The sequence below is a fragment of the Ascaphus truei genome, chromosome 7 (assembly GCF_040206685.1).
Source record: "Ascaphus truei isolate aAscTru1 chromosome 7, aAscTru1.hap1, whole genome shotgun sequence".
Classification (NCBI taxonomy): Eukaryota; Metazoa; Chordata; class Amphibia; order Anura; family Ascaphidae; genus Ascaphus; species Ascaphus truei.
The window spans coordinates 37,703,620-37,842,802 of record NC_134489.1 but is presented as its reverse complement, the minus strand read 5'-3'; the positions used below and the strand labels follow the sequence as shown (position 1 = coordinate 37,842,802).

At 46.5% G+C, this 139,183-nt stretch overlaps 2 protein-coding genes and 1 long non-coding RNA gene across 5 annotated transcripts in view; 2 read left to right on the top strand and 1 right to left on the bottom strand.

The window, feature by feature from the left end:
• NHLH1 (nescient helix-loop-helix 1) overlaps window positions 1-4,125 on the top strand; it is an 11,105-nt gene extending 6,980 nt beyond the window's left edge. The window contains exon 2 of the mRNA XM_075607741.1: window positions 308-4,125. Coding sequence (XP_075463856.1) covers window positions 574-963 — 390 coding nt within the window. The 5' untranslated portion in view covers window positions 308-573 and the 3' untranslated portion in view covers window positions 964-4,125. The remainder of the gene's footprint in view (window positions 1-307) is intronic.
• Window positions 4,126-48,690: 44,565 nt separating this feature from the next.
• On the top strand, window positions 48,691-117,113 carry VANGL2 (VANGL planar cell polarity protein 2). 3 transcript variants are annotated; one of them, XM_075607739.1, is made up of 10 exons: window positions 48,691-49,035; window positions 57,939-58,046; window positions 88,716-88,895; window positions 94,280-94,554; window positions 95,691-95,811; window positions 97,716-98,323; window positions 100,347-100,483; window positions 102,270-102,405; window positions 105,146-105,377; window positions 114,411-117,113. In XM_075607739.1, exons 4-10 carry the CDS (start codon window positions 94,484-94,486, stop codon window positions 114,669-114,671), a joined length of 1,566 nt encoding a protein of 521 aa, XP_075463854.1. In that variant the 5' UTR covers window positions 48,691-49,035; window positions 57,939-58,046; window positions 88,716-88,895; window positions 94,280-94,483; the 3' UTR covers window positions 114,672-117,113. The 3 variants fall into 3 exon arrangements, with proteins under 3 accessions (XP_075463854.1, XP_075463853.1, XP_075463855.1); XM_075607738.1 differs by lacking the exon at window positions 57,939-58,046; XM_075607740.1 differs by lacking the exons at window positions 57,939-58,046; window positions 88,716-88,895.
• LOC142499002 (uncharacterized) lies at window positions 93,669-112,596 on the bottom strand. Its single transcript, XR_012802600.1, has 3 exons — window positions 112,413-112,596; window positions 106,185-106,313; window positions 93,669-94,033 (listed from the first exon to the last, which is right to left on the bottom strand). It is a non-coding gene; the product is annotated as an uncharacterized LOC142499002 (long non-coding RNA).
• Window positions 117,114-139,183: the final 22,070 nt, after the last annotated feature.

Genomic DNA, 139,183 nt, shown 5'->3' with positions numbered 1-139,183 from the left:
TCCCTTTTGTGTGAGGATGGAGTTGACATAAGATAAATAGACATACTGTATGTTGTTCTATTTGCGTTTCTCAGGTTCTCATGCTGAGCCCTCTTTTAGTATTTCTCTCTTCTCCTTCACCCAAATTTCCTCTCTCGCTTCCAATTAATCGTCGTGCTCTTTTGCCTCTAATCACAGTTCCCTTGGTTGGAGTTATTCATTTAAAGATGGTAGCGCCGATTGGACTTCAATGGGAGTTTCCGTACGAATAACCATTAATGTCTTTAAGGAGCAGGTGTATAATTTCTGTGTCTCTCTTTGTTCACAGGATATTTCCAGGAGAAGCTAGAGGAGCAAGAAAAAAAACAAAACAGAAAGGGGAAAAAAACGTAACTTCATCAAAACCGTTTTATGAACCCATTTGTTTAATCGCTTCAAGTTTTCGGGAATAACGCCACGCACCTTGCAAAATCTCAAGATTCGTTAGATGACAATTGAACTTCTCAGCTTTTTACGCATAATACTGAAGCACTTTATCTACTGATTTGGGGAAAATTCGTTGCCCCGTTCGAAAATCCTGTAGATTAAAGAGTAATGATGTTAAACTCCGAGCAGACGGAGATTCCTGTGCACTCTGAGACTGAGTCCGTCTTTAGCGATTGTGGGATCGGAGGGGGCTTGCTTGACGCCAGTGGGATCAGCTTGTGCGGAGAAACACGGATTTGCGATGCCAGCGACGCCGTGAAACGGGAGCTCCAGCACTTGAGCCGAGAGGAGCGGCGCCGGCGGAGGAGGGCAACTGCCAAATACCGGACGGCGCACGCTACCCGGGAACGTATCCGTGTAGAAGCCTTCAACCTGGCCTTCGCAGAGTTGCGTAAACTTCTCCCCACCCTGCCCCCTGACAAGAAACTGTCCAAAATTGAGATCCTCCGGTTGGCTATCTGCTACATCTCCTATCTCAACCATGTTCTGGATGTGTGAAGGCTTAGAGAACCACTCAAGGGATTAAGGCTCCTTGGGCCCTCTGTATTTATCTGCTGCTTCATTCAGCTATGAACTAGGACCTTATGACAGTCGAGAATTCATGGGACTGTATGTTTCTCTCTGTCAGAGACTTTTGTAGTGCCCCTCCTAGAACTTAAAGACCCCATCCATCACTGGTCAGCAAGTGTAGCTGCTCCTCTTCCACCGTCAGAATATTCCTAGAGCTGGGTCTGGTAGACTGCCCCCTTAGGTTGAAGGTATATATACTGTACGTACTCATTTCAATTGAAATAAGCAGGTCTGCCAAGCATCACTCACTCATCGGTCCCACTCATCGGAAGGCAGTCTTACTCATGTTGAGTGAGTTTCACTCATTGCAGTCTAGCCTCACTTATTTTCATCATCAACTGCCTCACCGACCTCTAAGGACCCCGACTTGTTCAAGACAGAATTATTCCATTCAAATGCTGTTGTTCAGCCACAGAAACTCCAAGTAGCACTAATTTAGGTCGTTAGACTCTAAAAACAGAATGACTGAATCAAAGCCGTAGTTTTCCTACAGTAGATGGAAAGATGATCTGACTTACAACGGTTCATTTCCAATACGTTTAAGTTGCACTTGTGTGTTGTTATTCCACAGCAAGGCATCTGCAGAGAGCCTCGACTGATGGAAATCTCTCCTTTCAGATGTTTGTTGTCCAACATGAATGGCCACACTTAGCTTGGGGTGGGTGGGAAGGAAGCACCCATTACACGGGGTTATGTATTAACTCAACTCTAATAAGACACTCTTTTAAAGTCTGGTGTCCACTGCTAGAACCTTCTCCTTCACGTGTGATACTTTGAATGCAATGTTCTTGCTTACACAAGGTTAATATCACCTCCAGTGGGTGGATTCATTATCCAATAAGAAGTGCAAAAAAAAACATACTACAAAACATGTAAAAATGGGTAAATTCCCTAAAAATATGTGCCAATTGACTCCTGCCATTACACATGTTGTTGCTCCATACACCCCACTTCCCACATGGCTTGTTGCAATGCATTTGGCACGCTGTTGTCGCTCTATTCTGAATGTCCCTTTAACTTGAAGCCTATGTTTGTTTTTGTACAAAAAAAAACAAACTGGATCAGCTCTCAGAAATAACAATGGTGAAGGGTTTACGTTTTGCTTTTGGTCTCGCTGAGTTTTTTCTTTAATGTATCAACAAAACAGCGATACAGAAACAATCTCGGCACACACAGGGAGAGGAAATGTTAGCAGACGCACACACTGTTATATGTGCACAATAGAGCAGCGTTTCAAGGTCCCCTTGGTCCCTTCGTCATGCTGACTGTCGGGGTGGGGGTGAGGGGGGGGGCAGGGCTTGAAACGTTGATCTATTTTGTGATACATCACAGAAGAAACTTGGCTAGACCAAAAGCAAAACGTAAGTCCTTTATAATTATTTTTGGTATGCTGATCCAGTTTGGTTTTTGTATAGTTGTATATATGTTGCGGTGTGGATGCGGGATCAAAGCCCCTCTAGCTGAATTGTGTTAGACAGGGTGAGTGCTAACATAGTGAGCATCTGTACATAAAATACATATATGTTCCATATGAGAACAGTCATTCCTGTGCTACATCGGTACTGAGCCCATGTTTTATGACAGAAATGCCAGTCTGATGCCTACATCATCAGGAGTTTCTATAAGAGCCAGAACACCACATGGTCATTGGCCAATGGAAGGGGATAGCTATAGAAACTGCTCACCGCAGACAGTAGCTGAGGTCTCCCTTAAATAGACACACCCTTATTTATTTCAAGTAATAAATACAAGTTGGGCACTTTTCCTTTCAGAAAATAAATAAATATATATTTTATCGGTCTGGGTGGATTTGGGAAGCCAGTTATGATGGCGGTTTCCAATGGAAAGTGGGCTATTGTAGCAGCAACAGGTTAACAGTTGTATCAGATGTAACTTCTGTAGGAAAGGGGGGATTCTCATGCAAACCTGAAGCAAGGTTTTGCTGCTCTGTTTGTTTTTATGTCAACACTTCCAAAAATGTATGTTTTGCAGTATACTAGCTATAGAGGACCAGCGTGAAAGTGAGAAGGAAGATCAGCTATCCCTTGACATTGGGGAGAAGAAAGTGAGTTTCTGAAAGATTCCGTGACAGCTGATGAGATCTAAGCATGGAGACATGGTGCCTTCGCCTGTGCAGAGGCGTGCGCGGGCCGTGACATCACCCGCTTGAAGTGGGTGCGTTTTTCGGCCATGGTATGCACACCGTCCGTGGGCGTGCCAGTGACATCACAGAGCTGGTTCGCCCTCATTGGGCGAACCGCTCACATGACCGGCCTGTCACGCCAAGAAATCGGTTTGAACTGATTTCTTGCGTAACGCGCGCCCCCCTCCTGCTTCCGCACGCCGCATGGACGCGAACACTGCCTTAAGGCAGTCTGTTCGCTCAGCCGCACGGTCTGCGGTACCATGGCCCCAGCCTTAGACTTGTGGGAGTTTTGGTAATGTCCACATCATGATACAACAAGCCTGAATGTGTCTGTCCAAAACAACATATTCTCACACAATGCACTGGATTTTTAGGATTGTAAAGTAATAAGATTAAAATAAGAGTTATTTATATGTTGGTGAGAATTCCCCTTTAACACCTTGGCAGGATTTAGCTGCAGTGACAGTGTAAACCTTTATACTGTACTAGCTTCCAACGTCCACTCGCTGGAGCAGGTTTATTCTCTATCTGTCTCTGCCCGTAACCTTTCCCCTTGCTCCTACTGCCACATTTACATTTTTCCGGGTTACAAAGTCTGTGTGCCAGGAAGGTATTTATTTATTTAATTTATTTATATGTCAATATTTATTTGCTGTGTTGTGCACTTTTTACAAAAGAAAATACACCACAAACTGACTTGTTTAGCGGCCTCCACGCCAAACTCGGCGCAGAGGGAATCCGTGCTGCTTGTACATTCGAAGTCCGTTCTGCAGCTTAGACGTAATCTGCTCTGCAGATGTGTTGGGCGACCTTTAAATAAGCCCGTAAGCTGGAATCTGTACATATTTTAACAATGTTTTCTGTGTTTAGCGTGGATAAGAACTATAATTTATGATTTCATAAAAAAGCAGAAGGAATCAATAAAAAAAAAACCCCCAACTTATCGAGAGTAATCCTATGTGTGTTTTATTTCTGAATCAACGTCGGGCTTTAGGAGTGAGATTTGTCTGAATCTATTCTGCGTAGTTACTGGGGGGTCGGGGGGGTAGACTTTGTCTCTCTAATTGACTTTGCGCATCATTTAAGGAAGCAGTCCCACTTACCTCACAAAACACAGAAAATAAACCTTTTTTTACACAGAGGGTATTCATTAGACTGCAATGCTGCCGATCAGGGCACTTTCACAATCGTAATAATTTGTTGGCGTCTCTTTGGAAATGGAGAATTTCAAAGTCCTAGTATTGACCCCGGGAAAAGTGTAATTGTTCTGTAGATTGTCCTACAGTACTTATTGTACGGGCCCCTTTGAGTGTCACATGTCTTCTTCACAAGGCGGTACACATGGAGACATGTGGGGTGTGGACAGCTCCGTACACCGTCTTTCCATCTAGAAAGAACTCTTCCCGGGTATTAACATTGTTTCCCATCTCAACACGGGCTGTGAATGGGGTCTTGGGACATGTACCTCCAATCTGGAGTGGAGAAAGGGGAGGGCGTTTTGCCCTGTCGAAGGACTGACAGGTCCCGTTCAATGCACAGTGACTCCCCACAATAGGGAGCAGTGAAGAGGAAGCCAGCCTCATGTCTCTCACCAAACCAGGAGCACATTCAACCTGATTTTTAGAAACGTTCATTAACAGGACCACAGATGCTTATTATTTGTAAATAAAAAGATCACCTGTGAGCACATTCACACGTTCACACATTCACACGTCTTAGACAGGTCTGCAACCCTGCTTTTCACCATTATCACCTAGCATACAGTGCTTCCACTGCAGCAAGGGATTCTGGGAAATGACAACAACACAGAAGCAAGCCTGCAACAGACTAAATATAAAGAAACCAAAATCAGTAGAATATAAAGAAATAATAACAATAGGATACTGACGGTGTTGGGGATAAAGCATATATGAAAACAAAGTATCCCACGTAAAGCACTCTGGTGTGAACAATATATATATATATATATATATATATATATATATATATATATAATCAAAAAATAAATAGATGATACCGTTCTGTGGCTAACGAAATGCTTTTATTTGTGCGAGCTTTCGAGATACACTGATCTCTCTCTCTCTCTCTCTCTCTCACTTTTTGTCTGTGTTTTAGATAGTGATCTAAAGAAGCTATAGGAAGTTTACATAAGCACTGTGTTACTTCTCTCCTTTACCCGGATCATATATTTCAATATAAAAGCCATTGTTTTCTTCTCCAATTCATCACTGTGACCCACAGGATAACTGCTCCATCCTGTCCTCTGTTAGGTACCAACTGGCCCATTGGCCACCAAAACCAGCTCTACAGACAGCAGTATATATTCTGGGACATTTCTCATTGTGGTTTCCACAGTTACATTTTTTTAGACTAACACTGTCCAAGCGCATAAACATCCTAAATTCTGACCCTGACCCCAAATATGTGTTATTTTACTTAGTGTTTCCAGCTTCTTCGACCCCAACAACTGTTGTTAAAGAGGCAATACAAGTGCTTTCCTTACATTTATTTAGTTTACATAGGATTGAAGCAGGGGGGCTTCAGAGCTGATCCCCATTCATTTCAGCGCTGGGGACCCCCTGCTCCCGGAGATACTTACCTCCGTAGGAAGGGAGGGGGTGGGGTCTCCTGCTTTTTAAAGCTCCCGCGCCCTATAGACCAATGGGAAGCTGTGACGTCATCCAGTGTGGCTTCCTATTGGCCCACGTGACGTGGAGCTTTAAAAAGCAGGAGACACCGCCCCCCCCTCCCTCCCCCACACGGAGGTAAGTATCTCCGGAAGCGGGGTTTCCGGAGCTTACAGTAATGGGGTTCAGCTCCGGAGACCCCCTGGTTCAATCCTGTGTACAAAAAAAACACGTGCTTGCATTGCCTCTAAGTGGCTTACAGGGGAAAATCCCACTTAACTCACAGAGACACAATGTAAATAACGTAGCAACGTGACTGTCTTCCTTGCACCATTGTACCCACGCTTCCAGCAAACATCTGTCTGTAGTGAGATCTCTGGCAATGAGGTATTCCTTTATAGTGGAGGCCCCCGAGTGAGCGGCGCACGGGAATGAAGCTTTTAGTACCACTATATTATTCAGCGATTAGAATTCACCCATAAAGTGGCTCGCTCATCTTCAAATTGGCACGAACTTCTGCACTTCTCAGTGTCTGCAAACGAGCAGGATTTTGGGGCGATTTTGATAGTATTGGGAAAGCGCGCAAGTCTAGGAAATAGAAAAAGAAGTCGGGCGGGTCAATCTGACACTTCTACCTGTTACTTTGCATGAGACGTCTGTTTGATGGGAAAGGGAAATATACTAGTCTTTGAGTATTAGTCAGGACGTGAAGATAGTCCTACCTTAGATCAGGGGTGCTGAGCTCCAGTCCTCATGCCCCCCCGATCCACCAACAGGTCAGGTTTTCAGGATATCCCTGCTTCAGCACAGGTGGCTCAAGCAGTCCCAGCTTCAGCACCGGCGGCTCAATCAGTCCCTGCATCAGCACAAGCGGCTCAATCAGTCCCTGCTTCAGCACAGGCGGCTCAATCCGTGGTTCAGTCTTTGACTGAGCCACTGGTTGAGCCACCTGTGCTGAAACTGGGCTATCCTGAAAACCTGACCTGTTGGGGAGGCTTGAGGACTGGAGTTGAGCACCCCTGCCTTAGACACTGAGAGAAGGAAATCGCTTGTGCATACACTACATAATTAATAAGAATTGGACCAGATGGACTTGCACAGGTTTTTATCAGCCTGGGAATTCATTATTTATAAATCAGAATTGATTTACTGTGAGTTAAAGTGACTTTGAGAAAAGAAGTGATAAACTGTCCTGATCCGTCATAAAACGTAATTTGGAGAAACAGTTGAGATTTGATGTTGGTATGGAAAGGTTTGTAACATGCTGAATGTCGGGCGCACAATTCAAGATCAGAGAACAGCAAAAAAAAATAGCATGATGATTCCTTTGTAAATACATGTTGGAAATATTATATTGCTCGGATGCCAAAAAAAAAGATTATGTATGATTTTGTCTATTATCTATAAAATTGGGCTTAATATTTGTCAGAATATGGCCTAAAATCTGTATGAAAATTGATTAATTAAGGCTATTAAGGGAAAACAGAGGAATATAAATATATATATATATATATATATATATATATATATATATATATATATATATATATATATATATATATATATATATGGATTATAAAATGATTAGGAATGGGAATAGAATGGTGACTGGGAGATATATGCTTTTCCTGACACATTTCTTTATTTAAAGCTAATATTTATTATTTATTATAGTTTAGATACCAATTCAAATTTCTTTGCTTAGAGGTTTTTTTCTTATACAATAGGCATATATGTATGTGTGTGTAATATATATATATATATATATATATATATATATATATATATATATATATATATATATATATATATATGTGTGTGTGTGTGTGTGTGTAGGTACATTATATGTGTGTAATATATGTGTGTGTGTGTGTGTGTGTGTGTGTGTCTATATGTGTATATATATGTGTGGTTGTATATATACATATATATATATATACACACACACACACACACACACACACACTCTGCATGCATATGATCATATGATTGCCTCTCCCTAGTTCTGCATTCTGTTTGCTAGCCAACTTGCACAGCTGGAGATGCTGTCACTTGGGGGGGGGGGGGGGAGATGAGGAGGAGGGGTGGGGGAGATTAAAGGCCACAGGGGAGAGTGAGGAGATGGAGGGAGAAGGGAAGGGGGAGATGGGTTAGGACGGGGGCCGTCTCTGCTGTGACTTCGCCCTGACGGCGCACGAGCTGGGGTCAGCTGTGCTAGTTCCCCTGAGAGAGTCTGAGGGACAGCTTGGGCTGGAGTGTGCTGACAGCCGGCCCAAGGCAGAGAGGCGTGCCTGTGTGTCGCACAACAAAGGCCAGCAGCAGGCGGGGGGGACACATATCACAAGGAAGTGGGCAATATTCATTCATACCGACCCTCCTCCCCCCAGGTCCCAGGGGCAGCCAGAGATGTGCCGCGATCTGCATGTAATCAATACTTATAATTGAGTCTTTGTAAAAGCTCTGATTGGTATAAGGTGCCGTGTTAATATTAGCCGGCATCAAGCGATTTCATGCTTTGGAGGTCATGCTGTCACTCTTTATTTGTCAACGTCACCGCAGCTGCCAAGTTTTAACCCTTTCGCGGCAAGACGGGCCTGCAACGGATCTGCGCCGCGGTGCACAGATTGCCGAGAGGAAGAGGAGTAGTGACATGTGCAAATGTAACTTTGTAGATGAATATTGAATGCAGGGGGTCTCAACTCCAGTCCTCAAGACTCTCACCTCCCCAACAGGTCAGGTTGAGGATATCTCTGCTTCAGCACAGGTGGCTCAATCAGTGGTTGAGACTGAGCCACTGATTGAGCCACCTGTGCTGAAGCAGGGATATCTCCAAAACCTGACATGTTGGGGGGGGGGGGAGGGCGGGGGGTCTTGAGGACTGGAGTTGAGAACCCCTGATTTCATGTGAAGGCATCTTCCTTTTAGCTCCATACCTACGAACGGTGCTGAAATCTTCCAAAGTAAGGGCCAAGCGTCTTCACGGCACACTACCCAGGGCCCCACGGTTGTGCCGCCATCATAGAACGTTTAAGCAGCAAGGCATCAAGATTCCGAGAGTACACGGGGAAAGGAACCGGCAATGCCCCCCAAATATATCAACTGCCAGGGTGATCAACAGTGAGTTGGTGCCTTTTGGCACTGAAGGGATTAGCTAAAATACATTATACAACATTATCGTATCACCGCTCCCCATCTTTGTGCTTGTGTGTATACCCCTCAGATCTTCCTTGTCTGTCCATGTCTCTGCCCCTTTACATGAAGAACAGCCTCCCTGGGTATCTGTAGTTGGTGTTCACTTGGGATTGATAGATCAACTCTTCCTTTCATTCATGATCAGCTACCCATCTTCACTTAGGGTCTTCCTCATGTGTGGTGTCTCCCTGTTCTCTGATGAGTCCTGCTTCTCCTACCACCGTGTGGCTCTGGGAGGAGGAGCGATAAATGGTTAATATTGCCACGGCTTTGCTTTTGTTTACCCTCAGAACACGGGGGTCCCCTCGGGGAAGGAGGGCGGCAGCTGTTCGTTCACTTGCTCCAAATTTCTTCAGAGAATCGGTTGGACACGGTAGCATCGCCTCCCAGCAGGGATGCATTAGATCAAAAAATGGGCAACATCACAGTGAAAAATGGAGTGAAGGAGTGTGAAATGGCCATCCGCCATCCAAGGAGATGAATTTTAATAACCGCTCTTCTGAGCAGGCAGGAATTGGTCCATTGAAGGTTCCAAGAGGGAGGACATTGCAGTAGTTACAGGAAATCTTCATGTGCTGCTCTGTGTGAGATCTATAAAAAAAAAGGATATTCAACCCAGGTGAGCACACAACACACGAAGCGATGGGCTCACTGATCTCTTTCATTCTGTGTATCCTCGGGCAGAGGTGGGAGTTTGCAGAAGAACAGAGGGGTGCATGTATATGGAACAGTAACTTTGTATAATATTACGCTAAGTACTGTGTATCTGATGTATCCAAGGGCCACTGGAGCAAAAAGTGATTGGAAAGTTAACTTTGATAGAGAATGGCTTCGATCTCCGAGGGAGAAAAATAAGCAGATGCACTTCAAAGAAGACAGAAGACAGAAAGGCCCAGTGCTACATCTAGCTTGACATATTATGTAGTTAAATACTTATCTGTTTATCTTCTCATAAGTAAGGGTCATTTAATTCAATTCTTTGGCCAAAGTATTTTAAACCTACACCCATGTCATGGTGTGGCCCATCTGTAGGTCCTAACACTGCATAACCTCTCTAATGGAGAGAGAGCTGTCTTTAATAGACTGGTCATTAGCAAGAACTGCAGTTAAAAAGGTGGGATGAGTGAGCTTGGAAACAGGGAGCAGGCGTCACTAACCTCAAAGTTGTTATACCAACTGAAATTAACAAACACACAGCCCCTGTAAGCTCAGACCTCAAATCCACCACTATATATATATATATATATAATAAGTAACAAACAGTGATGAAAGTGACAAAAAATAGTACAGTATATATACACAATAGTTGAAGTATAATAAAAAGTGAATGAAAAATACAATACAAATACTACCTTTCCCTGCAGCTCAGGTATGTTTCTCTCACTTAGAGAGAGAACAAATAGTCCAACGGAAAATAATTTTAAATATATATATATATATATATTATATATACAGCTCAACCCCTTTATAACGCTATGCTTAGGGTCCAAAGAATCACATCGCGTTATAAGCGGATCGCGTTAGAAATAATGTACAATTGTATGCATTGTACAATAAAGTATTTAGATTGCAATAACTGTGTTGTAAATTATTCATAAATACGAAAATTGGGAGCCACGCTTGCACCGCGTTATAAGCGATCCGCGTTATAACGGGGTTGAGCTGTGTATATATATATATATATATATATATATATATATATAAATATTTGTGTCAAAAAGAGTGCTACTAGGATTGTAACCCCATGTATGGAGCAAAATACAAAAAAGCCTAATGCTGCATCTAACGTCATACTATATAGTTAGACTAGGCCTTTACTGTTGGGTGAAAGCAGAGTCCAGGGGCATGCACCCGGAAAGATACTATATAACAAGGGTGCTCAAACTGCGGTCCATAGACAGTCACTTTGATGGCGTTCTGACCATCCCTCCAAATCCAGATCAGACAGGGAGCCTATGTGGAGTGACGTACACTCCTCTATCAGTGGTGTCACTGCCTGCTACTCACACATACAGGTAGGTCTTCTGAGCTAAATATCCTGATGAACGGTTTACGTATAGTAATCCTCAGTCCATACAGGTGTGGCATGTTATTTCGGTGTTACCTCTTTTTTGGGGGGGGGGGGTGATTACGTTTGCAAAGACACAAAAAGTTTTATTCACACTTTTGCATTTCAAATGTCACTTAGAGTTTTGGCAACATCACAGATTACACGTTGCGCAAAAAACTCCACAGACGTGGTTTACAAACGCCATTCCGGAGAAAGATATCCGTAGGTGCTCGGCGAATTTTGGTTGTTATTTTTTGCGACACTTCTTGAAAGTCACATTTCCAGATTTCATGACCGAGTGGTCATCCTTCACCCAGATGTCCAGTATTGAACTGTATTTGGACACTGTCAAGTAAAAAATTGTAGGCAATACTGGACATGTATATGTATACCGGTATTACCTCTCTGGGTGTGTGTGTATACCGGTATTACCTCTCTGGGTGTGTGTGTATACCGGTATTACCTCTCTGGGTGTGTGTGTATACCAGTATTACCTCTCTGGACATAGTGACCTGACCGGCTTGGGGGGCCGCAGGATTTCTCTGAGCAGGGAAAGAGTAGCTGCTTGGGGCCTAGGCAGCTTCCTCCACCCTGATTGGCTACTGCTGAGTAATGCAGCCAAATAGGGGTGTCAGGAGTCTAGGGGTGGGGCCAAGGAGGAGGAAACAGCATGGAGCAGAGAGGTGCATGTGTGAGTGCGTGTTGAGCGCGCTGCGCCTTTCACCATTGTATCCAGTATTTTTGGAAAAGCCACCTGGCAACCCTACTCATGACAATTACATAAAGTCTAAACACACCTGCTATACCTTTGAGAAAGGTTGATTAACCTCCATTTGCTTTACAAGATGGGAACCTGGGGAGGGCGGGGAGGGGTGGCTGGAGTTGATCCAAGGACACCCCCCAGTTTCCCAAAGATAATATCTGTGAAGTTACCGCGTTTAAATCTCCCTCTCCGGGAATCAAAATGGCCACCAAATCTCAGGCCAATAAGAAGCCAGAACATCATCAGGTGCAATTTTCCTATTGGACGGCCATTTAAATCCCCTTTAAAAACACCAGTAACTTCATCAGTAAGTATCTCCGGAAGCAGGGGATCTCCAGAGCTGCAAATAGCGCAGTTCCTGTCCTGTTAAAAAAGATGCAATTATATAGGGGGAATGCTGCTTTAATTGTGCAATCCCCCCCACCCCCCAAAAAAAGATGAACCAACGGCAGAGACATCTGGCTGCTTGATGTCTTTTTAACTTTATTTTTTATTAATAAGATTTTTGGGGAGGGGATACAAAAAAGAAGACGGGGCGGTTATGGGTACATTTAAAGACAATAATACATATCACAATGAAGATACAGAAAGACAAAAAAACAAAAAAAAAAACAAGAGGGGTTAGTTACATTTCACAAGCAACTTCATTTAAACGTACTTAATTGGAAGGTTGGTACTTGGCGGTCACATCACACTCATCCTGAACACAAATCATCCACATTTTGAGATGTTTTTCTTAGGCACATGGTTTGATGAGCTATTTTTATTTCAACTCTGGCTTTGCTTGATATCTTTTTAATTATTTTTTTTAAAAAACAATTTAAGTCTATTTGTTATCATATATGGACATTTTAATGTCTCCATGGTAACCAAATGCTTTGGAGGGCTACAACAATACAGTATGTATCACAATCTCCTCGCGATAAAAGCGTTTGCAGATTTGTTTTTTTTTTAGAATTTGCAGGAAAATGTTTCTATACCTTGATATTGTGTGCAAAGCGAGTCTGATATTCTGATTAGCAAAACAGATAACCCGGAGAACAAGAAGTACAAAATAACACTAAACGGAAAATAATTACCCAATAGCAAAAAAAAAAAAGAACTGTATAGAAAAGAAGAAATCCATCTCTAGGATAATTATTTTCCGCTGGACTACAGCTCAACCCAGTTATAACGCGATCCGTTACAACGCGGATCCGCTTATAGCGAGATGCAAGCGTGGCTCCCAATTTTCGTATTTATGAATACTTTACAACACGGTTATTGGAATCTTAAATACTTTATTGCACAATGCATACAATTGTACATTATTTCTAACGCGATCCGCTTATAGCACAATGTGATTCTTTGGACCCCAAGCACAGCGTTATAAGGGGGTTGAGCTGTATTTGTTCTCTCTCTAGGTGAGAGAAACTTACCTGACCTGCAGGGAAAGGTAGTATTTGTATTGTATTTTTCATTCACTTTTTTATTATACTTCAACTATTGTGTATATATACTATTTTTTTGTCACTTTCATCACTGTTTGTCACTTATTTTTTTTTACGTTAGTGTTTTAAGTAGAACAACTCATTATTTTCTCATAAACTAGCATTTCCTAGGGCCCAGTAAAAAGAACTTTTTTTTTTTTTAACCGAAAACAGATCGGTAAAAACGTTTACTTTACGGATGAGGTGATTGTGTACTCATTACATTTATAAGGAGTTTCATTTGCCTAGGTGAAAATGTCACAACCGTTTCAAATGAATAAAAATATACTACCATCATTGATCAGAGGATTAAAATAAATGTATACCTTTCCCTTGGAATAAAAATCCATATAGTATTTGTGTGCGTCCGCAGTCTCGCACGCACACGCCAGATCACTTTGGTCCAAGGTGGAGAAAAAAAAAGCTAGCTTAGTCTACTTTATTAGGTACATGGATAATGGTTCCTTATCCCCTCCCTCTTCTCAAATCCTCTCCCGGAGCAGATTGTGGCAAATATAATTAGGGATCTAGCCTGCGCCCATCAGGGCAACCTCTCCTTGGAGTAGCCCAGCCCCAGTGGTTGAATTAAATGACTACGAAGCAACAGATTAATCTTGTAGTGAAAGTGTGAACATTCTGTCACTGCTTCAAGCCTTCTGCGATGTCCATTGTTACTGCTCCATCCTACCAAGTTGCTGACATATGGACACCATTGTATGACACACAAAGGGAACACTTAATGCTAATTCAATCCCAGGCGCCCGGCCCCGTCATGCCGACAGACTGGCGTCTTTCTGCTGCTCTATATGTTTATTTCGCGTAGAGGAGGGGATTTTTTTCAGTCCTGAAGAGGCTCACTGAGTGGTATGCTAACCTTGTCACAGCTGGACTAGGGGACTGCTTCACTCAAATGAATGAAATCAGATTGTTTGGTGGGTTGGTTCCATTAGATGTTGAAGAGCGCTGCCATTGTGCTATGCTTGACTGGAACATTTTATATTAAAGTTTCAGTCCCACCTAGGACCGTAGTCCTTTTGTGATTTTGATCTTACAAATCTAAATATATATTTTATTGTTTTATGCTACATGCGCATATATACTATACGAAATATATATATATATATATATATATATATATATATATAAATATATATATATTGTGATGCCCCCGCCACATTGCGTTCTCTTTTAGTCCCAGATTGAGGCAGGAAAGGTAGTATTTCTCTACATGGGGTTTATTTACAGGGTTAAATAATATACTAACAGACCCACAGTCCCTTTAGGTCAAAACATATTATAAAATAAATGCCTACTCCTCTTAGGAGACTAACTATACATGCAGCTTCAGCTCTTACTAACTGGATGGACAGGTAAGCTGGTTACCACCCCAAAACAGGTACTATAATAGCTACACGTATAGTCTCTGCACATAGCAATATAGCGATTCTCTTATCTGTTACTCAAAGGTTATGGAGCAGACGTCCCCGCTTCAGCACGGTCTCGCATCCTTCCTTCCTAGGGAAGCTCAGCCCCACGAGAGCTCAGAGAATCTCTCCTCTGTCAGTCCAATGTTAAGGATAGGACATCCCTGCTTCAGCATGGTCTTGCGTCCTTTCTTCCTCTTCCTGAGATTAACAACCCAGGCAGTCCCAGCAGGCTCCGCGACCACCGCCCAGCACGCCTAGGGGACTGTGCCAGCTTCCACAGCTGGGGAGAACACTTCTCTGTCCCCCTTCTCTGGGAACAGCATTCTCCCTCAGTGTGTAGTCACTTCCTGACTTTTAAAACTCCATGTGCAATCAGGAGGTCAGCCTGCTCAATTAGTTGGCAGCTGCTGCTGGCTTCTCTAGGGGAAATTAACTCTCTGTATGCTGGAAAGTCCCATAGCTGCCCTATTCCCGCACCTAGAGACAGTGATTGTATCACTATAAATATATATACACACATATTTTATACATTTTATATATACACAGTAGGGCACTCCTGATTTACAATTTAGATGTAGCATGTGCGTGTAGCATAAAACTTAATAAAATACACATCACCCCACCAGAGATTCTGGATATACTGTGTATATGTGTATATATATATAGTAAAGAGATTCAAATTGCAGTGGGCAGGACATATCGCAAGAAGAAATGACCACCACTGGAATATATATATATACACACACACACATACATACACATACTCCAAGATATGTAAAGTATTGTCTGCTGTGATATTAATCAGTAACCTTCACACAGATGTGGAAAAAGGACCAATGTACTAATCTATAGAGCAATATTGTTGTCAAATGTGGATTTTAGATGTTGAGATGGACCCTTATACAAACTCTGGGCAGGCGGTAACACACTAATACCAGGCCAATGATGGCTCGGCTGAGAGCCACCAATTGTTTTTCATGCAGCCAACCGAAGACCTTTGGTGAGGAAGCATTGTAGCTGCTGAAGGCCATGAAAGGATCTGAATACACATCTTGGAGACAATCCAGTCTTCTTCTCACCTCGTCCAAAATAACCCAACATCTCCGTTCTGTTTTCGGTTCTCCTTATTTTCAAGGTCTGCACTGAGAATGTTAGTTGCCTGCCGAGCCTCATCTGGTTGCCTCTGTTGACATTAGGATTGAATTGCTCTGTATGGCTCAGCGGCAGAGCAGGTGCATCGATGCACAGGGCACCCAGTAATAATCTTGTGTGCACACACGAATCTGTTTGTACACTTTGCTTTCATAACAGGAGTCTTTGTGCTTCTGCCATCTGGGCCCCTGGATGAGCACCCAAGAATGAAGAGTGACTGCTAATCGCCTGCAAACACAGAAACAAGGAAGAGAATTATCTGTGGCTTTTTTAACGGGGAGAGGGGGGGACAGGGGACGCCCCTATAGTGAATTCTTCTGGCCACTTTGTGAGGGTGTATTTTTAATGGAGGCATTTATATGATTCTGTGCTGAATATGTTTGATCCTGATTTCGGTAACATCTGTTCCATGAGGTTGGCAGAAGTCCGATATTTGGTGATGAGGCCAATCTGGCAAGACTCCGAGGTTTTGAGCCATGGTAGATAGGATTACAGGTTGCCTGTGGCTCTCACTGCCAGGCTGCGAACCCCTTCTGTACATATTATAGGCACAAGACTTTATTTGGCCGTGTGGTTATTTTCCGACGAGTTGAATAATCATACAAACGCACTAATTCGGTGTGAACGAAGACTGTGAGTATGTGGAGGTCATTCCTTCAAAGTGCTGGAGGATCACCATATTTATTTATTTTACTACAAACACGATATGGAAGAAGCCAAGAAACATAGAATTTGACAGTAGTTACAAACCACATGGCCACCTAGGCTGCCTTTCCCCTCTCTATCGTAAAACCACAGAAACTATTAAACATATCATATTTAGGATACAATATGAATGTCTACCCCAAGCATTGTTGAATTTATTTACTGCATTGCCACCTCTGTTGGAAGGCTATTCCATGAAGCCACCACTTCTTCACATTTCGCTTGAGCCTCCCACCCTCCATCTCCAGAGAATGTCCTCTTGTTCTGAAATATATTGTAGTCAGTATAATACAGAATGTTGATCGGGAGGAGTGGAAACAGAGGCCCAAGTTGTGCATTGAGTCAACAAAGATTCAACATATTATAAACAGGTGGAATATAAAAGTTGAATAGTAATGAAAAATTGCTAATAGGATTGTGAATCAGTGCACCCCACAAACTACATTTATTGCTTAGTTTGCTTATACCCAGCAGAACCGGTTTTGTTTGATTCTAGACTCCGACAAACCTAATGTGGTGGTTCCCATTAGTTACATTACAAGAGAAGTGTACAACACGATGGATTTTAGGTCCCTCAAGAGTGAAGAGATGAATGTGCTTTGTAGCCTTTATATATCTCTTCATCCTGCAGTTGGGAGACCTTCATCCGGCAGTTGGGAGACCTTCATCCAGCAGTGGGGAGATCTTCATCCAGCAGTGGGGAGACCTTCATCCCGCAGTGGGGAGACCTTCATCCCGCAGTGGGGAGACCTTCATCCCGCAGTGAGGAGACCTTCATCCGGCAGTGGGGAGACCTTCATCCGGCAGTGGGGAGACCTTCATCCGGCTGTGGGGAAACCTTCATCCGGCAATGGGGAGACCTTCATCCGGCAGTGGGGAGACCTTCATCCAGAAATGGGGAGACCTTCATCCGGCAGTGGGGAGACCTTCATCCGGCAGTGGGGAGACCTTTATCCAGCAGTGGGGAGACAAGGGCTGCTGCTGATATAAATATAACATGAGAACAGAGAGGAAGAGGCATTATTCATACACACTTCTTACTCTTTAAAGGGGTGGAAGTTTAGGTTTGCAGATACAATAAGTAGCGTTCCTGTTGACTCCCATGTATCAGACATTAATGAATTTGCTAATATTTTTCCTAGAACAATTAGGTTATTGGGTTAAAAAAGTGACAAAACCCTCCACTGTACAATACACAGTAAATATAGAGACCCCATGAGAATAGAAAGCTAAAAGGGGCATTCTCAGTGTATGTTGCTACCCAGAATCCTTGTCTGTATCTTAATCATGATACAACTGTATGATATGTGGCAGTGAGCGGAGCCGGTTTGGGGACATGCAGAAGACATGAAGGTGCGCGTGTTTTCTGTGATTGCTGCACTGTGTGTGTGAGGTTTTTTGCCCATTTTTTATCCACCACCTTATTGGATATAACTTGCAACTACTCCCAGTAAGGCCACCGGCAAGGAGGGAGTGCAGTGAAATCTGCCCTCAGCTGCCTGCATGGGCCTTCCTCCGCCCCAGGGAAGGGCCAGAATGGACCCTGCACCCCCCCCCCCCCCCACTCCACAGGTAAAGAAAAAGGGGGGAGGGTGAAAGGGAGAGAGAGAGAGAGGATAGTGAGAGAGGGGGGAGAGAGAGAAACAGGGGGGAGTGACAAAGATGAGGGTGAGAGAAAGACGGAGGTGAGGGAAAGAGAAGGGTGTGTGAGAAAGGGCATTTGAACCTATCAATTCATGAGTCCCATTCTGGGCGCCATTACATACAGTGCCCCAAGACTCGCTGCTCCTTGTACAGCGACATGCCTGGTGCCTTAGGCACGTTCTATAGTGCCGGGCGCGTGCTACGCCGTGCACGCATGCGGATTTTTAGTTGGCTGACGTGAGTCAGGCTTTCTATAGATGTGCCGCGCGCACGGCAGGGAGAGGGGAGCGACAGACAGCGGCGAAGATGAAGAAATTCATCTTTTCGCGCCGCTGCCTGCGCTCAAATGTATGTATTGGTGTGTATGTGTGTATGTATGCGTGTATGCGTGTTTGTATGGATGGATGTGTGTGTGTGTGGGGGGGGGGGTTAAATAAATGTACACACAAAAAAAATTTTATTAAACTTTTTTTTTAATTTAAAAAAAAAATCTTACTTACACTCACTCCCCTTACACTTACACTCACACAACATATACACTTACACTCACTCCCCTTACACTTACACTCACTCCCCTTACACTTACACTCACTCCCCTTACACTTACACTCACTCCCCTTACACTTACACTCACACAACATATACACGCACATACACGCATATACACGCATATACATGCATATACACGCATATACATGCACATACACGCATATACATGCACATACACGCATATACACGCATATACACTTACCTGCAGCTCCCGGCTCTATATACACGGAAAGCATGCGGCACGTGCACGCGCGTTCGCATAGGAACGCACGGCCGCCTGCTGTATAGAATGGCCCTTACTTGGAACTACCCCAGGCGGCCCGGGCCTGGGGTGCCAGTAGTAAAACTTGGGCCTGATATCTTAACTACTCAGCCTGGCCAGAGAGCCAAGTACAGTAATAAATATTAAGCCAAAGGCAACAAAGCAAGGGTTTTGTTGCAGGAGCCCAAATTCCCACGTGCTATTTGGGCAGTTCCCAGGGTCACTCTGCGGGCTTCCTGTGTCCGACCTTCAGCAACGTCTTCTCCCAAAGGGTCCAACAATCTTAGCAAGAGTTTTAACACTGCCGTGATTACGCACCAGACCCACTTCGGCCCTGGTGATTGCCCTGCAGACAAGGATTCTGGGAAGGGACATGCACATGAAGATATTGAGCGCGCCACTTTTAGCTTTCGGGACTCATGGGTTCTTGATCTTTGCAGTATTGTGTGCAGTAGGAGGGGGGTTGTCACTTTGTATCCACCATGACATGATTGCATCTGATGGGTAATCGCTAGCAACTTCTTAATGCAGAGTCCGTTTATTTATTTATTTATTTATTTATTATGGGCTTTGTTTTGAAATGGTAATTTTTCTTTAAAGAATATATATATATATTCACGTTTGATGTGAGTATCATCCTTAGAAGATATGCCACTTAAAATGATACATAGTTGATCAAATGTTTTCCATTAAAGCAGATGCAAGTAAATAACACGTATACATCACTGGATCAATCTCTATGCCAGGGGTGCCCAACTCCAGCCCTCAAGCCCCCCCCCCCCCCCCCCCCAACAGGTCAGGTTTTCAGGATATCCCAGCTTCAACACAGGTGGTTCAATCAGTTTTCGACTGAGCCTCTGATTGAGCCACTTGTGCTGAAACAGGGACTGATTGAAGCACCTGAGCTGAAGCAGGGATATCCTGAAAACCCGACCTGTTGGGGTGGGGGGGGGGAGAGGGGGGAGGGGCATTCCTCCGCTGACAGACCTCTCCTGCAAATCTGGAAAGTGAGATGGGGTCAAATAACACTTTTTTCTCTCTCTCTTTTTTTTATACATCGATTCTAAGACGCACCCCGATTTCAGACGTGAAAACCAGAAAAAAAGGTGCGTCTTAGAATCGAGGAAATACGGTACATCACTGTCTCCCCCTTGTACCGCGTGGCGGAATATGTGTGTGCTTTACAAATAAAGGATAATAATTATACTGCGTGTTGGGACATCAGTCCAGATTTCATAAACCAGCTTGGTTAAGCTTATTTACCCAACACCATCACTGGCCTGCTGGCCACACAGACAGCCGAGCGTCAGCAAAGACGAGACATTCCATTATAAGGCTTAGTCCATAGACACTGAAGCCGTGCGGAGGCGCGCTGAGGGAAAGCGGTGCTTTCATTGGCCTTAGAGCGCGCACCGTCTGTGGGCGTGTCGGCGGGCGGGCCAGTGACGTCACGGAGCTGGTTCGCCCTCATTGGGCGAACCGCTCACGTGACCGGCCCTGTGCTCCGGCAAGCACAGAAACTAAAGATTTGGTAAGACACACGCTTCCGCAGGCGTGCGCGAGCCCCTGCTAAAGCCGCTCTCATTGTGGCTGCAGGGGCTCAGTGCCGAGCAGCAGCACGGCTCAGCATGGGTCAGCGCCTAAGCGCTGACCATGCCCGAGGCCTAAAGGACCGACAGACAAAAAGTATTTGGGGGCGCACTACAAGACGCACTTTTCCTGCACCTTACAAGCAATCCCCCAAGGGTCTTCCAGTTACCGGACTTGTTACAGAGTTATAATCTATACCGGGGGTGCTCAGCTCCAGTCCTCAAACCCCCACTCCAACAGGTCAGGTTTTAAGGATATCCCTGCTTCCGTACGGGTGGCTCAATCAGTCCCAGCTTCAGCACAGGTGGCTCAATCAGTCCTTGCTTCCGTACGGGTGGCTCAATCAGTCGCTGCTTCAGCACAGGTAGCTCAGTCTTTGACTAAGCCACGGATTGAGCCACCTGTGCTGAAGCTGGGATATCCTGAAACCCTGACCTGTTGGGGGGGGGGGGTGTGTGTAGAGTTGAGCCCCCCTGATCTTTACTAACCCTAGCAGAGAAAGAGCAGCAGATGTAAATACCACTAAGATCAATAGATCAGCGGTCCCAGGGAACTGTTACCCTTCACACTGACAGCGGGACAAAGGTCCCACATTGCAGTGTTACAACGTGCACAGCTAAAACAGATGTTTGATGCACCTTCCCCAGGCTCAGCCTGTTTGATAACACTTTACCAGTGAGGTTGATCTAACTGCACCAGAGCAGCAGTTACTTTGATGTCTGAGAATGGGGAAGTGTTTTATCCGCCTCTTCAGACTTCATTTTGGCTTTATAGTTTCACAGCGTTGTTTGATCGTCAAGTCCAGAGAACAAGAGGCCCCCAAAGATAAGTAACCCCAAACAGACAGGAACAAAACATCACAGCACCTTATTCTACCCCACACAATGTATTGGGGTCTTTGGGTCGGGCCGGCGGTTTTAGCATTAGATGAATACCATTATATATATATATATATTAATGCCAGGTAGAGGTTTGTATGAATGGAGCCATGCACTTTGTAAACGTGTGTAAGGAACATATATTGGGAGTGATCAGAGAACGTAGTAACGGGTTACATGAATGTGTAGGAGGCTGGGTAGCAGTATGCCTAGGAGAATACCACTGTTTCTTCTTCCCCATTGTGAGTGTGGCTCATTCAGAGGGAAGGCTTTATTTTTGTTAAATCATGACACGATGTAATTTGTCATGTGTTGTTGTTCATCTGAGGTTGTATTTACCTAATTTTAAGACCTGCTAAGGAACAGATGATTGTTATTATGTCCTGATATGTAAAACCATAGAATTCAGAGAGGGTGCACTTTCTTTTTCACACCACTGTAGGTTATGGTGGGTAAGAGTATATCTGCATTTTTTCCGCAGGCTCCCAAACCTGCTACGTTCACCCTGTTACATGTCATACGGTAGCTGAACAGCAGAAGGATTGTGGGTAGGAACATGCAAATGAGGTCAGAGGGCATGTCACTATTACCTTCCTATACTCATGGGCTCCTTATATGTGCTGTATATTGTACGGTAAAGAGTTCATGTGCATTGGTTTACCCTCCGTAACCTGTTTCTGGGGTTGTTACTCCCCTACACATTATAAGCCCGGGCTCATAAAAAGAGAAAATACCTATTTCTATCTGAGCTCATATGATACAAATATGAAGCTATATATTACACTTGTAATATTACACTTGTGCTGAAGCAGGGACTCATTGAGCCCCCTGTGCTGAAGCAGGGACTGATTGAGACACCTGTGCTGAAGCTGGGGTAGCCTGAAAACCTGACATGGTGGACCACCTTATGGCCTATTTGGATTAGATTGTGAGCTCTATGGGGGCAGGGACTCCTTTCACTCAATGCCGTGCTGCACTTATCCCATCTGTATTATTATATTAACTGTACTGTCATTTATGTACACATTTTAAAGTGCCGCGAACCTGCTTTAAAAATAAATAAATAAAAATCCAGAGTATAATCAATAAATATGTATGGAAAGGGGGGAAAAAAGTTCAGCTGCTGTCCTCTGAAGACTTACCTCTCAGGGTGGACTTCCGCTGCTGTCCTCCGGAGACTTACCTCTCAGGGTGGACTTCAGCTCCTGCCTCCGGAGACTTACCTCTCAGGGTGGACTTCAGCTGCTGTCCTCTGGAGTCTTACCTCTCAGGGTGGACTTCAGCTGCTGTCCTCCGGAGACTTACCTCTCAGGGTGGACTTCAGCTGCTGTCCTCTGGAGTCTTACCTCTCAGGGTGGACTTCAGCTGCTGTCCTCCGGAGACTTACCTCTCAGGGTGGACTTCAGCTGCTGTCCTCCGGAGAAATAAGTTCATCTCCAAGGCTTGAGTTGGAGGAACTAGGGGGCAAATGGAAAAAACACCTTACAGGTGTATACCAAATAATAGCAAGTCCCCAGAAAAGATAGACAAGCCTCAGTAACCTATGTGGTAAACTAAAAACATGTATATAACCAATAATAGGACATATATCAGCAAAAGTAATTAGTACCACATATAACATGCATAAAATATATACATATATTCAATAAAAACCCAGAGAATGTAACGTCCAGTCCAGAGGGTGCTGCTATCTTCGAAAAAGATGTGTTATGCTGTGCTCACCACAAACTAGACAAGACCCCTGTGCTGAGATGGGAATAGGCAGACACCAGCCACAGACACTGAGACCCTGTCCGGAGTGTATAGTCTTGCTGGCCGAGTCTAGGATAGTAGAGATCACAATAAACGTATACTAGCCGGGTCCGATGCAGGAGAGGTCCGGAGCTTGGAAGGTACTATTGCCAAGGTCAGGACTGGACAAGAGCAGATCGTCGGAGTTCAAAGCCAGGGTCTGGGTAGGAGAGATGCGGATCGTCAAAGTTCAAGCCAAGGTCAGGGGAGGACAGGTGAGGAAAGCCAGGTGAAGCCGAGATCAGTATTCCAGAGAGCGAAGGGTCCAAGGGCAGGCTGGGTCGGTACACGAGAGATCAGAACTAGGAACAAGGTAACAGGACGGGAACAAAGCAGGTTAAGCAGAGGCAAACACAGGGTAACGTGAGTCTATGCTCAGCCAAAGTGCCAGTGGCACAGCTGAGCATAAGTAGCAGGCACTGACCAATCCCCCAGGGGGTGGAGCGGAGACCTCCGCAGGGTCCAGTGATTGGCTGGATGGGGGGGAAGCAGCTGAAGGGGATGGAGCTAATTAGCTCTTCTTGACCCATCGCTCGGGTGCGTCGCGCGCGCGTGACGCGGCCAGACTCCAATCCCGCGATGTGGGGTTTGCGCCTGCGCACCGCGCCGGTAGAGGACGCCGCTCCTGCGGGGAGTACCTTGCTCGTGCGAGAGGAAGCGCGTGAGGGAGGCTGATGGTGTGGGGGTCCGACAGCGGGTGTCGGAGCGGACCGCGGGTAAGTGAGGGCGCGCGGGACCTGCGCGGAGACACGCGTGGGTCTGCGCGGCCCGTGACTCCTTACAGGATGCAACCCAGACGTGAGACACTAAATAAAAGCAAAACAAGAGAGACACGCACACCTCAGAGCATAGTAAGAATTCCTTTACTTGGTACAAAGAATAAAAATGCACTTACAAACGTCCGTGCATCAAGAGCAAATTCAGCACAGCTGATAGCGTCTCAGTAGTCCAGACACTGTCTGTAGGGATCCTCCAACACTCTCCTTGGCGCATCCGCCACTATAGGCTGTCAGGCAGCACTTCTCCGGTGCTTCCACGCCATGTGCGCCGCTGTGTCACTAAGTCGTGATGTCACCGCGTCCTGACGTCCCTTGTGAGAATGGAGCAGGGGGGGTGGTCCAAGCGCCACAAGCTCTCCTTCTCCTGCACACAAGTCCCAACTACTCCCACAGCTTGCCAGCAACCAACAGAAAGCCGCCCTACATGGGCCAGATAAACTAAACCAACCTGAAATCCACTACTTATTAACCCCAGGATTGCCACCTTCTACTGATGGCCAACCCGGAGTATTTGTTTTTTAATTCCCTTCCTTGCGGCGTGCTGCGGCGGCGCCTCCCGGCATCCTGCTGCAACTCCCCCTCCAACTGCAGTGAACATGGCTGCGCGGCATCAAATGACGCCACGTTGCCATGGCAACGTGACACTGTGTAGCGTTGTGGCGTCTCGTTGTCACGGCAATGCTACTGACGCAGTGTAGCGTCAGGACATCACGTTGTGTCCACTGCTCGTTAATGAGTTCATTTATTTTTTTGTTTCGATCTTTTTTATTGTTTTCACAACACAGTAACATCCCTTTAAACATTGAAATTCGCATCACAAGGTCCATGTTCAACGCAGCATTTGTGGATTTTTTAACATAATATCAGATACAGCATTTCTAACACAGAACGTGTACTAGAACAGTTTTGTAAACAAATCCTGTGTGTCGTGGTTATGTACCTAGGTAGAGCTAGAAATAGGTAGAGCTAGAGAAGGGGTAAAGGAAGAGGAGAGTCTAACAGGAGGGGGTGGGGGAAGGATGGGTTTGGGGGGGGGGGTGGAGACCTATCTACTTGTTACATATAAGTTTTTTAGAAGGGATTTTCTAGGTGTCGTTCCTTAAGTTTGCTTATATTTCAGACAACAGCGTGTTGTCCTATTTTTTTTCTCTAGTTTTATATGTATTTTAATCTAGGGGCCAGGGTTCCCATATCTTATCGAATTTGTTAAGGGAGTGGTTTAATTGGGCTGATAGTTTTTCCATTAGTTTAACATTGTTAACTCTTAGTATGACTGTACGTCTAGATGGGGGGTGTATGTCTTTCCACGCGGCTGCTATAGAGCAACGAGCCGCCGTGAGTATAAATGATATGAGTTTGCTTACTGGAGTTTGAAGTTCCTCTATTGGTTTTGCTAACAGGAATGTCAGCGGGTCTATAGGCACTCTCAAGTCTGTGCTCTCGAATATCAAGCTTTGAATCATGGTCCAGAATATCTGTATTCGTGGGCAGTTCCACCAGATGTGGACCATGTCCCCTCTCATACCACATCCTCTCCAGCAGAGATCTGGAGTTCCTGGAAAAATCTGGCTCAGTCTACTCGGGGTTAGGTACCATTGAAATAAGATTTTGTATATGTTTTCTTTTGTAACTGTACAGATTGATGTTTTAGCTGCCGATTCCCAGATATCCTTCCAGTCGTCTTTGTCTAGTTCTATGTTTAGGTCTTCAGCCCAATTCCGCATATAATTGTGAGGCTGGGATGCTGCATGAGATGCTATCCCCGTGTATATCTCCGAGATCAAACCACCTCTATAAAGCCCTTCCATGCATAATTTCTCAAAGTTCGTTAGGGTAGTAAATTTGGTTTTCTGAGAGAGCGTTTGGAGGAAGTGTCGGATCTGTAAGTAGCTAAAAATTGGGAGGTTCTGTCTGTGGGGCTTTTGCTTTAACTCCAGATATGAGAGGACCTCTCCTTCTTTAATAAGGTTTTTTGCTGCCAGCATGTCCATACTTCTGAGTTGCTCCATATATTTGGGGGAACACCCCTGTTGGAACCTAGGATTATTGACTATTGGGACCAGGCTAGAGGGGTGGGTGGATAGGTTATATCTTTTTTTGCTTTTGGACCAAATGTCCCATGTGCACCTCATCGCCCGAAGGTTAAGTCTTCCCGTGGGGCTCTCCCCCTCCCCGGAGCTCCAAAGTTCCACCGCTAGAGTGTTTAATGAGTTCATTTAACGTCAGGTTAAAGGGAACAGACATTTTGTTTTTACAGGTAGGTATGTTGCTCCGAGATTTCACGCGCTATCCTGATGTCACAGAGAAGCGCTGGCTTAACCAGTTACAAAAGATACATTTTCTAAATGATCAGATCAATATTTTGGTACAACCCTAAATTAATGTATTTTGAGCAGCTTTGAAGTAGGAAAAATGCATTCAAGTTTTTAATATGATCTTTTCCTTAGATTCATTCTTAAAACATCTGTATTTAATGATGTTTTGATATGATATTTTGGGACGGTAGTTAATCTCAACCTTACATATTAAATAAATTAATATTTAGCACATCATTTCAAATGCTTTATTTTCTTGAAAATTGTCCTTGAGATTGTCCTTAGCAACCCCTTCATGCCCCAAAGGTTACATGGATATATTGACAATGAATCAGAGGTAAACTTGAAGGATTTCATTATTTTAGCGATCACTATTGTACTGTGAAACTAAAATCAAATCACTGTGAATTAGAAGTTATTACTCTAGTACAAATGGTTTGGAAAATCACATTCAGCATGTACATTTAAATAATGTAATAAAGTAATCTAGTATAGCGTGACACACCCCAGTGTTAGGTTGGAATGATCACTCTAAGAAGAAAATACTAAATTGGAAGGCTTGGGTTCCGTGCAGCTCTGGCATAACATAGCACGTGTGAGGGAAGCCCCCTTAGCAGGGCCGGAGCTGCATAACATAGCACATGTGAGGGAAGCCCCCTTAGCAGGGCCGGAGCTGCATAACATAGCACATGTGAGGGAAGCCCCCTTAGCAGGGCCGGAGCTGTATAACATAGCACGTGTGAGGGAAGCCCCCTTAGCAGGGCCGGAGCTGCATAACATAGCACGCGTGAGGGAAGCCCCCTTAGCAGGGCCGGAGCTGCATAACATAGCACATGTGAGGGAAGCCCCCTTAGCAGGGCCGGAGCTGCATAACATAGCACATGTGAGGGAAGCCCCCTTAGCAGGGCCGGAGCTGCATAACATAGCACACGTGAGGGAAGCCCCCTTAGCAGGGCCGGAGCTGCATAACATAGCACGTGTGAGGGAAGCCCCCTTAGCAGGGCCGGAGCTGCATAACATAGCACACGTGAGGGAAGCCCCCTTAGCAGGGCCGGAGCTGCATAACATAGCACATGTGAGGGAAGCCCCCTTAGCAGGGCCGGAGCTGCATAACATAGCACATGTGAGGGAAGCCCCCTTAGCAGGGCCGGAGCTGCATAACATAGCACACGTGAGGGAAGCCCCCTTAGCAGGGCCGGAGCTGCATAACATAGCACACGTGAGGGAAGCCCCCTTAGCAGGGCCGGAGCTGCATAACATAGCACGTGAGGGAAGCCCCCTTAGCAGGGCCGGAGCTGCATAACATAGCACACATGAGGGAAGCCCCCTTAGCAGTGCCGGAGCTGCATAACATAGCACACGTGAGGGAAGCCCCCTTAGCAGGGCCGGAGCTGCATAACATAGCACACGTGAGGGAAGCCCCCTTAGCAGGGCCGGAGCTGCATAACATAGCACGTGTGAGGGAAGCCCCCTTAGCAGGGCCGGAGCTGCATAACATAGCACGTGTGAGGGAAGCCCCCTTAGCAGGGCCGGAGCTGCATAACATAGCACACGTGAGGGAAGCCCCCTTAGCAGGGCCGGAGCTGCATAACATAGCACACGTGAGGGAAGCCCCCTTAGCAGGGCCGGAGCTGCATAACATAGCACACGTGAGGGAAGCCCCCTTAGCAGGGCCGGAGCTGCATAACATAGCACACGTGAGGGAAGCCCCCTTAGCAGGGCCGGAGCTGCATAACATAGCACGTGAGGGAAGCCCCCTTAGCAGGGCCGGAGCTGCATAACATAGCACACATGAGGGAAGCCCCCTTAGCAGTGCCGGAGCTGCATAACATAGCACACGTGAGGGAAGCCCCCTTAGCAGGGCCGGAGCTGCATAACATAGCACACGTGAGGGAAGCCCCCTTAGCAGGGCCGGAGCTGCATAACATAGCACACGTGAGGGAAGCCCCCTTAGCAGGGCCAGAGCTGCATAACATAGCACATGTGAGGGAAGCCCCCTTAGCAGGGCCGGAGCTGCATAACATAGCACGTGTGAGGGAAGCCCCCTTAGCAGGGCCGGAGCTGCATAACATAGCACGTGTGAGGGAAGCCCCCTTAGCAGGGCCGGAGCTGCATAACATAGCACGTGTAAGGGAAGCCCCCTTAGCAGGGCCGGAGCTGCATAACATAGCACATGTGAGGGAAGCCCCCTTAGCAGGGCCGGAGCTGCATAACATAGCACATGTGAGGGAAGCCCCCTTAGCAGGGCCGGAGATGCATAACATAGCACATGTGAGGGAAGCCCCCTTAGCAGTACCGGATCTGTATAACATAGCACACGTGAGGGAAGCCCCCTTAGCAGGGCCGGAGCTGCATAACATAGCACGTGCAAGGGAAGCCCCCTTAGCAGGGCCGGAGCTGCATAACATAGCACATGTGAGGGAAGCCCCCTTAGCAGAACCGGATCTGTATAACATAGCACATGTGAGGGAAGCCCCCTTAGCAGTGCCGGAGCTGCATAACATAGCACACGTGAGGGAAGCCCCCTTAGCAGGGCCGGATCTGCATAACATAGCACATGTGAGGGAAGCCCCCTTAGCAGGGCCGGAGCTGCATAACATAGCACATGTGAGGGAAGCCCCCTTAGCAGGGCCGGAGCTGCATAACATAGCACACGTGAGGGAAGCCCCCTTAGCAGGGCCGGATCTGCATAACATAGCACATGTGAGGGAAGCCCCCTTAGCAGGGCCGGAGCTGCATAACATAGCACGTGTGAGGGAAGCCCCCTTAGCAGGGCCGGAGCTGCATAACATAGCACGTGTGAGGGAAGCCCCCTTAGCAGGGCCGGAGCTGCATAACATAGCACATGTGAGGGAAGCCCCCTTAGCAGGGCCGGAGCTGCATAACATAGCACATGTGAGGGAAGCCCCCTTAGCAGGGCCGGAGCTGCATAACATAGCACACGTGAGGGAAGCCCCCTTAGCAGGGCCGGAGCTGCATAACATAGCACACGTGAGGGAAGCCCCCTTAGCAGGGCCGGAGCTGCATAACATAGCACATGTGAGGGAAGCCCCCTTAGCAGGGCCGGAGCTGCATAACATAGCACACGTGAGGGAAGCCCCCTTAGCAGGGCCGGAGCTGCATAACATAGCACATGTGAGGGAAGCCCCCTTAGCAGGGCCGGAGCTGCATAACATAGCACACGTGAGGGAAGCCCCCTTAGCAGGGCCGGAGCTGCATAACATAGCACGTGTGAGGGAAGCCCCCTTAGCAGGGCCGGAGCTGTATAACATAGCACGTGTGAGGGAAGCCCCCTTAGCAGGGCCGGAGCTGTATAACATAGCACATGTGAGGGAAGCCCCCTTAGCAGGGCCGGAGCTGTATAACATAGCACGTGTGAGAGAAGCCTCCTTAGCAGGGCCAGAGTTAATCATTTACATTTGTTAAGCAGTTATTGGGGGACTAGGAGCCCCCCAGGAGAAGCCGCAGTGCCGGCGAAACAATCGTTGGGTACGCCTTTACGTTTCTGACACCCGAGTGCCGGGTTGGAGTGTACTTGAAGCGCTGGGGCGCACTGCGCGCTCCTCCACCAAAGTCGCCCTCTGCTGCCCCGCGCTGCTGGCTCATCCACCACAGCCGCCCCTCTGCCGCCCCGCTTTGCCGGCCGCGCTGCTGCTTCAAGTTTGTTTAGCTCCCGTGCCGACAGCACTAGGCAAATGCGTGCACCGCCACATGCCGCCGAGCCCGCCCACCGGGAGATGGGTATGCAAAACCCGAAGTCTCCGGGTCACACCCGGAGAGGTGGCAACCCCCATTAACCCCTATTTTGTCTTGTTTCATTTCTTAGAATTCCCCAGCAACGGCGCTGTACTTTCAGGTAATAATAGATATTACAGAAGCCTATTGGGGAAATATTATCGCGATACCAACGCGTCAACGGTCGCGTGAATTCCCGCATAGCGATTTTGGCTCAAATATCGCACCCGGTAAATCATTACCACAATATATTAATGAATACCAACTTAAAACTGCCGTAATAACGCCCGCAATTTTAATCGTGGTGCGATATTATCTCCCATTTAGCGGAGTTTGATGTATCCGGGCCTAAAACCCCATCTATGTTAAAATGGGGGAAAAGAGCTAGGTCTTGAATTACCTATGGAGCTGGGATATCCTGAAAACCTGACCAGTTGGGGGGGTCTTGCGGACTGGAGTTGAGTCCCCCTGACTTAGAAGACAACAAAATAACCCCCTCTCAGGAAACATGACCGCTGTTCCTGGACTTCCATTAAACCTGCTGCAGCTCAGCTACCTGTACTGGCGGCGAGACACACCCTTAAGCTTCTTATTCCTTTAACCTGTGCTGCCACCATGTGGACAGAACACAGTAAGCAGCTTGCTCTTTGGCGTGTAGTTATTGTATTATACGTACTGTAGGGATTTTGAGAGATCTTTACATAACATGTGTGCCTATTTTTTATGTGGGGGGGGGGGTTAAAAAAAATCTGTGTTTTTCAGAATTAACAATGAAAATAAATAGACATGCATTTGAATTTGGCGTTTATCGAGGCACTTTTTTTTCCCGTTCTCATGACGGGCGCCTCCTACCTGTGGACAGGCTGCAACAAGAGGTGGAATTTAATAGGAAATTATTTTTGGGGTGTTGAGTGGTTTCAACCGAAAGTGCAAGATAATCACTCAGTGGTGTTTTTCAGTTAAAACCGGAATCCCTAATTATACGGGTGTCGGATTTCAAGGTATTTTAAACCTGCTAAACATTTAGAAAGGTTTGTAGAATTCTGACGGGCTAAAAATGGAAATAAGAAACTTAAAAAAAAAAATTATTAAAATAAACTGAATTTGGTATAAATAAAAAAAGTATGACTTGTGTATGGCAAGTGTATGAAGTGCTGAGGAATATAGTACAATACTCTGCTTTAGTGCTACAACTTCCATGACACTACTTTATAGAACAGTGGAGCGCAATATTTGCCCCTGCACCCCCCTGCCAGCTGTCCCGCTCTCCGCGCGCCCCCCTCCCTCCCACCTCCTTACCGTGGTTCCCGGAGTCTGGGCGTCATGACGTCACGTGGAATGAATGGCTCAGTGAGTAAAGACACTGATTGGCACTGAGTTTGAAGCAGAGGAACCGGGTTCAAATCCTGGTGTCGGCTCCTTGTGACCTTGGGCAAATCACTTTATCTCCCTGTGCCTCAGGCACCAAAACATAGATTGTAATCTCCACGGGGCAGGGACCTGTTACTGCAAAATGTCTCTGTAAAGCGCTGCGTACAACTAGCAGCGCTATACAAGAACATATTATTAGATTAGATCCCGCGGCGTAATTTGACGCCGCGTTGCCATGGCGACGTGTCTCCAGATGCTGCCTGAACCACGGTAAGTAGGTTTACAGAGCCCTTCCCCAGCAATTAATTTAAGTGCCTTTGGGAAGCGCTTGGGGGGCCTCTGTAACCCCCGCGCCCCCCACAGTTAATCTCGCGCCCCCCAGTTTGCGCACCGCTGCTATAGAACACAGGTTGAGAGGCGCTAAGATAGACGCAGTTTGACGGAGTTCCCATTGTCACAACTGTTTTACGCTGGCCAAAAAAATGCTTGTCTTTGAAACCAGCAATCCATGTCATTGGATTAAAGCGGGGGGTCTCGGAGCTGAACCCCATTAATCTCAGCTACGGGGACCCCCTGCTTCAGGAGATACTTACCTCTGTAGAGAGTGCCGGTAGCCACTCCGCTTAGCTACCAGGGTTCATGTTATGGCAGAGTTTCAAAACTCCTGTGGCCCTGCTGGCCAATAGGAAGCCGTGATGTCATCAGGTTCGGCTTCCTATTGGCCGGCGTGACGCGGGAGCCTTAAACTTTAAAACCCAGCTGGTTCAGCCGGAGCGGCTACCGGCACCTACTACTGAAGTAAAGATCTCCGGAGGCAGGGGGTCCCCGAAGCTAAAATGAATGGGGTTCAGCTCCGGAGACCCCCCGCTTCACGCCTGTTAAAAAAATGAAAAATTAAAACAGCAGGAATTGCTCCTTTGAAAGGAGGATTTGAGTTGAAGGGCGGATATGACAGCAGAACATCCCAGAGAGCGATGCAGCGGAGCAGAGAAATTTTTCTGCATGGTGAGAAAGGAAGAAAAAACTGAGCCCTTTCAGGTCCATAAAATCTGGGCTACTAACGTGACTTTACCTAATTAAGCAACGTTCGTAGGTTCCCCGAGTTTAACAGGTATCCACAAAGCTAAATACATGTAAAACCAGCGGCCGTTAGTGATCTCATTCGCATACGCTTACCCCATGTGGAGTTAGCGCAGCCTTGCGTTAGCGTCACATGACGTGGCGTTACGCCTGTCTCACCCAAACGCGGCGTTACTCCGTGCAGACCCCGAGTAGGTTTTTAATTAACGTAACTAAAGAGAATACAGGAGGCATATAACCCTGTAAATAGCAATATGATAGTTATATCAGACCTAACGGAGGTCTCACACATACCCAGCCCTATATCAGGGTGTGGATGTGAGTAACGCCGCCTTTAGTGCTGACCTAACCAACGTAGCGTTAAATCCCTGCGGTCACTATACCGGCGCTCTGGGGATCTGCGCTGTTACAGGGAACACCTCTTCTGCATCTCATTAGCACTAACGTCCGTTATAGTAACGCCAGGGTTCGTTACGGCTGAAAACTACATTTAAGTCCAGGTCCCCAGTGACCACTGCGGCACGCGTTGCGGCGTGCGTGCCACACACCGCAGCACAGCCCTCTATAAAGCAGGCCCCAGTCGCTGTGTGTGTGGGCGCGCAAAGCACGATGAAGCGTCCGCTGGCAGGGAAGACAGGAAGACACGTGGTGTGCGGGCAGCCAATGGCAGGGCAGATCATGTGGACCAATAGGAGTGCAGGTATTGTAGACCATCATGGCCGCGCCCCCCACGCATCCTATCGCTCCACAACAGACCGCAAATCGCGGCTTTCACGTGCACAGGCCGCCGGGCGCACGTGCTGCAGTGACCACGTGGGCCGAAGCCTAACACATTGTTACTGAGCTTAGGAGATCCTCGTTAGCACTTAACGAGACGATAACTGAAGTTAATATCTCGTTGCATCGTTAACGGAGCTCTGAGGATCTACCCCAAAGTGAGCCAGGCATTAATTCTCAGTGTCACCGCAGAGGCTCTCACCATCACTCACTATCACTCACCATCGTGGTCAGACACTGCCACCCAGTGGACAATTTATAGAAGAAGAAACCTATTAGGATTTAAAGCTCTGTACAACAAACTTTTATCCAACTTGTAATGTTGGGCGCTCAAAGGTGGCCCCACCTACCAGGAATCTGCCGTTCCTACCAATACGACTAATAGCAAACTATAAATCAGGGGCCTCAAACTCAGTCCTCAAGGGCCACCAACAGGCCAGGTTTTATGGATATCCCTGCTTCAGCACAGATGGCTCAATCAGCGGCTCGACTGAGCCACTGATTGAGCCACCTGTGCTGAAGCAGGGATATCCATAAAACCTGGCCTGTTGGTGGCCCTTGAGGACTGAGTTTGAGACCCCTGCTATGGTAGAACTTAAATGTGGCTCTCCTGCTTTGCAGGCAGGTCAGTTTAACCACAAGGCCACTCCCTATGTCTGAGTTGCACGGGGCATGGAGCTCAGTTTCCAGAACAGGTTGAGCACTACGTGACCTGCTGCAGCGCTGGTCTTTGTTTGGGTAGGTGTGACTATGCTACTGCAAGAAAGGCCACATTACAAGGGAGCACTGTGTGTGAAACTGCAAACAGTGACAGAGTGACAGTGACAAGCACCGTACCATTATTAGCATCCCTTTGGCACATAGCCTCCTCTGGCCCAGATCCACAAACGGTGCTACATTTTAGCACGCCTTCTCTCCCATTCATTTGTTTCAACTTTTTTTTAATTATTATTATTACTTTTCCCGCAGATTTTCAACACACCCAAATATAATATACGGTTCCAATTGTAATCTTCAGTGCAAATATTCATAAGCACTCCCTTTCATTTGAATGAGAGACAGGGGGGCTCAACTCCAGTCCCCACGCCCCCTCCCCCAACAGGTCAGGTTTTCAGGATATCCCAGCTTCAGCAGGCTATCAGAGGTTCAGTCGAAGACTGAGCCTCTGATTGAGCCACCTGTGCCGAAGCAGGGACTGATTGAGCCACCTGTGCTGCAGCTGGGACATCCTGAAAACCTGACCTGTTGAGGGGGCTTGGGGACTGGAGTTGACCCCCCTTGAGTTAAGACGTGCTCAAGCTTAGCACCCTTTTGTGGGCCAATGTCTTTTGTTTTTGCTTTCTAAGTGCATGGATCACTGGGATCAGTACAGATGGAGTACCACGTACTTACTTACACATTATACTTATTTGTTGTAGAAAGCATGGCTTCTATTAAATGTATTATCCCCCCCCCCCCCTTTGGTTCTTATAGCATATATGCATATCAGACACATTTTCAGAAGAGCAATGACTCCAAATGTATTGGACTGATGCTTCCCTGAAATATAACATTATATATTAGATTGTAAGCTCTTCGGAGCAGGGACCCCTTTTCCTAAACATTACTTTTATGTCTGAAGCACTTCTCCCCTATATGTGTTATGTGTTATTTATATGATTGTCACGTATATTACTGCTGTGAAGCGCTATGTACATTAATGGAGCTATATAAATAAAGACATACAATACATACATTATATATACACGTGTGTAGTTTTATATGTATATATTTATATAGATGTTTATGTTTAAACATATATATTATTACAATCATTTATTTGTAACGCTCCAACATATTCCGTATTGCAGTACAATTAGGGTCAGAGGACAATAACCACAGAACATCAAACATTAACATACAATGTAGGTGAGGAGGGTCTGCCCCGGGAAGTTTACAATCTATAAGGAAGGATAAGTGAAAGTGTGCAGGGGGTGTATGTTTGGTATGTGTACACATCTGTGCTTGTAAAGAACCCTCTGCTTATCTTCACCTACAAAATATAACACATCTCAGGGGGGAAAGAATCCCTGACCGCATCACTTATGTATCTTTCCGCTTCTCCCCCCCCCCCCCCCCCCGACGCTCACGGTCTGCCGTGGATTACAAGGCAGCGTGTTGCAGCCCCATGCAGCACTCAAGGAGTTAACTCTCTCACCTCACCTCCCTCCCACCGCCCAAGATTTTGAAACGCAGCCAATCACAGGGAAAGGGCCGGGGCCCCAACGGGCCGGGGGATTGGCCGCCGCAGACATGTCCCCGCCCCCTCCCGCCCTGCCCTATTGAATAAAAGGGCTCCAATTTACATGGCTAGATGAATAGCTTTGTATGCGGAGCTGTCATCCCCACTGAGAATGGAAAGGGCTTGGGGGCAAAGCTCTTCCAACAAGCGGCCTCCCCCCCCGCCCTCTCACACCCATTAACCCTTCCACTTCCCTTCCTGGAATGCCAGATTCTGTAACGCGACACTGGGAATATTGTGCAAGGTTTGCGGTTAATCTGGGCAAGCGCAGCCACTTTTGTCAGCAAGTCTTATTGTTCCGTGGACAATCATTTATGGAGATGCAGAGCTGTGGCAGGGCGCACGGCGCTGTATACATCAGTACTGGCAGGCACAATGAAGTGTTGTCCCGAAGAGCTTGCAATCGTATTTTGTATTAGCTAAGGCAGGGGCGGCTCAACTCCAATCCTCAAGACCCCCCACAACAGGTCAGGTTTGAGCCACCTGTGCTGAAGCAGGGACGGAGTGAGCCACCTGTGTTGAAGCAGGGACGGAGTGAGCCACCTGTGGTGAAGCAGGGATATCCTTAAAACCTGACCGGTTGGGGGATCTTGAGGACCGGAGCTGAGCACCCTGAGCTAAGGCATTGCTCTGATGAAAGGGACATGGAAGAAAAAAATGACTGACATCTCTTCACTGTCTATTGTAGAGAGAGGAACATGTTTCAGGGAGGGGGGGAAATGATACATTTTATTTCTTCAATAAATAGGGGGAGTTGTGGGGCACAGGGGAGTAAAGGGATGGGCACCAGGTCTTCATCCCTTTGCTACAAGAAGTGCTGCAGGACCCCCGGGCGCGTAGGGGTTAATCCAGGGTTTAACACTTCAAAAGCCGGTGACGCTACTCCTCCCCCAATAAAAACCAGGCTAAGTCTTCACCCAGCACTCAGGAGTCGGATTACCGCCTGGCAGTGCCAACCTGCCCATCCTTATAACGGAGACGCCCGTCCTGGCATTTCCACTGTAATCTCCAACAACTGGAGACCTGTATTTCTAAAGCAGCAAAACGTGAAATCTTATGTTTATTTTTTCATAAATCAGTTCTGTAATATTAGATAATAGTGTTTTTTTTATTTTTGTGTTATTCATCTCTTAGTACCATTTTTAATGAGTTTTCATACACCGAGCATCCTCTGATTCCTATAGCAGGCTTTAGGCCACCTCCCCAGCAGTGCAAGATCGATGTAACACTTACCTGTTTGGGATAATTTGTTGCCAATGTTCCCAGCAGTTTCAGAAAACTGCAACAATATATAATGTTACCATAGTAATATAAGGACACATTCTAGCTGCTGAGTTACACTGACAGACGGATTGATTGAAACTGAAAGGCGGCCATTATGTTAGGCACACAATCAGGATTGTAGCAGATATATAACAGGAGCACCAAACGATTCCCAGTTTAAGAATGTAGAGTTAGACATTGTCACACGCTTTACATATACACATAAGAAAAAAGAAGGGAATGCAGTATTCCTTCTTTACACAATTTCTACAAAAGTACAACATTTTAGTTACATTTTTACCTTCTGTTGTAAATAAAAGTATGTAAAAATACTCATATCTGATTATTTTTTTAAAGGTATTTATCCCTTTAAAACATAACACATATATTTCATTGAATGGTGTCCTTTGTGGGACTTCATCCTTAAAGTAGCGATCCTATTTAAAAAAAAAACGCAAATGTTTCATTCGTGCCACTTTTCAATAACATTTTTTCATGTTTCTGTACAGTGACTCTTAGCTTTCTTTACCATCTCATTGCACACCAGATATATCTGCTTGTAATTGTTAACTTTTGGGGGGGGGGGGAGTTGGGGAATGGGGATAGAGCAAGATGGCTGCCATCTCCTTCCCAGGAAACGACAGTTTTGAGGCCAAGCACAACAAACTTTATTTTTGAGAGGGACGGCACCTTCCAACACTACAGAAAACATGACCCCTCTTATTTGGTAGGGCTGCTGAGTGAACCCATATTAGAGGAACAGGTTGATCCAGTTCCGCTTTTTGTTCTCAAAGGTTCATGGGCTTTGCAGGGGGGGATTTTTTTTTTTAATGACTTTTCTATTGAGAGAAGAGAAGCAAAAGAGAAGCAGAAGAGAAGCAGAAGAGAAGCAGAAGAGAAGCAGAAGAGAAGCAGAAGAGAAGCTTGCACATCGGGCTGGATACACCTTTTGCTGACCTGGGTTTACTTGGCAATTATAACACAGACAGGAATACAACTTTATGAGTAAGATTGACAAGGCCTGGCACTACCTCCAGGGGGAGGGCCATCTCCAGTCCTCGAGAGCCACCAACAGGTCAGGTTTTCGGCCTATCCCAGCTTCAGCACAAGTGGCAAAGGCTGAGCCACTGATTGAGCCACCTGTGCTGAAGCAGGGATTTCCTGGAAACCTGACCTGTTTTGTGGCTCTCGAGGACTGGAATATGCCACCCCTGGCCTACGCTAACCAAACAATTGTGTTTCAAATCTCTGCAGCGGGATGTGTGTGTTCTTATTGCGTTTTTATTGTTTATGGAAAATTGACGCCTTTGGTAAATTAGAATAGTTATTCCTCTCTGCGCCACCCTGTTCTGTCTGAACCCTCTTGCTGCAAAAGGGATAGCAGGTGCAGAAGGGGCGCTGACATCTTTCCCGGGGCCCAGAGCCACATGGTCCTGGGATGAGGGGAGGGGTGTCTGCTCCTCCCTGTAGACATCCCTTTGAGTCCCCCCTTTGTCCCATTTTCCGTCCCCCCTTCGTCTCTCTTTCCCATCTTCCCTCTCATCCCACCCTCCCCTCCTCGCACTCTTCCCCCTTCCCTCTAACACTCTCTCCCTTTCCCTCCTCACCCCCCTCTTCCTCATCCCTCCTTTTCCCTAACCGCTTAACCTTACTCTCCCCCTCTTCTCTTAGATTCCCACTCCCTCTTACTCTGTCCCATTCCACCCCTGCACCCACCAGGGTGGCTGTGGGGTCCGTCTTGGCTTAACCCAGCAGCGGAGAGAGGCCCACCCGGGGGCGGCCAGGAGCGAAAGTCGGGCCTAACCCTCTGCCGCCAGGCCCGGGACAGAATCAGCGGATTGGGCTTCACCATGAACACGAAATGGAAAAAGAAACTAGTGGAGAATAATAGTTTATCAGAAAGTGAAGCCGGGCGCATCATTCAGAGATGCGAGCTTCAAACTGTCCAGCCGTATGCTCCAATATCGAGTCACACAGACAATGAAACGGCAGACTTGTCACTTCAAGATCATGATGAGAGATTTCAATGCAAAAGATTGGTTCCCAGTAGAAAGGAGGAGGCACTGGTCGGGAAGTCTGGTGACGGCATCAGGAATGAACGTGGAAACCGATTGGTAGAACTTGCAGTGTGAAAACTTCTTTATCGTGCATCTTTATCCAAGAACAATTTCAATAGATCACTGACGTGGAATATACCCAATGGTTCAAGAATTAAATTGACTATATGCTAACCCAGGGGTGCACACACTTTTCCCTGTGCGCACCCCTGCCTGCTCTCCTCGGCGCCTCGTCCCCCCACCCCCACGACCCCGGCGTCTAATGAAGTGGGGTCATGTGATGTCACGTCGCCATGGTAACGGCACGCCACGTGACCCGCGGCGTAATTTGACGCCAGGTTACCAGGACGACACGTCACGGGAAGGTAAGTGTATTATAGAGGCCTTGCGCGGTCTGCCGGCATTTAATTTAAATGCCTGGGGGGAGAGCGCGGGACCTCTATAACTGCTGCGCCCCCCCAAAAATCTAGCACCCCCCCCTGTTTACGCACCGCTGTCCTAACTAATACAAATCTTCTGATTAAAGACTGTACCATCCTTAATGGTTCTGACATAAGTGATCAGTGATTGGTTTACTGCAAATTACATCTTGATGTGATAATAGAGAGAAGAAAGTTGATTAAAAAGAAGACAAAACAATCAATAAGAACCTCAAGAATAATAGTGGAGAATTTCAACAGGAGCTAAATCTGCTTCAGCGCGCTCGAGATGCACAGGGATACTTTGACAAACAAATACAACATATGTATGGAGATTATAGCTGAAAGTGCAGATAAAACTGATGGAATTGCTAAGAAAAACCAGGATAAGAAAAAAACGCAGACGAGACAAAAGCAGTTACTGAGGAATTGCAAGAAACAGCGGGACACAAGAACACAAGTTGAATCTGCAGAGCTGTGCGAGACGATCGCAAACATATAACGGGGTATGGCAGAAAACGTAACTGGGATATGGTGAGGAAGATAACAAAGGTTTAAAGGAGAGGCGGCAGCGATTTATTCCTGGGGAGAAGCAAATTGTTGCACTTAAAGGAGCAAACCAAGCAATATTCTAATGTGTTTTTTAAAATAAATCAGTTCTGTAGTTTAAGATACTTACTGACTTTTATGAATTCAACCCTTAATGCCATTTTTAATGAGTTTTAATATACTGAACATCCGTTGATTTCTATAGCGATTTTTAAATAAGAAGTGAAAGATCAGTGTAACACTTTGCTGTTTGTGAAATTTTTGTTGCCAATATTCCAAGCAGTTTGAGCAGCAAACTGTAACAATAGTTAATGTTACATTAGTAATATAAGAATACATTGTAGCTGCTGAGTTACACTGACTGAAGGATTGATTTGAAACTGAAAGGCAGCCATTTAGTGAACCCTGGGAAACAGGATTTAGCTGACGATCACGGGAGAACCAATCGATCTGTATCTTAGGTAATTCATTTTCAATAAAGATAATCAAAGGCTGTATATAAATAATATATATATTTTAAAGCTGCTTGGATTGCCTCTTTAAATATGATGATGGATCAACAATAAAATACTGTGCACATATCATCAAAACAGTTGATGACTTCTACAAGAAATTTTACACGAACACATATGATGGACGTGAAACTTGACTTGGAAATGTGAAAATAATTCAGAAACTACAGACAACTCAAAGAAGTATCATCATGTATGTTGGTATTACACAGAGACTGGGGGAAATGAATGGGTTAAGAAGCAACAGATAACACCGGGCATAATCAGGGAAATGAAGCTCCAGAAGAAACCACCATCAATCAACAGGGAAATTCCCAAGCAACCCAATGGCATCCTCATCCATAAGGAAGGAGACACAGAAGACCTCAAGAACTGCAGACCAACCAGTCTCATTCCAATCCCTTATAGGGTGTTTACAAAGGAGTTTCTCATGAATCAGTTGCAACAGATTCTGGAATTTGCAGAGAACGAGCGGGATATTGCAGTGGACTCAATACAATGGACCACATCCAACCTGTACACGAAACAAGGTGATTTCTCCAAGTAATAAATATGATCTACCAGTCCTATAAGGGACATTTACAAAAATGCCACATCCATATTAGACTACATTAGGATAAATACAAGATAAGGCTCCACAAAAGGTGTGGACAAGAGGCGGACTGCATGTCACCAAAGCTTTTGACAGCAACGCTTGAAGAACTGTTCAAGACAATGACTTGAGAAGAAAAGGTCATCAAAAATCAGGTGTGAATATATGTGAGTCACCTTCAATTTGCAGGTGACTTTGTTCATTATTGCCACAAATTCAGAGGACCTCCGGCGACAAACCTGATTATTTAATGAAGCAAGACAATGAGCCTCCATATGAATTGTTCAACAAATGTGTCAACTCAACAAAAATCACAATAGATGGATTATAACGAAAAGTCTAAAACAATGTCTACCTTGGCCAGCAAATATGGAAAGCATGGGGACCTTGTGAATTAAATAAATAGGAGAATGAAGATGGGATGGAGAACATTTTAAGACACAAGGCAATCTTTTAAAGGAAGTCTCAAGATTCAAGTTGAATGTGTTTGACCAGAGTATTATACCTGTGCTCCTGTACGGAAGTGAGAATATCCTAGTCTAGATTCTAAATGTGAAAATAATTCAGAAACTCCAGGCAACTCAAAGAAGTATGGAGAGATAGATGCATGCTGGGTATTACCCAAAGAGATGGAAGGGGGGAAATGAATGTGTTTAGAAACAAATACAAGTCTGTGACATCATAAAAAGGGTAGAGATATTTAAATGGCAATGGTGCACATATTGGCATTGCAGATGGATGAAACCTTGGCACAACTGCGAATATCCTACATTGATCCCAAATTATGCCAGCAGTTTTATACAAAAAAAAATTGCTGACCAAACCTGATAAAAATGGGTGAGTTTCACCCATTTTCAAGATCCCTAAAAGAATGACAGGAACTTTTTTGCAAAGTGAGGTGGAACTGGTTCACACCCCTCTCGTTGGCAAGAGAGGACTGATCGAGCTGTGAATTTGGAGGTGCTTCGGGGACACCAGTTAAAAACGTTTATCTTCCATATTTTGAGAAGCCCAGGTTTACAGTGAACAAGATTTGATAATTCACAGGGTCCTCCATATAGCCAATTCGTCGTAAAAAAAAAAAAGCTTGTATACAGTACTATACTTGGAGTCAGGAAGGAATGTATTTTTCCCCTTATGAGATATCATTGGATGATATGACACTGGGGTTTTTTGTTTGCCTTCCTCTGGATCAATAAGGAAGTATAGATAGATATAGGATAAAGTATCTGTTGTCTAAATTTAGCATAGGTTGAACTTGATGGATGTATGTCTTTTTTCAACCTCATCTACTATGTAACTATAAACCTCCACTTCAAGGTATTACACTATTTAATACAATTATTTTTTTTTTTTACTTTTTCTGGACCAAATAAGGCGCTTGCATGATTTACTAATCTTTTCTTTGTCAGGGATAAGAAAGCAGGAGAGGCTTCGAGCCCTCGCTTCAATTCGGCCCGGCAGCTCAATGCCTCAGAAGATGTTTAGAAGTGCTCGCAATCCACAGCTTATATTTAATAACTAGGCCGGCTTTTCTCCCACAGCAAGATCAAGGTATAATTTGCCATCACAACCCTCCTTTATAGATGTTGTCATGTAGGAGCTTGTGCCATTGTGAAGTACAGCTGCTCTTAACCCTTTCAATGCCAGACCGGGGGGCCCTGCAACCCGGGGCTCTGAATGTGTTCAGGCAGGGTGTTCTCAACTCCAGTCCTCCCCCCCCCCCCCAACAGGTCAGGTTTTCAGGATATCCCTGCTTCCGCACAGGTGGCTCAATCAGTGGCTTAGTCAGACACTGATTGAGCCACCTGTGCTGAAGCAGGGATATCCCAAAAACCTGACCCGTTGGTGGTCTTTGACGATAGGAGTTGCACACCCCTGCCTTAAAAGGAAGTAGATGATGAATTAAATAAGCATGAAGAGACCCCACTACAGAAGAAAAATAAATACATCAAAATTGATTTTAAAATACTCATTTGTCTATATTTTTTTTTAACGCTAAATATTTCTCTTGGTGGCACTGCAGCTTTAACATAAAATCAGCTGAATGGCAATCTCCAGCCGCACACGTTTATAACCAATGCCAAGTATATTTTATAAGGTGCCGTGGCAAAATCCTCGTCTTTAAAGGCTCTCCCTGCACCTTCCAGATACTGAAAACAGTCTTGTGTCATGTAACACCCACGGCGTGTTTCCATTCCGTGTGACACACCTTGCTGCACACGTGCCAACTGACTCCAAGTCACCTGTTTCATAAGAATCCAGTGCTGGTCTTCCGTTGCGAAGTCTGTTAGATGCTTTGGTGTGAGGTGTGAAGAAAAGCCGGACTGAACCTCTGTCCCAAAGGTGACCTGGAGTCAGCTGGATATTGTCTTTTAAGCATTTCAGTGCCGGGAGAACCGGTGGCACCAGAAATCCACGGGCATTCCAGCTCCATGCTCATGTGGCAGATAGCGTAGAAATCACAATGCCCCCACACGTGGCCAAAAGTTCCATTTGTGGCCCAGGCTTTCAAACAGCTACATTTGCGTTCAGCCCTAAACACAAACCTCTGATATTGTTTAAAAATCAGCACAGGTCTTTGATTGAGCCACCTGTGTTGAAGCAGGGACATCCTGAAAACCTGACCTGTTGGTGGCCCTTGAGGACTGGATCTGCTATAACAAATTGCAATCCGGAACGCAATAAGATAGGCTGCTTGCTATCTACATATAACCTTATAATCAAATGAGTGAATCTCCCCCCCCCCCCACACTCTTTGTAGGTAATAAGTAATAGGGTTTGTTATACACACGGCCTTCCTGTATCCGAATTCTCCCCCCCCCCCCCTTCATACACTATCTGTGGTTGAGAATACAGATGCAATTTGAGGAAAGTGAGCCAGCTAGAGGTCAGTAAAAAATAATAATAATAATAAAAATAAAAAAAATATATATAATATATATATATATATATATATATATATATATGTAAATATATACATATAATATGTGTGTGTATATATATAATATTTTTTTAGGGTGTAGGAGGGGTAAAATGAATGCCATAGTCTTGACTTAGTATTTAAAAAGCATGATTGATTATGCCCCATATACTTAACACTCCCCACATTTCTGGAAATGTTTATGCGAGCAAATGATATTTTGAAGTTAGAACATTTATTTTATTTAAATATAAAAAAAAAATGTTTTACCAGGAATAAATACACCGAGAGTTACCTCTCGTTTTCAAGTATGTCCTGGGCACAGAGTTATAACAATACATGGTTACATTAAAAGAACAGAGCAGGATATACAGTAAACTCACAGACATTTCATGGACAGATAGAGTTGGAAAATTGGGTACAGGGGATAAAGGGCCGGTGAGTTTCAGATTGAAATAGAGCAGCTTTAACATCAGCCACCGGCAGATCAGAGGGCTGCTTTGAAAATAAAATCTGTGATACTTTGTGTTCTCTTTTGCATGTATGTCAGTATATTTTTATAGCACCGATAAGGAAATCAGCTCGTTGTACAACGTTACAATGCAATTCTAGTTAAGGCAATATACTAATAGAGGCGGCATAAATGTAACATTAGCAGAATATCCCTGCCCTGAGGAGCTGACAGTCTAATTGGCGTGTGGCGACACTACCAGAAATAGTTTGCGTACATTTCAGGGCGTATAAGAGTACACTGTAGCTTAGCGAGTAGAGGAGATCTAGGACTATGTTAACCCTTTGAGTGCTAGACGGGCCGTGGCACTGGCGATCACTCCGGTCACTGATGATGATGGTGGAAGGGGAGTCCTCTTCCGTTCCTCTCCTGGTAATATTACATTCTATGCTCCGCAGCCGCGCAGAACGCAACCTCCCCTGGAAAAGCGCGCAGTAAGATTATGACGTAGTTATTATAGCATGGAGCCCCTGGAGTGCCAGACCCCATGGCGCGGTAGTAACGTCAAACGGGACCCAAAGGGTTAAGTTGAACAGATGAGTTTTTTTTTTTTTAAAGTTGGAGAGACGGCACTTGGTGGGCATCGAGACGGCACTTGGTGGGCATTGAGATGGTGTGGGCATTGAGATGGTGCTTGGTGGGCATTGAGACGGCACTTGGTGGGCATTGAGACGGCACTTGGTGGGCATTGAGACGGCACTTGGTGGGCATTGAGATGGTGCTTGGTGGGCATTGAGACGGCACTTGGTGGGCATCGAGACGGCACTTGGTGGGCATCGAGACGGCACTTGGTGGGCATTGAGATGGTGCTTGGTGGGCATTGAGATGGTGCTTGGTGGGCATTGAGACGGCACTTGGTGGGCATTGAGACGGCACTTGGTGGGCATTGAGATGGTGCTTGGTGGGCATTGAGATGGTGCTTGGTGGGCATTGAGACGGCACTTGGTGGGCATTGAGATGGTGCTTGGTGGGCATTGAGACGGCACTTGGTGGGCATTGAGACGGCACTTGGTGGGCATTGAGACGGCACTTGGTGGGCATTGAGACGGCACTTGGTGGGCATTGAGATGGTGCTTGGTGGGCATTGAGACGGCACTTGGTGGGCATTGAGACGGCACTTGGTGGGCATTGAGACGGCACTTGGTGGGCATTGAGATGGCACTTGGTGGGCATTGAGATGGTGCTTGGTGGGCATTGAGATGGTGCTTGGCGGGCATTGAGACGGCACTTGGCGGGCATTGAGATGGTGCTTGGCGGGCATTGAGACGGTGCTTGGTGGGCATCGAGACGGTGCTTGGTGGGCATCGAAACGGGGTTTGGTGGGCAGCGAAACGGCGCTTGGTGAGCAGCGAGACAGAGCTTAGTGGGCATCGAGACGGTGCTTGCTGGGCATTGAGACGGTGCTTGGTGGGCATTGAGACGGTGCTTGGTGGGCAGCGAAACAGGGTTTGGTGGGCAGCGAGACGTCGCTTGGTGAGCATTGAGACAAAGCTTGGTGGTCATCGAGATGGCGCTTAGTGAGCATCGAGACGGCGTTTGGTGAGCAGCAAGTCGGCGCTTGGTGGGCATCGAGACAGCGCTTGGTGGGCATCGAGACAGCGCTTGGTGGGCAGAGAGACAGAGCTTAGTGGGCATCGAGACGGCACTTGGTGGGCATTGACAGGGAAGAGCTCCAATTAAAACATAGTCTTGGTGATGGTAACAGCCATTTATTCTGCTCACTCTTATTCCTGGCATAGGTATGCGACTCTATAGAGCTGTACCAAACCTGATAGTATTGTATACACTTTTTGTTTAATGGTACCAGTGTACATGCCATGATCATTAACCGTACCAATGCTGGTTGAGCTCTTCCTGCATTGAGTGGGCTAAACCCCCAACCCACAGAAAAAATCAATACCCTCCGATAAATAACTCCGTGCCCAGGACATGCTTGGAAACGAGAGGTAACGCTCAATGTATTACTTCCGGGTAACACATTTAATAAATAAAATGTAACCTCCGGGCTGTGTACAAGGTGAATGACATTCTGCGAGTTCCCTCTCTGAGAGCAGTAGGGGTGGGATCAAATTCTTGCATATTTTGTGGAAGCCTGAGTAGGGCGTGGGGAGAAGCAAAGTCAGATCCTGCCCAACGCACCCTGGAGTTTATCTACCTGCTGGAAATCATTTGGCATCTGATAGTACAGGGGTAGCCAACTCCAGTCCTTAAAGGCCACCAACAGGTCAGGTTTTCAGGATATCCCAGCTTCAGCCGAGGTGGCTCAATCAGTGGCTCAGTCTTCGACCGAGCCACTGATTGAGTCACCTGTGCTGAAGCAGAAACCTGACCCTTGAGGACTGGAGTTGTCCACCCCCGTGATAATTCATTCCAGTCTTAACCCCTTCACTGCCAGATGTGCCAGTAACACACTGCAGAGCTGGTTGTGAAGGGGTTAACCCTTTTACCCAATACAGGAAAGGAATCCATTATTGGTTTTATATACAGAACACGTAGCAGGCCTTTTCTGCTGCTAAAGCTAAAATAAATGGAATGGTTTTTAAAAAAAGCAATTGCCTGCCCTTGCCTACAAAATTATAGGCAAGCATTAAATATAACAAATGTGAAGCTATTCGAGCAGAGTTACATTGTACAGTATTGTGGAATGTGAAAAAGGAAAACATTCAATTATCAGCAATGAAACATCGAAATAGCCCGGAGAATTCTAATAACTACACCTCGCTTTCGCCAAATACACGGCGTACTTTCTGTGGCATGCACTAATGCCCTTATTACTTGGACATTTATTCCTACGATCTATATTGACTATAACTTCCTAATGCCAAGGTCCAGTGCTCTTGTACCCTTATTATTATCCATGCTGCACCTGTACGATAGTGTATGTATGCATGTCTTTTTTTTATACAGCAGGGCCCCGCTTCTCGGCGCTCCGCTTTTCGGCGATCCGCCGATACGGCGGTGCCGAGAAAGGGGCTGCCATGTCCGCGCATATGCAGAATGGGTCGGCCAGGGGTCGAGGATACGCAGAACGGGCCGGCCCGGGGTCACGCATGTGCAGAATGGAGGGGTTTCCTTCTGTTGCGCATGCGCAGAACGGCACATTGCCGGTCTGCGCATGCGCACCTAACGAAAATCGCCGGTTCCACTTTCCGGCAGGTCCTCAGAACGGAACCCGCTGTATTAGTGGGGCCCTCCTGTATAGCACCATTCATGTACCTAGCGCTTCGCAGCAGTAATACACATAATAATCATATGAATACCAAATAATACAAATAACACATAATAGGAGGAAGTGCTTCAGACATAAAAGTAACATCTAGGGAAAGGAGTCTCTGCCCCGAAGAGCTTACAATCTAATGGTGTGTATATATATATATATATATATATATATATATACACACAAGGTCAAGATGGCCGCACAAGTGTTAGTAATGCCTTAAAAGGTCCGTGTACGGTGATAGATATTGTGAGAAATAAGTAGATGATCATCTAAGTGCTCATAATACCGCAACCACTCTGTGACTAAATAATTTGTGTTTATTACTCCATATAACCCCTGATAACCCCTGAAGAAGGTCCCTCTGGGCACCGAAACGTCGGCTTATCATGTGTCATACGGAATAATAAACACTGTGTATTCAGTACTTTGAGTTCGGTGCCGGTAGTATGACCACTTAGGGCAGGGGTGCACTACGCCAGTCCTCAAGCCCCCCGTCCCTTCTGAATATCCCAGCTTCAGCACAGGTGGCTCAATCAGAGGCTCAGTCAAAGGCTGCTGTAGCAGGGATATCCTGCAAACCTGACCTGTTTGGGGAGCTGAGGTTTTTTTTTTTTTTTAAAGTAATGATTATGAAATTATTAGGAATTAAGCTTTTTATTTAAAAGTGAATTATGTATTGTAGTTTAAATTATATGGCGCTAGGGTTCTAGCACCTCGTCCCTACAAAAACACATTAAAAAAAATATATATATATATAAGGCAGAACCTTAGCAATAATTGTAACTATTTTATTATTATTATTTATTAATTACTTTTGTTCCGTTTTTTTCTCGGTTGGGTGGAATGAGGGAAAAAAAATAAAAAAATATCCCCAAATACGATCAGGCCAAAAAGCCCCAAGGTCTGCCCGGCCTGGATCCCTTGAAACAGCAACAAATTAAAAAGAAAGGGGATATGGGAATCTGATCTCAGACAATGGTGAAGGGCAGGAGAAGGGGGAGGAGAGCCCTGTGCTGGGAAGAGCCAAAGAGGTGTTGCATGGAGCAGCAGTCAGTGTATTCACACACACACACAGCCAGGGAGACACAGAGGAACACACACAAATACAGGGGATCCCTTCATTACCTGCAACACATCCCACTCCAGCAGGGACCCTGCACACACAGGACTGGGAGCTGCCTCGCCCCCACCCTGAAAATGTGCACTTTCTATTGCAATGTTGGGAAACAAAAGCTGCTCTGATACAAAAGGACTCTCCTTCCCCTCCTCTTTTTTTTTTTTTTTACAACCACCATCCTGCTTCCCTTCCCCCTCCAAGTCCTGGATCCTGGGAGCTCACAGCACATGCCTGGGACTTTGCTGGCTGTCCTGGTAAGCTGCATATAATCTTCTATTTCCTTCTGTTTTTAGCACTTGTGTGTGTGTGTGTGTGTTTTTTTTTGTTGGATCTGACATGCTGAGGGGGAGGGGGTGTTAGACTGGCGGGTACAGATACATTGTAACATTGATCTGATACATGCAATGCTCTGATCTGATACATGCGATGCTCTGATCACTCCTCTCCATGTTCCTTGCCTCTGATTCATACATTGCTCTGATCTTTATGTCGGTGGCTGGGTTTCCATGCTCTGGCATAGGCTCTGCTGCACAATCTAGTCTCTGCTACACAATCTGAGCTCTGCTGCATTCATTCATCTCATCTGTGGAGCTGGAGATTTTCATTGCTATTTGCAGGGATTTTGCTCCTGAATATGAGACTTTGATCTCTGCATTGGGTGTAATAAGATGTGGTGTGTAATATCTCGAATCCTCATTGACTGTACAGAATACACCATAAGGCCTCAAAAGCCTGGGGCTCACCTGGATAAGCAGCCGGGTGGGGTGCAGCTTTCTCGGGCTGGACAGGAAGGGAGCTGCCCGGGAAACCCCTTTTAACACAAAACATTGACGTTTTCAGTTGTTATCCCCTGTTAGACTTTCTGTCCGACTTGTCTGTGCTGGATTATTTCATGCAGCAGTTTCTATCGGTTATTTGGAGAGTCTTTGTTGTATTTTGTACATATTGAGAGATCTGGATCAAGGGCCACTTCTAGGATTTAGCAGCTTGTAAAGCAAAGAGCTACTATGTTAATTATAAAGGAAGGGGGAAAAACCTTTATGGAGAAAGCAAGAGATGTTGGTTCTTTCTACTTCAGCAGATAAAGAAACATGTGTTTTAATTGACTGGTTATTAAAAACCAAACAAAAGGAATTTGACAGAAAGATGTAATAAACACATTCTAGCTTTTGTATGACCAAGTTACTTAAGAGGCCTTAACACAGCCACATCTAGGATGGAATATATATATATCTATATATATATATATATCAATAGCCACCAACAGGTCAGGCTTTCAGGATATCCTTGTGTCAGCACAGGTGGCTCAAGACTGAGCCACTGATTGAGCCACCTGTGCTGAAGCAGGGATAACCTGAAACCCTGACCTGTTGGTGGCCTTTGAGGACTGGAGTTGCCCATCCAATATATCACATGTATCCTTAAAACATATATATACTTCAGTGCCACAACACATCGCTTTACAGCCTCCCACCCCCTGGTGCTGAAGGGGTTAAAATGACCACTGTGGAGATGGGCTCTCACTCATTTTTCTCTGTCAGGCCGGTCCTTCTGTTAATCACTTTGCATTCTGTGCACAGTACTCCCTCTGAAAATGAGCATACTGCATTACACAGCAGTATGGAGTATGACCGCGCAGATCGTTCCAACTTCTGTGTAGAGAAGAGACCCCGGAAACACTCTCTCTCTTTTTGTGCGTGCTAATTTTCAGTTGCCCTGTGATATCCTACTCCAGGGGTGGCCAGACCTCAAGGGCCACCGACAGGTCAGGATATCCCTGCTTCAGCACTGGTTGAGCCACCTTTACTGAAGCAGGGATATCCTTTAAAACCTGACCTTTTGGTGGCCTAACACACAGCTAGTGCAAAGACTATGAGCGGGCACCCTATAAAGTAATGGTATAAAAGAAATAGTCGAATTTGTAAGTTTGGACATTTATTACAATTGTGTATTTTTAAATAGTGGTACCCTGTGTTCAAATAATAAAACAACAACTAGGGGTACCCTTTGCCCCTTAGTGACTTCACACTTTGACCCCTGCTGTGGGGTAAGGGTTCTACTACTGCACATTACTGCAGAGTAGAAGGCTGTATGGGTGCAGGATATCACACAGGGGCAGCAGACCAGGGCAAAGGGTACTTTTTGTTTGTTTTTTTTCCACAAGGAAGGTTCTAGCAATGAGGACAAGCAGGGTAATAAATCAGGCTGGATGTTATTCATGGTGGTGGCCACTTTTATTGAGCCCTGTAAATTTTTATTTGCTTGCCCGGATTCCTAAGGGCTCCCACAAAATACTTCTGTTTTTTAAGACCTTTTGATTTCTCACCCTAATCATGAATTAAATGGAAATCGGTGTTTTATTTGGCCTAACCATTGATATTTTAGGACAGCCTTTTTGAGAGTTCTCCTCTCTTTCGTGGGTCCAGCGATGCACCCTAATCACATAACCACAATGTCAAATCTTCCCGGTGCTTTCAACTTCAGAAGAAAAGGGAGAAAAAAACCTCCTGTTTCGCGGCCTCCAAAACATGGACACACTGTCACTAAATGTGCTATAACCCAGCCCAGATCACAGCGACCGTGGCATCGCTGCTACAGTGTCCTTCCTGCAGCAGAATGTGTCGTATATTATTGTATTGTATGTCTTTATTTATATAGCGCCATTAATGTACATAGCGCTTCACAGCAGTAATACATGTGGTAATCCAATAAATAACAGATCATGGGAATAAGTGCTTTAGACATTAAGGAAGAGGAGTCCCTGCTCCGAGGAGCTTACAATCTAATTGGTAGGTAGGGAGAACGTACAGAGACAGTAGGAGGGAGTTCTGGTAAGTGCATCTATGTGGAATAATACACTACTGGGCCTTTAGTAGCAACGCTATTACATATACCTTGCGTTATGTAACGTTGCACAGTTACACAGTAGATGAGGCTGAAAAACAGATACACAGTATACAGACATTAAGTTCAACCTATGCTAAATTTAGACTATGGATATTTTATCCTACACAGTATTTGTATTTGCAGTATATTGATCCAGAGGAAGGCAAACAAACCCCAGTGACACATCATCCAATGATATCTCGTAGGAGAAAAATAAATTCCTTCCTGACTCCAAATATTGGCAATCAGATTATTCCCTGTGACACCGTCCTTCCCCTGTAAACTTATTAGGTATATCCCTGTATACCTGTCTAAAAAGATGTCCGACCTTTTCTTGAAGATCTCTATTGTATCTGCCATCATGAATTAACACACACGTCTGGCAATTCAAGTTTAAATCTACTGGACAAGAACAGTATGGCTGCTCGGGTTTGCGTCGGTTCGTCAAAACCACAGTGTCCTGGCGGGATGCTGTTGCTGATTTTGTTCGGTGACCCTGCAGCCATATTTGTTAGTGTTTTTTTCTTTTTTGTTTTGTTTTGACTGCCAATTTAAAAACCTAATTACCCGGCAAAACAAACATTGGGGGTGCGATTGCTACGTTCAAAATGGCTGACAAGGTGTTTTGATGGCTGAGTACTTTCACGTTATTGTATGCGGCACTGGCAAAAAGACCATCTCTCCCAAAAGAGTCCCCACCACCGGAGTGTGTGAGCAGTGTTTGCCACATCTCCCTGCAGGCTGCCGGATAATTAATAAAGGCCCTGTGCCCTCGGGGTACCTATTACTTAATTAGAAGAAGTGATCTGCAGACAAAAGCTGGTGTTAATCATTGTCCTTTTCTGATGTGCGTCCCCTCTGCTCTCTGGCAGTGGGTTCGGCAGCCCCCTGCTTCCGCTCATGGCCCTGTTGGTACAGATGTGGATACCTTTTCAAAGGCAGATTCTGACCTGGGTCCTAAACTGTGATTTTTACCCATTCTACCATCTCTCTGCATGTGGCATTGTACACAGCAGTACTAAGTATCTCTATCGTTCCAGTGCAGCTCCCTCCACGGTCCACTTCCAAGTGAACACTCACCTGTTAACCACTAAGTGCCAGCACCGCAGAGCTATACGTATACATACGATTGTAAGCTCTTCGGGGCAGGGACTCCTTTTCCTAATGTTACTTTTATGTCTGAAGCGCTTATTCCCACTATGTGTTATATTATAATGTCCCGTGTGTTACTGCGGTGACGCGCTATGTACATGGATGGCGCTATATAAATAAAGACATAGGCACAATAAAGGGATAGAGTGTTGTGGCTGAGGGTATAGGTGCCCTTGTGGTTAAGGTGCTTGGCTCCGACGTATTTTGTGACCCATTGTATCTGCTGCTGCATACTTGATTCTTGGCTCCTTGGGGCGGTGATGTGTTGTGCCTGGGGTTCTGGGAAGTGCTACATTTACTTCCTGGCATTAAGTAACAGGTTACGGCTTTGAGGTCCAGGCATGTGGATTCCCATCATCATGTCCATGTGTCCTAGATATCCAACTAGATTGTAAGCTCTTGGGAATAGTCCCTTTTGGTTGTTCCATAGCACCATGTGAAACCTTTAACTGCCTTTTGGTGTCCGGGAGGGGATTTAAGATAGACCTTGAGTATACAGTTGTGTATGTTCATTTTATACTTTTATTTGTGGGTGTATGCTTATTCTCCTTTTTTTTTAGGGGGTGTTCAGGGAAGACTTGGGAGGCTCGCAGATAAAAGGCGCTCCTGCGATTTGGAAACGTTTGTTTAATTTTATTAGAACATCCTACACATTGAACAAATAGGACTCAATGGCGGGATTTCTAGTCGTCTTTGCCAGCATAAATTCCAGACTCTAGACAGCTTGGGGGTAATTAGCCTTCGTGTCTGTGTTTATATCTCAAGAGTGCTAATTAAGAAATTAAAACACAGAAACTGATCTCCCCTCCCCCTTTTTAAAAGAAACCCCCTTAAAAAAAAAAGAATGAATTTCCTTTTTACACTAGCATGTTGTAAACCTATCTGCGTATTTGGTACGTCATCCTGTTCACGTAATATACATAACTCTCTACCCCAATCGTACCTCGCTGCGGAACATGTTTGTGCTTTGCAAAGAAACGATAATAGTAATTAAACAAGAAAAAGCGGCAGCACCCCGCTAACGACTATATCTGGCCGGGGTGCGCTACCCAAAGCTGGGTAATTACACTATAGAACAAGATAGGCCTTTCACATGTGTTTTATATATAAACACATGTTTTACCAGGAAGTAATGCATCGTTTTCATGTATTCGTTTTCATGTATGTCCCGGGCACAGAGATATAACGACACATGGTTACATTAAAAGGACGGGGTTATACAGTCAGTTTCTCAAGTTATGGGAGAAGATTTAATGGAAACAAAAATCAACTCTTTGGTTTCTTGAGAAAGATTCTTTATTGGAACAGAAGCATCGCAGGTCTTGTAAGTAGGGGGGGGGTGATATTATTGAATGATCAACATTTTTGTTCAACATTGGACCTTTCTCCATATTGTGAACCGAAACTTTGATCATTCAAATATATATCTTTGATCATTCAAATATGTATAATCCCTTGCTGCAGTGGAAGCACTGTATGCTGGGTGATAATGGTGAAAGGCGGGGTTGCAGACCTGTCTAAGACATGCAGATGAGCATACAGTAATATTTCCATTTGATATATAATTTTATTTTTTTATATAACTTGCAAGACCTGGGAGTGCCTACATTTTCCTATAATCTGTTACTTTATCAGCAGCACCCCGGGAAGTTCTGGATGTGCTGCAGATTTCTGATTTGTTAGAACACACACACACACACTTACTTTTTTTTGGGGGGGGGGGTGTAACTGATGCATGGGATGTGAGTAAGAGGAGAGTCCCATTGAAGTGGGCTGGGAAGCAGATCAGTTATGTGAGTAACAGGGTGAGTTAGAGAAGCATAAGTGTCTTTTAAAGTGCAATCCTCCCAAGAAACCTGTAGGAGTTTGACTCATATAATGTTAGTATCTCGCTCCCTGAGCATGTCCTTACTCCAATAATAAGTGTGTTTTGTTTTTGTGTTAAACCAAGATTTTACATAGTTGCGTAGTAAATGAGGTTGAAAAAAAGTCATCCATAGAGTTCAACTGATATAGTTTCTTAATCTGTAGTGTCCGTGGTTACCATGGTAACCTTTAGACTGCCGGCGCTCCATTTGGACCTCCCGAACACTTGGGGTGATGAGTGGGGTGGCAGTTCTGTTTTTTTCACTGTATATCCATATGATGTGCATGGGGATTTCCCCAAACATCCCCTTTGACTAATATAGAATTACACCCTTAATGTATCAAAACGCTTATCTCCCGAACAGAGCCTTGTATCAAAATGTGTGTGTGTGTACAGTATACATGCGCGCACACGCACACATATACACACACACACACACACACACACCAAGAAAATATCTCTCTAATTTAAGTAACAATATAAGATGCCAAAAAAATAAATATGGCGACCAGCACGGACAGCTGCTTTAAGAGCTATGTTTGCCAGGGGTAGCCAACTCCAGTCCTCAAGCCCCCCCCCCCCCCCCCCCCCATGCCCCAACAGGTCAGGTTTTCAGGATATCCCTGCTTAAGAACAGGTGGCCACTTATTTATATTATCTGTTATTTATTTGATTACCACGTGTATTACTACTGTGAAGCGCTATGTACATTAATGGCGCTATATAAATAAACACATACAGTACAATACACTGATTGGGTCACATGTGTTGAAGCATGGGTATCCTGAAAACCTGACCTGTTGGCTACTCTTGAGGACTGGAGTTGGCTATCCCCGGTTAATGTTCTTGACCCTTTTTGTAGTGAATTAGTTGCAGACCCCATTAGCAGGAAAAGGGGGTTAAGCACAGTCCTTATTGTTAATCCTTTCTCGGCTGCAATGCACTGTGGGTTGTCTGGCAGGGAAGGGGTTATGCTCTGCACGTTCCCTGTCTCATCACCTCCCCTCACACCTACCTGTTTATTTAGCGATTGCCTGGGACTCAGTCGTTTCATGACCTCTGCGTGCCCCCACAGACTCCACTTCTTCATTGGCAAGGGCAGGGGAGTACAGGCCACCTGGCTTTCTTAATCTAGCTGCCCAACCCGACCAAAAAATAATAACCTTTTATTTTACAAGTTGCACATTTTTCTATTTCAGAAGAAATACTGACATAAGTACACTGGCGAGCAAATAATGATGGAAATTCCATTGTTTTTCCATGATAACCTTCTTGAATCAAAATATAGATTTATAGGCTGCACACCAAAATATAAGCATAAATAAACCTACGGTTACCGGTGCTCCTGGTTCAGGGGAATACCTGTCAAGAAAATCCAAAGTCAATACATAGGAAGATGATTCGGGCCACTACGGATTTTTAATTTATTAACTCATTTATTTGATCAGAATTTCGGCGCTTCGGCCCTCACAGCGGCCTTTTTCAAGTGACTGACATCTTCTTGAATTAAAACCAGTCTTTACTTCAATATCCAATATGGTTTATATTAACCAATTCCATGTCTTCTGAAAACAAAATGCTGTATGAATTAGACTAACAATGAGTAATTAAGAGTCAGGGTTTGTGGAAAAAGTAAGTTAAACCCTGGCTGTGTCGGCAAAATTAAAGGGGATAATTAGAAACGGGTGTTTTTAAATAATTTAGGTAGATCTTTAGGGGTGAGTTTGGGAGGCCCGACCAAATAGCTGTGTGAAAACACGTAATGCCTCGATCAAAATAAATCTCTGAAGACCTCAGAAAAGCAGTTATTGATGCTCATCAGTCTACAAAGGGTTACAAAATAATTTCTGAGGATTTGGGGCTCCACCAATCCACTGTAAGACAAATGGAAAAAGTTCAAGACCACAGGTCATTCTACCCAGGAGTGGTCGTCCTATCAAAATGTTTCCAAGAACAAACCGGCAAATCCTCCAGGAAGTCACAAAGAACCTCAGAGTAACATCCAAGGATCTGCAGGCCACTCTCGCCTTGGCTAATGTTGGTGTTCATGACTCAACTATCAGAAAAAGATTGAACAAGAATGGTGTTCATGGAAGGATACCCAGGAGGAAACCACTGCTCTCTAAAAAGAACACCGTTTGAAGTTCACCAAAGAGCAAGACCACAAGGCTTCTGGAACAAGACTGCGTTCAAACAGAAGAACCTCATCCCAACCAGTCAAAGGTAGATCTTTTTGGCCTCGATGAGAAACATTGTTTGACAAAAAACAAAATTGTGTTCGAACAGAAGAACCTCATTCATGGTGGTGGGAATGTGAAGATTTGGGGCCGCTTTGCTGCCTCAGGACATGGACGGCTTGTCATAATTGGCACAAACATAAATTCTGCATTGTATCAGAAGATTGTAGAGGAGAATGTCAGGCCATCCGTCCGTCAGCTGAAGCGAAAGTGGGTTATGCAGGAAGACGATGATCCTAAACATACAAGCAGGTCTACAAAAGAATGGCTGCAGAAGAAGAAATTCCGTGTTTTAGAATGGCCTAGTCAGTCTGGACCTAAATCTTGCCCAAGGCATTTAAATTGAATACCGGGGGACCGCACGAGGCCTCTTCAACCTCTACTTACCGATGTTCAGCCGGCTTGTGACCATGGCATTGACGCCGCGGTTGCCATGGTGACGTCAAATGACGCCGCGGGTCATGTTACATGATGCTGCGTGAGGAGGGGGGGGTTCGCAACATCAGAGGTGACCTGTCGGGGGGGGTGGGAGGCAGCAAAAAAAGTTTGCGTGCCCCTGCCATAGACTACAATCTTTCGGCCTGCTGGCCTTTCTCAAGTAAAGTGAAGCCACTTTACTTGAAAGGCCAGCAGGTTGAAAAATTGTATTATATGGCACAAGAATTTTTATTATTCAAATCTGTGTGCCCTTGTCCATCAAACTTATTGGACGAAAATGCAGGTCTTTCCTGGGACTAAGGAGCACCGGTAAACGCATCACTATTTATCTTATTTTAGGTGTGCAGCAAATATCTATAATTTTGTGGGGTGGGACATGTATGTATTTTTATTAGCCCGTTCCATTTTTGAATCACACACACACATACCAACATGTATACCTCTCTGGCTGTGTGGATCCTCCTATCTATCTATCCTATCTATCTATCTATCTATCTATCTATCTATCTATCTATCTATCTATCTATCTATCTATCTTCTATCCATTGGTCCTTGATGACCCTCTATCCTTTTACAGGGTGAGATAGATCCTTCCAACTACCGCACACATCATCGTCCGTCAGCCAGTGGAGATATGCTGGACGTATGTTTACGCGCAAGTATGCATATGTGTTGGCATATACCGGTATGTATATGTCCATATTCTCTGTGTAGCCAGCAATGATGACATTAACCTGAATGCTTAGTACCGGACTTATACATGCATCCTTTTCTTCGGACCGTATGTAATCATGAATAATAAGGCATAGGATCGTGACGGCTAAACGTATAGGTATGTCATTTGTACAAACGGATTAATACCACTATTCATAAGCAATATCCGTATACTCATAAGCGTCTCCTTGTTTCTTCCCTGCAGTACGGTTATAATGCGGGGCTTTATAATGGCTCTATTATTATTATTATTATTATTATTATTATTATTATTATAATAATTATTATTTTCAGCCTAGAATATGGCTATCTTCATTGAACACTGGTATCATTCATATTGCTGTATTCATTACAATACATTCACACACACGGCTAATTCAGCCTCGTTGTATGTAGACCCATTTATGGGCTCCTTTCCAGCGTTTTTGCTCTAGTGTGTTGTTATCCATATTCATGAATGCACACATACAGTATATACATGAGGGGGATATATTTCCATTGTGTATCCTTTCTTCCCTCTCAAAGCAAAAGGTGTATATCTCTTATGCAATAATGAGTCGAGCAAACAATACCAATCCTGTTTATAACATTAACATTTCATTTATTATGATTTTGACTTTTCGCAACAATGGATCACTTTCCGTAATTACTGATTTCTTCCGTCACTTATGTACTACGCGCCCATCAACTGTAGTACACCATCGCCCGGTAACTCTGGCCAGTCTCTACCCCTTTGGGTTTCTCGCGTTGGATTGGCTGAGATGTACAGCCGCACCAGCGTCTGGGGGTATATCTAGCAATTATCAGACAGAGTTGACGCCTCCCCCCTGAGGAAGCGTGCCTCGTCACATGAAACGCGCATCGGGTGTTGGCGACACCATGTCAGTGACGCCTCTACACCATATACACAGCTGAATACAGTTGTATAGCGATGCCATCACACTTTACGGATGGTTCCTGGTTGTGCTACTGATGTCCTCTGTATACCATTAAGTTTGTGTGTGTGTGTGTGTGTGTCTCCACCTGAGCAGGGTAGGACTCGTGTACAAGAAAGGAGCCTATATGTCACCTATCTAGGTAGCACAGCATTGTAGCTCTGCATGTATGCACCATTATCTGTGAGTGCACTCTGTAATGTCCTGATCACACTATATACATATAGGTATACTATCTGCACAAGTACCTTTTTTATTATCTATGCAGGTAGAGATCTGATATCGGCTCCGTCTATTACTGTGTATCAGTCTTTTGTGCATCCAGTAATGGTACATATGGGTGTATATTTTTATGCAAATAGCACCAAGCATGTACGTCGTGCTACACAAAAATAGTCCTATAGAAGATAAATAACTTTTTACATACCAGAGTCATGCAAGTTCTTTAAACGTTTTGTGCTATTTGGGATTGAAACCCCTCTCTGGCATTTTATGGGTTAGGCCAGTGATTCGGGAACCCCTACGGGTACGCGAGGCGCACGCCAACCAATCTAATGGGGGATCCCCGGCACTATAGCAGGGTCTTGAGCCCGTGTGGGGACTGTGCACTTAGGCCAAGAACTGCACCTTAGCGTGGGGGGTATAGCTGTCACAGCAGGAGCTTCCAAAGTCGCTCCCCAAAATGCTTTGCATCCACGGCAGCAATGCATTGTGGGTCGTGACTTTGGAAGCTCCCGCAGTGAGTGACAGCTATAACCCCATGCTGCCTGTACACACTGAGGGGTAGTTTGGGGCCTTATTAAGCGTGTTCCCCCTCACGCCCTCAGGACACCTTACTGCCTGGGAGCGGTCACACAGGTTTGTTAGCGATAGTCGGCGATGAGAATTTTAATATGGGGTTCGCAGAACAAATATTTTCTGTCGGGGTGCACAGTGTAGGTTGGGAACCCCATGGTTAGGTGATCATACTCTTGTCACCATCATTTAATTTTCAGTAGAGGGTCACTTTAGGTTAACGGAGATACTCAGCGGTCCAAGTATGATGACCGGAGTTAAACAGTAAAACTACTATTTATTTTCTATTTACACAGTGACAGTTCCACTTTCTCTTTAGGACACCAGGATTTATTTTACACTCATTACTTCTTTGTAAAAATGGACATATATCTCTCTGGAGTACACCCCAGAGAGATCTGCCTCGATGTTTAATTCCGAGTAGTTTTTATTTATTTTGTCTCGGGCGCCTCTTGTTTAAGCCACTTTGACCACCGTAGACCACGTTAGGTGACACGTGTCCCTGGTAGCGCTGTCTTAGCTAGGAATGTATAGTTCTTACCCACGTGGCATTCTATTACAGCATGTTACTTGAGGGGATGTCCTCTTATAAGCTTGTGGGATTCTGTTCTTGCCTATAGCTGATTCACATTCAGCTCATGGGCCCGTCCCCACTATTAAATTCCCCCATCGCTGACCAAATTTTGTTTTTCTGCTTACAAACGTGAAGCTGTTTAGTATTCTGCCTGCCCCACCCCCGGTAATGCAAATGTCCCTCCTCCCCCCCCCCCCCACCTCCTTTTCACAATTAAAAGCCTTCCCAGAGAGGTGGAGAGGGATTAAGCCTGATATTGATATATATCCCTTGCTGGGGAAATGGTGCGTGAAACAGAGAAATGCTGGCATCGCCATAGCAATGGTGGCAACCGGTTTATCTGCAATAAATATGGGTTTAATTTTAATAGACATGGGCTGGTAGCTTTCGTCTGTTTGCAGCGATAACTGGGACATTAAAAAAAAAAAATCATAACATTTTCAGTGCGTCTGTGGGTATAGCTTGTTCACCACAACTAGACTGTCAGCTCTTCTGTGCAGGGGTTGTGCGGCAAAAAGCTATGTACAGCGCTATACACGGAAACTATTAAACATGGCCAATGAAAGACTTAAAACTGTTTGAAGTTCTATGAAAAAGTAGTTGTACTGTGCAACGCCATTGTCTTATACTTGGTGACAAGGCTAATTAGGCATTTATTCTTAAAAGGTGTTATGCTGCATTTATGTTGAAACAATGGGAAGCCCCTTCCCAATGTGTTATCAAGCAGTGTTCCCCAGTGCTTGGGAAGATTTAGCCACCATTTAATGGGGAACAGCACAAGGAGTGGCTGGCGAAGGCATTTATCTCCAGTGCTGGAGCGCCATAGTACGCCATGCTTGTTGCCGTTTAATTTTAAGGCGCTCGTACCCTGCGTTTGGAAGAATAACAATGTTGTGGGGACTCTGAAGAGAACATGAAAAGGCAAATTCTCTCTTCCCTGGCAGTGAAGGGGTTAAGAAAGGGAATGTGTGTTGAATGGCAGAGGAGGATTCTGGGTGCTGGCTTTTGTCTGCACCCCTGGGCTCCTTTGCGGGGTCTCCCCCTCCCCTCTCTGTTTTACTCCTTCTGTCTGGATAACCTTTTCTGAAGGAGTTGCTGTGCTCTCTTGTTGATGGAGCTAAGCTGCCGGGCTCCCCGATCACTACGGCTAAGCTGCCGGGCTCCCCGATCACTACGGCTAAGCTGCCGGGCTCCCCGATCACTACGGCTAAGCTGCCGGGCTCCCCGATCACTACGGCTAAGCTGCCGGGCTCCCCGATCACTACGGCTAAGCTGCCGGGCTCCCCGATCACTACGGCTAAGCTGCCGGGCTCACCGATCACTACGGCTAAGCTGCCGGGCTCCCCGATCACTACGGCTAAGCTGCCGGGCTCACCGATCACTACGGCTAAGCTGCCGGGCTCCCAGATCACTACGGCTAAGCTGCCGGGCTCCCAGATCACTACGGCTAAGCTGCCGGGCTCCCCGATCACTACGGCTAAGCTGCCGGGCTCCCCGATCACTACGGCTAAGCTGCCGGGCTCCCCGATCACTACGGCTAAGCTGCCGGGCTCCCCGATCACTACGGCTAAGCTGCCGGGCTCCCCGATCACTACGGCTAAGCTGCCGGGCTCACCGATCACTACGGCTAAGCTGCCGGGCTCCCCGATCACTACGGCTAAGCTGCCGGGCTCCCCGATCACTACGGCTAAGCTGCCGGGCTCCCCGATCACTACGGCTAAGCTGCCGGGTACGGGGCGCAGTATTACTTCAACTGCAACAGGTTGTGAAAAGTCTGCGCAACAAGGAAGTATCTAGTTTCATTCGGCTGTTGGTGGGAATGTGATTAGGTTTAACCCTTTCACTGCCCTGGCATACCGTGTATGTTGTTGGGCTGGCACGCCAGGGACCCTTCTGCCGTATGTCATGCTGTATTTGCATAGTGGATGATGAGGTTGGATAAAGACATATCTGTCCAAGTTCAGCCTATGTTACATTTAGACGACAGCTACTGTAGCGTATATTTGTATTTACAGTATGTTGATTAAGAGGAAGGCAAACAAAACCCCCCAGTGACCCATCATCCAATGCCGTCTCATGAGTAGGATTGCCTGGTGTCCAGTATTGTCCAGTAAAAAATGAGGTAATATGGGACATGTATGTGTATACCGGTATTACCTCTCTGGGCGTGTGTGTATACCGGTATTACCTCTCTAGGTGTGTATGTGTATACCGGTATTACCTCTATGGGCGTGTATGTGTATACCGGTATTACCTCTCTGGGCGTGTATGTGTATACCGGTATTACTTCTCTGGGCGTGTATGTGTATATACCGGTATTACCTTTCTGGGCGTGTATATGTATACCGGTATTACCTCTCTGGGCGTGTATGTGTATACCGGTATTACCTCTCTGGGTGTGTATATGTATACCGGTATTACCTCTCTGGGCGTGTATGTGTATACCGGTATTACCTCTCTGGGCGTGTATGTGTATACCGGTATTACCTCTCTAGGTGTGTATGTGTATACTGGTATTACCTCTCTGGGCGTGTATGTGTATACCGGTATTACCTCTCTGGGCGTGTATGTGTATACCGGTATTACCTCTCTGGGCGTGTATGTGTATACCGGTATTACCTCTCTGGGCGTGTATGTGTATACCGGTATTACCTCTCTGGGCGTGTATGTGTATACCGGTATTACCTCTCTGGGCGTGTATGTGTATACTGGTATTACCTCTCTGGGCGTGTATGTGTATACCGGTATTACCTCTCTGGACATAGTGACCTGACCGGCTTGGGCGGCCGTGGGATTTCCCCGAGCAGGCAGAGAGCAGGGTTGCTGCTAGGGTGCTGGGCAGTTGCCTCCATCCTGATTGGCTGCATTACCCAAAAGCAGCCAATCAGGAGGAGGTATCAGGAGCCTGGGGTGGGGCCATGGAGAAGAGGAAACAGCATGGAGTGGAGAGAGGTGAGAGGGGTGTGTGTCCCGCTTGAGTGCGTCAAACTTTACACCACTGTGTCCAGTATTTTTGGAGAAGCCACCTGGCAACCCTATGAGGGGGAACAAATAAATTCCTTCCTGACTTCAAATAACGGCGATCCGATTTCTCCCTGGATCACACGTGGCACGGGAGGGGGGGGGGGGCATCCTGTTGTGAGGATCCCGGAAATCTGGACTACAATAGACGTCTAAACATTTTTTTTTTGGAGGCACTCGGCCAGGCCCAGTGTCGCCCATTGGGTAATGGGGGAAATCCCTGGCGTTCGCTAGGCCCTTTTTTTTTTAAAGAAGCCCTGACCACCTGGTACCATCCGGTTCCTGGGCCACGAAGGGTTCTGTCCACCAGGAAATAATAATCATTTGCCCAGTGGACACAACTGGGTCAGAGATTGCTATGCCAGCCAATATGTTTCTATTTAGTAGATTTCCACCGGAAAATGCAACACATTTTCAAGGAAGTAAAGGAAATGCAATTTATACAGGAACGATGTATCAGCTTAACTTTTTTTATATTTTTTATTTTATCATTTATTTTTTTTACATTTTTTTTAAAGGTGTTTGGAACAGCTTCTCCGTCCCGTTTCTGGGTTACAAAATATACAATAAATAGCCATATACACAACTTATTTGCTAGTCCCTGATAACTACATGTAAATAAAGATACTATTGAGCTGGAAATCACTTTCTACAAAATACTCATTGGGGAACATATTCAAAGTGCAATCCAATTTTTGAATAGAAATAATTAGCACAGGATTGAAGCAGGGGGTCCCCGGGGCTGACCCCCATTCATTTCGGCTTCCGGAATCCCCTGCTTCCGGAGATGCCTCCATAGTAGGTGCCGGTAGCTGAGCTGGCTGTGGTTTATTAAAGTTTGTAAAGCCGACGTTGCGCCGGCCAATAGAAAGCTGAACCTGATGATGTCACGGCTTTCTATTGGCCCGCAGGGCGCGAGAGCTTTGAACAGCGTTAATTATGTGATCCCTGCTAGCAGAGCAGCTAACCACACCTTCTACAGAGGTAAGTATCTGTTAAATCGGGGGTTCCCTGGAGCTGAAATTATTGGGGTTCAGCTCTGGGGACCCCCTGCTTCAAATGTATGTGTATATATTAAAAATAATCACTAGCTTGGATTGCCTGTTTAAAGTCTTTGGAATGATTATTAAACGTTTCTCCCCTAATTCTAAAGATGGATGTTTTATCTTCTGCATTACGCTGCGTCTGGGATATTTTAAGTAGCGTTGGTTGATGATTGATATACTTTTCGATTTGCCATAATGCTATGTTGACTATGTATATCATTTTCTGCATCCTTGATATGGTTTAGCTGTTTGCTCCTCTGTCATAAATAACCTCCCTGCGCTATGATTGATTTTAACATTTAAATAAGGTGTGTTTAGAAATGCAGATTATGTATTTTATATTGGTATTTTTTTTTTTTGCTTAATAAATTGATTTTCGATTGGATAGATTTCCCTTCGTACAGAACTGGCCAAATCCTAGTCTACAAGGGCCACCACCAACCAGGTCAGGTATCGGGGATATCCCTGCTTCAGCACAGGTGGCTCAATCGTTGACTGAGCCACCTTTGCTGAAGCAGGGATATCCTTAAAACCTGACCTGTTGGTGGCCCTTGACGACTTGAGCTGTCCACCCCTGCCTCGGGCATGTTCAGCGCTTATGCGCTGACCCGTGCTGAGGCGCGCTTGCGCTCGGCACTGAGCCCCTGCAGCTGCAATGAGAGCGGCTTTAGCAGGGGCTCGCTTACGATTCCGCGCGCCTGCGGAAGCGTAAGTCTTGGCAAAATGTAAAATTTTCGCTCTCATGGGAGCGCAGGACCAGTCACGTGAGTGGTTCGCCCAATGAGGGCGAACCAGTTCCGTGACGTCACTGGCCCGCCCCCGGACGGCGCGCGGTCTAAGGCCAGGGAAAGCACCCGCTTTCCCTCAGCCTCAGCGCGCCTCCGCCCGGCATCACTCACCATGGACGCAGCCTAAGTCGCTGTGATTTTTAAATGTAAGTACGTAGCTAATAGCATGGTGTTGAAGAAGAAATGGTGGTACGAATCCCTGCGGGCATGATCATGGGGCGGTCCGTTCTGAAATGCAGGAGCTGAGTGCGGGTTTTGGACAATTAGTCGTGTAACTTTTGCCTGGGACACTTATGCGATTTGTTAGAATAAACCATGAACTTTTTGTGCGCGTTCTCTTTGAAGTATTATTCACCGTGGCTGCGACGTGGGGATATTTCCCCTTCTCGTCAGCTTCATTGTGAGCCGGGTTACAGATTCTGCAAACTGGTCTTGGGTTTCAAGACTGGGAAATAGCTGCAAATGTGGACTGGCCATTGCTGGGAGGAGAAAGCCATTGAACATTAAGTGTCCCCTGCTGGAAATGTGAAAGCCCCTCTCCCCTGCTGTTTGGTGATTTACAATGCAGTAGGTTTCTATTTGTAAACACTCAATCTCAGGCCTATTCAGCACTGCTCAGTGGGAGGAAAGCCTGTTAATTCTTCTGGTTTTAGAGTGGGAGTGTGTATTGCTCTGTTACTTATCCTCTTAACCCTCGGGGCTCTGTGCAGTGCGTAAGGGTGGCCCAGCAATGGAAGTGTTACATGTTCCACAAAGTAAAAGCTTCTCATGGTACGAGAGTCCAAGAAAGCGATTTATTTCCCCATCGGCAAGAATATTTTTGCCTTGTGTAGCGCCAAGTGTACACAGTGCTGTACATAGAACATTTGCAGGCACAGTGAGTCGCTTACAACTTAGTCGATGCCTGAAGCACAGGGAGGTAAAGTGACTTGGCTGTGTTTATAGTACTGGCTACAGTGACGCTACCTGTGACCTCACACGTTGCCGTCGCGAAAGTTGCACACTGGTGTGCGATGTGATTGGCTGCTGCCTGTCACATGGTGCGTCTGTCTGTGGAAAACTCAAATTATTTTGACTAAAGCGATTTTGGTCGCTGTGATGTCGCAGTCGCTACGGACTACATTAAGTTGCTTTGCGGCAGCACGCCGTCGCTGTAGCCAAGACTATAAACACAGCCTAAGGTCACAAGAACCAGGTTCACCCAATTCCAGGAAAGGGACATTACTAGCGAGCTACTAAATTGATGTTAATTAAACAATTATGATGTGACACTGTGGATTTTTCTCTGGTTTGCTGAAGAGCTGGGTTTTTTTTTTTTTTTACACCAACAAGTGCATGATACTTGACCACGTGATACTTGACCACGCAGCACAGTCTCCAAAAATGCCACAAAAATCCACCACGGGCAAAAAAAATAATCAGAAGTGAAAACTAAGCATAATAGCGAACGTGGTCAGGACACGCCCTGTAAGCACCAATTTTAGTTCCATTTTATTGATAAACTTAACCCCTTGGCTGCTAGAGCAGCATGCTATGCAGGACACGGATCAACCCCCCACTTTTCCCAATGCTTTTATAAGCAGCGCCTCCTAATGTTGTGGTGTAACGATCGCTGGGCTGGGACATTGCCCTGGCCTGTCAGTTTAGAAGCTGCAGTTAGGTGTGATTCGGTTGCTTGTTAATTCTTGAATGTGATCCAAAACAATTCGGGTTCGGACTGAGCAAACAAAGCTAATCAAACAGTGGTGAGGTTCCCGGGACTGCGAGTGATTAGTGACAGTCCCGCTGCAAATCTGCAGACTCGATCCTCGTGGTAGCGATGGGGGGGGGAGGGGGCACCCCTGGATCCTGTGATAATTCCGTAGGAGCCCTGGCTGGGATCACAATATGGCGGTTTAATGGTCCCAGGCTAATAGGAAGCCGCAACGTCATCCCTCGTGTCTTCCTATTGGGCCACGTGACGCGGGAGCTTTAAACTGCACAGAGATACCGGCAGCACCTACAGGAGGTTAAGTATCTTGGGAAGTAGGGGGTCCCCGCAGCTGAAATCAATGCGGCCCAGACCCCGGAAACCCCCTGCTTCAGAACGATTTAATAAAAGCCGTGTCACCTGGAGTGCTGCTTTAAACTGAAGATCTATGGGAGTGTCCAGGTTATCAATGGTCTCCCAAGATTGATGTATGTATATCTTTATATCGCACATACATACATACATACATACATACATGTGACCTACTAGGAATACGCGCTTCATACAAATAAAAGTAGACATTTGGGAAAATTAGTCCCTACCCCGAAGAGCTCACAATCTAAGTAGGAGGGTGTTATTGTAAGTGCATCTGCGACTGCAAGGGGACATGGTAAACACATGAGTTGTATAGTATCAGCCAGCGGAGCTACCCAAATGCTTCATTAAAGATGCGTTTTTAAGATGGGCCTTAAAGGTGGATAGAGAGGGTGCTAGATGGATATTGAGGGGAAGGGAATCCAGAGGTGTGGGGCAGTCAGTGAGAGAGGGCTTTAGGTGGGAGAGGGCTTTAGATACAAAGGGGGTAGAGAGAAGACATCCCTGAGCAAAACTCAAGAGTCAGGATGGTGCATAGCGAGAGATTACGGCTGAGATGTAAGGAGGGGCAGAGGAGGGTATAGTGAGTGATTAAGGTGAGATGTAAGGAGGGGCAGAGGAGGGTATAGTGAGTGATTAAGGTGAGATGTAAGGAGGGGCAGAGGAGGGTATAGCCTTAAAAGAGTGTGTAATCCAGGATTTAATAGGAAGCCAGGAGCAGGATTTGTGCAAGAGAGATTCTGAGACAGATCTAGGAGAGATTAAAGCGATTTTTATCAGCAGCGTTGAGGATAGATTGTAGGGGAGACAGGTGACAGGCAGGAAGGTCGGAAAACAGGAGGTTACAATAGTTCAGACTGGAGAGAATGAGGGCCTGCGTCTGGGTTTTAGCAGTAGAGTGAGAGGAAAGGGCGTTTCCTTGCAATATTGCTGAGGAAACAACTACAGGTTTTATCTACATTATTAATGTGAGGCTGCGATTATACAGCCGAACTGCAGGGCGCGCGCATCTGTGACATCACAATAGCGACGTCGCAAGCTATTGCGCGCGGCTGCAGGCTGAAATCTGTTTTTTGATTGGACAGCCGAGTCCCGTGACGTGGCAGTTGCAACCAGAAAACATTTCGAAAGCGCTGCAACTGTCGCCTGCATTGCAGTATCAAGCGGGGAGACCTTTGCATTTGGTATATGCAGTTTTCACGGAGCTAACAAACTTGTTTTTGCGCCGCGCGGTGTCGCTACGGGCATTTTTCTGTGTAATCGTGGCCTGAGGGAGGAGTCCAATGTGACACCTAGGCAGCATTCTTGTAGTACTGGGTGTTTTGATGGTGCTGCTAACAGTAATGGAGAAGAGGAGTAAGGGGGCAGGTAGGGAGGAAGTATGAGGAGCTCTGTCTCGGACATGTTAAGTTTGAGTCGGCGGAGGGCCATCCAGGATGATATAGCGGAGAGACAGTCAGAGACTGTGGTCTGTACAGCAGTGTACGGTCAGGGGTTGATGCAGTCTCCCCAGTGCACTGACGTTTGTGGTTCTCTCGCACTGTATACGCTTGCCTTCTGATTATCGGTTTGAGATCATAAGAATTCTCCGTCGGTAAATACATTACCACGTCAGCAGGCCCATTTACGCACTGGGATCCTGCACATCAGAATGGAAATATGTTTTTCTTTAACTACTACCTTGATGGGCTTTTGCATGGCACACAGCATGTAGGGTTGGCCAAGTGTCCAGTATTGAACCGGACTGTCCTGTGTTTGGACACTGTCCAGTAAAAAAAATAGGTAATACTGAACATGTATGTGTATACCGGTGTTGCCCCTCTGGACATAGTGACCTGACTGGCTTGGGGGGCTGGGCTGCTTCGTCCATCCTGATTTGGGTAATGAAGCCAATCGGGAGGAGGTGGCAGGGCCAAGGAGAGGAGGAAACGGCATGGACGTGTGTGTGTGTGTGTGTGTGTGTGTGTGTCACATCTTTCACCATTGTGTCCAGTATTTTTGGAGCAGCCACCTGCCAACCCTACACACACGTACCTGTGTGTATGCAACTCTGTGCCCATCTGGTTTTACAAGCCCAGGCTATCTCTGCCCTGAAGAGCTTGCAACCTATCTGCTGGTACTTGAGGAACAGGAGATGGCGACTGGCATCTGGCTTTAAAGTGTTCTTGTTGGGGATGATAATGTTTGGTACTTCAGATGTTATTTATAGTTGCCAGAGCTTTTCCAGCCTCACCGATTTATTCTTTAAATGTACTGTCCCTTCAAGTGCCATCACACCAGACAAAGTAACGCCCTTTCTGGACCAATAAAGATCCTAGACCTGTGACCACCACCTTGCAGGGTTGGGATGTTTTTAAATCCCCCCCAAGTCTATCTTTAATTACGTTTATAAACCTCCCGCTTTACCCAACTTAGCAAATGCATTTTCAGAGTTGGTCGCTCTGGCAGTGAAGGGGTCAGCCTTTAATAGCAGTCTGTGGGTAGAATTTAACCTTTACAATGCCACAAGTCTGGCATCCCCCGAGCGGCACAGGACCATGTGATGTAGCTTTGGTACCGATCATCTGGTCACAAACGCGCTCTCCCTCCCCCAATGTGAACGAATGTGTAGTGGGCTCCACATCCACACCGATTTGCATTCAGCACTCCCAACATGATCTGTCCTGCATAGCATGATGTGCAGACCTTCATCTTGTCCCTGTGCAGCAACAATCCCCCCTCCCACCCTAAGCCAAGGGACCTCCATTCCCTTTTCTCACTCTCCATCGGAATCCTCACCCGAGTGTGCCCGGAACACCGCATCAAATGGGAGAATCCTAGCGAAGCTGGCGGGGGAAGCGCAGAGGTTCCTGTTACACGCGCGCGATTAGAGCCGCGCCTGGACATCCGGTCGGGAGCACTAAAGACCTGGGAAGATATTTTTTTCCTGAGGGGTTTCTGACAAATGAAAGCTTGTTTTACCAGACTATCAAATGTCCATCTCTGCAGAGAACGAGAGGAGGTATTTCAGAGGCGCATACTTTAACATGCGCCCGTTTGTCACCTGAGCTTTTTCTTGGGCAATATTTGGACACAAAGGGAAGGGGGGGGGGAGGGGGCCTCTATGTATACAGCAGGGCCCTGCTTCTTGGCGCTTCGCTTCTCGGCGATCCGCTGATACGGCGGCACCGAGAAGGGGGCCGCCATGTTGATTTGTAAATCACACATGCGCAGAACGGGCGGGTGCGCCTGGCACGCATGCGCAGACCGCAGGTTGCGCGCGCATACCATAGGTTGCACATGTGCAGAACGGCAAAAATACTGGTTTGCGCATGCGCAGAAGTGAAAATCGCCGGATCCGCTTTCCGGAGATTTTCACTATACGGCGGGCCTCTGGAACGGAACCCGCCGTATACCCGGGGCCCTGCTGTAAATCATTTCTTTTTTAAAACGAATTGTATGCATGACGTCAAAAAAATCTATTTCTCACCTAAAATCATTAACGCACATGTTGGTGTCATTATTCATATTCTTATGCTTGGCGGACATGTTCTTATTGGTTGGATGGCGTGCGCCATGTTCATACTTATGGGTGCGTCCGCTTGCGTTTGTTACACCAAGAAAATGTTGACGATTTTGGCACATTCCTGGCGCATATTTTTTTTATACGTCTCATTTGCATATGTACAACTTCCAATGTCCGCCTCTTAACTCCACCTATGGTGTCATTCTTGGTGGGGGAAAAAAATGTTGACGCACAATACATCGAAGTTTGTTTTATAGACGTTGCACCAAGAAAGACGCTTGTCGTCACAAAGCGTCACAAAGCGACGCTTTATATAGTCCCGCTGGTTTAAAAGTGCAGTCCCTTTAAAAGAGGGAAAAAAAGGAAATCTAACCCAAATGTGAAACCATGTCTCCGAGCAACTTGAATATTTTCTCACACACACGTTTTTCTGTAAATAGAAGACGTTTCCAAAATGTCCGAAACTGCGTAATTTTTAAAGAAAACAACAAATGAAAAAATCACTTGTGAGCACATTCACATATCTCAGACAGGTCTGCAACCCTGCCTTTCCCCATTATCTCTTGGCATAAAATGCTTTCACTGCAGCAAGGAATTCTGGGAAATAACATGCAAACGAGCGCACACTGTCAACTTTTTGCGTCGAATCCATTTTAACATAGACCCCCTATAAGCTTATTCCTGCCGCATTACACCGCTTTTCAGCACAGCGGGGGTTAACGTGTGGTGAAGAAAACTAGAAATGTAAATTTCTCTGAAAAAATAGCCGGCATTATTTAAATTTTCTCTTCAATTCTGCATTATTTAAAGGCAAAGCTGCCACAAGAAATAGCCAAGTTTTATGCTTCTTATAAAACAAATTAAAAGCATATATGTAATGAGTGCTAAAGTGAGATAAGGACCTCTGTATCGTTCACGAGAGACTTTTTTTAAATTACACCTTTTAATTTGATTAACCCTTTAGCAGACCTGCAATGCAGTGAAAGCATTTCATTGATATATTTATTTGCCGTGATCAGAAGATGGCTAGTCCGCTGTTGCAACCCTGAGAAATTGTCTTTGCTTCTGATACAAAATATTGGATTAGAATTTGCTCCTTGGAGCTAGTATTCATAAGCATCTTTCAAGGGAGCGTCTGTCCAGTCCATTAATTGTCACAAAAAAAAAAAAAAACGGAAAAGGAGCGGATATAAATATATTACTATTACTTATATAAAATACTGAAATGGACAGTTATTGAAAACTCCACATCTTCATTCTATATTACCAGTCTGTCACCTCCGGTGCGGGTGCAATATTCTGCTCTGTTTTATATTGGTACCATATAAATAAAAGCTGGTTCCACCTATTAAGTGAAGCAACCGAGAAATGATTATATTTAAAGAATGTGCTACATATTACAAGGTGGCACTGTGTGCTGCTTTGCATGCCGTTACCCAGAATTCCTGGCGGCAGGGGAAGCAGTGCATGCTGGGAGACGATGGCGCAACGCCGGGTTGCAGACATCTGAATGCGCTCACAAGTTATCTTTTTATTTACGCTACATTACAGGAACTTGTTCTAAGAAATGGCTAGGAAGTTCCAAATCGTGATGATGAAATCATTAGGAATGGGGCTGGAATAACTATTTACGTAGACGCTCCTAAAGAACCCACTTCAGACCCTGATCCTCAGCGTGGGGGTTACACTCGGAGCTCCAAAGGTGTAATTAATTTAAGGACGCCCCACGAATCCTGGTGGCATGAGAGAAGGCAGAAATAAAAGGCTTGCATTCTCTGGGCGGGTGGTGGTGTCTTACAGCCTGCAGCCATATGACAGCTCCTGCCAGGTGATAAAGCCGTTTGGAGGAGTGAAGCTATGGAGGAGGGTTTCCATCTGTTAAGGTCCGATGATGACTGTCTGTGTGCTGAGGTCTCTTCCCTACATGTTAGAGTTGGTTACATACATAAACAGTAGCACATTATTGATCCTCTAGGCTCTTATCTCCTACGATAGCAGGAAGCCTTCTATAATGTACTGACTGCCTTTTACCCGCATACTTTTCATTGCTAATTGCCTTTTACAGTTAACTTCCGAATTCTCGCACATCTCATTGTTCAATCCCTCATGAGACGTCAAATAATACTTACTGGTGCTGTTAAAATGACCTTCATTGAAACGTTTCTTTATTACTGATTTATATCCCTGGTGACTGCATGTGCAGGATGTCGGCATTGCATGAAGCCGCAAAGCACGCTTGCTATATTCCGCGGGGCTTGCCACTTTATTTATTCTTGTACATATGCTTTGGGATCTCTGTTTCCGAAGCGACTACCTGCCCTACTCAAGGGGCCAACGACACAACTGGAATTCTGAACCATTTGATAAAATAGAAGCGTGTTTGCGCTTTCATGCGGAACCGGACCGCACCTGTGATCCTGTTTTCGGTCCGATTATGGTGATTTTTGTATCCGCGAGACGTGATGCCCTTCAGATACCTACTGTACATCTAAATGTGGCTGAGTATGTGACACTACTGCTTTTAAACTCTGGACTTGTTCTGGTTAGGGACTTTTTCTCTAATGTTTTGGGCTAATTCTGAGTATCTGGCCTTTTAGGTATTCTGCTGAATTGTACAATCTTAGGCAGTGGTGCTCAACTCCAGTCCAATACACATCCCCTCCCCCCCAAAGGTCACGTTTCAAGGATATCCCTGCTTCAGCACAGGTGGTGCAGTCTTCGACTGAGCCACCTGTGCTGAAGCGGGATATCCTTAAAAGCTGGCCTGTTGGCGGGGACTTGAGGACTGGAATTTAGCACCCCTGATCTAAGGCATGGTAAGTTGGCCACACTCGTTGGAGATTTCATATGGTTATCGGAGCAGTATGCATTGTTAAATAACTTCTGTAGCCCAGAGTTTCCCAACCAGTGGGAGGCAAAACTTGTCAAGGTGGGACCAGAGGCGGATTGGCCTATTGGGCGTTCGGGCTTGTCCCGATGGGCTGGTGCTGTGGGCCAGTCCCAGCTGCGGTAGTGGGTGGCTCCCCTGCTACTAATGCAGCCGCCGGCGGTCACTGTAATTATCTCCCTCCTGCTGTCGATGCCAGAAGTTGGATCTAACTTCCACCCGACCGGAGGCGGGAGCTGCGGAGTCCCCGGACTGGCACGGCATTGAGGAGACCTCCTCACCCCAAAGGGTGAACGCGTGTACGTAAAAATACACTCCTGGGGAAAAGTGGGGTTTTGTTTTTATCGTGGTGGGACTAGGGTTTTTTGAGTAACTGGTTGATGGGACGTGAAATGCAAAAGGTTGATTATCGCTCCTGTAGCCTGTGTATTGATCCCTTCTTAATACAAGCCTAATCTACACACACTTTACACGGAGCGCTCTCTCTTTGATACTGTAACAAGAATGCATGCTCTGACCTTGTGACCAATCCGCAAGCAGAGGGTCCACTGAGATTTTAATAAAAGGACTCTCTTTTTAATGTGTATTGAATGGAGCAGCGAAGAAGTCGATTACGGATGGTCCTCGTGGAATGTTATCCTGGTAGGGGTGTGATCCTCATTGTTTCTGCATTATAGCATTGTTACGTGGCAGATCTGGGTTCAAGGTCAGATTGGCGTGACCTTGGGTATGTTACTTGATCTTCTCCCATCGGCTCCCCGGGGCAGGATTCATTGTATCTGCATTGTAGTAACTTGTATCCAGCTACATATATTTGCAGTTCTGCATAGACACAGGCCTTCATAAAACAGGCTGGCCCAGCTAGCAACATGCTGCATGGTTTCCAGTCTGCAATATAACCATTCTATTTCATATTCTCTTGTATAGTGGTGAGTGCAGCTACATACATAGAAATTCTCAACTAATCCCTGTCCCATATAGCTTACAATTTAATGTTTTTCAATGTCTGAAAAACAGGGCAAGGAGCCAACACAGGGATTTGAATTGGGTTCACCCACTTCAAAGGCTATGACATTACCCCTGTGCTACGCCTGCTTGAAGAACAAAAGCCTAATTGTGACCCTTCTATACTTACAGCTGCTGCCCCCCCCCCTGTTGCTCACACCCTGAGCCATCTAACCCCTTTGTTTACAGTAGAAGTGGGGAGTGGGTAAGGTTTCTGTCCTGGAAAAACACGGACTTAGCTTTGCAGGCCCCTGCAGCAGAGAATGGGATAAATACACATACTAGTGTAACAATACTATTGTTTCTTTATCCCTATTGAATGTCGACCTACAGAGCATCCGAAATGTTCTACCTTGAATCCAGGGGGGCTCAACTACAGACCTTAAGTCCCCACCCCCACCCACCCCCAACAGGTCAGGTCTTCAGCACAGGTGGCTCAATCGGAGGCTCAGTCGAGGACAGACTGAGCCTCTGAGCCACTTGTGCTGAAGCTGGGACTGATTGAGACAGGGATATCCTATAAAGCTGACCTGTTGGGGGGGCTTGAGGACTGGAGTTGAGCGCCCCTGCTCTAATCTACCCCAGAGGTGGCTGCATGTATGCTTCTACAGTATATGCTGCTTTCAAAGTGTAAGTCACTGTATAAATATGGGATGTTGCTATGAAAGGCACTATATATAAGTATAGGTTGTTGTTGTTGCTGCTGCTATGGAATCCATACAGTTTACTTAATTTAAATGATGGTCACCAGGAATTTCCCTTATCAATTGGAACCTTTCCCCTCACCCCCAGGCCTGTATTTAGGCATAGGCCTATGAGACCCAGGCATTGGGCGGCAAATTTTTTTTAGGGGGGCTGGTGCTACGGTAACAGAGGCCCTGCTCTTTTCCCCATCAACAATAAAACTGATTGCCGGGGGAGAGCGTGGGGCATCTGTAAAGGTCTCTTACCTCCTCCTGCGGCGTCGCCCTCATATGTCACACGGTCACGTGTTGCCATGGCATCTCGTCAGGGCAATGTGTCGGGAGGTGGCATAAAGGTAAGTGCCTATGGGCAGCAAACTTCTTCAACCGGCCCTGCTTCACACATACCCCCTCTCTCCCCCCTCTCCCCCTCTCAACACCCTTTCTCCCCCTTTCTCCCATTCCAGGCCTCTGGAATCTGAGCTCTGCTCTCCAGTCATTGATTGAGTAGTTTTTCTCGGTGTGACCTTCTGCCATTATGGTCTGAGCACGGGGGTCCATTAAAACATTTAAAAAATATTTGTGCCTTGAAATGTCCTCGTTCATTAGTGTTTTTAGCGTGGGATTCTTTGCAGGCCCATCCACCTGTAACTGGTCCAACCTGCAAATTATACATCCATGTGATACATGACTACCATGTCCATTGTTCCAGTATCAGTTATGTGGGTGCAGAAAGCCCTGCCTGATAACCACACAGGAACAGCGAATGTGCTTCTTGTTTTGATGCATCCATGTTTTTCCATTTTATTTTCCAGTACTTGCAAGTACAAGCAAGTCATAATTGCCTGTGTAAAAGTAATTGTCCAGGCTCTCCTTGAACTGGATCCTATGCTTGTAGGGTTGTTGCATTGAACCACTGCTCCAGACTGCCTCTGCTACTACTAAAGTCTGCTGTGCAGAAATGGAATAGCTTTCTAAAATCTACAGATTACACTGAGGTTCCTATCTAGATCAGGGGTGCTCATCTCCAATCCTCAAGCCCCCTCCCCCCTCCAACAGGTCAGGTTTTCAGGATATCCCTGCTTCACCACAGGTAGCTTAATCAGATTGAGCTACCTGTGCTGAAGCGGGGATATCCTGAAAACCTGACCTGTTTGGAGGGGCTTGAGGACTGGTCTTGAGCAGATCTAGAGTATCCTTTTAATTCATTTTGCTATTCGTGAGTGTTTTTTGGGGTTGGACAGATGTCTGCATCAATAAAAACCAGTATCCCAGTTTAAAGCTGGTGGGTGAGGGATGAATGGGCCGAGATGTTCGCTAACCCCGTGAGACTTTTCCCCGAGACCCACTGAGTCGCGATGTCTGGTCGGCGTGAAAAAGTGGCAGCTCTGGATGTGGCTTCACAATGAAGGATCCATATTGCACTGTACTCTCCAGCTCACAAGACAGACCACGTATCCCGGAGATAAGCAATGAGTGCAGCCGCAGTGTTTGTTTATACCGGCTATGTTTAGGATTTGCCCCATGTGTTTTCTGGCTTAACCAAATTTTGTCTGGTGGCTCGGGGCAGGGGCAAGGCATCCCTACGGGTCTCAGGTTTCACCCTGACTGGTTTGCATCAGAGCTGTGTGTGTTGTAGGAAACTAATCCTATGGGAGAGTGCGAGGTGGCGGGGTGGGGGATGGAGTTGGGTTGGGAGCATCATCTGAGAACTGGACAGGAATGATGGATTGCACACAATGGTTTTACTGCTGTGACAGCAGCTGGCCGTGCTCTGTGGGGCTGCAGGTTGAAATGGCGGTGTCCTTGGCTATCTTTTTCTCTTTGTGCTACTGCATACGAATGTTTTAGATGAAAAGTGAAGCCCTGCTTTCTTCCCCCCTCTCTCACCCATCCAAGCCGTAGACACTGTCACAGAGGAAATGGCTAAAGAAGGAGCCTCCGTGACTACAAGACAACCAAGCAAACCGTAGCTGGATGCTTGATCTGTGGAGTTATAAGAAGTCAGTCTCTAATATAGGCTCCAGAGACAGGTAGGAACAAGCTGGAGATTAAGTCAATGAGTTTGTTGAAAGGTTTGATTGGCACAGCGAGATGACTCCCGTTTTAATTCCCCTTGTAGCAAATCGTCTCCTGACAAAAAGGATCTTTGACTATAGCAACACATTATTGTACGTACGTAATTCCTAAATCTTCTTATAATTCTTCTTCTTCTAGCGTAGAATAGCTAGTCCTTTTGATTGCTGTAATTATAGTATCTATAGCCTGGCTGTTTGTTTTTTTTCCTTATGCAAACATTTCTGGCTCTTGGAGCCCTTTAGGGAATGAGGGTGTTTTTTTAAAGCTTCCCTAGACGTACCAGGACCCCCCCATCGAGCTTAATGGATTACCTTGTCAATGAACTGTTGTGAATGATCCCTGGTACAGTCATCAGATCTACACAGATTAGACAATCTTAATACTAATTGGTGAAAAAGAAAGGAAACCGTTCTGTTTTATCAACAGAATGTTCTGCCTCTTCGTGGGGGTTTAGTGAAATGTTGCCATTTGTGTGTCCTGCACTAGCTGTAGCCAGGGTGGCCAACTCCAGTGCTCAAGGGCCACCAACAGTTAGGGCTTCAGAATATCTATGCTTCAGCACAAGTGGCTCAGTCTTCGACTGATTGAGGCACCTGTGTTGAAGCAGGGATATCCTGAACCCCTGACTTGTTGGTGGCCCTTGAGGACTGGAGTTGGCCACCCCTGGCTATAGATCATGTCTGTTTGTATGCTATAAATTCCAAAACTCCTATAAAATTAATGTAAATTCCATCAGCCCTCTTGACGGTGACTAAAGCAAGTGGCATGTACCAACCACAGCATTCGTGCTCTGGATAAGGGGCGTGGGGTGGATTCCTGTGTTGATCAGGTTAGTTGTTGAACTTCTGCTCTCCATTACCCATCATGACACATTGTACAAGTGACATGTCTTCTACCAATGGCTGTTTTGATATAGACCGATATTGGGTAATTGGTTGAAATGTGCCAGCCCTTTTATTAGTACAGTATACTGTGTTTGATCACCCTTTTCCTTTCTTTTCCATGCTTTGGGACACTATGTGGGCAGCGTAAATATATTTCTACTTTCTCAATGGTAAGCCAACTCCTGCCACACAGCCATTATTTCTTCAGTCCTAATACTGGACACGACTTCCTTTCTTGCTTATAAAGATGCCTTGTTTGACCCCAAGAACTAAACCTCGAGGGTTGATTTAAAACAAATAAGAACAGTTGTAGAAAATAAACGATCTGAAAATGCCAGTATAGACGAGTAATCGGAACAGCATAATTCCGCCTGGCAATTAAACACGGTGCTACATTTCCTTTGCACACTTCAACCAAAGACCTCGTGTAACATGCCAGGAGGTTGTAAAAGTTTTGTTATTTCAAATCATGTGCAAATCCTGCCAGAAAAGTTTCTATTGGGGTGAAAGGTTCATGCCCCTCAGTACTGGAGAGAACAGCAGAGCAGAACAATGCTGAATGTATCCCTCCAGCCATGAAGGTGCTAAGCATCGGAGAGCGGAGAGCGGCAGCTAAAACATTTGTGTGTTTGATTTCATGTTTAATGACACTGTTCCACTAGACAGAATTGCTGGCATTGGACCAATGTGAGTTATTATTTTTTGACATTTTATTTTAATCAATGTTGTTACATATTTGCATTCAAGGCACGTAAGTCTCTATAGATGCACCCCCCCCCCCCCCTTTAATACTTTGTCTTTCAGCAGTTTTACAATAAATTGGCTTTTGTTGGGAATGTACCTGAATCCCTTTTATTCCCCTCTCTCCCTGCAGCTGTATTGGTCCTAGAAGGAGTGAGATACTTTGTAGGCAATGATACTTTTTACCCTTTAGGTGCCAGTGGGGTCTCGGCACCAGGGTGCCATAGCTGTTCTGGCAGAACGTGGCCATGTTCTCGCGAGCTCACGGAGGGTGGGAACGTTCCTCTGCCGGCAGCATTGTGTTCAGTGTTCCCCAGCAGCACGCAATGCGATAACCCCTAGAAAACTAGCAGAAAGACCATGACTGAGCCACTACACCAGGGATGCCCAACTCAAGTCCTCCAAGACTACTAACAGGTCAGGTTTTAAGGATATCCCAGCTTCAGCATAGGTGGCTGTCAGTCCCAGCTTCAGCACAGGTGGTTCAATCTCCACTGATTGAGCCACCTGTGCTGAAGCAGGGATATCCTTTAAAGCTGACCTGTTGGTAGCCCTTGGGAACTGGAGTTGGCCACACCTGCACCATCATGGGGCTCCTGGAGTACCAGACCTCATGACCTAATGGCTACGTCATTGGAGCATCAAAGGGGTTAATGGACCAACCTATCAATCGTAAAACGTTTTCTTGTGCATACGCTTTTCAGACTCGCATCTGATGGAGACCTCGGTAGTCTCTAAAGCTTATGCTATATGATAACCCTGCATGATTGTAGGCCGATGCATTTGAATGAACCAATATTTCAGTCTTTTCTCTCCCTCTCCCGCGACACATTAAATGGCTGGATATGAAGTGATCGGTACAGTTTAGAATTCTGAAATACACTGTAACTAAACACAGAATAATGATTTATGTCAGTGTGGGTAGGTTTTTTTGGTGGATGTTTAGACAGGCAAGTGCACAATCCTGTATTCCCACACAATAAACAAGCATTGCAGGCCCTTTTACTGTATAAGATAAAAAACATATATACAAACCCCTCCATGCATCATACGGGATTCCCCAGGACTGTTCCACTCTCTTCATCATGCAGTGTTTATGCTGCACATATAAATATTCTGGCAATGCACAGCCCTCACCGCTGCTAAATCTTTATAGTGTATACTTAGCAGACAGGATGGGGCTGGGGGGGTGTAAATGTTGATCTATGACTCTTAATATCGCTGCTTTTTCTCAACGGTTACTCCAAGATAAATGTCCTAAAAACACAGGAACATCTTTGCTATTCAAGGAGAAATACTATTCTAGACTAGAATTTCAAGTAGTGGTAAGACTGTCCTTAAGGAGCTGCATTTGTTCTACAACCCAAAGAAAAATGTGGAAAGAGAACGGTTGTCTTTTAATGTTCAATACTACCTAAATGTCTTTAAATAAAATGGGGGTTATTCAGAATATGACAAACGCCTTAATTATGTATTAATAATCAGTGGTCGACAAATCACCAAAAAATCTACTCGCCGAACTAAAAAATCTACTCGCCACCTAGTACCACACGTGTGCTGCTTGGGCCAATAGGAGCTCGCCACGATGTTAAATGCACTCGCCCGGGGCGTGCAAATGTATAGGTTTGTCGAACACTGTATAATAAGTATTCACTGGAATGACCTGTGAGTAAGGGTGAGAGAGAGCAACATCTCAAAAATCTCCATGACTGCTATAGAAAGCGATTCTCGCCTCTTCTGCGGAGAGACGCAAGGAAAAGGTCAGTGGGAATGCTTGATAGTGCTCAGATGGCAGGGGACTTCTTTCTTCTATCTTCCCACTGGAATCCTCGTTACGAATTGTGTCCTAGAAACAGGGCACAGCATCTTGGTGCCTGTATTGGAATGAGACTGTTCTATATTGCACCGTATATCCTATCTATCCATCAGATTATTGGGAAATGTATTCATATAAACGGCATGGAAAATAAAGTGGCTTTTATGTAACCTTCACTTGTTTCAAGACACCATGGGATTTGTGTAAAATCGCGGAGTTTATACGTAGAATGCAATTTTTATATTGTCTGTACACCTGCATGATATTGTAAACGCACACACGTCTTTATGGACGAGAGTAATGTGTCATTCTCAGGAACGGCAAAGTGGCAGATGTAGACCCATTTCTGCATAGATGGAGTTTGAGTGCACCAAGCAAGTTCCTAAAACAAAAAGTCTGTGCATTAAAATGTAGTGCATATATACACATTTAACCATCTATCTATAGGCTACACAATTAAAATGCCATGTCAAAATTAATAGAAAATAACAAATTAAAATAATGTATAAAGCGCGTGCATTAATTTTTTTAATGCATCTGTTTTATTAGCCCTTCCCCCTCCCCTCCTCTCCCTTCCTCTCCCCTCCCTTCCACTCCTCTTCCCCTCCTCTTCCCCTTCTCCTCTCCTCCCCCTCCTCCTTTCCCCCTCCTCCTCTCCATACACACACAGTTGAATTAATAAAGGTACACTGTGCTATTTGCAAACACGCACACACCACCCTCGCATACATACTCGACACAGACACACACCTCATGAAACCGTTTCACTCCAGCCAGGTAAGTGCAGTCCAGGGACGGACTCTGTTCACCAGGTCTCTACAGTTCCCAAGTTTGAGCTCCGCTGAACCTAGCCCCACCCCTGCAGAGTTACAGGGGGTGAAGGGTGCTCTGCACTCTTCAGCTCCCCCTAGTGGTATGAAAGGGCTGTGCCATTACCCATTGTGTTTTTCCTACACAATTGCTATTACACGTGTGTGTGTGCGCACAGAACCAGGCCAGGCTTGTAGTTTTTGCTCGGTACAGGGGCTTTCGCGACTCCTTTTACCTGGTCCGGCGGGCCTTTCTGCTCCTCGGCGTCACAAGCGCCATACAGTGCCATGACGGGACGCTGCAGGAGGGGGAGATGCCGCCGGACCTGGTAAGAGGTACTTACAGAGGTCCCACACTCTTCCCCAATGATTAGTTTAACTGCTATGAGGAACAGCGTGGGGCTGGGTGCGATGGCGCCGATGGAACCGTCATCAAGACACACACACACACCTGTGTATTTTGCCCAATTTGGCTCAATGATCTGTCATCATGAATTCTCCATTACAAAACACCTTTTACCCCACACAGCACAGTGACCAGTACCTCCGTTACCCGTTCCACTGTCAGATATAGTGTATTGGAGCAGGGGTGCACAAACTTACCAACATGCGCCCCCCTGTCTCCTCTCCCTGTACGTCTCCAGCGTCAAATGACGCCACGGGGTCGTGGCGTCATCTGATGCCAGTTGCCATGGAGACGCGTTGCTGGAACTCCAGGTAAGTGAAAAGTCTTGCGCGATCCCTGTCATTATTTTAATGCCTCCGGGAAAGCGCGGGGCCTCTAACAACTGCGATCCTCCCCAGAAAATCTCACCCCCTCCACGCCCACTTTGCGCACCCCTGCACTAAGGGGTCTTTTTTAATCAGTCTCCCAACTGCAAAACTGGGGTTAAAAAAAGCACTAGATTTGGGGGGAAACATTTCCGTTGAAGCTAATGCTTTTTTTTGTTTGATACGGTGTTTTGCGCAGTTTTTGTACTATAAGTTTTGTATATGTAACGGGTATTCCACCCCACCCAATCGCGTATATAGTGTGGGTGCAGAGAACATACAATGTTACCAGGTGTGGTGCGTTACCTGTTGGCTCACAGGAGGGCTGAGTTTCCGCCACGGGGAACCTGGGGCAATTATATTAAGAGTAACCCTGTACTCGGTGCAGCGCCTCCACCTGCGATGGTTCCTAGCAGAGCAGGAATTGTTCCTCGCAGGACACATATAATAACCACATACACGGTATGTATAATAACCAACGACTTTTACTTGCGAGCATATGAACTAATAACAATACACATAATACCGGGTGATCCCACCCCGTGTCCAGTAATCCCCCACACAATGTCCAGCAATCTATAGAGAGCGGATATGTGTGACTGCGCAGTCACTAAGGAACTACTAGGCCTGTTGGTGCACGTGTAGGTCAGAGTTACCTGCCGAGCACTCCAGTGCTCGGGCCTGCAACGGACTTCACAAAGGATCTGCCGCTTGGTGATCTCCGTCTGAACCTGTGGTTCGTTGTCCAGGGTCCGCCAGGGGCGATCCCACCCTGGAGATAGTCTCTGTCTCTGGGCACAGACTTGAGCCCAAGTCTTCTCTCGGGAAGCGCAGCGTCCGCTGTGTCCCTATCTAACACTAGCGCTACTGTGACGGGCTCCCTAACCTAGGGCCTGTCCCTGTAGCACCACAAACTGGGGAGTGAGGACCTATCTTGGACCTAAGGGGTTAATAGCCTGCTCCCCTAACTCTTCCCGGTCCTGACTAACTGAGAACTAGCACTCGCAGCCAGTAGCTGCAGCCTACTGGGTGCGTGCAGCAACCGTGCTGCACAAACCCTGTGCCTGCTTGCCAGACCTCACAGCACTGACAGCCGTGACCCTGACAAGACAGCACACACACACGCACTAAGGGCAGCGTCCCTATCTTGGGCCGTCCCTTAGCAATTACCCACTAACCTGGTGGGGAGTTGGGGCCTACCTGGGATGTGGGGGACCTTACGCGGTGCAGGAGCTTCACTCGCTCCCTGCACCCTTCCTTCCCCTTCAGCTCCCCAGCTCCAACTAACTAACTAACGTGGGCTCAGCGCGCGAAATGTATCCTTCTGCCTGCAGGGGGATCCTAAGCCCTATTGGCTCCCTGGCATCACGTGGGGCACGCAGAGGCTCATGGGACTCGTAGTCCCTGCTCAGAGCCTTCCCTGGTAGGCTAGGGTTTCGCGGGCTCCTATCTGCGCATGCACGAGCTATCTGTGGGGCTCCTAGCCCCTGCGCATGCGCAATGCACCTCGCAATGGCGGCGCCCTGCTCCGCGAGCCTCCGGGACCCTAGCGACGCGACTGCGGCCGTAGCAACGGCCCGATCGCGTCCCTGGCAACCGGCCGCATGCAGGAAAAGACACGCTGCTCCCTGCTCCGGCCCCCACCCTTGGAAGCAGCCGTCGGGTCCGTCGCTGGTAATGGCGGCACCCGCGACCGCGCTGCTCCACAGGAGGGGGGGCTCCAGGAGCCGCTAGACACCAGGGCTACATATAGAATTAATGCCATTTACTAATCCATTAAAAGTCCATCTAAATTGTCTGCCTAGTTCAACTTGGCTTAAACCCTAAAAAGACTGTTACTAGTATTAGTGCAGAATGAAGTTGCCCTGTACCAACACAAAAATGTATTTGATGCAGCACCGATGTGTCATTATATAGGTGACAAAATGTATTATTTTCAAAGTATGGCTATTATTAATAATATTACACTAATTGGTATTTACGCAGAAGTGAAAAAAAAAATACACATACTTCTGTTTGTAAACTCACTTGCAGCTGGATAAGCTGTGTAATACGCGGGCAGAAGCTTATAGGGATCCATGTCAAAATGGATAACAAGCAAAAAGTGACACACTGAGTGCTCATTTGCATGCCATTACCCAGAATCCCTGGCTGCCATGGAAGCATTGTATGGTAAGAGACAATGGGGAAAGGCAGGGTTCTGGACCTGTCTGAGATGTGAATGCGCTCAGGAGCGGTATTTTTATTTTATTTGCGGCACACTGTACGCGGGTGGGATTGGGCACTTGTGACGCCCCCCACTTTGCTCACCGCTGTATTAGAGGAATCTCGGCCGCGTGCTCACGTGACTTGGCAGTTATTGGAAGAGACATGCTAACCTGCACAACCCACCCAGTTCCACCGCACAAAGGGTGCCTGTCACAGTCATTCTCCTGGCGTCCCACGCAGACTGCCCTTTAGGGCTGTGTTTTGTAGCAAGTTACAGCCGCATTGTCTCGCAGCCGCTGTCATTTCACGGATAACGTACTTTTTGTCCATTCTGTTTCATACCTGAGTTTATTTTTTCCCTCTGTTTACAATGATTACAGCTTGCGAACAATAGCACATTGTTCTGTCTTGTGGCAAGATTTCTTAACCCCTTTAGCACCTAAGGGGGCCAGCAATACAGCACTTCAGCACATACAGGGTTAATGACCTGATAACCAGGCTATACCTGCTGTATGCGGCGTTGCATTTTACTGCCATGCGTCACATTTTGTCGTGATTAAATCTAATGCCGTAGCATGTTTGTGGTATTATACAAATATCTCTGATCAGAATATAATAATCTTCTCCTAATGGTATGCTTATATTCAATATACAAGTTATCCCCTTCAGTGCCAAGGGGCCATGTGCTTCAGATTCGGTTCAAATCTTTGTGTGTGGTGATTATATATCTATATCTCGGGGGTCGATTTTAAAAATATAAAGAAGTTGGGAGCCAGACCAAATATTAGGAGCCAGAGCTGTCACGGCAACAAACTTTGCTGCATATAAGGCTGCGCTTATACAGCCGGCTACGCGACCGATGACGTCAGTCGCCATTGCGACGAGTTGTATTTGGAAGGTTAGGCGACGTCGCTGGATGACGTCATGAAGGGGGAGGGCAGAGGCACGGAGAAGCTCCTGATTGGCCGCATGGGGAGACCGTCATCGAAAAAAATCAAATATCCGTGAATACCAGATTTCTGGTTGCACTGTCGCTCCGTCGCTTTGTCGCCGTCACGTGCACTATAAGCGTAGACTACGGCAACAATGCCTTTGTTTTGCCGCGATGGCGCCGTCGCCGGCACTGTAAGCGCAGCCTTGCTAATTTCATACTACCTAATCTTAGGTTAAAGCAGCAGTCCAAGCTGCCGTTCTTGAATTAAAAAATTTTTCGCATTAATATGCGCATCAATACAATCCACACAGTGATAAGTAATGGACTAAGTTGCTGATTGATCGGTAAAGACTCGGGTCGGGGATTCACTAAATGGCTGTCCATGCAGTAGAAGAGGACCAAAGAGGCAAAGTTCTGTTGGGAAGATCGTGTCACCAGGCAGTCACTAGATATAATTGGTGCCCCATGGCACTTACATGTGGTGGGCGCCTACTTGCTGCCGCCCTCCTCACTTTGAATCCCAGTGTCAAATGACACCGCAAATGGTGTCACCTGGTTCTGCGTTGCCGTGGTAACGTGACATAATGCCGTCAGTTCACATTACGTTGCCATGGCTACGAGACGCCATGTGACGTTCGTAGCATCATTTGACTGTGATTCGAATGGAGAAGGAGTGTGGTTGCAAAGAGGCGCTCACCCCATGTATGTGTCTTCCTATCAGGGCCGAAAGCGCGTCAAATGTATACGGTGCAAACATTTTTGCATCCCCCAAGTTTTGCAGCCCTAGGCACACGCCTAATGGTAAATCCGCCACTTGGTGCTAGGCTAGAGAGAGAGCAGGGCTCGAAAAGGGGTGTGCCAGAGCCTGTTTCAGAAGAGGAAGGGGATGTGACTTTGTAAATGGTTGCTATAGAAACAAAAAAGGCTTGTTCTATTTTAATACATTAAACATGTCATTTAGAGTTGTTTAAAAAAAATGCTACAAGTATTTTCTCATAGTACAGAACTGATTATTTTTGATTTTTTTAAAGGCACGTAGGATATTGCTTGGTCTGCAGCTTTAATTGTTGGAGATAGTATTTTTTTCTCTGCGACATTCCTGTTAAAGCTGCAGTTCAAGCTGCCGTTTAAAAAAAAAATATATATTTTTTTTTCCCATTCAATATGTGCATCAATACAATCTGCACACTGACAAGTGATTAGCTAAGCTGCAGATCGATCCGTTCTCCTGTAATCGTTCGCTTGCTCCGGGTTATTTAATTCCTTTCTTGCACAGCATTGTGGGCAATGAAGCCCTGGAATATGATTGACTGGGTAGTTACTAGATACAATTGGTACACTGCTAGAGAGAGGACGGAGCTCAACAGCCAGAGCCTATCAGAAGGGAAAGGGGGCTGTCACTTTGGAAATGCTTCCTACAATAGAAACATTAAAAATGTCTTAAATAGAATGTTTTTTTTTTTAATGCAACAAGTATTTTCTCATAGTACAGAACTGATTTATTAAAAAAAAAAAAACATGTAGGATATTGCTTGAACTGCTACTTTAATCCGTGCAATCCTTTATTCGTTGCCACGGAACACAAGTCTTCATATTTCTTGGCTGGTTTACAGCAAGAGGAATGTGCCGGGGAGAATTGGAGAGATACAGTATTTTATGGCTAGCGGTCAGTAATCTCCCTGCACAGGGACTGCGGCAGTTCATGTTGATGGATGGGGGTGAGATGAGGTAATGAACTCTTGGAGTGTGAGCGTGGGACACAGTCTAGGGTTTCCTACCGTCTGCTTGTATTGCCAGAGCCAGGAAGGAATTAATAACTATTAGCCTCAAATTGAGCTTCTCAGAACATGCCCTGCATGTTTGGCTTCATATGGATCCATTGTGAAGCAGTGAGACGACATAACTCAATGCATCTTAAGTGCTTATCTGTGCTCCATTCATCAAACTGTCTCAGTGGTTCAAAGCTGCCCAAATATTGGACATATTCTTGTCTCCAATTTGTGCTCGGATAATTGCTAATCTTCCTCTCAGATAATGCATGGTAAATCATTCCGTTTCCATAATATCCGTATGTATATTATATATTTCTATCTGTTGATATTCGCACGAACAGGGGATGCCACGCGACATTGAATTCCCAGAGACGTTAAACCTAGCTTGCAAGAACTCATTATTTAACGTTCTGAAATGAATTGCCCAAGATCACAAGGAACTTGTATTGAGATTCATACAGCTGCTCGTAATACACGATTTTATCACCACTAGGCCAGCGTTTTATTGTCCTGCCCTAAATTGTGATTGATTGCAAGCGTATCCTAAAAATGAGGCAGAATGGCTTCGCATCTATGAGTTGGATTTGCTGATTTAGTGGGGCTCTCTGTATGGACCTCATTTTGCTTACCCACTGGCCTCTGAAGTGGGAGAATTTGGATTGAGTGCCTTCCGTGTTGAGCAAGTCGCTTTGGGGTTTATTTACTAAGCGGTGCTAAGCCATAAGGCACCTTGCAGTATTTAGTTGAATTAGATGCGTAGGGACAGGCAGGTTAACTCAATCCCATATATCAAGCAAGGGAACCTTCTTACTTGTTGAAGTGTATACTTGGGGCAACAACATACAAATAAACAGGGGGGGAAAGTACTGAGGGAACACTGGGAAATGAGAGTAATGGAGGGGAAGGGGAGCTGTGAGGGAAGTGGGCTACATGCAGAATATAGGGATAGGTGAAAATCGGTAACTTTACCAGGATAGGAGAGATGACTGCTCGCGATGGATGCTGGTACTAAGAGACAGCATGCTGGTCTGGGCTGATGGGAAATTAACTGTGACAAAACCACCTGGCAAGGGGGTTGACAAGAAACCCACAAGGAGTGCTGGCAGCCTGAAGACAGAGAAAAAACACAATCCTGTTCCAGGACACCCCCCACTAGTTGCCTTACAGCTCGACCATTTGGGGAATTTGGCCTTATATCACCATGTGCCTCTGGTTCAAAGTTGAAGCCTGTTGCCATCATGCACTGGGCTCCAGCGATGAGTTCATTATAACTGTGGGCCGCCAAGCAAAGGATTTCATGGCTGCTACTCTTCATTTTTCAGACTTCTGCTGTACGTCCCATGAAAGGAATCGCTTGTGAGGAGCCTCGATGCTGAGCTCCACAGGACCACGTGTCTTTAAGTTTGGCAAACGGGATTCGCCCTCGAGTTTTTCCAAGATGCACAAAGGTCCGTAGGATTGATTAGACCAACCAACATCCGTCTCCCTGTGCCCCTGCCCTGGTGAGTACCGAGAATGCGATGCTGTGTTGTTATAACATAGGGAAACCCCAAGACTCTCCTTCCTACCCAACTGGTGAGAAAGGTATCTTCCAAGAACCAGTCTCAACATCAAAAGGGTTTGAATGCTCTCCAACTACATCTTTTCAGCAGGTGCACTTCATGCTTCTGAGAGACCAGCTGTTACCTGCTGTATCAAACGTGTGTGTGTGTGTGTGTTAGGCTGCATAGGTTGGGGCAGGGGTTCTCAATGCCAGTCCTCAAGACTCAACCCCCCCTCCCTCAACAGGTCAGGTTTTAAGGATATGCTAGCTTCAACACAGGTGTCTCAATCAGTGGCTGAGCCACTAATTGAGCCACCTGTGCTGAAGCTGGCATTGATTGAGCCACCTGCGCTGAAGCAGGCTGAAACAGAGATATCCATAAAACCTGACCTGTTGGTTGGGGGGGGGGGGTCTTGCGGACTGGAGTTGAGAACCCTTGGATTAGGTGACTTCCACGGTAATTGCTTGCTCTACCCAGCACAAGTAGAGGAACTGCAGTGGTACAGTATATTTACGCAAACATTTTAGGAGAGTCTGTTTTGAAGAAGGGAAAAGAAAACCTCTAATTTAGCGGGGATTGCTGCTTTGAAATAGCTCTGACTCGCTTGTGTGTGTGAAAGCGCGGGGGAGGTGGGACAGGGCTGGCTTTTATCTTGATTTTATAAGCCCTCTTGGGTCAGCCCTTTTGAGAACTTATCCCTTTGCGAACGGGCATGATCTCATTGCTCTGAGAAAAGCACAGGCAGGTCGCCTAATGATTATAATACAGGCGGCAGGAAATGGAAAACAATGTTTACACTTCCATTTCTTTTTCCCCCTACACTGGGTTGGCGTTCCTGTAAAGCGCTTGAAATGTCTCATTCTGACTCGGTCATCTTCCAAGAGCGAGAATATTCGGAGGAAGCTCGGGCCCGCTCTCCGTATTTTCAGGGGAGAAGGAAATTCAGGATAAACGGTGTTCCCACGCAAAATGAAGTGCACAAAATATTCACTTCACACACTCTTTTTTTTTTTCAGTTGCAGAGCTGTATTGGTGGGATTTTTGCAGGACCTCTTAACACAATTGAGTTGCCCCAACCAATGCAGTATTTTGCCCCTCATTTATCATGCACAATTTGTTAAAGCCGCAATACTACAGTTCTCCTTTTTATTCGTATATGTAAAGCACGTGAGAATGTATAATTGTACGTTCTTACCTACGCTGGGAATCGTTTGCTGCTCCTGTTATATCCTGTTTATATATCTGTCAAAATCCTGACGGTGTGCCTAACTAAATGGCCGCCTTTCAGTTTCAGTCAATCCTTCCGTCGGTGTAACTCAGCAGCTACAATGTGTCCTTAGTCCTTTATATTACTAAGGTAACATGATCTATTGTTGCAGTTTACAGCTGAAACTGCTGGGTACATTGGCAACAAAGTATCGCAAACAGGAAAGTGCTAAAGCCTGCTTTAGAAATCAAAAGATGCTTTAAAACTCATTAAACATAGCATAAAGTGTGTTAAATAAGAATAATAATAAAAAAAAACCAGAAGATTTAACATGTTTTTGCTGCTTTAAACCAGGACCAACGCAGAATTTATTGCGTTAATGTGTGCTTTAGGCAAATGGTAAATTACAATGTGGTTTAAAAACCCTCTAATGTCTCAGTGAATTGACGAAATAAACAAATTGTATATTTGAGTCAAATAAGGGGTTTATTATGATTTAACTTTTTGCCATAAAGATATATTTTATATCTGATAAAAGTTGAGTTTTTTTTTTTTAAATTTAACAAGCCCTCTAGCAGCAAAGACGTTTCCTATCTGACGAGTTTCGAATGGCTCCGCAGACGTCTTTCTGTGGACTTTGAACTGCATGAAAACAAAAAACAGGCTCTACGGGTTAGCGTTTGAGGCCGGCTAAATGGTAGCGTATTATTTCCCTAATGTAAACGCACGATTATTACTGCACTGTTTTATAAATTGTGTTTTAAACTGTTCCAACTAGGACCTGGAATGTGCTATTTAAAAGTGCTCTCCGTCATAAACACCCACATTTTAGTGTCGCCTGCGTGGTTAGGGGGGAGGGTTGGTAAGGGACCATTCGTAAAAAGTAAGCGGGGGAGGGGGAAAGGGGAAAGAGCAAATAAAGATCGTTCTAAAAAATCGTTCTAATACCACGTAATATGCGGGGAAGCCTGCTTCACCTTTTGCTCAGGAAGATGTTCACTCCTTTCAAATAAAGGCAATTATTTATTTATAAAATATTTTACCAGGAAGTAATACATTGAGAGTTACCTCTCGTTTTCAAGTAAAGTCGTGCGTTCATACTGCGACGGTTACAAGTAGAAGAGGTGAATGTCGCATGGGGATAATGACCCCCAGACATGCAGGGAGCCTACTGGTTTTTTGGGGGGACAATTTTATTACTTGTGATTTTTTTTTTTTTATATATATATCTATGAACCAGTTGGATTCGAAATGTGACCCCTTTTTTATTTCCTCCAAAAAGGCCATTGTTTATCATTTGTTTTTGGGGAGGGGGGTGGAGAGTTCCTTTTTGTTTTGCCCTGGAACAAGACAATTGGTAAATGGTTCTGCAGCACTTTACGTGGGGGTGAATTGAGTCGGCTTCCAGATTCATTACAGGCTTTTAACACTGTTGCAAAAAAAAAAAAAAAAAAAAAAAACGTGGACACAAAAACACATCTAAATCTTCCAGCAAATGCTAATTAAAAGCTATGCTCCACACAAAAGCAGTTTGCCAGCTTCTGGGTGTAGCTGTCCCAGGATGGTTTAAAGTTTTTTTTCCTTTTATTTCCCGAGGCTTTCATATTACAGCTCCCTGGAGAAATCCGATCTCTGCTGCTGAACAAAGGGAGAAGGGTTAGAAAATGAGCTTCCCCCCCCCCCCCTTTCTTTCTGCCTTTCTCTTCTTCAGTCTTCCCTCCCTGCTCAGCCTCCACCCTTCTCTCTCGCTTTCTCCACCCAGCTTCTCTTTCCAGGCAGTTACTTGGGAGAATGCTTTTAGGCCCGACTGACATCCCCTAGGTAACAAGGGGGTGGGGGGGAGGAGGAGGCGCGGAGAGGGCCTTTTGGTTGCCATGGTAACGGAGGCAAAAAAAAACCCGGCATTCGTGGGACAAAAGCCTCCCGTGACCGCAGCATCCTGACCCTCTTCATCGGCCCCCCCAAAGCCAGTATTAGGAGGCAGTACATGATTGGTTCTTTATTTTGAAATGGCCGTTTGGTCGTGTTTCCATGGTAACCTGGCATAGACATGTCACCCCCCCATCTCACTCTGTCCGACCCCCACCTTTCCATAGATGTCATCCCCATAAATGCCCGTTTCCCCAGGGAGGTGCTGGCTAGAATTCCTGTTTTACTTACTTGACCCAATAAATACAGAAAATAAATCCTTTCATGTACCCCTCCTCGTAATGAGTGAACACACAAATCGTCGCCTAGCTTTGTTCCTCAGAAAGACGTAAAATGCAACTAGCTGTTTTTTTTTTTTTTTTGTGGTGGTGGTTGGGAATTCGATGTGCTACTTTGAAGCTCCGCCTTCAGTGCAGAAATCGGACTGGACCCTCCCATGTGGTTTGGAGATCTGATGGGTTCTCTGTATGAAGCAAATCATTGGAGCTAAACATGAGCATCGAGCGGCATCTTCTGTGTTTGTGTCTCAATGTATCAGAAGTACAGTACTTTCCTCCAATTTAACCTTGGGTGCCCCCGTTGGGGATTTGGGGAATGTTAGTTGGCGGCATTACAGAGGAGTTAACCAACACGCACATTATAAACAGGATGTATGCATTCTGGGCAATTTTTTTTTTTACATTTTTATTTCCAACCTTTTTTATTTTGGGTCAAAATGTACCTGGTTTGAGGTAGATGGTATAAAACTTTCTAGTTTACAGCCAAGGCTGGGTAATCCTCATGGGTAGTGGAGACCTGGGAGGGGTTTCATTTACTTAGCTCGAGGGCGGCCAACTCCAGTCCTCAAGGGCCACCAATAGGTCAGCTTTAAAAGATATCCCTGCTTCGGCACAGGTGGCTCAGTCAGTCAAAGACTGAGCCACTGATTGAGCCGCCTGTGCTGAAGTTGGGACTGATTGAACCACCTGTGCTGAAGCGGGGATATCCTGAAACCTGACCTGTTGGTGGCCCTAGAGGACTGGAGTTGGCCACCCCTGCTCTAGCGACTCCCTTTCGTGGGATAGTACAATGTGCTGAGTAGGAGTTTGCACGGCCTCCAGGGACAGCGGGGGTACACGTTGAGTAGACACTTGGTATTCTGAGGCCCTAATGGAAATAATATGCTTATTTCTAACTAAATTTCAACGGCAACACGATGACATGTGTTTAGGGCTGCCAGTCGCATTGTTACATTTTATTTTGTAATGGTTTGTATTTGTGTAAATGTGTTGGGTGTTTGCAGAGGTTGTGATATCCGTGCTGCGCCATTTCAGTAACCCTGTTTGGTCTCGCACATTTGGTTGCGGTCGTCTCGCCACGACCGAATCTCCGCTGGCGTTTCGCTGCCAGTGACCTCGCCGAAGGGATCCTCCACCGCCGGCCACTTTGTCGCTAAGGGAAGTCACTAACCTTAGCCCTTGCCTTAAAACCCCCTAATCTTAACCCCTAATGCTACCCATCACCCTAAAACCCTTAACTCCCTACCCCAACTACTAAAACCCCTAAAGTTAACCCCCTACCCCAACTACTAAAACCCCTAAAGTTAACCCCCTACCCTAACTACTATAACCCCTAAAGTTAACCCCCTACCCTAACTACTATAACCCCTAAAGTTAACCCCCTACTCTGAAACTTACCTTTGCATCAAAGCGCCCGGTGGCGGGGCGGTGACAGCGGAGGGTCCCCTTCTGGCCAAACGCTGGCTTGGACCTGGTGGAGCCAAGATGGCCGCGTCCACATGTCGTATTCCGACCCCATTTACCTACAAAAGAAGTCCCATTTTTCTTGAATCCGGCAAGGAAAGCTGCGAGAGGCAGGTAAGCGAACGGAGAAACTTGTTTGGCACTCGAAACCTTTCAACTGAAAGTTGCCCCCGGGGGGTTGTTTGGGGGACGAGGATAATGAGTTTTCACCTGTCAACCTATGAGGTTACAAGAGAGATGACATGAGGGGCGTCAAAGAACAGCAAAGTGACCAGAGACACCGGCTAAACTCTCACTACGTCTCCCTAATTCAAGCATTTTCACCAGGGAGCAGAACCTCTTTAGATATTGTGTGGCTTACAAAATAATGCTATTATGGTGGTTATCAGTGAGGTTGGTAAATGTGGAATATGTTGAATTCTGGTGACGTTACCCGTTTTTTTTGTTCCTTCTCCCACATCTAGGTGTATTTTATTTTCTTCTGAGAGGGGCCCAGACAGCCAATCAAAATAGAGGCCTTCAAGGTGAAAGTTGACTTTCTGAAGGTGCCTTTCGGCCTGAAGAAACCGGTCCTGAAAGAGGCCGCAGCGGTTTTGGCTGCCGTTCCGGGGTCTGGGAGGCCCACGTCTATTAACGTGGAGCGTCACAAAGCCCGGCGCTCCGACAACATGGACAACGAGTCCCAGTACTCCGGGTACTCCTACAAATCCGGCCACTCCCGGAGTTCCCGCAAACACAGGTGGGAATTTGGCCCGGGAATCCTGCTGTCCGAGGCTTTCTTTCTGTTAGCCGCTGGATTTTAACCATTGGCACAAAAAGAGGATAAAGAGGTCAATGTAATCCCTGGCCACTCAATTTTCACAGAGGTCCCTCCATCTGTCAATTTAAAATGTATAGGGTATAGACCAGGAGTGGCCAACTCCAGTCCTCAAGGGCTACCAACCGGTCAGGTTAAGGATATCACTGCTTCAGCAAAGAGTTCACCTATGCTGAAGCAGGGATTTCCTGAAAACTTTTTTGGGGGGGCCCTTGTGGACCGGAGTTGGGTACTCCTGGTCTCTTCCCCCACCCCCCCAATGTAGTTCTGTTTTCTACAGCAGAGAGGGGTGTTGAGGAGGACAAAACCTCCTTCATAAGACTCCTCTGTGGTCCAGGCCAAGGGGATTTGAAGTCCATATCCCGATTCTTGGTTTTCGCTTTTATAATTCATCCAAAGAAGAAAAATGAAATTGCCAACACACAGCAGAATTTAATGCGGTTGCCACTCGGACAAGAGGAGACCCCCAGGAGGCGGCAGATATTAAAATGCGAAGAGATTAGAAATAGCGCATCCGATTAAATCATTTAAAGCTGCAGTTCAGTCTTTTTTATTTATTTATTTATTTATTTTTACTTCAATAGTTTCATGTGGGCAATCTCTAATTACCTAAAGAACTGCATAGCTGCCGGTCAATTCGTTCTCCGTCTATTGATCGGCAAAGTTTGGCGACATCTTTAAATATGGGGAATGTAAATCGTTGCTATAGGAACAAGCATGCTTGTTAAAATAGAATACAAGAAAATTGGTCTTTCAAAGTTGTTTTTTTTAAAAACAGAAAATGCTAAAAGTATTTTTTCTTACTACAGAACTGATTTATTTAAAAAAAAACACATGCAGGATATTGCCTGAACTGCAACTTTAATAAGTTGTATTTAACTTGCCTTAACATGCCAACGTTATGATCCTATCCTATCTTCCCCAGGTCAATGGGAAGATCCAATAGGACTGAAACATTTGCCATATTGAGGCCATCATAAATATACTATTCCCGAAACTTGTGTTTTTTTTTTTCCTCTTTAAATCTATCTTCTTGTTTTATTGTCCATCTTTTGAAGGGATCGGAGGGACAGACACCGCTCGAAAAGCCGGGAAGGAAGTCGCACCGATAAATCCGTCACTATCCAGGCTCCCGGAGAGCCCTTATTGGATAATGAGTCCACGAGAGGAGAAGAGCGGGTAAGTTCTCAGGGTAAATGTAAGGAGGAGGCTTTGTGTGTTTTGGGGGAACAGTACTGCACTTAATTATTATGTGCCTAGAGCTGCTTTTTATATAAGCAATATGTCTCTTGGGTGAAATACATTTTAGGGAGGGTGCTAAACAGAGATACTCGATCATTTCTATTTATTGCTGCACGTTCACACATAGGAGTGGGGTTTTCTCCAACCCACACAAAATGCTAGCTTAACCCTTTGATTAACAGAAGAGCAAACAAGGCTTTTGAAGTGCCCCAGGCATCAAATGGTTAATTCCACTCAGCAGACGCTCTGACGTTGGGGATTGTGTTCTGGCGTAATTGTTTGCCAATAAATGTCTCCTCCGTCAAAGGATTTTCCACATTAGAAGCCAAACTGTCATTTTCCCTTAACCCCTTGTCTGCCAGATGTTAGGTAATGCATTTTGAAACCGTGTTTATTGCACACCCTTGTAGCAGCATAGGGTTGTCTGCCGTGCACGTTGCTCTGCAACGCACGGGAAGCTCTCCGGCAGCTCACCAGGCAATATGTAAACGCCTGCCAGGTCTTGTAGATAATTATTTTCCATGGGTGTCTGCCGACGTAATTAACAGGAGAGCTTATTGATTCCTGCACCATTTATCTGCCCCTAGTCTCCAGACTAAAAGCTGTCGCTGCTACGGTGCAATAGTAACCAGTGGCGATGCCCAGCCAGGTGTGTAAATGAGACGTGCCCTCTGCCCTCGCTGCCTTGGACAGGAGCCAGTGAGACGATAGACGCTGATCTTAGTTCAGCTTTTAATAGGTTGTGGACAGATAATGGTTTGTGTATTCTGATTGGTTGCTGGTGATGTCACTGTTGCCAAGACATGTCAAGGACATCAGACAGATCTTAGCGTGTGTGTTGGAAAATGTGTTATTAACTCATCTAGTTAACAATATCCATCCGATGATCTCCTACTTCACATGTCCTATCCATGTCAAAGCACACCTTCGTTGTTTTAAAAACAGCAATCTGCTCTGCTCAGTTGAAAAAAATGTCTGTATATGTGTGTACACACACACACTCGTACCTATATACACACACGTACACATATATATGTGTGCGTGCGTGTATATATATATATATATATACACACACACACACACACACACACACGTACCTATATATATACACACGTACCTATATATACACACGTACCTATATATACACACAGCCCACTGCTGTATATCTACATTGCGATGAATAAATTAACTTTAGATAAAGAGCTGTGGGTAGGAAAGGCATTTATCTGCTCCTAGTTCGTATTCCAGCCCTGCTCCTAATTATTTCATAATCCATTATATGCAGTTTTATTCTGAGCTTCTAAAAAAATTACTCAAAGGTGCCCAGTTCGACACACACACACAGCCCTGCTTATAATGGCCCCATAAACCTAATCAATACATAGTTCTGCTAATGCATATGCAAACAGAGTGGCTTTATTATTATTAAAAAAAAAAATGTAAACTCTGTATTTTCATAAATTATAGAAGTACAAAAAAAAAGAGGGACTGGGGCGTTATTAAGCGAATATATTTGTCTGACAAGAAAAATGGAAAGAAGAAAGACAAAATCCAGTGCTCATCCACATTGCTTATCAGTGGTTAGTTACAAAAATTCTAATGGGCATCAATGAGATAATGTCATGAAAGGTGGAGTAAGGATAAGCTGGAACAAGAACCAAACACTGAGTCATCACCAGTATATCTTCTCCAAGGATCCCAGTCGTATTGGTATAATGGAGCAAGTGTCTCCTAGAAAACTGGTTCATTTTTTCCATTGACTAGACATGACGTGTTCTTGATCTGAGAAAGAAGGGGGGTGGACTGTTGGAGTGACTCTCTATCAATTGTTTGATCCACAGGACGATAACTGGGGAGAAACTACGACAGTGGTTACGGGCACATCTGAGCACAGCATCTCCCACGATGACATCACACGCATCACCAAGGACATGGAGGACAGCGCCAACCTGGACTGCTCCCGGCACCTTGGGGTTGTCCTTGGAGGGGCTCTGGCGCTCCTCTCCTTCTTGACCCCCATCGCCTTTATGCTGCTGCCCCAGATCCTGTGGCGGGATGATCTGGAGCCTTGTGGCACGGCCTGCGAGGGCCTCTTCATCTCCGTGGCCTTTAAGCTGCTCATCCTTCTCTTGGGTAGTTGGGCGCTCTTCTTCCGTCGCCCAAAAGCATTCTTCCCCCGGGTGTTCGTCTTCCGAGCGCTGCTCATGGTGCTTGTCTTCCTGCTGGTGGTGTCTTACTGGCTCTTCTATGGAGTGCGGATCCTGGACTCCCGGGATAGGAATTACCAGGGAATAGTGCAGTATGCGGTCTCCCTGGTGGATGCTCTGCTGTTTGTGCACTACCTGGCTGTAGTGCTGCTGGAGCTCAGGCAGCTCCAGCCTCAGTTCACCATCAAGGTGGTGAGGTCAACGGATGGGGCCAGCCGGTTCTACAACATTGGCCACCTAAGGTAAGGGAGGTTAGATGCTTCTCATAGGGTTAGCTGGAAGGCTGGTTCCCAAGGGGTTCTTTAAAAAGGAAGAAGACTGCATTGTGTGTTTTGTACTCTGCTGAAAATGGTGATGTTGCAATATAAAATAATATAGTGTTTGACAACACTGTAGACCACGAGTAGCCAACTCCCAGTCCTCGAGCTACCAACAGGTCGGGTTTTCAGGATATCGAAGACTGAGCCACTGATTGAGCCACCTGTGCTGAAGCAGGGACATCCTGAAAACCTGACCTGTTGGTAGCTCTTGAGGACCGGAGACTGTGTCTTCAACATTTTTTTTTATACAGAGAAGTAACCCAAACCCAAGTAACCTCTGAAACTACAGCTGTATCCCTCACTTAAACCTCACATAGGCTAAGCTCATACACTTCGCTTGCTTGTGAGAGTGCGAGCTCTTACTTTGCCGCGCGGTTGGAGCAGATCCCTGCTCATAGTGCTGGCGGCGATGCGGGGGCGTCACGAAGCTGGTTCGCCCTCATTGGCTGAACCAGCTCACGTGACGCTGACATCACGCGGCAGTCGCCTGAGAAGACAATGTTTTGTCTCCTCAAAATGCTGCCGCGTTAATGCGCCTCTTCGCCTGCACGTGGCTAGCTGATATAGCCATTGACGGAAGTGTGCTTGATGCGCGCACGCTGCAACTTCCCCACTATAAGCTCGGCCTAACACTCACAGCAGCAACCAGCAGGTTTGCCTTTTCTTTCCGTTTTCGGGAGCAGAGTTCCTTGAGAACACAGTGAATGTTGGTAATGGTGTGCTGGGGTCCTGGCCGTGTATAAAGATGCCCAGTATAATTACACAGTTCACTATGCTCTTTAAGCTGAAGTTCTGCTTAGTGAAATTGGAGATGTTGACCAGCGATGAGCAACATTATCCAAATGCAGTCGCAACATTTGTTTTCGCGTTTTTTATTTTACAATGTTGCTGTTTTGCAAAATGTTTAGCCAGGCCTCCAAGGGCGATAATGTCAGGCGAGTCTTAGATTTTGGCATTTTGCAAGCATTCACCAGCCTGTGAGCGAAACATGGTGTACGGGCCCTGTTTATCGTTTCAGCATCAAGCTAATGTAACGATGTTGGAGAATGTCTCAAATGAGCATCTCGGGTGAAATTGTAATGTACGTTAACGGAACGATTGGCCAATCGCTTGGGAGCGCTGACTAGGCCACGATGGGTTTCACTGGTAAAAAAAAACCAACCCATAATAATCATTTTGTAGGGTTTGCGAACGGTAATGCTTCTCACGTTTTTAATGTTGAGCCCCTGGAGAAACTCAAACCTTACATTTTTGTAATATTATCCCTTTTGTCATTCTCATTACTGAGGGGTAACTGAAACATAAAGCAATGTCCAGGCAAATCTGAGACTGGAATTCTCTCCACCCGTCCGTGTATCTGGGGTGGGGGTAAAACCGGCGCATTCTACCTAATAAAACTTTATATTGCAACATGTATAAATTGTCAGTGTTCTACTAAACACTAAATGCAGTTTGATAACATAAATGACATGTAACCTGTTTTGCAATTCCAACCATCCATAACAATTATTGATACTTTTTGTATTGATATGTTTCAAAGCCTTCACTATTATTCCTGAATTGCAGTAGCGGCCAATTCCAGTCCTCAAGGGCCACCCACCGGTCAGGTTTTCCAGGTATCCCTGCTTCAGCACAGGTGGTGCAGTCTTTGACTGAGCCACTGATTGAGCCACCTTTGCTGAAGCAGGGATATCCTGAAAACCTGACCGGCCCTTTAGGACTGGAGTTGGCCAAGCCTGCTGTATAGACACGATCATTGGACAGAGCGGTGGTTCCTCTTGCTTTATCCCGTGTTCACACCTTCCTCCTGTATTCTCCTTGTGTCTCCCTCTTTCTGCGGCGCCCCACCCTATGTTCCCACCCCCCCCTTTTTTTTTATTTTTATATGTTTATTTTATTTTTTCTTTATGCCCCCTGCCCTACCCTGTCTGTCTTCCTCTCACAGTATTCAGCGAGTTGCCGTTTGGATTCTGGAAAATTATTATCACGACTTCCCCGTCTACAACCCTGCTCTCCTGAACCTGCCCAAATCCATCCTGTCCAAGAAAATGTCTGGCTTCAAGGTCTACTCCCTCGGAGAGGGTGAGATGCTGCTCTTCTTGAGAGCCGCCTTGTGTGCTCCTGGCTATTGTAACCCACGTGTGTTCCACCCCTTACCCCATGACCCTGTATATAACGGCTGTCTCCCAATGGGCTCTTTTCTGGCTGTCCATGGCAAAGAGAAGGAATGATCGGTGTTTGACCCGGTGCAGTTGGCCATATTCATAAACCACGTACAACTGCTGTTTCGTTTACTATGTTACCTCTTCCTTTTTAACTCTCCACACTGGTTAGTCCGTGTATTGAGGCTTTGTAAAGTCACAGGGCGCTAGGAGCGGGTAATCCGATTCAGTAGCTGCTGCCCCTTCAGCTTCAAATTAAACTTTAAAACCACTTCGATGTAGCAAAAATAGCAATTTCATTGAAAATATGCTGACTTTTTTTCCATTGAAGTCTGGCTCCGAGTCAGCGAGAATCAAAGAAAATCCGAGAGACGAAGTCTGACAAAAAAAATCCTTGTTCTCCATGTAGAAGATAATTTGGAAGGCTGGAAGTGAACATCATACTAATTAAAAATGTATTTTGCAGTATACAAGCGAGGCGTAGTGTTGCTTACTCCTCTGGCATCAATGTTGGCACCAACATTTCACTAGTATAGGAAGCAGTTATGGCATCTTGTATCACTGGGGGGGAAAAGAAAATCTATTTTTGCTCCTACTAAATGGTTGAATTATTAAAAGGTGTGCGTGGGACTCAGAGCAAGCTGATCTTTCTAACTGTATGGTAAAGACGAAGCATCCCTCTCTCTACATAACCTGTATAGCCACGAGCACAGCATCGGCACAGAAATAAATCTTCTTTTTCACAGTATTGAAGAGAGGGCTATGGGGGATGGATGTCCCTTTTTCATGGCTTTTAACAGAGAGCCATCTCCTAAAATCCTCCTGCCCCTTTAGGGTGGCGAGAGTTGAATATCACACTGACACTTCAAAGCACATCTACGGGTGCTGCATTAGGATCCTTCACTGACTTGAAAGGTAGTTCAAAAGCTGCAGGCTTCATTCTAAATTAATTCCCTTTAACCCTTTTTGCTGTCGGGGGGTGGGGGGGGGGGGTGCTTATCCCTCCCCCCCACTTCCCTGATCATCACCTAGGCAACAAGTCATACGGATTTCAATCAACGATGCTGAATATTGTTGGGCTTTTGCAAACCCGTATTAATCCAAGAAAGTTAAAAAAAAAAAAAAAAGCCGCTGCTATTTCAAGTTAAATATAGAAAAAGGAATAAAATGGGTAATTTAATTGCAATGCATGGCAGCCCTCTCTGGCAGCCCTCTCTGGCAGCAAAGGGAAGGGATGAGTGTTGTAAAACCGCTGGTAGCCAAAAGGTTAGCAGACAAGAGGGGGGAAAAGACTTTGGGCTGCAGGTTATAATTCGCGGCCAGCTCCAGTCCTCAAGTCTTGGACTGAGCCGCTGATTGAGCCACCTGTGCTGAAGCAGGGATATCCTGAATACCTGAACTGGTGGTGGCTCTTGAGGACTGGAGTTGGCCACTCCCGGAGTAGTTCATACACGTGACTGTCGATTTAGAGAGGGGTAGCAGAGGATGGGAAATACCCAGGGTAGTTATTGCGCCCAGGCACAGCAGGAATGTTTTCCCACCGTCGGCACAGTGCTTGTGGAGAAATGGCAAGGCTTTGTCCCATCCTGGCCGTGTGCACAGGAAGGGGACCCGCTGGGTTGGAACACTCCTGCGTGCCCGGACTTTCCTCCCATTAAATTAACGAGGAACATGTCTTGCTTTATTTTTGTTTGTTTTTTTTTTAGAAAACACCACGAACAACTCTACGGGGCAGTCCCGGGCGGTAATCGCCGCCGCGGCCAGGAGGAGGGACAACAGCCACAACGAGTATTACTATGAGGAGGCGGAGCACGAGCGCAGAGTACGCAAGCGGAAGGCCAGGTACCCCATGCACGCTGGGGAGGAGGACGGGCATAGGTTGGGTTCTAGATTGGGATGAATAAGCAGCCCTGTTCTAGTGAAAAACGGTCTATTTAAGCAGTCCTGTTCTAGAGCAAAGGGGACCATTTAAGCAGGCCTGTTCTAGAGCAACATGGGATATTTCAACAGACCTGTTCTAGAGCAAAGTTGGATATTTAAGGATGGCATTTGTGAGGGCAGTATACTCCAGCTAAGTCTAGCTCCAAATCACCGGGGCGTACGTTTGCATGGTATCTGTGTCTTTGAGCAAAGTTTCTGTGTCCACCTGGACAAGCGTAAATTTGTCGCGGGTTGTGATACCTTTTATAGCAACGGTCCGCACTGCTTCCCTTCCCCCTGTTTTTCCTAGCCTGTACTGGGGAGAACGCTAGAGCAGAGCCGCGTCTCCAGACCTTGGGGGGGCTCCGTGTTCCCCTGGAGTCTGACACCAGGGTCGGGCTCACTCCGGAGGTTATTGGACAGCTGCATTATCATTGGGAGACGGCGTAGCAACTTTCTTTTGTGACCTTGTGGTCATATTTGTAGTTTTTGTGTCCGGCACCAGCACAACACACCACAAATATCTTGGGGCCCTGTGGGCAATTGAAAGTATAAATTGCTATTTTGGGGGACTGCGGCTTTAATGGACATTTTATCAAATGTTTTTGAGCAGGCGGAACACGAGCGCAGAGTACGCAAGCGGAAGGCCAGGTACTCCATGCACGCTGGGGAGGAGGAAGGGCATAGGTTGGGTTCTAGATTGGGATGAGTAAGCAGCCCTGTTCTAGAGCAAAATGTTCTATTTAAGAAGTCGTGTTCTAGAGCAACATGGGATATTTCAACAGACCTTTTTTATTTCAAAAAAGTTGGATATTTAAGGATGGCATTTGTGAGGGCAGTCTACTCCAGCTAAGTCTAGCTCCAAATCACCGGGGCGTATGTTTGCATGGTATCTGTGTCTTTGAGCAAAGTTTCTGTGTCCATCTCGATACTGGACAAGCGTAAATTTTTTGTGGGTTGTGATACCTTTGTATAGCAGCGGTCCGCACTGCTTTCCTCCCCCTTTTGTTTTTCCTAGCCTGTACTGGGAAGAACGCTAGAGCAGAGCCGCGTCTCCGGACACTGAAGTCTGACACCAGGGTCAGGCTCACTCCGGAGGTTATTGGACAGCTGCATTACCATTGGGAAATGGCGTCGCAACTTTTTGTGACCTCGTGGTCATATTTGTAGTTTTTGTGTCAGTCACCGGCACAAAACACCACGAATATCTTAGGGCCCTGTGGGCAAGTAAAAGAATAAATTGTTATTTTGGGGGACTGCAGCTTCAATGGACATTTTACCAAATATTTTTGAGCAGCACCAAGCTTTCCAAACCTCACAGGGCTCCTCTTTACTGCTGAAAAATAAGGTTTTTTTTTATGTCTTAGGCAGGTCTGTAACCCTGCCTTTCACCATTATCCCCAGCATACAGTGCTTCCACTGCACCAAGGGATTCTGGGAAATGACATGCAAATGAGCACACAATGTGTCACCTTTTCACACACCATAAGTTCTCTAATTGTGGTGAAACCTAACCAGCCTTTAAGTTGCAAAGCCAGTACTGATGAGACCCAAAAGGTCGATGCAGCTGTCTGTGAGTAGGTTTACCGACTATGCATCTTTACCCAGGCTGTGCTGAATGCTGTGTAATGCAGCGAGCATAAGTTTATAAGGGTTCCATGTAAAAATGGATTTGAGGCAAGCGGTGACAGTGTATGCTCATTTGCATGTAATTTCCCAGAATCCCTTACTGCAGTGGAAGCACTGTATGCTAGGTGATAATGTGGAAAGGCGGGGTTGCAGACCTGTCTAAGAAATGTGAATGTGCTCACAAGGGATGTTTTTATTTGCTATATGCTCTACGGTGGAGGGTTTTTGGTCACCTTTTTCACCCACCATAACTATCTGTCGGATTAAAAAAACTGTATGCCTGCACATATTGAATCTGGGCTTGTACAAATGAAGAAGAGACCTGCGAGGTTTGGAAAACTCTGCACACCTGATTATACCTTGTTAGCCTATTAAAATGTATCGCAACCTGCAGCAAAACCTGCATGTGTGGTAAAAACATAAGACTGACTATTACCTACCACTTGCCTTCCCTCAGATCTCGCCTTCCCATCCACATTTTAATCCTATAGCCTCTGGACCAGGTAGCCAAGCCACTGACCGCTCCTTTATCTCGGTGTAATAAGGACACTCCCATACACCTGACATTCTTTGCTATTACCGTATCTGCGCTTGCCTGCAAGGGGTAACCGTCAACAGACGCCGATCGTGGGTAATCGGAGCACGGAGCAGTGTCATTCTCAATCAAAGTACAGAACATTTCTGCCGCTGTAGTTTAAATCCAGTTCTCAGATTATCAGGGCTATTTAAAAAAAAATTGTTAGAGATCGACGCAGAATTTTATTTAGTGAATATCAAATTGTTCGGAATGGGGTTAGGATACTGGGGAGGGATCGATGCTTTTTCTGCCACGTTTTCTTACTTAAATTTACATTATATAATTCGTCACCTTTTTTGTATCCCTACAAAAATACCACTGTTGTTGATGTTGTTTTTATGAAGTCCCACTATTGGAATCTGCGGGTTTGCAGATTAAAGACGCGTTTGATGCAGACGAGCTCGGCGCCGACCCACCTTCTCCCACTGCCTGTAACACGCCCTTCCTTTGTCGCAGGCTGGTGGTTGCCGTGGAAGAGGCGTTCACCCATATCAAACGGCTGCAGGAGGAGGACCAGAAAAACCCCCGTGAGGTCATGGACCCCAGAGAGGCAGCTCAGGCCATCTTCGCCTCCATGGCGAGAGCCATGCAGAAGTACCTCCGTACAACAAAGCAGCAGCCGTACCACACTATGGAGAGCATCCTGCAGCATCTGGAGTTCTGCATCACCCACGACATGACTCCCAAGGTCAGCAGTCCGCTTCAAGGTCATCCGCTTATAGAATTCAGGCAGCACTACTTTTATACTGGGGCTGAGGGGGGGAACCTACACGTCTGTTTTATTTTTAAGGAAAATGCGAATGTGCTCACAAGTGATATTTTTATTTGATAAACAAAAGTATACACATTTAAGATAAGATTTGCCTTTAAGTTAGGTTGACGTCCTGGTTTTTGGTCGTTTGTACCGGGTCCCGACTTTTCTGACACCTGTGCCGGTTTTTCTCTGCACTTGCCGTCCGTGCACGATCGGGCTTGCCGGCTGCTGGTGCGCATGCATGCACGATTGGCAAGCTCAGACCACGCACGAGCAGTTGCCACTCACCGGTTGCGCATACGCAGTTGGCGTTCACGACTACACGACATTTGTCACAGTTTTTGCCAGGACAAATCTTGCCACCCTACTTTAAGTACTATTATTTATTTTAAATTCTATGAATTATTAATGTTGTTCATACATTTGTCATAAATCTGAGGCAATCCAAGCGGCACGTCTTAATAAATAAACTACATACACACATACACACACACACACACACACCTATACATACATACATACACACATACACACATACACACATACACACATACACACATACACACATACACACATACACACATACACACATACACACATACACACATACATATACACACACACATACACACACACATACACACACACATACACACACACATACACACACACATACACACACACACCTATACATACATACACACATATACACACATATGCACACATACATACATGAATTACAAAGGCTGCTGATCAATACGTTCTCCCGTGATCGATCAGCAAAGATCCTGCTTCCGGGGTTCATAAAATGGCGAACGTTTTACGTCGAGCCCTCCTTTTGATCCGTGATATTAGTCGGACCCTCCCTGCCTGATGAAATCCAAATCAAAGCGTGGGGAAAAGAAAAAAAACTTCATTAATCGGTATACAATACAAATACATTAAAATAGTCGCATATTTCAACATTTTTAAAACCCGCAAAACATGAAAAATTATTATTTTTTTTTTTTGTATGAATCCGTGTAGTTGTATAATATAAAAAGAAAATAGTGTCTGCAATTTTTTTTCCTAATGCTATTTTTATGATTTTTTAAAAATGTACTGATTTATCCTTTGATTGCTACAGCAACCATTAAGAAAGGCGCATCCACTTCCTGCGTAGGTTCTCTTCCTCCCCCCAACCTCCTCTTCCACTTCTCTCTTCCCCCCCCCCCCCATCGCCTCTCCTTAACAATGCCTTCCTGGCCTCAGTGGAGGGCGGCGGTGGGAGAAGAGGACCCCCAGAGCGGAACAGGGCGGCAGAGGAGGGGGAGGACGGCTGGGGAGGAGCGTGCTGTAGCAGCGGCAGCCACCAGAAGACTTCCGGGTCGGACCGCTGAGACCAGCCGCCCTGCTTCGCTCCCGACTTGCAGCTCCTCTGCCTTCTTCTCCCACCGCCGCCCCCCTGTTCCAGCGCTCTGCTCCCGCGCTGCTCTCCTAGCGCCCTGCTCCCACGGTGCTCTCCCAGCGCCCTGCTCCCGCGCTGCTCTCCCAGCACCCTGCTCCCGCGCTGCTCTCCCAGCACCCTGCTCCCGCGCTGCTCTCCCAGCGCCCTGCTCCCACGGTGCTCTCATAGCGCCCTGCTCCCGCGCTGCTCTCCCAGCACCCTGCTCCTGCGCTGCTCTCCCAGCACTCTGCTCCCACGGTGCTCTCATAGCGCCCTGCTCCCGCGCTGCTCTCCCAGCGCCCTGCTCCCGCGCTGCTCTCCCAGCGCCCTGCTCCCGCGCTGCTCTCCCAGCGCCCTGCTCCCGCGCTGCTCTCCCAGCGCCCTGCTCCCACGGTGCTCTCATAGCGCCCTGCTCCCGCGCTGCTCTCCCAGCGCCCTGCTCCCGCACTGCTCTCCCAGCGCCCTGCTCCCGCGCTGCTCTCCCGGCACTCTGCTTCGCTCCCGCGCTGCTCTCCCAGCGCCCTGCTCCCGCGCTGCTCTCCCAGCGCCCTGCTCCCGCGCTGCTCTCCCAGCGCCCTGCTCCCGCGCTGCTCTCCCAGCGCCCTGCTCCCGCGCTGCTCTCCCAGCGCCCTGCACCCACGGTGCTCTCCCAGCGCCCTGCTCCCGCGCTGCTCTCCCAGCGCCCTGCTCCCGCGCTGCTCTCCCAGCACCCTGCTCCCACGGTGCTCTCATAACGTCCTGCTCCCACGGTGCTCTCCCAGCGCCCTGCTCCCACGGTGCTCTCATAGCGCCCTGCTCCCACGGTGCTCTCCCAGCGCCCTGCTCCCACGGTGCTCTCCCAGCGCCCTGCTCCCACGGTGCTCTCATAGCGCCCTGCTCCCACGGTGCTCTCCCAGCGCCCTGCTCCCACGGTGCTCTCCCAGCGCCCTGCTCCCACGGTGCTCTCCCAGTGCCCTGCTCCCACGGTGCTCTCCCAGTGCCCTGCTCCCGCGCTGCTCTCCCAGCGCCCTGCTCCCGCGCTGCTCTCCCAGCGCCCTGCTCCCGCGCTGCTCTCCCAGCGCCCTGCTCCCGCGCTGCTCTTCCAGCACCCTGCTCCCGCGCTGCTCTCCCAGCGCCCTGCTCCCGCGCTGCTCTCCCAGCGCCCTGCTCCCGCGCTGCTCTCCCAGCGCCCTGCTCCCGCGCTGCTCTCCCAGCGCCCTGCTCCTGCGCTTCTCTCCCAGCGCCCTGCTCCCGCGCTGCTCTCCCAGCGCCCTGCTCCCGCGCTGCTCTCCCAGCGCCCTGCTCCCACGGTGCTCTCCCAGCGCCCTGCTCCCGCGCTTCTCTCCCAGCGCCCTGCTCCCGCGCTTCTCTCCCAGCGCCCTGCTCCCCCAGCGCCCTGCTCCCGCGCTGCTCTCCCAGCGCCCTGCTCCCACGGTGCTCTCCCAGCGCCCTGCTCCCGCGCTGCTCTCCCAGCACCCTGCTCCCGCGCTGCTCTCCCAGCGCCCTGCTCCCACGGTGCTCTCCCAGCGCCCTGCTCCCGTGCTGCTCTCCCAGCACCCTGCTCCCGCGCTGCTCTCCCAGCGCCCTGCTCCCACGGTGCTCTCATAGCGCCCTGCTCCCGCGCTGCTCTCCCAGCACTCTGCTCAGCTCCCGCGCTGCTCTCCCAGTGCCCTGCTCCCACACTGCTCTCCCAGTGCCCTGCTCCCGCGCTGCTCTCCCAGCGCCCTGCTCCCGCGCTGCTCTCCCAGCGCCCTGCTCCCACGGTGCTCTCATAGCGCCCTGCTCCCGCGCTGCTCTCCCAGCGCCCTGCTCCCGCGCTGCTCTCCCAGCGCCCTGCTCCCGCGCTGCTCTCCCGGCACTCTGCTCCGCTCCCGCGCTGCTCTCCCAGCGCCCTGCTCCCGCGCTGCTCTCATAGCGCCCTGCTCCCACGGTGCTCTCATAGCGCCCTGCTCCCGCGCTGCTCTCCCAGCGCCCTGCTCCCGCGCTGCTCTCCCAGCGCCCTGCTCCCGCGCTGCTCTCCCGGCACTCTGCTCCGCTCCCGCGCTGTTCTCCCGGCGCTCTGCTCCACTCCCGCGCTGCTCTCCCGGCGCTCTGATTTGCTCCTGTAGTCCTCTTCCGGCGCTCCGCTCCCGCGCTGCTCTTCCGGCGCTCTGCTCCCGCGCTGCTCTCCCAGCGCCCTGCTCCCACGGTGCTCTCATAGCGCCCTGCTCCCGCGCTGCTCTCCAGGCTTTCTGCTCCGCTCCCGCGCTGCTCTCCCGGTGCTCTGCTCCCACGGTGCTCTCATAGCGCCCTGCTCCCGCGCTGCTCTTCCGGCGCCCTGCTCCGCTCCCGCGCTGCTCTCCCGGCTTTCTGCTCCGCTCCCGCGCTTCTCTCCCAGCGCCCTGCTCCCGCGCTGCTCTCATAGCGCCCTGCTCTTGCGCTGCTCTCCCGGCTTTCTGCTCCGCTCCCGCGCTTCTCTCCCAGCGCCCTGCTCCCACGGTGCTCTCATAGCGCCCTGCTCCCGCGCTGCTCTCACAGCGCCCTGCTCCCGCGCTGCTCTCATAGCGCCCTGCTCCCACGCTGCTCTCCCGGCTTTCTGCTCCGCTCCCGCGCTTCTCTCCCAGCGCCCTGCTCCCGCGCTGCTCTCATAGCGCCCTGCTCCCGCGCTGCTCTCATAGCGCCCTGCTCCCGCGCTGCTCTCATAGCACCCTGCTCCCGCGCTGCTCTCATAGCGCCCTGCTCCCGCGCTGCTCTCATAGCGCCCTGCTCCCGCGCTGCTCTCCCGGCTTTCTGCTTCGCTCCCGCGCTGCTCTTCCGGAGCCATGCTCTGCTCCCGCGCTGGTCTTCCGGCGCTCCGCTCCCGCGCTGCTCTCCCGGCGCTCCGCTCCCGCGAGCTGCTCTCCCGGCGCCTGCCTCTGCTGCTGCAGTAGGATAAATCCCCACACAATCTTCAAAATTGTTACGCCCCCAGTTTGTGCACCCCTGAGTTAGAGAACCAATGGTGGTGTAGATCCAAAAATGCAATAATTTCAGTGCATCAAACTGAAGCCTTCTTCAATTCCATTCAGTGTTAAGATATGCACGTCGGGGGTGGACCGGCCGGGGGGGGCAAAAGGGTAATTGCCCCCATGGACCGGTCAGAATGTAACATTTCGGGGCAGTGTCAGAGTAGGAGAGAGAAGGAACTCACCGACTCTGGCCACTAGATGGCACTGCAGAGCTCACTTTGCAGCTCCTGCTCTCGTGCTCGCTCCTCCTTGCAGCGCTGGCCATGGGAAGGGAAGCGTATATCTCTATGGGGTGTGCGTATACATACAGGGCAGCCCCGTCTCTCCCTGTGTGTCGGCAGTCTTGCGAGCCCCCAATTTTACACCTCGCGGGCCCCCTCTATTTCCCCCTCTCTCCCCATATATTTGTCTCCCCCTCTCTTCCTCACTCCCTTCCTTACACCCCCTCTCTCCCTCACTCCCTTCCTTACACCCCCTCTCTCCTCTCATTACCCTCCCCCCCTCACTCACTCAATGCTTCTCCCTCATAGGCACAAGGGTGAAAGGTCAGGCATGACACTCAAGACACACACCCACCCACCCACCCACACACCCACACACCCACACAGCCCTCTCACTCAATGCTTCTCTCATAGATGGGTCACAATGGTGAAAGCTGTGACGTGCAAGACACACACACACCTCTCGCCGCTCCATGCTGTTTCCTCTTCTTGGCCCCGCCTCCATGCTCCTGACCCCTCCTCCTGATTGGCTGCTGCTGGGTAATGCATCTAATCAGGGTGGAGCAAGCTGCCCAGCCTCCTAGCAACAGCCCTGCTCTGGGATATCCTGTGCCCCCCCCCCCCCTGCCCAAGCCGCTCTGATCACTATGTCCAGAGAGGTAATACCGGACACACAAATATCCAGAGACGTAATACCGGAGACATATATGTCCTGTATTACCTCTAATTTTTTTTATTGGACAGTGTCCAAATACAGGACAGCTCGGTTTAATACTGGACACCTGGAAACCCTACTCCCTGAATCCACCCTCACTTTCACTTGTTCCCTCCCCTGGCCCCACATACTCAGAATTACCCTCCACACAACTCTTCTCCCCCCTCCCCCCCCACCCACAAAACACATCTTGGGGTTGGTCAGACCTCTGCTGCCCAAGATGTCCCCAGCTGCTGCTGGCCTCAGGCTGGGCCAGAGCATCTCTCTCACGCTGTGCGGGTCTCCCTCACTCTCCCGTGCCAGGCCTCTCTCACGCTGTGCGGGTCTCCCTCACTCTCCCGCGCCAGGCCTCTCTCTCACGCTGTGCGGGTCTCCCTCACTCTCCCGCACCAGGCCTCTCTCTCACGCTGTGTGGGTCTCTCACGCTGTGTGGGTCTCCCACACACTCCCGCGCCAGGCTTCTCTCTCACGCTGTGCGGGTCTCCCTCACTCTCCTGCGCCAGGCCTCTCTCACGCTGTGCGGGTCTCCCTCACTCTCCCGCGCCAGGCTTCTCTCTCACGCTGTGCGGGTCTCCCTCACTCTCCCGCGCCAGGCTTCTCTCTCACGCTGTGCGGGTCTCCCTCACTCTCCCGCGCCAGGCCTCTCAGGCTGTGCGGGTCTCCCTCACTCTCCCACGCCAGGCTTCTCTCTCACGCTGTGCGGGTCTCCCTCACTCTCCCGCGCCGGGCCTCTCTCTCACGCTGTGCGGGTCTCCCTCACTCTCCCGCACCAGGCCTCTCTCTCACGCTGTGTGGGTCTCTCACGCTGTGTGGGTCTCCCACACACTCCCGCGCCAGGCTTCTCTCTCACGCTGTGCGGGTCTCCCTCACTCTCCTGCGCCAGGCCTCTCTCACGCTGTGCGGGTCTCCCTCACTCTCCCGCGCCAGGCTTCTCTCTCACGCTGTGCGGGTCTCCCTCACTCTCCCGCGCCAGGCTTCTCTCTCACGCTGTGCGGGTCTCCCTCACTCTCCCGCGCCAGGCCTCTCAGGCTGTGCGGGTCTCCCTCACTCTCCCACGCCAGGCTTCTCTCTCACGCTGTGCGGGTCTCCCTCACTCTCCCGCGCCGGGCCTCTCTCTCACGCTGTGCGGGTCTCCCTCACTCTCCTGCGCCAGGCCTCTCTCTCACGCTGTGCAGGTCTCCCTCACTCTCCCGCGCCAGGCCTCTCTCTCACGCTGTGCGGGTCTCCCTCACTCTCCTGCGCCAGGCCTCTCTCTCACGCTGTGCAGGTCTTCGTCATTCTCTCACATATACATCTGTACACACACACCTATACACGTACACGTGTGTGTGTGTGTGTGTGTGTGTGTGTGTGTGTGTGTGTGTGTGTGTGTGTGTGTGTGTGTGTACGTATGCACACACTCGTATATACACACACGATTGCAGAGGCATGCAGTAGTAGTATTCCTGCTGCTCTCCGTGCGGTTTCTGCTTCCATCTCACAAGGTATATGGCGCGTGTATCTGTGTATATGGCGTGTCGGCCGCCTGATTCCTGGGCCAGTTTGTTTGGCTTGCCCCCCTTCTACCGTCAGTCTTCCCCCTTTCTCCCACCCACCCCCCCAAGCTAAAATTTGGCAGTGTCAATTTGTTACGTGACTCACCTCAGTTACAATCTTCTCCTAAGTTACATCTACCAGAGCACGTCTGCTGTCCCATGTCTGTGTGTCAGGAGATAATGTGTCACAAGATTGTGTTTTTCTGACTCGCCCTGTCACATTTTCCCAAAGAGGTGTTTGGCTGTAGGTCAGATGTCTAAAACGTGGGTTTTCACACTGTCACCGGGTAGCAAGAACCCTTCCTCTTGTAATACAAGATAACAGAAAGTTTAAAGAAGCAGAACGTTAAAAAAAAATAGATTTGAACCAAGTTGTCTCCGGAGCTGAGCCCCATTAATTTAATCTCCGGGGACGCCCTGCTCCCCATACTTACCTCTGTGGCGGTGCCTTGAAGCAGCTCTGCAGGTTTAAAGATCCTGCTCACACCGAGCCAATAGGAAGCCGCAAGGGATGACATCACTGCTTCCTGTTAGCCCACGTGACGTGGGACATTTAAGCTGCCATTTCGATAGCCCCCGATAGCCTAGCCGTAGCGGCAACCGGCACCCACTATGGAGATAAGTCCCTCGGGAGGCAGGGGATCCCCGCCGCTGAAATTAACACGGTTCAGCTCCGGAGACCCCCTGCTTCCTACGTACAACTAAAGAAAAGGAGGGAATGCGGGGTTCCTGCTTAACGTGTGGGGGAAATGGGCAGCGGGGTGCTGCGTCCTGCAGTTGCGTTTCATGAACAGCTGGTTTAAGACCCTAAAATACGCTGCAAGTCATTTCCGGCACCGAAAGGGTTACTTTTCTCCAAGCGCCAAGCTTTACTATACCATGTGCACGCATATTTCATTCAATATTAATGAAAAGGAATGAATAAATAATTAGGGCTTACCACAAAGCCTTTGTCCCGTGCGAAGCAGATGTGTTCATCACACCCTAAAGCCCTTAATGAAGGACCGCTGTGAAAAGCACCAGAGCTTCAAATCGGAAAAATAAAGAACATAACGCACTAAAATTGATGCACTTTTTCCATGCTTTGGTTTATTTTAAACTTAGAAGCCCGTAAAGAAGAGATCTTCTTAGACCAGGGTTAGCCAAGTCCAGTCAAGCGCTACCAACAGGTCAGGTTTTCAGGATATCCCTGCTTCAGCTCAGGTGGCTCAGTCAAAGACCTGAGCATTTGATTGAGCCACCTGGGCTGAAGCAAGGATATCCTGAAAACCTGTCCTGTTGGTGGCCCTTGAGGACTGGAATTTGCCACCCCTGTCTTAGGCCGCACTTATAGTGACAGCGTTGTGATGTCGCGTCAAAACAAGTGTATTGAAGCCGTTGCGTGTGCTTATAGTAGGAGCAGCGTGACGGTGCGGTTGCGATCGCTGGAAGTCACTTAAATTAAATTTTTTCAGCGACTGCTGTGTCGCCCGGCACTATAAGCGCAGCCTTAGTCTCGTTCAGTAACATCGCTAAGAACCACAACAATTTGTCTTTGCTGCCTATTGGAAAGGCTGCATCTGAGAGCGCAGGTTTTTATTTGCGCATTTTCTGCCGTTTAAAAAGGGTGCGTTTAAACTTTTGTCTGCCAGAGGTGTCCGCACTGCTCTGCAATTTATCCTAGTGGGGTAAATAGCGGGGATTTGTGTGACCCCCAGCATCTGGGTAATTGCTCAATTTCAAAGCATTAGCCCTTGATTAAAAAAAAACAAAAAAAACAAACATTTTTTTTGTGGAGGAAAAAGTAAGTAATATAATAAACAAACAAATACAATGTAGTATAAAAAAAATGTATATGAATATAATAAAGTAAAATGGTGAGCAATTTACAGGTATAGAAGAAATAATTAAACAGCAGGATGGCTTCAAGGAATACTAAAGTGTTATTTAACACAAGAAGAATACAAATATATATAATATCTTATGTTGGTGGAGTAACGGATAATTACGTTTTATACAACGTGTCCATTATATTTATATATTTTTGCTGATCACTCTGACATATTTCTTTTCTCCAGTTATTAATGGATTGTTTCTATGCTTTTTTTTTCTTTGTTCTGAACAGGCTTTTTTGGAGCGGTACCTGGGCCCGGGGCCAACCATCCAGTACCACAAGGACCGCTGGCTAGCCAAGCAGTGGACATTAGTTAGCGAGGAGCCAGTAACCAATGGTTTGAAAGACGGTGTTGTGTTCGTCTTAAAGCGCCAAGACTTCAGCCTGGTGGTCAGCACTAAAAAGATCCCCTTCTTTAAGCTCTCGGAGGAGTTTGTGGACCCCAAATCTCATAAATTTGTTATGAGGCTGCAATCAGAAACCTCAGTTTGAAATCTAGGACCTTCTAAAAGGTGGAAGGGAAATAAGGGGAAAGGGTCAGAATGTGTTGTTGCAGACGGCAGCACAAGATTAAAGGCCCTGCATACACGTCTGTGCGTCTTTCCCTTCTTGGTGTTTTTCGTTTGGTCTCCACTGTCTGACTTCTTGTCCTCAACACGCCTCCCCGGTTGTGCACCATTCCTGGATTACAGCCTCTCTCGCTCCTTCACTTCCTACACCCAATGGGTGCTGACTGTTGCAGACGTAAGAAGAAGCCCCTTCCCCCATTCCATTTTGCAAAGGGAAACGCAATGTATTCTTCTATGTCCCCGAGTGCACAAGGCAGATGTCCCGTTTCGGGCGCCAGGTTCTTCTTCTCGTTGCGCCGGTGATGTGCAAGGAGCACTAGGCTTGGCTGGTCTGTGTTCCATTCTCTTCCTACCATCTCTGCAATAATTGCCATCTACTACTGTTTGTAACAACGGAGACATCAAGCAATTGAATGCACACAGGCCTTTGTGGGATCTTCAGGACCTGGTTTGGACCTGCTTCATTTCACCCATTGGCACCAACAAAGGCCATAAAGGATACAAATAATCGATGCCAAAATGCAAGGGCTATACGTTTGTGCTTTTTATGTTGGTTCTTTACCCACCAACCTTTGTGGTGTTGGGCTCAGAAGGTCCTGTCATTTCTAACCTTGGACCGATCCGATAAACTGCTTCTATTCCTGCGCTGGGACAGTAAAATCGGCACCGTAGAAGCGACCAATTCCAGAAACTTACAGCTGCTGCAAAAACCCCATTCAAACACTAACCCGGGAGGTGGGACAGCAGGGGGAGGGAGGTCGTTCGCTCGTTGACATCAGCGGTTTTGTATTTCCAGACGTTGTGCTCATTAACCACTAACCCACGGCGCTGTTACTCTTAAAGATAATATCCTACTTGTATTTAGACACTTCCAAGGAAGCAGAGGAAAGGGCCCTTTTTAATTGCAAAAATGATGTGTTGCTATGCCAGACTGGGCCTAATTCCACCGGTGTAGTCTGCAGTACATGGAGCGTTCTCAACCACGGGCTTTGTCTGTCTTGTGAATGTAGCCCGTTTTATTAAGGAGCAGAAGGATTTGAGAGTCAGGACTGCATCCCTATGCAATTATTTTCTTTTTCACAGGCACTAACCAGAAAATAACACAGACTGTTACATTCCAATCCATTGTCGCTCTGCAAGACCCTGGATTCATCTGATAACACTAAACAATGCACTAACAACTCATTGTCACCTAGTTTACAGCCTAGTTAGTACACAAGTCAGGGATTTCACTGCATATCAACGGTGTGATAAATGGATAAGTGACATTTGTGCATCATTTATGCACTAACTTAATATAGGTTAGCTGCGGTGCTTGAGGTTTTGGAATATATCTGGGTATAGAGAGGCCCTGCTTATTTTAAAAATGCTGCCCACTTGTGTGTTCATATTGATAGGTTACCATCTAGCATTGTCCTTTATCAGGACATAGTTACCCCAGAAGGGGCAAATGGTAGATGTTTGAATTCAAATGTTACTGACCAGATGAAATTGTACGTTACATTTACTTCTGATAGGTGCTCTCTTTCCCCCACTGAAGGACTTCAAGAATAAAGCCATGTTACCGTACCCAACGTAACGATTCACTTGGCCAACGAGTAAAGACATTTAAAGTTAGTTTAACACTTTTGCTGCCGGAGGGGCCTGTTGCAATGCTTTGTGGGGTCCTACTAAAAGTGAAAGGGTTAACCCCACTAGTATCTTTGCTGTTGTGAGATCCTGAAGTGACGGGAACTGAGAAATGGCTAGAGGTTTCCAGCGTGACATTTTAATCATCTTCGGTGATCTCACCTGCAGCCCACATAGGAAAGGTGCTTTCACTGATCAGAGAAGCCGCATGGGGTGTTGAAGCGAAGCTGATTTTGTCTCGGTATGCATCAGCATGCTAATCAGTGGGGTACTGTTGGGCTGTCTGAGCTAATCGAAGGACCACCGATGACGTGCCCACATACATTTCACAGCACAATGCTCCCCTCTACCAGCTAAAGGGCTTTACTTGGAACTAAAAGTTGTAAAACATGTATAATGGGATCATTTCAGTACTAAAGAAACATAACAAGTAATGTCATCTTTTTTTTAACCCAGATTAGAGCCACGGGATGTCCACCGTTATCCACAAGCCCTTCTAGCCATCCGATTTCCAAGAAGAAAGATACATTTTCATTGTTTAAGTAGACATTTGAAAAGTTATGGTGGGTAAAAAAAAAGGTGACAATCCCCTCCACCGCACAGTGTACCATGGTTTAAGTGAATCCTATTTTATATTTTTTACACCATCAAATTGCTCTGTTTGGTTTCTTTGTTACATTTCCCCAAGTTTCATTTCTGGGCATCTCTAGCCATTATTGTGCTGTTACCATTTAAAGACCCCACGGTAATCCCTAGAAGTCGTCGGTATCCCGATGTGGAATAACTTCGATATGACATCGTAGAGAAAGCCAGCGCTCTGCCTTCATGCCTATAAATGACAGAATTTCTCCTTTCTGATCCATCTGATGTAACTGTTTGTTTTTATACACCGTATGTACGATTTGCCGTTCATTTCCTGCTGGGCTGTGGAAAATGCATATGTAGGTTTTGTACGGAATAAATGGGGTAACTGTTTAAATGATTTCTAATCACTTCTCGTGATGCAGGTGACTTCAGAGATGTTTATAATGTTGTAGCCGAAGTCTCGCTGATTCTCAGATTGTAATTCTTCTGTTACCTATTATTATTTATTCTGTTACCTACTATTTATTCTTTTCATGTATGTCCCTGATGTCTTATCCTGCGTGTGCTGCAGGGATCCAGGAGGAATTTGGGGTTTGAAAACTAAACCGGACCAAAGCTTTGGTTAAATGGCATTATCAATTGGGGGTAGAGGGGGGGGGGGGGGGGGCTTGTTAGCATCAAGAGTGCAATACAAGATGCTAAAAACCTTATATAATACGGTCATAAATTGTACAGGACAACTCTCAACTCCAGTCCTCAAGCCCCCCCTCCCCCCCAGGACCTCAGGATAGCCTTGCTTCAGCACAGGTGGCATAATCAGTGCCAGCTTCAGCACAGGTGGCTACGTCTTTGATTGAACCACCTGTGCTGAAACAGGGATATCCTCAATACCTGACCTGTTGGGGGCGGTCTTGAGGACTGAAGTTGAGAACCCCTGGTATAGGATATTGTATTCTATTCATATCACCTGGTTGCATATCACCTGGTTGCATATCACCTGGTTGCATATCACCTGGTTGCTGCATTTCTTGATGATCAACACCAGTCCTGAGTCCCAAGTGTCTCTTTCAAACTCCAAAGTCATTGACTCTCTGTCCCATCACCGATTTCCTGCACTCTACACACCAGGCTTTCTGTTTTAGACACGATTTACAGACATGACTTGGAGACACGTGATGGAACGTGGGATTTATTTTATTCCTCTAAATACCTCACCAGAATTATATTCCTACAGTTGATGCCACTACCTTAAGGGAGGGGGGGGGGGGGGAGAGAGAGATATGTGGGACCCCCAGTGACATCACTGCCTGGTTACATCACTGTGATTTCATTCTTTCATTTCTTTTGTAGCACTGACATTTTAAAAGGCTTTTTTTTATACAGTGTATATATACAAAATGTGCCCTTGAAGCCTTCAATGTCTTTTTTTTAAATTTACTTCGAGGCAGTCCTGGGGACACATAAAAAAACACCCAGGATTTTTTTTTAAACAGGGTTGAAGCAGGGGGTCTCCGGAGCTGAAGCAGGGGGTCTCCGGAGCTGAACAACGTTCATTTTAGCTTCCTGAGATGCTTACGTTGGAAGTGGGTGCCGGTAGAAGCCCAGTTGGGGCTATCAATATGGCGGCTTTAAATGTCCCGAGGGCAGAGGAAGCCATAACGTCATCCCTTGCAACTTCCTTTTGGCCGACGTGACGTGGGACATTTAAACTGCGCAGAGAAACCCACACCCGCTTCCGAGGGAAGTATCTCAGGAAGCAGGGGGTCCCCTGAACTGGAATCAACGCGGCTCTGCTCCGGTGATCCCCTATTTTAAAAAAAACCTGTGTCCCCTGGAACGCTCCTTTAATACAATGGATCAGCGACACAATCTGTACACTTCAGGGCCCTGTCTTTGTTGCAAATAGAGGACACCGTGTTATAGTGTAAACATGTAGTCTTTATGGTCGGTCTCCTTTGCTCCCCTGTAACATTTCTACACGTTTCTACCACCACCGCCGCCATGACCTCGCTACATTGGGGGCGCCTTCGTTTGCTACTAAATAAAGGGTGAGTGGGTTTATTAATGTCTCCTGGCTGCAAAACTGGGGGAATCCCAATTCATAATAATAGCACCAGATATATAAAAGGGAAACCCCCAGTTGATTTCAGTGGTATCCCTTCCTTTGATAAACATACTGCTGCTGGTTGCACTGATTTTTGCCTGAGTTTTGCATGCTGGAGAGGTTAGTAAATAACCCCCATGGTTTGAATGGGCCCGGTACAGCACCAGCTTCCATGTGCCTACATTGTGAGTATCCTCGTTGTCTCTTGTTTACATTGTGTGTTGTCCTCATGGCTGGAAAAACCCAACATACACCGATAGCTTGGCCCATGGCTTATTAGGGTATAACGGGGACCAAAGAGGTATTCTTATGGCCTTAGCTGCCCAGCTCCATACCTATACCATGGATGGCTAATGCCAGTCCTCCAGGGCCACCAACAGGTCATGTTTTAAGGATATCCCTGCTTTGGCACAGGTGGCTCAACCAGAAGCTCAGTCGAAGACTGAGCCAACTGTGCTGAAGCAGGGATATCCCAGAAAACCTGACCTGTTGGTGGCCCTTGCGGACTGGACTTGGCCACCACTGTTATACCATCAAGGTGCCTTGATCTGCTTAATTCTTCCTTCATTTGCGATTCAACTTTCCATGCACTATCAATTTTTCCATTTCCTCCGGTCCTCTTCCGGCCTCTGTAATCTTTCCCTGCCAACAATTGCATTGAGACTTGCGCCTCGACAAAACTGACTCTCTTATTTAGTATGATGATGGCGACCTGTGTTAAGAAAAGACATGTTGCATATAGAAGAATTTTCCACCATAAAACCAGATATGCCAATGATTATTTTGATGCAAAAAAATGTATCCTTGTTAAATCTAGGAAATTGATTTACATCATAGGTATATTTGTATTTAAAAAAAACCTTGACTACTCAGTAGCTTTAATATGGAGCCATCTGACTCAATGGTAATATAGTTCAAATAACTAATATTATTAGTTTGACATGATGTAGGCCTAGATTTATCAAAGGATCAATTTGCTGTAAAAATTCTATTCTGCAGCTCTTGTTCATAGTAGCTGTGCATAAGATAAATGACACCGATATACCACCCAGGGCAGGCAGAAATGTCGTCTTGGTCCCATCCATGCCATAAAACCAGCAATCCGACACGTCTGTGGTTATATCTGCAGTGTCGGCTGTGGGGTGCTGTAGGATTATACCATGTTATTTGCAAGTGTATTACCTATGTGCTGTGTTATCCGTCCAGTTCACGAAAGAAGCGTTGCACGTAGGAAAAAGACGTGTGTGAGATTCTGGAATCCCTCTTACACGGTTCTGTGCTGGGGGTGTCCAAGCGGAACCGCAAATTATGTCCGAGATTGTAATCTAAATCTTTTCCACTTTTTTGTACGTTTTTAGACATTTTTTTTTAAATGTTTTTTTTTTTTTTTTTTACAGGGCCGATTAAATTGTGCATGCCTGTAGAGAACTGTAAAATGTAAAATTTTTGTTTTTCTTTTAATATATACAAAGCTTGTTTTTACAGTTTGCAGTGAATTGAAGCAGTACGACGATAGAGATGTTTTTTTCCCCCTTAAATATAGAAATTAAAACTGTACAAATTGTTTTTGTATAAAATAAACACATTTGAATTTTAGTGCTTTTTGTTAAATCTTTGAATTGGAATAAACTTTGCACTTTTTGCAAAGTAGTGAATTGTAAAGTGTTCTCCAGAGATGGTGTTAACTAGTCTGAACCTACACATCATTATTCAACCTTGTTCAGGCGGTCCTCGATTATCCAACGGAATCCGCTCTGGATAGTAGCGTTGGATAGTGAAACCGTTGTAAAGTGAGTCCCATGTTAATCAGTGGCGGTGAGCGGTGGATAACGCATTCAGGCATCGGATAACGCATTCTGGCGTCGGAAAACAGCCCATAGGGTTGCATTTTAAAATGTTGGATGTGCTATTAGTTGTAAAGTGAAACGTTGGATAGCGAGGACTAACTGTAATGTATAGCAAGGGATTGCATTTTTCTTTCACACTAGCCAATGCATTCTAGCAAAGCAATAACTCTGTAGCAATTGTGTTGAAGTTACTCTTGGAAAAAGAAAATGCAACATGGAAATACCGAGATTGTTTTCACCACTAGTTCTGTCCAGTAATGCAGCAGTCCAAGCTGACACTTTTTAAAAAAAATATTATTCCCCCCCACCCCCCTTTAACATGTGCATCAAAACAATCCACACAATAAGTAATTCGCTAAGTTGCCGATCGATCCGTTCTCCTGTGACCGATCGATGAAGATTCGTATCGGGGGTTCACGAAATGGCCGTCAGTGCAGCAAAAGAGGACCAAAGATGCAAAGTTCTGTGGGGAAGATCATGTGACCAGGCAGTCACAAGATGCAATTGGTGCACTGCTAGAGAGAGCGCAGGGCTCAAAAGGGGATGTGTCAGAGCCTGTTTCAGAGGTGGAAGGGGTTGTGACTTTGTAAATGGTTGCTACATTATAATAGAAAAGAAATCTGCATGCAGTTGGAAGCTGCAGATTGTAAACTCTGCTCAAGCTGAGGAGGGAATCTAATCCAAACAATTGCTAGGGGAGGGTGGTGCTCACAGGGAGTGTACACATAGTGAATATAAAGAAAGAAAGAATCCCTTTAGTGTGGCACTAGAGAGGTTCACCCTAATTAAAACTTAAATTTTATTATACCTGATTAAAATAAATTGTTTGGAATAACCACATACAAAAAACAAACATACAATGATATTAAAAGACGGAGAGGTGTGATAGGGTGTTTAGTGGAGGTATAATTATATATAAATACCTCTCTAATTAATACTTAGTGGACCCTATAGTAAGGGTGATCGCTATACTGGATATGTATAGGTATATATCAGACCCCTAGCCCAAAGCAATGGAAGGAGGTAAAGGCAGATGAATATGCTTAGCTGTTGGATGTGAGACTGAGTATGTTGCTGGCTGAGTTAAAGCAGCCACTACTCACTGCACATGGTGTCATTAAATATGCTGTTGTAAGCTTTATTGTGACAGGTTTAGTGTGAGGCCAGCCACATTCACTGCAGATATATAGTAGATCAACCCTAGGGTCTGAGTGCTCTTGCTGCCCACGAACGCAGTCTACGAAGCACTCAGACAGTATATCACACACACCTCACCGATGAGCCGACGTCACGTGACGGTGACGTCAGACGTACCCTACGTACGTTTCACCGTAACTGGCTTCATCGGGGGCGGGTTCCTGATGATTAGCCTGTATTTTTATAGGGTCCTGTTGCTATAGCAGCAAATCACAGGGCTCCATTGATTGGATCCTTGAGTAAGCCTATCGCGCGGCGTCATACACTGACGCACCCCCCCTGTATGTAGGGGAGGAGGCTGTATTCCTCTAGTGAGCCGGTTTACTATCTAATTGGCTGCTTGGGAAACCCCATAGCCAATCGCGCGGCTCACTGCTTTGTTGCTCCTCCTCCTGTGTGGAGACCGGAGCTAGTAATGACTACAGACAGCATGGATTTAAACAGAAATGCGTGCAGGGTATGTATCCTGTTCCTAAGTTGTTCATATACTGGTCAATGATCCCTTAAACCATATGAATGATTAAGTGCAGATATGTTGCCCAAAATGTTATAATACATTAAAAATATAATTCAGACTTGCTTTAAAAAAAACAAAAAAAAAACGTATGATATTGCTTGGACTGTAGCGTAACGTTATTAAAAAAAAAAAAAAAAAAAAAAAAGCAACGTGGAAATGTGTATACTGAGATTGTTTTCACCACTATTTCTGTCCATTGAGGACACATGCTGTGTTCCTTGGCAGTTGCAATGAAGTGAAACATGGGACTAATGTGGGTCCCTTGGATTAGGGGTGGGGGAGGGGGTGGGAAGTGATACGGAGGGTGTATGCGAGTCCTAGGTGGAATTTGGCTGTACTTTGAGAGTTGGACACACCAGATAGGTAGTTGCAGCAGAGTGGTTGTATGCTGCAGGATCTAATAGGAAGAGGGGCTTGTAGCTCATACTGTCTATTCTGGAGAGGCAGCCTCCCTGGAAGCTTGTTGGGTCGGGGGCAGAGACCTTTACGCCCGCTGATGAGGCCGTTTCTATGTGCCGATCAATTGGTTTTTGTCCGAAATTCCAGTTGTGATGTCAATGGCCAATTTTATCAGAAACAGTCCGATTCTGTCTTCGTTTTTGGGGTCTGCAATTGACACACATGCACACCTCTCCAGATACGCTGGATACTGAGGGTGCCAATGCTAAAGTGACCCCAATAGAAATTACCGCCTTTGTTCCAGGGGAATCCTACAACATGTTGCATAACATGGGTTCTTTATAACGTGCCAACGTATCCATAGCGCAGGACAATGAGGTGTGAAGACAATGACATTGTTCCTGTACATGTGCATGTTCTGTGTGACCACACTGGAGAAGTTGCTTTGTGAGATTCACAAGCCGTGTGGAGGGGACGCGGAGGAATTACGTTTTGAAGGTACGTCATTTGGTTCTGGTGGTTCTGAAAATTTGTGTGGCAGTTTTATAGCGTTTCATTTTAGGCCTGGTAGGCCAACGCCAAATGACAATATACCAAAATAAAACAATATATTTTTATAATTGAAATCATTTTGTTTTTTTTTGTTTGTTTTTTGCGAACTATGAAAGACGCACGCTCTTTGAAAGGTTTTATAGTCTAGTAAAAAAATAAGGTGTGAACCACACACTCCCTTCCTGCCTGAGCACACCGCTATTTGCAAATTCAAGATAAATTCACCTGTAATAAACCTGTCAACGGTCTTAAGAAATCTAAAGTTTGTTGTAGTTGGTAATAACATTTGTCATCCTCGTGCTGATGGTGTAGCAGGGCTGTACGTAGCGTATAGGTTTAATAACACCCCTGCCAAAGAGCTTTCAGTTTTATTTCTTGGTCTCTGGGAAACAAGGTGAAGGTGAGTGTGGTGCTCAGTAATCGGGCACGGTTCCGTCTGCAAAGTATATACAGCATCAATGTCCAGATAGTATTGGAATGTCCACAAAGTAGTAATTCAATGGAACTGGGAGGGATGTGTCTAGTGGTGTCCACGTGACAACCACACTAATTGACACGTTAATAAACACCCAACCAGTATGATTACATGAAATAATGTCCAGTGTATACAGGAAATGTAACAAGGCACTGCGGCCCTTTACCTGTATACTCCCAGGGACAATCCAAATATCTGCGGCGTGCAGTCCATCCAGGTAGAAATCCAGAGAAAGGCAGGTGTAGATAGAGCACAGCCAGTGAAATCCAACTTCAAGAAGAGGAAAAAATATCCAGGCAACTCCAATCTTAGAAAAATGGATCCAATTTATTGCAGAACCATGGTGTGTCCATTTATTGTCTACTAGCCTGCAATAAATTTGATCTATTTTTCTAAGATTGGAGTTGCCTGGATATTTTTTCCTCTTCTTGAAGTTTTGAAGTTGGATTTCACTGGCTGTGCTCTATCTTCACTTGCCTTTCTCTGGGAAATAAGGTAATTTGCCCCCAAATCACAAGCAGACACTGGGATTTCAACTGGGTCACCCACTTCAGACAGTGTTGTTGCAACGGAGTGACCGCATCTGCTGTTTATTGGAACACTATAATGATTTTGTAAACCTGCTCCCCCATTACACTATTACCCAATATCTTGTCACACATCTGTCTGTATATCTTGAACTCTAGATATAAGGGATCTATAAAATAGATGACCACATGGAAACAGGAAAGTGGTCAGTAAACCACAACGTTTGTCAAGTTCATTTCCCCGAAACAACATCTAAAAAAAGAAGTTCTCGTGAAATCTTTCTTTTCATAGTCACCACATGATCTTGTTCTCAATAGAAACTGACACACTGCACTAGTCATAAAGGCCTTCTTTTATTCTTTTTGTTTCCCCTCTTGCCCCTATCAATGAAACTCCAGAGCCCTTGCGAGCGAGTTCACACGGGATTGAAGAAGGGGGTGTCCGGTGCTGAACCTCATTAATTTCAGCACTGGGGATGCCCTGCTTCTGGAGGTACTTGCCTCAGTAGGGGGTGCAGGTAGCCACTCCAGCCTTCACTATATGTCTGCTTTTCAAAGCTTCCAGGCCAATAGAAAGACATGATGTCATCAGGTGCGGCTTCCTGTTGGCCCATGTTGTTAGGAAGCTGAAAACTGCAAAGTTATCGGCACCTTCTACAGAAGTATCTCCGGAAGCAGGGGATCCCCAAAGCTGAAATTAATGGGGCTCAGCTCCTGAGACCCACTGCTTCAACCCCATATTTAAAAAATGGAGTTTAAAAAAAACCCCGCTCCTTGAAGGGAAAGGGGCGGGGGGTGGGCGGGCTGTCTGCTTACCTGCAGATGTCATTGAAGAAAGAAGGTCCTACCCAACCTTCATTGTAGCTGTATGTGCAGGAGGTCGAGGATTTTATTCTCACCATCAAGCGGGCTCAGGATTTGGGGCACACACTGGTAGTCCCAGGCTCATGCTTAGCTAGGGCCAGTGGGCACACGCGACCCCAGGTGTGGGACATCTGGCCAGGAGGATGGCCGATTTGGGTTCTGTAACAAGTCATGATTGGCAGGATCCATGTGCTTAATGAGTTGGACGGTGAGAAGGTGGGGGACCTCCTGTATGTTTTCATTATAAAAAGCTGCGGTCCTTTAAATTGCAATTTGGTGCCATGATTGTAATTTTTGGTGCAGGGCATATGGAGTTTCCACCGGTAACTGTGTGTGTGTGTGTGTGTGTGTGTGTGTGTGTGTGTGTGTGTGTGTGTGTGGTGCAAAGGGGAGCGCTTTCAGAATTCGGTTTCTAAGTGTAAGGAATCCGCTCCACGGTTTACTGGTTACCTTACCTTGCAGACCGGTGCAGTTCTGGAACAGCTTTCCTGAGGTTTGCTGCAGCCTGGATTCACTCAAAGCAATACACACTCCCTCTGGTATCTACTGCAGCTGTGCAGCCTTTCATTGCAAACTATACTTGCATTCACTCATTAGGGGCAGTACCTTCACACCCCCGCCGGGGATTGGCCCGCTGGCCTTTAAGTATTGCTTGCCCATAATGCTCCTTGCCGAGCATAGTCCTAACTGGATGTCAACTGTTTTGCCACAAGCTCTCGCTTGTTCCCCTTTGCTGATACCAGGTCACGCCCTGCGTCCTTCAGCTTCCTTCAAGCCGTTTGTTCTCCAATGCTGATTCCAGGTTACGTCCTGCATCCTTCAGCTCCCTTCAAGCCGCTTGTTCCCTTATGCTGATAGCAGAGGTTTCGTCCCTGCGTCCTTCAGCCTCCTGGATTCCTGCACTAAGTAGAGGTTTCGTCCCTGCGTTCTGCAGTCTCCTGGATTCCTGCACTGAAGCGGAGGTTTCCCTGTATCTACAGCTTCCTGGTTCCTGGGGCCTACTCTTTCCCTAATATAGAGAGGCCGTGTTCTGGTTCCTGCGCTGAAACGGTGGATTCCCTTGCCCGCTCAGGACTTTTGCGCTGTAGCACTGGTGCACCCGTGCAGCAAGACGGTGTGCTTTTCTGGTCTGCCTACCATCTCCTGTGACCAGCACCATGGGCCATGGTCGTCGCTCGCGCAAAGGCCAACCCCGCGCTCCTAAGCTGAAGCGGGTTTCTCCTATCTCCTTATTGCCGAACTCCTGCATGGACAATGTTTATCCTGACGTCTCCTGTTCTGACCCTGGCTTGTACAACGACGACGCTGTCTTCTCCAATCCTGATCCTGCGACATATGACTACGAACTGCGCAATCCGGATCAGCCTGCGCGGTCTCAGGTCGGTGCTTTTACAACCCCACCTCAGCCTCGCGGTCCGACCCTGGTTTGTGGCGAGCAGAACCCTGACAGTATGCTCGGCCCTACAAACTCGGACCCCGCTGAGGTGTGGGTTGGTAAGTTTTTTCCTAAAAACCTGTCCCAGCCTGTAGACCAGTCCCAGTTTGAGAATAATTATTTGTGCGATATAATACCTCTGATGGAAGATCCGTTTATGTTGGAGGGCTTGACTCCCTTGCAAAAGAAATGCCGTAATAATCTGGTTTATAAGGCTTACTGCCTCAGAGACTTAAAACAGTATCTGGCCAGTGTTTTGGCCATTGCTAACATTGCTTGCTCCCCTGATTCCCCTTTAACTGGGGAGGAGCTGAGTCCTGTGGAACTGGTCAACGCCTGTAGTACACTCAATGCCCTGACTTTATCCTTGGACATTCCTATAGTATTCCCGGAACCTTCCGTCATGGTGGCTCTCGCTCACGAGACGCTGCATTTACTTTCCCGTGCATTGGATGATTGCTTGTTAAAACAGGATCGTCTCTTAGCCGCTCACGCCGTCGTTTGGCGGTATCCCTCGGCTACCAGTCCTGTTGCTAAACCGGGGGACGTATCTCTCTCTCCGGGAGATGACCAAACAGAACTATTACCAATATCTCCCAACGTAGTAACTGCCACAGTCCCAAGCTCTGATTGTATGCCTGGGTTCCCTGACACTAATGATATGTCTACATTAACCCCTGCCGATCAGTCCTGTGAGGTCCCCTTGGAGAACACATATGTGTCACTAACTAACACTAAGGTTCTTGTATCAGAGAATAAGTCCCTTAGTTCTCCTATTTCTAGCTTTGAATCCCTCTCTCTAGGTCTTGAGGGTTTTCCAGCTTTAAACTCTGCTAGACAGTCCTGCGCGCTTTCCCCGTCAGAGAAAGAATCCCTAAGTTCTGTTCCCAGGGTTATTTCTGTATTAACCTCTGTGGGGCAGCTCTCTGAGTTTCCTTTGGTAAATCCCTGTTCTCTGTCAGCCACGGTCACGCCCCTAGCTTCAGACGAGAGATTCCTGCTCTCTTCTAATACAGAGAAAAGGTTACCTATGTATTACTCTCAGGCATTGTCTGCATTAACCCCTGTAAATTCTTGCTGCCTCCAAGTTAATGCCTTCGTTGTAGCCTCAGAGAATGAGTCCACAAGTCAGACAGCAGAGGTTGCATTGAGGGATTCCCATAACCGTACGGAGTCTCTAGATATTCTTTGCTATAAATCCCCTGCTTCAGCTCAAGTTTCCGCAGTTTCGTCTCCGGAGACTTCGGCTAAAGTTCTGGTTCCTGTTAAATGTATTCAGGAGTCAGGTTTTTCCCTAAGCTTAGTCGCAGAGTTCCTTCTCCCGGGTATTTCACTGAACCAGCCTGTCGCCCACATAGCGGTGATCCCTGCTTCAGCGCATAGTTCCCACATTATGGAGTCTGCAGTAAGTTCTGGTTTCCCAGACATTCCTTACCAAATACCTACTTCAGAGACCAGTACAGTTATGATTAACCCCCGTGTACTGTCTGAGTTCTCCTCCTCTTTAAGCTTAGGGTTAAAGGCATACAGTAGTCTGTATGTCTCTCCTGGGGTACATATTGTGTTCCCAGGAATGTTTGCGGACGCACGGTTTTCTCCCAAAAGTGACGCTTTTTCATATAGATCAGTAAAAAGCTTGCATACTGTTTCCCTTTTCGCTGAATTGTGTCTTACTAGTTTTGAGACTCTGAGAGGTAATGATTCTCCTTCTGATTCTGAGGCTCTTTCTATAAGGGGTATCCTGTCTGGGGGCTCTCCTGATTTCTCTCTCCAGGCTAATCCTTTGGGGATCAGCATATCTGCGGTCACTCCCTTAGTACTGTCTGAGGACACCATGCACATATTACAAGTCCTGGGGTTTAAATCTGAGCTTTTTAGCTGTCCTGCCTTTGCTGAAACCCAGTCCCTCAGTACTGTGTCTAAATATGTCCCAGCAAACATGGGGTTACTCGGGGGGGAGATTAAAGCTCCTGTCTTAAAGGGTATTTTTTCTCACATGTCCAGCAAATTTAGAATCTCAGTAAGTGTTTCTATGTCACTTATCAATACATCTGATTTTTTCCCTAATCAAACCCAGATACCCTCACTATCGGTTAGGAGTCCTGTGATCAGAGATTTTGCACTAGAAAACACACCAATTCATGTTTTTGTCAGGTTAGGTACCCCTGTGGTTAGGGCCATTGCAGTTTTAGAGAAGACTCTTTGTACTCCTAAGGTGCATGTCATTAAGAGTTTTCATAGTTCATACTTGCTGCTTGTTGATTCTCAGGGCCCTGTCACTGAGGTACAGACTTCAGCTTCTGATGTTAGCTTCCCTCCCACCACTACCCTGGCTCTGCCTTTTTCTCAAGCTACTGATTTGAAGATCCCAAGGACTATTCCTGATTCACTGACAATATTATCTCCCAATGAAGATTTCCCAGTATTGGAGAACTCTACTGTTGTTTGCTTCTCTGCTCCTGCTAAACCATGGTTTTGTCCCTCGGAATTTTCGGTTGCCCCTGTTATTTCCTCTCAGTTGGAAATACTCTGTACGTATCCCAAGATTTCGGTCCCTATGCCTGGTTTACTGCTTGCCTTGTCACCTTCCATACCAATACCGGGAGATGCTTCTAACCAGCCTATACCCTTACTAACCATTACCTGGGAGCCTTCTAGAGGAAAAATTCCTCGCAAATTCCAACATGCAGTGGTCAGCCAAGACTTTTTCTGTTACAAAGTTTCTCCTGGTGTATTCGATCAACTATCAGGGCCGCGGATCCTAGATTCAGGTTTCTTTATTAAGGACTGGGCTTTCAGTGGGGGTTCTTCTACCGTTTTTGCTCTGGAACTCTCTGGTTCTTCACAGCCCTGGATTTCCAAGACATTTTGCGAGGCGAGCCATGTACCAAGGATGTTTCCTCCATCAATCTTATATCCTAGAACTGTACTCACCAAAGAACTGCTCGTTTACGGATGCCCTTTCTACCTAAAGAATTTTAGGAACAACTCAATGTCCCCAAGGCCCATGGATGGTCCTGTCTGGCCAAAGTTCTCACCGGGGGGTGGGGGTACACTAAGGACTAATCATGAGTCTCTGGAGTACGACTCTAGCCCCAATCCTAGACGGTTCAGCAACAATTCCCGGGCCTCCAACTCTATGAGTGCTCATGTTCGCCCGGAGGTCTCGCGTGAAGGGGGGGGTACTGTAAGGAATCCGCTCCACGGTTTACTGGTTACCTTACCTTGCAGACCGGTGCAGTTCTGGAACAGCTTTCCTGAGGTTTGCTGCAGCCTGGATTCACTCAAAGCAATACACACTCCCTCTGGTATCTACTGCAGCTGTGCAGCCTTTCATTGCAAACTATACTTGCATTCACTCATTAGGGGCAGTACCTTCACACCCCCGCCGGGGATTGGCCCGCTGGCCTTTAAGTATTGCTTGCCCATAATGCTCCTTGCCGAGCATAGTCCTAACTGGATGTCAACTGTTTTGCCACAAGCTCTCGCTTGTTCCCCTTTGCTGATACCAGGTCACGCCCTGCGTCCTTCAGCTTCCTTCAAGCCGTTTGTTCTCCAATGCTGATTCCAGGTTACGTCCTGCATCCTTCAGCTCCCTTCAAGCCGCTTGTTCCCTTATGCTGATAGCAGAGGTTTCGTCCCTGCGTCCTTCAGCCTCCTGGATTCCTGCACTAAGTAGAGGTTTCGTCCCTGCGTTCTGCAGTCTCCTGGATTCCTGCACTGAAGCGGAGGTTTCCCTGTATCTACAGCTTCCTGGTTCCTGGGGCCTACTCTTTCCCTAATATAGAGAGGCCGTGTCCTGGTTCCTGCGCTGAAACGGTGGATTCCCTTGCCCGCTCAGGACTTTTGCGCTGTAGCACTGGTGCACCCGTGCAGCAAGACGGTGTGCTATTCTGGTCTGCCTACCATCTCCTGTGACCAGCACCATGGGCCATGGTCGTCGCTCGCGCAAAGGCCAACCCCGCGCTCCTAAGCTGAAGCGGGTTTCTCCTATCTCCTTATTGCCGAACTCCTGCATGGACAATGTTTATCCTGACGTCTCCTGTTCTGACCCTGGCTTGTACAACGACGACGCTGTCTTCTCCAATCCTGATCCTGCGACATATGACTACGAACTGCGCAATCCGGATCAGCCTGCGCGGTCTCAGGTCGGTGGTTTTACAACCCCACCTCAGCCTCGCGGTCCGACCCTGGTTTGTGGCGAGCAGAACCCTGACACTAAGGCTACGATAATACCAGCTCTCGCTGTGCGCGCGATCTGGTGACGTAAGCAATGTGATCCGGCAGAGCAGCATGTGCGCAGAAGGCAGCCGCAGAAGGCAGGGAGGCGTGGCCACGAGCGGTTCCCTATCATTAACTGAACTGCTCACGTGACGCGCCGTCGCCTGAAGAAAATTTCCCTGGTCTGTTCTTCTGCGCGTGCTAGGTATGTACATTTTAATTGTCTTGTTCCTATTTGTTTTTGAGCCGCGCACGCCGCCGCCGCCCACTTTTGATATAATCACGGCCTTAGAATCTCAGGCTTTCCCACTGTAGCCCCCTGTAAACAGCACAGGCTATACCTATCTTCCTTCTACTGTGATAAGCCCTGTTAAGATCAGGCGCCAGTAATCATCCTGGGTTTTCCCCCTTCATAGCCCTATCCTGAGTGGTAGACGCAGGCCTGGACTCTGCTGCAGGCGTGAGCAAGAGGGGAGGTTCTGCTGACATCACGATGGGCGGGGCTAGCTCTATATTTAGCAGCCAACTCCAGTGAGTAGAGTTAGTTGATAGTGATATCGAGAGTCTGGAGTTGCCGGTTAGTTATGCCGGGAGTATGCAGTTCAGTTAGTATGCCGTGAGTCGAAGAATCCTGCGGATCGGTCCGAGGAGTTGGAGGAGACCGCGGTCTCCCCGGCGCAGAGTGCAGGAGCAGAGAGAGAGAGAGGAGTGGAAAGATTCAGCTTCCTTTAGTAGAGCTGATAGAAGTATAGACTTGGTGGACCAATGCCCTCACCCCACTGTCAGGGGTGATGGGGAGAATCCAAGACCCACTGCGAGGCTAACCTCGGGGGTGGGCCACGGGGTATTGAAGCCCTAGCCCAGACCATCCTGTCGGAGGAGAGACTTGGAGGGAAGGAGAGGAGGAATTATCTATGTGGAAGGAGAGTGACGGAATAACAAGTCTTGCTGTTGTTATTGCGGCTGCTGGACGCCCCTACCGTTGGGAGATTGCTGATCTGTCAATAAAAGAGACTATCCGTTATTACCAAAGACTATCTGTGTGAATTGGAAGGTATTACCCTGGGACCCAAGGGGTTCTTCTATACCGGTCCTGTCCCATATTCCTGGGAGTATAGAAGATGGAGGCGCTGCACCACTAAGAGATCATGGAGGCTACCACCCCAGAAGCCCGGTCCTGGCTCCCCCACAACATCGCGGGAAGCTCAGGCCCTCCTGTTCCTCACAGGTACGCACCACACCGCATGTAATCTGCCCTCATGCACCCTAGACACCACCGTAGAGTCTGGGGGATGGAGGAAACGGGGTTACACCACCATAAACTTTCTTGGGCTTTTTGGTGATGGGACTAACTGTTGATTTTGTGTAAAGGATGCGGGGGTTGGAGGGGTCGTCACAAAGTGAAATGCGAGAAGACTCCCGCGTGAGCGTAGGACGACATCAAGGAAGAAATCTGCTGTTTAACCCTAACACCACCATGGCTTTGCAATGTATTGATTGGCCCCTCTGGCTTTGAAGGGGTTAAAGATGTAATCCCCCCTTCCCGTCCCCCCCCCCCCAAAAAAAAAAGTTTTTGGGGAGAACCCAGGAAAGCGAATGTTTAAAATATCCAGAACTTCATTTTATTTCCAATTCTCTTTCTAAATGTGAAGATAAGTGTTTACTATAGCAGAGGTGCGCAAACTGGGGGGCGCGAGATTAACTGCGGGGGGCGCAGGGTTTACAGAGGCCAAGCACGCTTCCCGAAGGCACTTAAATGAAGGGCCGGGGAAGCGGCGAAGGCCTCTGTAAACTTCACTTACTTTGGTTCAGGCGGCTTCTGGAGACACGTCGCCATGGCAACACGGCGTCAAATGATGCCACGGGACATGTGACCTCACGTTGCTATGGCAACGTGCCATCAAATGTTTCCGCGGGGAAATTTGACCTCACGTTGCTATGGCAACGTGCCGTCATGATGCCCAGAATGCCGGAACCAAGGTAAGGGGACGGCGCACAGAGAGGGGGGCAGTGGGCGCAGGAGAAAAAGATTACGCACCCCTGTACTAAGCGTGCCAGGTTGCTGTTACCTCAGTGAGATTGAATGGCAGCCATTTTATAAAGTGGGCAGTAGTTTTTTACGGCTATCTCCAGATTAAAGCAACATAAAAATTAAAAAAAATAGAAGCAGCATTAACATTTTATCTACTTGTTGGTCCAATAAAAGATAGAAACCCCCTACTCCCTCGCCCTCCTTTGTAACGTGGGAAAAAGGACCAACACAACATGGCTACCCACCCTTCTACACGTGGAGACAGCATGTAAGGTTTGTTAAAATACTGCAATGTACAGCAACAAGCAAACCGATCGGTCATCTGTCGTATCTGTCGTATCTATCGTATCTATCGTATCTCTCGTATCTATCGTAGCTATCTACTGAGCACCTTCTGGTGTCCTGCATTCTAGCACAGTATCACTGCTTTTGTAATATACCGTACTACTACTAATAATAATACTCAAGCAGGGTGTTACTTCCTTGCTGTCCCTCTGCATGGGTTAGCACGGCAATCAACTTCTGCTCTCACTCTACATATGCCTATATGCAACGCCGGGTATATCAGCTAGTATACACTATATATGGAAAGAATGAAGCATGTGGTCTATGAGAAGCCGTATCCGCCACATGGCGCGTCGCATGCGGTTTCCTGAGGAAACTGTACTTTTTTTCTAGATAATGTTGAGCCCAAACTTTTTTTAAAAATTCAATAAATGAACGATGTGAAGAGAAAATGATTGGAATATCTATATTCACGAGGAATTTAGGAGAAGGAGCGGCTCAGTGAGTAAAGACACTGACTGGCACTGAGAGTTTGCAGCAGGGGAGCCTGGTTCAATTCCCGGTGTCGGCTCCTTGTGACCTTGGGCAAGTCACTTTATCTCCCTGTGCCTCAGGCACCAAAATCATAGATTGTAAGCTCCACGGGGCAGGGACCTGTGCCTGCAAAATTTTAGCGCTACATAAAACTAGCAGCGCTATACAAGAACATGCTATTATTATTATTATTATTATTTAGACAAAACACTCATAATATCACAGTGAATAACAAACGGGAGTGAATTGGACATAGATATCGTCCAAGGCGATATTTGTCTTACCGGCCCTCCTCCCATGACGTGACGTCACGGCAACGCATCGCCATGTGACGTTGTGTCGCCATGACAACACAACGGTGCAGGAGGAGATGCCACTCCAGTAGGAGACGCTTGCAGAGGGCCCTGAGCGCTCCCCGACAATCGGTGTAATTGTTGTGGGGAAGAGCTCGGGGCCTCTGTAACCACCTTACACTATGCACATACACATCCCCAAACAAGCTTACCTGCTTGGGGTGAGGTCTCCTCAGTGCTGCTCCGGTCCTGCCCCAGTCCAGGTTCTCTCCAGCTCCCTCCTCTGGGCAGCTAGACCCAACTTCCAGTGCTGACAGGAACAGGGAGAGAATGCACCAACCCATTGACCCACCTGCCTACCAAACTTTTGCCCTGTTTCCCGATGGCCAAATCCACCCATGACAAGTATGTATTGTGCCCATCAATCGCCTTCTTGTTTGCCGTTATAAAAATGGGAATTTAATAGGAAGTCGGGAAAATGGGATTCCAGAAAAGGAGGCAACTCCTCTAAGTTGATTCCGTTGTATAAGGTATACACTTTGGAGCAGGTAATGAGGAAGGTGTGGTGCCTGCCTGGGGCTACAGCTGAGCATGATAGGTGGTGCATTCTGGGAATTGTTAAGGCATCAAGACAGGAGGGAGAGTTACAATAGATGTCATTGAGGGACTAACTACCTTGTCGGGGATGAAGAGCGGGTAGTGCAGTAGGAATTTAGGGCAAACTCTTAGGGGTTACATTGGTGTATATATGGGTTGTGTAAATAAATAAGGAAAAAAAAAAGTGGTACTACAGGTTCATCAATTAAAATTATATGGTACACGTATGAAGTAGTCCTGCCCAGAAAGAAAGGGAGCTAGGGACACTGGCATGTTTGAATTAGTAAATTATGCGTGACGGTTTTATTTAATTTATCTACACATATGTTAAAATACTTTTGATTTTCTATGGTAAGGCCTTGGAGGGTTCTCTCCAACTTTCTGTCTTTTTGTGATAAGGGGGTGGGGGGGAGTGGAGGAGAGAGAGAGAGTGGTGGATAGTGCTGCTTTAAAGATTGTTTTGCGACCTGCTACATTGTACTGTCCCTTTAAGGGACCTTTCCCGTAAAAACCCACAATTTTTTACGCGGTTAGACTTACACCCATGTGGCAATACAGATCGCTACTCAAATTAGTCAAACGTGGGGGTTTCCAGGAGGGGAGCTGAGCACTAACTCATTTAATATATTGATTTCAGAACTGGGTATTCCTTCCACTTGATATATACAAATTGGTGTTTAAAGCAGCAGTTCAAGCAATAGCCTGCGTGTATTTAAAAAAAAAAAAATCTGTTCTGTACTATGAGAAAATACTTGTAGCATTTAAAAAAATTTAAATAAATGTTTTAAACATTTTTAATGTTTCTATTGTAGGAAGCATTTCCAAAGTGACAGCCCCTTCCCCTTGTGATAGGCTCTGGCTCTTGAGCCCCGCCCTCTCTCTAGCAGTGCACCAATTGTATCTATTAACTGCCCAGTCAATCATATTCCAGGATTACATTGCCCACAATGCTGTGCAAGAACTGAATTCAATAACCCGGAGCAAGCTATCGATTACAGGAGCACGGATCGATCTGCAGCTTAGCTAATCACTTGCCAGTGTGCAGATTGTATTGATGCACATATTGAATGGGAATTAAAATAAATAAATATATATATATATATATATATATATATATATATATATATATATATATATATATATATATATATATATATATATATATATATATATACAGGCATACCCCGCATAAACGTACGCAATGGGACCGGAGCATGTATGTAAAGCGAAAATGTACTTAAAGTGAATCACTACCTTTTCCCCACGTATCGATGCATGTACTGTACTGCAATCGTCATATACGTGCATAACTGATGTAAATAACGCATGTGTAACAGGCTCTATAGTCTCCCCGCTTGCACACAGCTTCAGTACAGGTAGGGAGTCGGTATTGCTGTTCAGGATGTGCTGATAGGCGCATGCGTGAGCTGCCGTTTGCCTATTGAGCGAGATGTACTTACTCGCGAGTGTACTTAAAGTGAGTGTCCTTAAACCGGGGTATGCCTGTATATATATATATATATATATATATATATATATATATATATATATATATATATATATATATATATATATATATATATATATACACACATGAAGGTCAGTCAGCACACTGCAGTAGAAAAGGTTATAATAGCAGATGCTAGTCCCATAGAAAATAAGTATGATACGAACCAATCCAAAGACCAGTAAAGAGACAGCACACCGCACGGGGTTAATCCAAAAATCTATATTCACAACATGAAATACGTGTATTTCATGTTGTGAATATAGATTTTTGGATTAACCCCGTGCGGTGTGCTGTCTCTTTACTGGTCTTTGGATTGGTTCGTATCATATATATATATATATATATATCAGAAAATAGCCGTGTTAGTCCAGTTGCGATAGTGCAGAATAAATGAGTTCTTCAGTTTTCGGTGATACCTTTTTTATTGGACTAACAATTTATGTCATAGGACAAGCTTTCGAGAGTTATCCTCTCTTCTTCAGGCCAAGCAATACTGATATCAGTTTTGCTTGACCTGAAGAAGAGAGGATAACTCTCGAAAGCTTGTCCTATGACAAAGGTATCACCGAATACTGAAGAACTCATTTATTCTGCACTATATATATGTAACGGATTTTCTGGCCTAGCCTGACCCACCCAATCTCACATTGGCCCCTGTGGTCTAACCAGTCCCCATTACAGTGTAGTGTCTGGTGGTGCACCTGTTAGCAACAGGACTACTGAGTCTCCCGCATGATGTTGTGTGGGGATTGCCAACCCAGACAGGCAGCTGAGGTAGTGTGCTGAGTCCTACCTATATCCAGTGCAGCGCCTCCACCTCATCAGGATCCCAGCGTCCGCTTGTGGATGGTCCTGGTGAGGAACTCCTCTGTGGTGCACTCCTCTGTGTAATCACTCCACACTTACACACGAGGGTATGAGGTTAACAAGATCATCTTTATTGCAAGGCGGTGGGCCAGCTGCCCCTCACAGCGGTTGTACTCAGCCGCTCATGTTCACCGCACTTCCCTTTGAAAGGTGTCCTTTCCCAAATTGGTGAGTTCCCTATCTCCCCTTAGGGAGATATTCCCTGTGCCAGGTCCCTGGTCACAGTCTTATGAGCTGTCTCCTCCCAAGTCTGTACTCAGACTTGCTCCTTGTTTCATCATCTACTACCAACTCACTGAACCACTTTCCAACAACCTCTGAACTAACTTTTTGAGCAGTGCTGTGCCTTATGTATCCTCTGGGGGCAGGCACAACTCTGACATCACTAATCATGGATTCAGAGTATGTGGCCACTCACATCCATACATAGGGCACCTCACCAGGGTGTGAGGGCAAACCTCCATAATTACTGCTGGCATGCCCATAACTTACCAGGCCTTACTGTCAGCAGGAGAGATGACTGTAGCCATTTTACAGCATGGTTACATATATATATATATATATATATATATATTATATAATATATATATATATATATATATATATATATATAAAATCAAAAAATAAATAGATGATACCGTTCTGTGGCTAACGAAATGCTTTTATTTGTGCGAGCTTTCGAGATACACTGATCTCTTCTTCCGGCGATGTTACAATGATACCACTACATGTGTATATATATATATATATATATATATATATAGTAAATTGCAGCAACCAGCACTCAAGTATCCAGAATATCCAGATGCTAATCCCATAGATAATAATTGGCCCCTGTGGTCTAACCAGTCCCCATTACATGGTTGTGATGTCTGGTGGTGCACCTGTTGGCTACAGGACTCCTGAGTCTCCCGCATGATGGTGTGTGGGGATTTGCCAACCCAGACAGGCAGCTGAGGTAGTGTGCTGAGTCCTACCTATATCCAGTGCAGCGCCTCCACCTCATCAGGATCCCGGCGTCCGCTTGGGGATGATTCTGATGAGGAACTCCTCTGTGGTGCAGCCCCCTGTGTAATCACTCCACACTTACACACGAGGGTATCTTTTATCAGAGTCATCTTTATTAGTACGGTGGGCCAGCTGCCCTCCACAATGGATGTAATTAGCCCTCCATTGTTCACCGTACTTCCCTTTGAAAGGTATTGTCCTCCTAATGTAGGGATTCCCTATCCCCGCATGGATACTTCACCTGTGCCAGGTCCCTGGTCACAGTCTCATTAGTCCTTTAGTGTACTGACTCTGAACTTCCTCTTCACTAACCGAACAGCTTCTGAACTCTTAATCCCCAGAAGACTAACTTTTGATCAGTGCTGTGCCTTATGTATCCTCTGGGGGCTGACACAACTCTGACATCACCAACCAGGGAGTCAGAGCCTGTGACCACTCCCATCCATACATAGGGCACCTCACCAGGGTGTGAGGGCAAACCTCCATAATTACTGCTGGCATGCCCCATAACTTACCAGGCCTTACTGTCAGCAGGAGGAGATGACTGTAGCCATTTTACAGCATGGTTTTATATATATATATATATATATATATATATATATATATATATATATATATATATATATATATATATATATATATATATATATATATATAATCAAAAAATAAATAGATGATACCGTTCTGTGGCTAACGAAATGCTTTTATTTGTGCGAGCTTTCAAGATACACTGATCTCTTCTTCCGGCGATGTTACAATGATACCACTACATGTGTGTATATATATATATATATATATATATATATATATATATATATATATATATATAGTAAACTAGCTGAGTGACCCGGCGTTGCCCGGGATGTAAATGCGTAATAGGTAGTATTATTTATAAATCGTGGAACAATAGGTGAGTATTGTTGTAAAGGTTGGATAATAATGTTGAAAAGAAAGATG

What these genes read in the sequence shown, in the direction of transcription:
- VANGL2 (XM_075607740.1), top strand. Translation starts at nt 94,484, where the DNA reads ATGGACAACGAGTCCCAGTACTCCGGGTACTCCTACAAATCCGGCCAC. An exon ending in TACAACATTGGCCACCTAAG is followed by an intron (nt 98,324 to 100,346) that starts GTAAGGGAGGTT and finishes TTCCTCTCACAG; the next exon opens with TATTCAGCGAGTTGCCGTTT. An exon ending in GGTCTACTCCCTCGGAGAGG is followed by an intron (nt 100,484 to 102,269) that starts GTGAGATGCTGC and finishes TTTTTTTTTTAG; the next exon opens with AAAACACCACGAACAACTCT.